Source organism: Nicotiana tomentosiformis, chromosome 2 (assembly GCF_000390325.3).
Source record: "Nicotiana tomentosiformis chromosome 2, ASM39032v3, whole genome shotgun sequence".
Classification (NCBI taxonomy): domain Eukaryota; kingdom Viridiplantae; phylum Streptophyta; class Magnoliopsida; order Solanales; family Solanaceae; genus Nicotiana; species Nicotiana tomentosiformis.
The window spans coordinates 97,921,676-98,065,854 of NC_090813.1; the positions used below are offsets into that span (position 1 = coordinate 97,921,676).

At 37.7% G+C, this 144,179-nt stretch overlaps 7 protein-coding genes across 26 annotated transcripts in view; 3 read left to right on the forward strand and 4 right to left on the reverse strand.

The window, feature by feature from the left end:
* Window positions 1–1,602: 1,602 nt before the first annotated feature.
* Window positions 1,603–3,763, reverse strand: LOC104087948 (probable pectate lyase P18). Its single transcript, XM_018768015.3, has 4 exons — window positions 3,569–3,763; window positions 3,123–3,487; window positions 2,512–3,032; window positions 1,603–2,127 (listed from the first exon to the last, which is right to left on the reverse strand). The coding sequence occupies exons 1-4, from the start codon at window positions 3,673–3,675 to the stop codon at window positions 1,903–1,905; spliced, it is 1,218 nt and encodes a 405-aa protein (XP_018623531.1). The 5' UTR covers window positions 3,676–3,763; the 3' UTR covers window positions 1,603–1,902.
* Window positions 3,764–9,183: 5,420 nt separating this feature from the next.
* Window positions 9,184–12,293, reverse strand: LOC138905294 (uncharacterized). The gene is made up of 7 exons (XM_070193803.1): window positions 11,688–12,293; window positions 11,288–11,512; window positions 10,880–11,188; window positions 10,085–10,219; window positions 9,904–10,024; window positions 9,574–9,770; window positions 9,184–9,486 (listed from the first exon to the last, which is right to left on the reverse strand). The coding sequence occupies exons 1-7, from the start codon at window positions 12,291–12,293 to the stop codon at window positions 9,184–9,186; spliced, it is 1,896 nt and encodes a 631-aa protein (XP_070049904.1).
* A 19,656-nt stretch (window positions 12,294–31,949) lies between these two features.
* Window positions 31,950–32,702, reverse strand: LOC104087953 (uncharacterized). Its single transcript, XM_009592549.1, has 2 exons — window positions 32,130–32,702; window positions 31,950–32,057 (listed from the first exon to the last, which is right to left on the reverse strand). The coding sequence occupies exons 1-2, from the start codon at window positions 32,700–32,702 to the stop codon at window positions 31,950–31,952; spliced, it is 681 nt and encodes a 226-aa protein (XP_009590844.1).
* A 9,233-nt stretch (window positions 32,703–41,935) lies between these two features.
* LOC104087947 (zinc finger protein CONSTANS-LIKE 16-like) lies at window positions 41,936–48,718 on the forward strand. Its single transcript, XM_009592544.4, has 4 exons — window positions 41,936–42,467; window positions 42,713–43,040; window positions 45,354–45,587; window positions 48,488–48,718. Exons 1-4 carry the CDS (start codon window positions 42,076–42,078, stop codon window positions 48,509–48,511), a joined length of 978 nt encoding a protein of 325 aa, XP_009590839.1. The 5' UTR covers window positions 41,936–42,075; the 3' UTR covers window positions 48,512–48,718.
* A 1,933-nt stretch (window positions 48,719–50,651) lies between these two features.
* Window positions 50,652–93,896, forward strand: LOC117274577 (uncharacterized). 20 transcript variants are annotated; one of them, XR_011414118.1, is made up of 21 exons: window positions 50,652–50,839; window positions 50,921–50,969; window positions 51,119–51,187; window positions 52,648–53,262; window positions 53,402–53,469; window positions 73,857–74,074; window positions 74,240–74,308; window positions 75,040–75,351; window positions 75,434–75,518; window positions 87,993–88,187; window positions 88,270–88,320; window positions 88,463–88,696; window positions 89,025–89,156; window positions 89,460–89,600; window positions 89,871–89,997; window positions 90,107–90,244; window positions 90,641–90,723; window positions 90,813–90,864; window positions 91,014–91,050; window positions 92,278–92,365; window positions 93,661–93,896. XR_011414118.1 is itself a non-coding variant. In XM_070195884.1 (21 exons), the coding sequence occupies exons 10-12, from the start codon at window positions 88,026–88,028 to the stop codon at window positions 88,613–88,615; spliced, it is 366 nt and encodes a 121-aa protein (XP_070051985.1). In that variant the 5' UTR covers window positions 50,652–50,839; window positions 50,921–50,969; window positions 51,119–51,274; window positions 52,648–53,262; window positions 53,402–53,469; window positions 73,857–74,074; window positions 74,240–74,308; window positions 75,040–75,351; window positions 75,434–75,518; window positions 87,993–88,025; the 3' UTR covers window positions 88,616–88,696; window positions 89,025–89,156; window positions 89,460–89,600; window positions 89,871–89,997; window positions 90,107–90,244; window positions 90,641–90,723; window positions 90,813–90,864; window positions 91,014–91,050; window positions 92,278–92,365; window positions 93,661–93,896. The 20 variants fall into 20 exon arrangements, 14 of the variants coding, with proteins under 14 accessions (XP_070051985.1, XP_070051981.1, XP_070051982.1 ...); XM_070195884.1 differs by having other exon boundaries at window positions 51,119–51,274; XM_070195880.1 differs by lacking the exon at window positions 52,648–53,262 and having other exon boundaries at window positions 51,119–51,274; window positions 75,040–75,143; window positions 75,231–75,351.
* Window positions 93,897–117,787: 23,891 nt separating this feature from the next.
* LOC104087944 (BAG family molecular chaperone regulator 2-like) lies at window positions 117,788–119,192 on the reverse strand. Its single transcript, XM_009592543.4, has 2 exons — window positions 118,876–119,192; window positions 117,788–118,358 (listed from the first exon to the last, which is right to left on the reverse strand). The coding sequence occupies exons 1-2, from the start codon at window positions 119,120–119,122 to the stop codon at window positions 118,120–118,122; spliced, it is 486 nt and encodes a 161-aa protein (XP_009590838.1). The 5' UTR covers window positions 119,123–119,192; the 3' UTR covers window positions 117,788–118,119.
* A 24,310-nt stretch (window positions 119,193–143,502) lies between these two features.
* LOC104087943 (protein LOW PHOTOSYNTHETIC EFFICIENCY 1, chloroplastic-like) overlaps window positions 143,503–144,179 on the forward strand; it is a 2,928-nt gene continuing 2,251 nt past the window's right edge. The window contains exon 1 of the mRNA XM_009592542.4: window positions 143,503–144,179. This exon is cut by the window's right edge and continues 2,251 nt beyond it. Within this exon, the coding sequence (XP_009590837.1) occupies window positions 143,831–144,179 (349 nt within the window). The 5' untranslated portion in view covers window positions 143,503–143,830.

Here is a 144,179-nt window from a genome sequence, read left to right on the forward strand (position 1 = left end):
TCAAATATTTGCCTAGCTGGAGGATGAACTGAAGTTTACTGGGTCCTCTCTTTGCGCCTTCTCTTCGCATATCAGGAAAAAATTATAAAAAGAAAATGAAAATGATCATATTAATTAAGCCATAATTTTTGGAAGATAGAGCTTTTTCTTACACCAGAGTTTTTCTTCCAGAATCTATCTATGACTATTATGCTTGTTAATATAATTTAATCTAGACCTTTGAAATTTAAATATAACAAATGCCACTCATTCAAACATGTACTCGTGAAATTTCTTTTTTTTTTTTTAAGAAAAAAAAATTCAATGAGTAGGAGCTAGATCAATTTACTTAACTTAACAAACATATAAGGGTGTGAAGGGTTGTGCTGATTTTGGACAGGTCAAAATGGGCCGAGTCAATAAATGAGTTGGTCATTGACCCACCCAAAAGTTACTTGGGCTGAGATAAGCTAGGTCAAGATGGACTAAAATTTGGTTCATAGCCCAACACGCGCAATTCTTACCAAACTTTAATTAAAGTGTATTATTTTCTTACGAATTGCTTAATTACTAAATAAGACTTCTTTTCTTTTGTTAGGGTCATATATAACATATCAAACAAAAAAATTATTTTTAAGATATTTAACAAAGTTGTCTGTGTATCAATTTGGGCTGAAAATCAACCTAACTTTATATGGGTTAAAATTGGGTTGGGTCAAGATCGACCGAGTTCAATAGTAGAAGGGTCTGAGCGGCCCAACATTGAACAGATTAGACGGGTTGAATAAGTTTGGGCAATAAGAAAGCAATAGAAATACATATGTAGCAGTTCATTTAGCTTACTAATTAAATATTTTGATGCCTTCACTTCTAGCATAGCAGGTGGTTCTTAATCCACAAGTGATTCATGTTGTCAAAACGTTGAATTATCAATAATAATGTCGAAAGTGATCGTTCATTCCTTTTGTAGCAAATGGCCATTTCCATGATTGACGGAAAAAAGCTAAGAGAGGAAGGAAAAAGGAAAAAGTATTGCAAGGGTTGATAAATAAGGTGGGAGTAAATTTTGCTCACTGTTGCAGTGTAGACTTATGACTTGCCAGTGCTGAACGGACCAATCAATTTCTTTTAATTTGCCACACTTTTTGGTCACTGTGCCTAAATTGACCACTGCAGTCGTAGAAATCCCATGCATGTTCTCATTTAACATCGGATGATACCCCAAAAATACCCATGCGTCACATTAGGCGTCACTGATGATCCACACAGGCTAAGCGTTAACCAATTCAAGTCGGAGGGAAGTGGTGTTTCCGGTGGCGGACGGGTGAGTAACGCGTACGAACCTGTACGAACCTGCTCTTGGGAGGGGAACAACAGCGGAAAATAGTTGCTAATACCCCGTAGGTTGAGGAGCAAAAGTTTAACCGAATTAAAAAAAATTCGGTGTAAACATAAATTCTTTAAATATGAATTCTGAATTCACTTCTTTTTTACCATGCATTTGCAGGAGAGTATATATTTGTGAAGACTTTTTTCTAAAATCACGAAATTGGGGCACCAAAGATCTGGTTTAAAAAGTCGTTAAGCATGCAAAAATTCGTGATATTACGAGTGAACACTTAGTTGCTGTTTCAACTAACATATTAGGGGGAAACAAAGATAACCACTCTATTGGTAGAGTTATCAAGAACAAACTTACATAGGTTAATACTTAATAGTTTGTCCTTGGAAAATTCATGATAAAAAAAAACGATGAAATATAGTTTGCAAAAGGGTACTCCATATTTTGACACTCCGTACCACTTTCAGCTTAGTAATACCACTACTTTCACTATCATCATCTAGTAATTACGACTCCCTCTTTTAAAATAATTGTAGTGGCAGCTTGGCCAAATATTTTGAAAATTTTAGTTCCGTCTCTGACTAGCAGCGAGAACTTATTTTGCAGTTGAGAGGACCGGCGCTTGTGGTCATGGATCCAACCAAGGTAGAAGGCCTTGCACTTAAGCTTGATGCCCTAGCATAAGTAGAAGATGATGCACCTGCACCTGTTTGCCTGAAATAGGCACCATTTAACATCAAGTCACCTTCTGACCTCCAGTTCCAGCTTCTCCACTCACTTTCTGGTGCATCCTCATGCTTTGTCACCTGTTAAATTTTCAACTATTTAGTGTAATCTCGCGGAGTTTAGAAAGGATTTTTAAACTATCATGTCACTAAAAAAAAGGACAATTACATGTAACCGTTCAAAAGAAAAGGTGGGAGCCCTTGAAAATTAAAATAGATAAAAAATCACTTATATTAGGTAATGGAACAACATTACTATACCATATGCCTGGTAGTACTGTAGTACGTAAATTTTCTCTTCTCCTACTTATATAAGTATATATTCTTTCTGTTTCATTTTATGTGACGTGGTTTAGAGAATAAAAGTTAGTAATTCAGCATATTTTTAATATATTTCAAAAATCGAGATAAAAGAAAAATTATTAAACAGTAAAATTATCACATAAAGTGAAACATATGGAGTACCTCTTTGTTGAATTTCTGATTGGGAGCAAGAAACCTGTTGCCTTGACTATTAATAGTAGGGGCAGCACTACCACCAATGGCATACATCTCCCAGTGGGTGTAGTCATTGTTCACCACATGGAAATAACCATGTCTACACCTCGGCATTCTCTGCACCAACCCTTCACCAAAATGATTAAAGGCAACTGTAACTTGCATGCCTTTGTCCTGCGTAAAAGAATCACTATGCCCCAATAACATGACCTTATCATGATGAGTAAAGTAGTTGTTAGAAATGGTAATTGCTGTGGATCCATGAATTGCATCAATTAGACCGTCGTGGCAATTTGACAAGGAGCAATGATCTACCCAAATATTCTTTCCTCCGAAAATTGAAATGCCGTCTCCGTCGGAAACATCCCACCATCCGGAATGGTGCGGTGAGTCCCTAATGTTGCCGTTACCACTCTGCTTGCAGTCGTGTATATTAATCCCGTGTATAATAATGTTCGTGCTGTAATGGATTGTAATGCAAGGACCACCTGAAATAGTCGTGGAGTAACGTATTCAGTCATTATAAGAATTAAAAAGGTTAAACTCGTCAAATTTTAAATTCTGGATCTGCTTCTGACCTGATATGTGAACGCTGGTGCCTCGACCGTCTATGGTCTTGAAAGAGTTCATGACAAGTTCTTGCTTGAGCTGAATGACCATGTCTCTTTTGAAAATGATCCACAAAGGCTCATCTTGTATAACCGCATGTCTAAGGGTTCCGGGCCTGGGGTTGACTGGGTCATCGTTTCCTGAGTCAGTGACCACGTAAATTCTTCCATTTCTTCCTCCAATAGCATTCTTTCCAAAGCCAATGGCACAATCAGCTAAACGCTGGCGATTTTTCTCCCAATTGGGGTCACAACGCCAACAATCATCAATCGGATTTCCTGTTCCACACGACAAATAGCCCAAGTTCCTCCTTGTCAATGAAGCATTGATGCTCCTGCTCAAAACAACAAGAATTAGTAAGCAAAAATAATACTATGAACATAAAAATTTAGGTCACTAGTGACATTTGTTTTACCTATGAACTTCTTGTACCACAAGCTCTGGATCTTGGATTGAAGAAACAAGTAGTGGGGTTAGAAGTAGTGTGACAAAAAGAACAAATATGAAGAGAAGGCTTGACATTTTAATGGGGCTAAACTATAAAGGAGAGCCCTATACTAAGATAAGTACTAAAGTGTTTTTTGTTTATTGGTGTTGAGATGAGTAAAAGACGAAGAGATGGGGCAGGGCTTATAAAGCAGGGGAAAGCCGGGAAGAATGGCGTGATTAAACTAGAGGTGGGCCACACTTGATCATAATTTCAGATGATGTTTTGCTTCGATTCCCACTTGGTAGTTTTTGATCGTTAGGTTAGTTATTTTTTTTCCCCTAGTTTCCCATCGCATATGGTATTCGTATTCGGTTCTATTAAATTTAAGGAAAAAGGTTAAAATTGTCCTCGAACTATCGAAAATAGCTCAAATATACCCTTCGTTTGTTTTTGGTACCAAATTTATCCTCGTCGTCTAAAAATTAGACCATTATTGCCCTAAAAACTAACGGCCGTCACATCATCTTTTGGACATACTTAAATATTACGAAAAAAGGGTCAAAACTGCCCTCAAACTATCGAAAATAGCTCAATTTTATCCTCCGTTTGTGTTTGATACCAAATATGTCCTTGCCTTAAAATCTAACGGCTGTCATATAAGCTTTTGGACCTATTTAAATATTATAATCATGTTGACATGCCAGTACAACATGACCCAAAAAAAAAACTTCTCCACCCGCAAGAACTCATGTTTTGCGAGGGGTTGCTGCATTTCCCGTGAAGGCGCAGTGAAGCACTTCAGGTGGCCTGCTAGCTAGGCTAGTGAGGAGGGGAAAGATTAGGTGGTGTCTAAAAAGTGTATCTTTTTATGAGATTTTGGGTCTAGGTCTTATTTGCCGTCGGTCTTCTTTTCTTTTCTATTGATGACGGCCGGAAGTGGAAGGGTATAGTATTTTAGAGGATGGTCTCATTCTAATAGTTTTCGAGTTCTTTATAAGAGTTGTTTTTAAGAGGATATATCTCTGCAACTAATTTGTGACATTTTTGAGCTATGAGCTTGGATAGCTAGCCATGGGAGTATTGCAATATGCAGCTTTTGTTGTTCTCCACTATTTTTGTGATAAGATTTCTGATTTTAAGTGAAAAAAGTTGGTATTTTATTTTTTGTATAGTATATTGGATTTTTTTTACAGATTTGTGAATCTTAAGAATAGCCCAACTATACTTCTCATAATAAGATTGGTGTAGCTTTAATTATTTGGAAGGAGCAACACTTAGATGAGTCAACGAATGAAAATGGAGAAAGAAAATTTATTCGTGGGGGCTTTTGTCAAGATGGAGGATCGTCTGTTGGAGATAGACTTGTGTTGTTCACATGAACTCATGTGTCGGCCGTTAGTTTTTAGGGCAGTAATGGTCCAATTCTTAGACGTCAATGACATATTTGGTACCAAACACAAACGGAGGATATAATTGAGCTATTTTCGATAGTTCGAGGTCAATTTTGACCATTTTTTCGTAATATTTAAATATGTCCAAAAGCTGATGTGGCAGCCGTTAGTTTTTAAGGCAATAATGGTCTAATTTTTAGACGTCGAGGACAAATTTGGTACAAAAAACAAACGGATGGTATATTTGAGCTATTTTCGATAGTTCGAGGATAATTTTGACCCTTTTCCGTTAAATTTATGTTCGCATTTGAAAATCCCACATTGGGGGATAATGTGCTTTCTAACAAAGACAACCTCGTTATAATTCAGGTTAAGATGATAGAATACTTACCACTCAAACACCATCCTTATTTGTAGGATAATTTATACTAATTCCTATTAAAAAATACAAAATAGAAAAAATACTCCCTTTTCTCTTTCTTATCCTCTGTATTCAAAAGCCTATTGTATTTAGCATTCCAGTATTCAATGTTTGCCTTCCCACCCCGTTGAAAAAAAAGATACAAGCACATGACCCATCTTTAGTAGAGATTAGTATAAAGTAGAAACTGACATTGCATGTGATTACGGCGACCATAATGGTAATTGGTAAACGAAGAATTTGATTATGCTGCGTCTGCTTCTGAATTCTAAACTCGTGGGGGATTTAAATAACAACAATTATTTTCAGCATTTCAATATTTTATACTCAACAGCAGCTACAGGTGACTGAAAATTTGCCAGCAATCTAGTTTTTATATTGAGCTAGATTAATAAGGTGTCCTATGGTTGTTTTTTTTTTCAAACAAAAAAAATGATTTATTCCTTTAGAAGAATGCAACATCATAAAGTGGTTATTAGAAATAACACGCTTTTATTTACTTAATAATTAACGTTAACACATTATCTATGATACAATAAAAGTGTTTTACACTCTTTTAGATTACTAGTGTATAATTAATGTAGACACTTACCTCTAGGTGGTTTCAAATGATGTGATTGAATAAATATTGGCCGAATAACCTAAAAATCACCTTAAATTTGACACGAATTATTAGTTACACTCCTAAACTATTCGTGCTCTTAATTACCCCACTGAACTTGGCCTTTTGAGAGAAATTACCTCCATGGACGCTGATGTGGCGAAGAGTATGTGTACACTCTCTTTTAAGTGCGTGGGAGTGAAGAAAAATTGAAAAATCAGCTTCCAAGTAGGTTATTTTTTAACTTTTAATTGTCATATAATCATATATAATGATTTATTTGTTACAATTATGTATTTCTTCTTGCTTTATCTTAACATATAATGTGGACTTTACACTAACTTTTATTCTTTTTAATTTCTTCTATAGATATAATGTCTATTTGTTCCAACTGCATATTTCTTCTTTTTTTTGGGGCCAAATTTGTAGGCAAATTTGTAAAAGTTTGGTCGGAAGTCCATCAATTTAGCCAAATAGAAAACTTCTAGCAAAAATAATGGAGTACTAGTTGTGTATTTTCTGTTATTTTTTTCTTTATATATAATGTCTATTTATTTTAATTGTGTATTTTTATTTTCGAGTCAAATCAGTAAACAAAATGGCGACAACTCCATTATTTTTTACCAAATAAAAAGGTATAGCCAAAATAATGAACTTGCAATTGTACACTATTTTTATTTCTTCTTTTGATGCGATGACTATTTATTTCAACTGTGTATTTTACTTTTTCCAGTAATATCTGTAAAAACATATATTTTAGAGCTCCATAATTTAGAGCTATATAAAAAATTATAGCCAAAATAATAAAAATCAAACTATGTATTTTTTTATATCTTTTTAGATGTCTTGACTATTTATTTCAACTGTATAAATCTTTATTTCAGGTCAAATTTAAGAAACAATAACTAAAACTTTATTATTTTTAGCCAAATAAAAAAAATTAGCCTAAATAATGTAGTTGTAGCCATGTTTTATTATAAATATTATTCGAAAAAGATTATCTAAAAATGTAACACACTTAAAAAGGTATAAAATATATTTTATTTTTCAAAAAATACCACATGGACAGGAAAACCCACATGGCATACGAGTGCATGCCACTTTCCTAGGATAAGATCGTCGAAGGGGATAACATTTTTGCCATAAATATTCTTTAAATCACGAGGGAAAAATAAATGCTAATAAAGTCAGCTGCCATGCTGTTATATATGGACGGCAAATCATTTCTCTTTGTGACATTAATTACTACTCCCTCCGTTCATTTTTACTTGTCCACTATGAACTTTATACACCTCTTAAAAAATAATAAATGAAATGCATAATTTACCATGATACCCATATTAATTGATGTATATTTTTAATGAATTTGAAAAAAATAATTTGAGATGAGTAATTAATATTATGGGTATAACAGGAAAATAAATATTGTCTTCTCTTGATATGCTAAAAGTGACAAGTAAAAGTAAAAATCTATTTTATAATACTGGACAAGTAAAAGTGAACGGGGGAGTAGGTGATAAAGTGATTTCAGAACTGTGTCCAAATATGTTTCCACATTTTAATCCACAATATATTTTCCTCACGAAAACAACATGTACTCTAAATAAAACTATAATGTGTTGTTTGATAGAATGTATTAGGAAAAATAATACTATATGTATTCGCTCCTTTCGACCTGATCTCCCAAAAAGAATCTCCTGTGACTTCATCCTCCCCTTTTGTTCATAATTAAGCTCTTCTTCACCAAGTGTTTTGACTTTTTAGTAGTGTTTTTCAACCTATGTATAACTAATACCTATATTAATTATACATCCTATTCAGTACTACTCTTATACATAGCAAACTATGATATTAGAAATACCATAATTTTTAATACATAGATAAGCATGTATAAAGATAGAACTACCCTTTCAGGACTAGTTCCAAATCCTTTCGAAAGAATATGGAGGGTATTTTATAAAGAAATAATTTTAAAAAATAAATATGCAATACATGTAATTTTTAATACATCAAATCAAACAGTCGATTATAAAAAATTACAGTATAACTAATCCTAGCTAACTTCTCCTAACATTATTAATCCCAATATTATTAATATATCATATTCAGTACTATTATTATATGTCCTACCAAACAACCCCTAAATATGTAAACTACTAAACAAGAAGCAACTGAAGGGATACTTACTGTTATAGGGCCAATTGTTCGCAAACGGCACTGCACGGCAGCAGTCTGACACTCAAGCCACTCAGCCTTATTTTTTCACTCACAGTTTAGGACTTAGAATATTTTCAGACTTGTAAAACGAAAGCAACAAATACAATACGGGTAAACACTCAACCTTTTATTATTCTCACAGAATATACAAAGGAACTCAGTTGCAAGGCTCACATATGCTTTCTTCCTTAGCTAACGAAATACAAAATATATAAAGAGGCTGCCAATGGCAGGTTACAAGGGGAGCAGTTGCAAAGGGGCAGTTATATGGGTGTGCCTCTCACATGCCAGGCCTATAAACAAACACAAAACACTTAGCCACTATCTAAAGCACTTTCCACGAAATGAGCCCATCTTCAACACTTCAAGCCAACTGCCACATGTATACTGCACATGGCTTAACTTCCGCAGCACATGCACAACACACTTCTTTGCAGTCACATGTTTCGCACACTTGTTCCATAGCTTTGGCCACACTTTGTCTTAGCCTGCCTTGATTGTCTTTTGTACCATGCCTCATACATATAGATCATGACAATATTATTGTCATAGCCTTGCCTTCCTACTGATCTGCACGCATGCCTTAGCCAAGTGCCATGCGCCTGCCTTTATTTGCCATAGTCGTCGCCCAAAACCAAGGCTGCATTGCCATCACTCAAGGCACCTCGTTCAACTAAACTACCCAAGACCATGCACTAACTTAGGCACACTCCCAGCTCCGCACATTGCTTGCAAACGTCCGCACGAACCCATGTCAAGGGATAATGTATAAGTCCTTGGTATTGGTTCTACCCGACATCTGTCACGTCTCAACATTAAGGGCTAACAAACCACCCCCACTAGTTGAACTCGACATCCTCATCGAGGCTGACTTCAAGTAGTCCTCTATTTGTTGTTCATATTGCCACAATGAAGTACCCTTTTCCCAAGTTGCATATGCCTAGGGCTTTCCTTTCCATTGAATCAGTAATTATGTCCGCCTATTCTTCTTATGCATCCCAAGAATTCGATGGTCAAGAATCTTATCAATTTCTTTCTCAAGCTGAGTGGGCATCTTAGGAGGAGCTCTCTTTATTTTGTGTATGTCCGGATCTTCAGGATCTTCAACGTAAGGCCTTATAAAACTCACATGGAAAGTCGGATGTATCTTCATTCTTTCAGGTAGCTTCAATCGGTAAGCAACTTCACCAACTTTTGCAGCAACTTCAAAAGGACCATCAAACCTTGAAACCAAGGCTCTATGTATAACTCGAATGTCAATCTTTTTCCAAATCTGCAGAGTTTTAACAGCATCGTATCACCCACTTTGAACTCCAAGGGGCATGTTCCTATCAGCATATTTCTTCATTCGTTTCTGGGCCTTTGTCAAGCTATCTGTTGCTTCCTTGATCATAGCTTGCTTATCCCATCCATAGTGGTAGGCAACTGGACGTTTACCCCCAGTCTTTTGTTGTGCAATCGCTGTTGGTTGTGCAGGATGCTTCTCCAAAACAATCTCAAACGGACTCATCTCTGCTCCTGAAGACTTGTGCAAATTATAGAAGAATTGTGCACAATCTAGCAAAATTTGTCAAGTTGCGTTGACTAGTAATCCCAAAGTGCCTCCAGTATTCCTCTAACAAATAGTTAATTTTCTCGATTTGGCCATCAGTTTGGGGATGATTCGCCATTGATAACGTCAAGTTCGTACCCATAAAGTTGAACAAATAAGTCCTGAACCGGCCTGTAAATCGAGCATCCCTGTCACTAATAACATCCTTTGGCATTCCGAAAAGTTTAACCACATTCTTGATGAACAATTCAGCAAGAACCTTTGAAGGACATTATGTAGGGGCAGCAATAAAAATAACATATTTAGAAAACCTGTCAACCACAACAATGATCGACGACAAACCATTAGCCTTAGGGAACCCGCTGATAATGTCCATTGAAATAGATTTCCATGGTTCTTCTATAATAGGCAGAGGTTGTAGCAAACCTACATCCTTTTGCTCAGTTTTATCAATCTGACACACAAGGCAACTCTTAACATAAGCTTCCGCATCATGCTCCATCTTGGGCCAAAAGTAGTATCGGGACAGTAGGGCCATCATCCTTCTAGTTCCTGCCTGACTAGCCCATAGAGTATCATGCGTCTCCTTCAACAGTTCGTGATGCAACCCATCACCAAGTGGCACTACGATTCCCCCCTCCCCCCAACATAGAGGAGATCGTCCTCGATCCAGTACTGCCTTACCGTCCCTTCCCTCACATGATTCATTATTTTGATGTACAATGGATCATTAGCAGCATACGACTTGATTTTATCAAGAAAATCATATTCAAGTCGAGTAATGGAATAAACAGCAGCAAATACCTCTTTCCGACTCAATGCATAGGTAACTTGGTTGTGTCTTCCCGGCTTATGCTCCCAAATAAAATCATATTCTGCCAAGAATTCTTGCTAACGTGCTTGCTTCGGACTTAGATTTTTCTGTGTCTTGAAAAATGTATTAGCCAGACTATCCGTACTCACGACGAATTTAGTTCCCATCAAGTACACCCGCCAAATCTGCAAGCAGTGGATTACATCAATGATTTTTTTTCATAAGCCAAATATCTTTGCTCCGCTTTATTCGACTTTCTACTTTCAAATGCCACTGGGTGGCCTTCTTGTACCAACACACCTCCAACAGCCTTGTCGGAAGCATCAGTATGAATTTCAAAGGGCAGTTCAAAATCTGGAAGCCGCAAGTAGTTTCTGAGGCAATAACTTCTTTCAGCATGTCAAATGTGCCACTACATTTTTCAGACCACGCCCACCTAGCATTTTTCTTCAACAAATCAGTTAAAGGAGTAGCTTTCTTTGAATAGCCAGCAATGAACTTCCGATAATAATTTTCTAACCTAAGGTAAGATCTCAACTCTTTCACATAATTAGGCGCGTGCCACTCCACAATGACCTGCACCTTTTTCGGGTCCATTCGCACTTGATTCTGGTTCACCAAGTGCCCAAGAAATTTGATCTCTTATCTAGAAAAGTTACACTTCTCCATTTTCACATACAGTTGGTACTCCATCAAACGAGACATCACCTTAATTAAGTGTGAGATATGTTCATCCAAAGTCCGACTATAGATGATGATGTCGTCTAAGTAGACAACGACAAAGTCATCCAAGTATTCATACAACACATCATTCATCATGTTGCAAAAAGTAGCAGGGGCATTTGTCAACCCGAACGGCATAACAAGAAATTCATATGAGCCATACCCTGTAACACATGTAGTTTTAGACTCATCACCTTCAGCTATCCATACCTGCCAATAACCAGGCGTTAAGTCAAGCTTTGTGAACCAACAAGCCTTGCTCAATTTGTCCATCAAGTCTTGTACCAACGAAAATGAATATTTGTTATTTACAATCACTTTATTCAATGCCCTATAATCAACACACATACGAAGCGTCCCATCATGTTTTTTTTTTAAATAAAACAGGTGCACCAAATGGAACTTTTGATGGCTGAATTAGTTCCGCATCAAGCAACTCATTCAATTGTTTTCGCAATTCAGCCAACTCTTTTGTCGCCATCTGAGAAGGAGGTTGAGCAGGGGGCATAGAACCCGATGACAACTCTATCTTGTGATCAATAGCCCTCCGTGGTGGTAAATTCTTAGGCAATTTAGGTGGCATCACATCAGAAAAGTCACTCAATATTGGAGCGACACAGTCCGACACTTCAACCTTCACATCAGGCTTTACCTCAACTATATCAGCAAGGAAAGTATCATCTCCCCTTTTTAGACCTTTTTCAACCATCATGGCAGAAACTAATGAAGCCATCCGTTGAGTTTCTTCTTTCCCATAAGGATGAACAACTTTCACAAAACCAGGAGCTATTTCATGTATGATCATCACTCCGTCCAAGTGGGGCATTAGAACAAAGCGATTTTTCTGCATAAAGTCGATTCCAAGGATTACCTCAAAGTCCTCTAGTGGAATCACCATCAAGTTAACTTTCCTCTTCCAGTTCCCAACAGACATAGGAACATTGTAAATCATACCCACAAAAGCTTGAGTTTTAGCATTCACACTCTTCATGTAAGAGGGATACTTGCTCACATTCAACCCATATTTATGCGCCAACCTTACCGAGACAAAGGTGTGAGTAGCTCCCGTATCTACCGTTGCTATCACACCCTTCTCTCTAATTTTTATTTCAATGTGCATCAGTAAAGAATGAGGGTTGGTTTTGTCACTTGTACCATTAAGTAATGAAATGACATTCAATAATTGCAAAGGGTTCACTAAGGTAGCAACTTCTTTACATTCTCCTTCCCGATTGTTTTCTATAGCAAGCAAAGAATTAACTAGTTTCTGGTTTGGGCAGATTTTGGCAATATGAGGTCCACCGCAAATCTAGCAACCATCGTCCTTTTTGTTAGTGTTGCCTTTGTTTCTAGCAGATCCGTCAACAACAACCTTGCCCTTTTCCACAATTTCTTTTCGAACTTCTTTCTTCTACTCCCCTTTCTTCTCTACCTTTTTCTTAGGTTTATGTCCAGCATTAACGAAGTGAATTCCTTAATGTAGTCACGAACTGTTCTGGTCTGCCACAAGCATTTCAAGTGATCCTTAGCAAGCCAAGATGTGTTGTTAGGCAAGAATTGGTCTTTCATTTCCTTCCGGAGTTTCTCCCACATATCAATCTTGGGTCTGCTCGCACTTTCTTCATCAGCCATGCGAGTTCTCCACCATAATTTTGCATCTCCCATCAGGTATATGCTTGTTATGGTTACTTTCTCCCCGATCGGAATCTTGGCAACAACAAAATATTGCTCCATATCACATAGAGAGTTCTCCAATTCTTTAGCATTTTGCGTTCCACCAAATGCCTTCGGTTCCGGGATCTTAACCTTGGAACGTTCTTCACTGCCCTAGCCAGAAGCAACCAAAGTCCTTCGAAGAACAACAATTTCTAGGTTAAGAGTTTCATTTCCTTTTTCAAATCTTCAACCTGAACATTCGTGGCCTCACACATTTGTTGAATAGTTTCACGAAACTGATTCAACCCTGCCTTTAGACGATAGATCTCAGTAATTAGATCTTTCAAATCCAAAGGATCGTCAATCACATCAATCAGCGCCTCCAACTTCTTCCCACGATCACACAAGTTTGAAGTGGAATTTCCTCCGGCCATGGTCCCAAATCACGAGCAAAGTTCTGATATCAGTTGTTACAGGGCTAATTCTTTGTAGACGATACTGCACAGCAGTAGCCTGACACTCAAGTCACTCAGCCTTACCTTTTTTCTCATAGTTTAGGACTTAGAATATTTTCAGACTTGTAAAACGAAGCAACACACACAATTACGGGTAAACACCCAACCTTTTATTACTCTCGCAGAATATACAAAGGAATTCAATTGGACGGCTCACACATGCTTTCTTCCTTAGCCAACGAAATACAAAACATATAAAGGGACTACCAATAGTAGGTTACAAGGGGAGCGGTTACAAAAGGGTAGTTACATGGGTGTGCCTGGCATGTGCCAAGCCTATAAACAAGCACAAAACACTTAGCCACTATCTGACGCACTTCCCACGAAATGAGCCCATCTTCAGCACTTCAAGCCAACTGTCATATGTGCACTGCACATGGCTTAACTTCCACAGCACATGCACAACACACTTCTTTGCAGTCACATGTTTCGCACACTTGTTCCACAGCTTCGCCCAAACTTTGTCTTAGCTTGCCTTGCTTTGTCTTTTGGACCATGCCTCACACATATAGCTCATGACAATGTTCTTGTCACAGCCTTGCCGTCCCACTGATCCGCACGCTTTCCTTAGCCAAGTGCCATGCGTCTGCCTTCATTTGCCATAGTCGTCGCCCACAACCAAGGTTGTCTTGTCATCACTCAAGGCACCTTGTCCAGTTGACCTGCCAAGTCCATGCACTAACTTAAGCACGCTCTCAGCTCCGCACATTGCTTGCCAACGCCCACACGAACCCATGCCAAGGGACAATGTACAAGCCCTTGACATTGGTTCTGCCCGACATTCGTCATGTCCCAACATTAGGGGCTAACACTTACCTATCCTGAGTATTTACAGCTAATAAACGGTTAATCTTAAGAACTAGTAAATTAATTAAAGTGGAAAAATATACTTAAATCTAGATGACACATTTTGCTTATTGAGAGTCAATTTGACAAAATTTTGAAGCTAAATTTGATTAGTTTAACTCAGTATTTTAAAATTAAAATATAAATATTCAAAAACTATACTAAAAGTATTGTAAGTTGTAATTTTTCTCATGTCAATACGATAAATAAAATTTTTAAATGTTGATCAAACTTCATACAATTTGATTCTCGATAAGTGAAATATGTCATCTAAATTAAAAAACTTATGTCATCTAAATTAAAATAGATGAAGTATTATTTAACCATGGATAGATGAAGTATTATTTAACCATGGATAAATGTTAAGAAGTGCATATATAGTTTATCGAGAATTGAGCGGGGTAACATTTTGTCACACGAGCCGAAATAAGAGGCATTTCTTCCATCAATTAAGGTTGATGCTAGTGATATAAAACCAAACTCACGACAAAACTAAAACTTCTTTGTGTGAATATTGACTGCTTTATTTTTGCTGTTTTTGTTTTTCCACTCGTGCAACCATTTTTGCACTTTAGTTAGTTTTTTGGAGTAGTTAATTAGGTATAATTTAATGAACTATAGTGATTATAATTAGAAAACACTATTGTCTTTCAAGTTTTAAGCACCAAATAGTCCCGCATAAAAACAAAACTAAATTCACTATAGTCAACATTAACGACAACATGATAAGTTTTGGTGACCTTTTCCCCAATTTTCCTGGAATTAGAGGGTTATGTCCAAAGGTTAAAAAAGGGAGTTTTTTGTTATCTAAAATACGGGCAGTATGATTGTTACTAGCGTTTAAACAAAAAGTAAGACCGTAAGTCAAAATAATCGGTTGGTTGACATGCACCAATTGTAATGCTTATGGCCCACATATCCTTTCACTAATAAAAATAAATTTCTCTATTTATTTTTTTTGACAAAGTCTATTGAGATAAGTGAATTTAGACAATTTAGAGTATTCAAATTGGCCCATATAATTAGGAATTAGCCATTTCCAAATCCAATCCGCCTAAACTTGAAGGAGTTGAAAATTATACTTTTATGTACTAAATTTAATGCCACTAATGGTACTCTGGACCAATGTCATGAATCTTGAAAGTAGAAGGTCCTAGACGAAAGGGATTAAGTTCCATCCAAATTTTTCCTAGTAGATTGTGGACGAGAAGGAAGACGGTGGTAACTATCCTTGATCGGTAGTAGAACGACAGAGGCGAATACATGATTTATATATTATGAGTTTAATTTTAGGATTCTATCACATGCCATTTCATTTATAGAATCTAAAATCTATTAGTTGTACTTATTTATATACTCTAATACTCTAAAATATGAGTGTAGAGTCTTCATTTTCTCCCACAGGCCACGGGGTAAAAGTTGACTTGGACAAGTAATTGCAACTTAGATTATACAGCACAGATTTGTAAGATAGTGTTCAGGGTAGGGGTAAGGTCTGCGTACACACTACCCTCCCCTAACCTCACTAGTGGGATTATACTGGGTTGTTGTTGTTCTTGTTCATTGAGAGAAGTTCATTTGTAGCCACTAGGGCCAAATTTTTATCACCTGATAGCCACAAAATAACCCATACAAGTCATAGCCTAAAATCAATAACAAAGGCTAGCAACTGAAAGTTTTGAAACCATACGCTCAACGCAAATCAAAAGGAAATCACTCCTAATCGATTTTGTATCCTAAATTCATGCCTTAATTATGGAATCTTCAACCCCCAAGAAGTATAAAAGTCGCCTAATTATTCACATTGTCAATTAAATTCTAGGGGTTCGGAAGAGTAAACCTAGAGCAGAGCTCCAAAAAAGTCATGCTGAAATTCTCAATTTTTGCACAATTGCGGCCTACAATCAGCTTAATAGAATTGAGATTAGAAATTGATACAAAATCGACAAACTCAATTAATGTCTATGGAGATTGTGAATGTTGGAACTACTATTCTAATTTTGATTTCGATTTTACTTCAATACAGTGGTGAGTGGGTAAGTGAGAGTAAATTTATTAATTTTCTTGTTAATGGCGTGTTGATCAATTCGGACTGTAGCTATGAGTATTTTGTTGATGAGATATACAAGCAATTGGGTAGAGATTCAATTACAAGTGCGATGGAGATAAAATATACAATGAAGGATGGCTATGTAGCAATTCCAATATACAATGATATGAGTGTGTGCTTGTATATGGAGATGAAAAAGAAAAACTTCGATATCACTGAATATCCATTATGCATAACGTTGAAAACGGTGTGTTCAAATGCCGAATGCTCATATTCAAGTTCATACTTGGGTGGTAACTTACTCGGAACAACTTCAGCTGGTTTACAATATCAGAACGTAGAAGAAGTACACAGAACTGATATTGTTGAGATGATGAATAACCATGGAAAAGAAGACAAAATTGAGATAATAAAGGGAAATTGTATAATAGACAATCCACAACATGAAAAAATTGCAGAAGGTCAGTTATATTGGGACAAAGATGCACTCATTAGTGTAATAAAGCACAACGCAATACGAGAAAAATGTCAATTTATAGTGGATAGATCATCTACAACAAGGTATGATTTCTATGTATGAGATTGCACTTCTCTGTAAGTTTGTGTATACTGCTTGTATAAAAAATATATAATTATTGTATAATGAGATTGCATATGTATACTGCTTGTTTATTTGAGACACAAGTGTAAAAATAGGTATTGTATATCTGAAAAAGTGCATTATCATAACACTATATTTTAAATAGGTATTGTCTTATATGCGTGGATAAAAGTTGCAAATGAAGTCTTAGATCTTCAAGTCTACACAAATCAAATGTCTTCAAGGTTAGACAGTTCAATGATGTTCACACTTCCCCAAAGACGAGTAGACTATTTTCACAACGTCATGCTACTTCATCAGCCATTGCAAAGATGATTTGCAACAAATATGCCAATCCAAAAATAATATACACTCCGGCAGACATCATGAGCGACATGAAAAAATAATATGGGATTAATATGAGTTATGTAAAAGCTTATAGAACAAAAGAAAAGGCGCTTGAACTGCTAAGAGGGATACTACGCAAATCTTATAGTAAACTGCTGGGTCACTTGTATATGACAAATCCTGGTTCTGTCACAATGTTACATAAATCAAATGACGGACGCTTCATGTATGTTTTTGTCGCACTAAATGCATCAATCATAGGATGAAAATACTGCTACCCTATTGTAGTGGTTGACGGGACATTCCTTAAATCATCACACAGGGGGACAATGTTAACAGCTAGCGCACAAGATGCGGCAGGTGAATATGTCGCAGTCTCGTATAATAATTATATATGGTATAGATAGTTGTTATTCGTGTATAACAAAAATAACATGTGAATACTTTCTTATTTGCTTAACCAGATAAAACTTTTTCACTAGCATATGTTGTTGTCGATTCTAAAAATAATGCTTCCTAGGAATGGTTTTTTGAAATGTTTAGACAGGCTTTTGGGGAAAGGGAAAGGATGTGCATCATATCCGATCGTCATGCAAGCATATTGAGGGGTGCTTCGATTGTGTATCCGGAGGTATCTCACTGTGTATGCATCTTCCATCTTTGGAGTAACATAAAAAGCAGTTCAAGAAGAACCATGACCGGCTGAGGGAAGTATTTTTTGCAATGTCCAGAGCATACAAAATTGAAGATTTTAATTGCCTTATGCAAGAGATGGACAGGATTGACAAGAGGGTAAGGGGTTACTTGTTCCAAGTTGGTTATGAAAAGTGGTCCATAGTGCATTCCACTGTTAATATATCCATGGTGATGACTTCAAATATTGACGAGTCACTCAATGCAAGAAACAAAGAGGCAAGAGAGCTACCAATCATGAGTTTGCTAGATTACATGATGAATTTGGTTATGGAATGGAATAATATAAATAGAATGACTGCAATGAGTACAGTTACTGGCCTAGGAAAAAAATATAACGAAGTACTGAAGGAAAAGCAGTTTGTTGCAGAAGATGACGGTAAATATTCCTTTATCATGTATTACTTCATACGCCTAAATAACATACTTTAATAAAAGTGCATTAATACTTATCATATCCTTATTTTACTAATGATATCTATTTAAATTTAGGTGAGGCCTTCAACCGATTATGTATATGTAGTAACGGATGCTGAACAAAGGTGGAACATAGTCTGCATGCAAAAAAGGGAATGCTCGTGCAAACGATTTCAAGTGGATGAGATTCCTTATCCACATGCTATGGCAGTATTAGACTACACACACATAGAAGCACCCAAATATTATTCTGCCTATTACACCAAGGAATACTTCAAGAAGACATATGAAGTGTCAGTTAATCTACTTCCAGATGAAACTACATGGGACCTTCCAACAGAGGTGTTAGATAATGTGGTCCTACCACCGATAGTGAAGGGCAAATCAGGAAGACTGATGAAGTCGCGACGCAAGGGACTTTATGAATATTTGTATACTGAAACAGCTACCTGTGCACTGTATGGAAAACAAGGACACAACAAAAGAACATGTAGGAATGCTCGATACAACTAGTAGATATTGCTACAATGATTTAGCATTTTGTAACTCTTTTCCTTGTGAATGTTACAATTAGAATATTGAAAAAATAATGAGATTTGCAATCAAATTCTCTCTGATGTATAAAGATACTACTTTTTGTCGTAATGAAAGTATTAGTAGAAGTTTTATTCCAAATACTATTATGGATGTCACTATATAGATGTCAATATACAAAATATATACAAAAAAAGACTGTCACTATAAACTATACAAAATAGACTATCACTATACAATTTATATATAAGACTGTCACTATATAAAAAATATACAAAATAGGATTTATATATTTATACAAAAGAAAAATAGACCGTCACTATTGTATATACAATTTACATACAATAGACTATTATGGATGCCACTATATAGATGTCAATATACAAAATATATACAAAAAAACTCACTATAAAAAAATTATATAAAAACTATACAAAATAGACTGTCACTATACAATTTATATACAATAGATTGTCACTATATAAAAATATACAAAATAAACTGTGACTATACAAAAAATATATAAAGTATATGTCACTATAAAAAAAATATACAAAATAAAATTTGTATATTTATACAAAAAAAAAAAAAAAAGATCGTCACTATTGTATATATAATTTACATACAATAGACTGTGTTGTACAAAAAAATACAAAATAGATGTCACTATACAAAATATATACAAAAACGACTGTAACTATACAAAATATATATAAAAACGATTGTGACTATACAAACAGATGTCACTATACAATATATATATATATATATATATATATATATATATATATATATATATAAAAAGACTGTTACTATACAAAAATTACATAAAATAGACTCTCGCTATACAGTAAATATACAGTTTAGCTGCCCCCAAAACTTCCTATAACAACTTAGCAACACCAGCTAAATTTGCAAAACCTATCGAAACAGATTAAAACTGTATAAATTACAAAACTAAAACTGTAGAAAAGTCAAAACTACACAAAATCTGAAACTTTCAAAATTTCACTATTAACTGAAAACAAACAAGTTGCAATTAAAAGTAATATTCAACATTAGCATTTCAAACATATTGTTCAAAAATATCCCAAATAAAAAGTATAAAGCGTGATATAGGTATGCAACTGTATCCAATCATAAAACAATATCAGAACCAAACTACTTCATCTTAAAACTACATGTCAATTTTCCTCTAAACTATCCCAACCTACTTCATCTTGCCCTTCAACTTGCCCTTTTTCTTGATATCCTTCAAAGTCTTGTCATTACCAACGGTATGTGTCTTGCCCTTTTTCTTGTTATCCTTCAAAGCCTTGTCATTACCAACGGCATGCGACTTGCCATTTTTCTTGTTATCCTTTTCTGTCAGATCCTTCAATCTACCAGTAGACTCGTCATTACTAACAGCATGTGCTCTTTGTTTCTTCACTCTATAATCTCATAGCAATATACCATATCGGTTCCGTATCCCATCAATATCAATAGCTTTAGGAATACTATTGCCTTGAATGATAAATTCAGCAAAGGCAGCAACATAAATACCACACTCACTACATACAAGGTCGCACATAAACGTTGAATAAGTTAGTATAATAGGAACTCATGTACAAAAATGAATTAAGAATCAGAAATATAATTTATGTGTTATCTTGCATTGGCAACCCATCAACGACATGAATCTCAAAAGGATCAATGGCGGGAATTTCCATATGATTCTCCTTTGTATCCCAAAAACCAATACGATGAAGGAAATATGGGAGCAACACTGAGTATGGCTTAATTGATCTCTGCACTGCACTATTTTGCCGCGCGCCACTCATGGAATCGTATACATAAATGCGCATATCTTTGAATGACAGTCTCGCCAATATCCAATTCCACTTATCAGACAGATTTAAAGGAAAAATGACTTCATCAACAATACACCAATGAACATTACATCTTAAAAAATATCCAAGTACATACTTAACAATTGGATTTGTTTCAGTAATCAAATTCATGTCTCTGTTTTTTTCCAAAAAATCCTTGTACAAATTCGAAATCAAGCAGTTAAACCAACAGTCTGTAGTTGTGAATCTTACTGGAACATCAACACCGTACTTCCCTTTCTTTCTCAAATAGTAAAAAATAACATCAATATGCTGAAATATGAAGAATAAACACACATAGTCAGAAAATTACATTATGAAAAAATTACAATGTATATTTTATGCATAAACCGATTATATATTTTACAGAAGATACTGCAAATATACATAAAAGATACTATCCAAGTTGATACTATGGTTTCTATTGCCATTATTGTTTTAGTCCTTTCTTCTGGCTACTATCCAAGGGTTGCCGAGTCTCATTTCTCATTTTATTACAGATAGAATCTATAAATAATTACAACATGGATAAAAGAAAAGAAAGGCCATTTATGATAACAAATTAACATCAATATGCTGAAAATATGAAGAACCATTATAATGTTGACTTACTGAATCACACTGGGGTAGGCCGGGATATGCAAATGTGAAGAACTATTTTTTTTCTCCAATATCATCAACTCCAAATTCAAAGATTTTATTTAGCTTATTGCTAAACTCTCTATAAACACCGCCTCTGATAAATCATGATAAAGAGATATGGTTCATTACACGAAATACGAAAAATAAATAAGGAAAAAAAAGAAAAAGAAAAAATTGAAACATAAAACTTGCGGTGCATTAGTCCTTACGCCTCTATTGATGAAAGTGTTCCACTTACACGATATTCTGAAATCAACAGGATTGTTAATATTTTCCTGAAAAGGATACTTTATAGTGAAGATGGACTTATTTGACTTATTTGTCAAGATGGGCTTCTTTGACTTAGTTGGCTTATTTTGAGCAACTTGGATGGTGCCACAAGAGTCAAATATGTTCCTGAATGGTGAGCTCATGACCCCTGTTGATTTCCTTTCTCTAGGGATCAATTCAGGTGTGTCATGATCAACAACAACTATACGATCTTCCTACATAGTAGCAATATTTTTCTACACTCCTAAACAATCACCATATATAATATTTTGATCGAAATACTTTTGGGTGATTGCAGTTATTTGAGCCTCAGCATCACTAGTCCACCCATTGTCCTCACCAACTTCCTCACAACTATATTTACCAACAACTTGTACAGAATCCTCCACCAAACCCCCCATATTAGCAGTATTTTTCTTAACTTCTATAATATTAAGTACACTATAACCATCTACATCATTTTTGTCACAACACTTCTGGGTAATTTCAGTGATTCCAGGCTCGGCATCCTCAATCATGGCTTCGTCATCACCAACTCCTCACTACTTTTACCAGCTTCTATAGAATCCTTCACCACACCTTCCATAACATCAACAGTTTGCTCTAGACTTACCTCAGTGCCAACTTTTTTCTTTACAGCTTCCTCACTACCAATATTTTTCTCCATAACTTTCTCTCTACCAAAATTATTCTCTGCAACTTCCATATCGCCAAAATAATCATTATGAATATCACCAGCATCATGATGGCCATGACTATCATGATGGTCATCATCTTTTCTATTACCCTGTTTAGAAAAAATATACAAAAAGTTGTAAAGCTTATAATAACAGGAAAAAATAACAAATAAGCATAGTCATGAGAATACATTTGAAGCGCCGCGTTCACCTAAAGCTTTAAAAACTTTTTCAAATGAGAAAATCATTAACTGCTCCAAAGACGAAACCTTGTCTTTTACCTATAAAAGAAAAAGTGAAACCGAATATAAATTAAGTCAGAACTGCTCAAAGCCAAAATAGAACTGACCTTGTTGATTTCACTTCTCAGAAGTTTCAGCTCATTCTCTCTTGAAGTCAAGTTACGGGGCTGTGGATCCGCATTCTCACTATTTATAGGTTGTGATTCCATCTTATTTTTGGGGTACTTCTTAGCATTTTTTAGGTCGAGTGTTGAAATCATCAACATCATCTCTTGGATTAACTCCAGCTACGACTCTAGATTCGATATACATCTCATTTTCATCTTCATACACCGGGACAAAATCATGCAATTCAAGCCTTGTTTGTTCAACATTTGTTGGGGCAATGTTACCAAACACCAACTACAAATAAAAAAAAAACTTAGCAATCATGAAATTTAAAAAAAATAATAAAAGATAACCAATATATTACTTGTAGAAACTACACATCATACAGTTAATTGATATTATGTATATTAAAGGTATAAAATATGTATCAGAACTGTATAATTTATGTATCAGAAATGTATAATTTATGTTTCAGAAGTATATAATTTATGTATCAGAAGTAAATTCATATGTATTTCTACAAAATGTTATAAACTAAACAAAAATATTTTTTACCTGCTCCCGACTTAAAAGAAAAAATTCTTTCCTCAACCTCTTGAAGGTCACCTTCTTCTTTACAGTCCAGTTTAGTATGCGTGGCACAAGATCTCCAATCCGGTAAGCGATGTTTTTGCGAGTATATGGGCATCATTCATAAAACCAATACTGGAATGCCAAAGGCAAACAACCATATCAGTACATCTCTCTCCTACTACGAACCCTATCTTTCATTGACTCCAACGTAGCTTTGAAACCCACATTTCCCCAAGGCAAAGTCTCAAAATCACCAGATTCAACCAACAGAAAATCATTCTTTGTTATGAAATCATCATTCGTAATAGAAAATAGAAAACTGTGAATGAAATACAATACTGTAATTTTTAATGCGTCCTCATCAGATTTCTACATCTTTTTTAAGAAACAATCAGTTAACAATTTCTTAGACACTTTCGACATGCTTGGAAAGTACAATTCCATCAACCGACTCGACTGGACAGATTTATAATCCTTATTGGGATCACCATTATACTTTAAAACTGTGATAATACAAAACTCAGCAAGTCCAAAGCGCAACTTGGTGCTATTCACTTTAATCCATAACTCATCATCTTTAGGTGACACCATTTTCCCTAAGCAATAGTGAATAGATAAGTTGATTTTGTATAAAAAATTCAGGAAAATCCACAAAATAACCAAAACATGTTCTTCTAAACATCTCAATCTGCTGATCATCCAAAGTATCTTTTAAATTTTCACTTTACTGCAGTTTGTATGCACACTGATACGAGTACTATAATGATCACCCAAAGGAACATAGTAATCCCAAAGCTGCAGACAATACAAAAATATAAATATATATAAGCTTCATAACAATTACAAATATGCACTTTACAAAATTAAGTAACACTATGTGGATAAATGATAAACTTTATATACAAATTGCACATTACTTATTGACTTGATACAAATTGTATACATTATTAAAAAAATAATATATTTTATATACAAATCTGGAATATAACTGCTATATTGGATAAATTTTCTATATACTAAAATAAACTAAGCGCACACAAGTCAGATTTTAGAAAATACCTTCAAATCAGATGAGCTAGAACATTTTTGATCAACGTAAACTTTTCTCTTTTTTGATGGAACATCATCCCTATCCCTTTTAGCCTTCCTTTTAGAACCTTTACCCTTATCCTTCACAACATCCTTTCCTACCATTTTAATCTTTCTTTTTGAACTTGTGCCTTTTTCAACAACTACACGCTGAGCAGTTTGTGACCTCGTTACTCTATCGCTGGCAGTCCCGCTCAGTGAACAAGTCCTTCTATCAACAGGGGTACTTTGCATTCCTTCAATAGCGGTATTTTGTATTGCTTCAACAGATTTAGGGGTTGCATGCCCCAAATTGCACCCAAATTCTGGTAAATCTTCAAAATCGTCATCATCATTCCTACTGAAACTAGGGTTATATTTCACTAATTTACCAGCTAATTTTATAGAATTTGGAAATGCCCTAAACTTTCTATTTTTCTTCAAAGACTTCTTTTCCTCCATTATAGACTCGATTATGAACAAAAATCGAAAAACATATTGAAATTTTGACTTACATTGAGAGTAAGACTTAAAATGGTGAAGTTGTGTTAAAGAGAACCGAGTACAAAGAAGGGAACCAAGTACAATAGAAAAAAACGTGAGTGATTTAAAAGTGTGGGTGAGTCAGTGTATTATGGATTGGGCTATGAAATATAATATGTTTGGGCCGGAGGGACATTTCGGGTCCGTATTATGGATTGTGCTATGAAATATAATATGTTTGGGCCGGAGGGACATTTCGGGTCCATAGAGGAAATTATGGGCTATTAAAATTTTGAAGGGCTATACAGGGTAGTTTTCTCTTATTCATTAAGACGTAATTTGGAATTGAAAGGTTTGAGCTTTTGGACGATGTTATGGGCCTGAAACCAAAATCGATGCCCTCTGCTCGGGCTATCATTTAAATTTTGTCCATATTTTTAAAAATTATGCAAATATAGCCCCTGGAAAATTACTCTTTCGGACAACGTTATTTGCTCAAATATTGCTCAACCTTGCACACAAAATATTAGATTATTGGCCAACATTTGCTATAACATATAAAATTTCAAACTGCGGTCTAATGTTTCTCATAATATTTTGAGTTTGCTCAAACGGGGTCTTTAGACTTGGTCTAAAAGATCCATAACTAAGTTATGATAACTTACGAGAGAAATGAAAAAAAAAATGATCATGTAATAGACAAATTCTGAATGATTGCACATGGGTTTCTATAGTTTTGGGCTGGAAAGCTGAACCACTGACTATCAATTTTGCCTTAATACCGTATTCTATCTTTTTTAAAATTGGGGTTGTTCGCAACAAATTTTCATCGTACGGAAAATAAACTGTAACAAAAATAATATGAAGAAAAAGAGATTTTATTGATAAATATTTGTGAGTACAATTCTATATTATCCCTTGATTCTTATCTATGAAATTCTCCGTGATTCGAGGGCTTGAAAAGCGTCTTTCTCGGTTGATCTCCGGGAAGAACTCCGTTGATCACTCCTTTGTTGAAGAACTATGCACTTGATGATTGATCTCTCTGTTTGCGGATGCCTTCACCAATTGCGGAATGCTCTTCGCCAACTCTCTGAATCTCCCCTGAGAGTTATGTAACCCTCTATTTATAGTTGTTGGACAATCCAACTACATATGAACTCTCTTACTTGATTTGATTGGCTCCGGTGAGTCATCAAACTTATCACATAAGCTATGTCATAAGCTTGCTTGTGATTGGTCAAGACATGTCATTTTAGACACTTGGAAACTCTTAATTGGTCTAGATTGCCACATCATTTTAACACATGGCGTCACCTTATTGGCCTGGAGTTTGACTGGATATGCCATGTCACTTGACACATGGCATGAGTTTGGGCTTTAAGATGAAATGGACCTTGGGTTTAAAAATATTAAAATAGACTTATTTAATTTATAAAGTCCAAATTAATTATTCGCCCCAAAGTAATTTAGAATTTAATCCAAATTTTGTATGGACTAAATTCAATAATTTTTACTTGTCTACAGATGCCTCCTACTTCAAGCCTTGTCGCAATGTAGACTTGTCGAGTCTTGATGACGAGGTTTGAAGTACCGGTGAATAACACAATCCTTTGAATCCACATCTAATATTTTCTTGAGACTTATTTCAAAGTGTGGTTTGAAGAGATTGACTCTTAATTTCTTGTAATACTAAATAGATAAATATCCAAAGTCAATATTATATTCTTCCAATCCGATTTGTCTTACCTGCTTCCAAGCCCAAAATTAATGCACGTTGAGACGCATTCAAGAATTGTGATAATTTTGATTCCTTAAAGAAATAAAATTTTATCACTTTAAGAAACTTACAGCTCATGCACTTCTAATTAGAGTGGGAACACCGCCCTTAAGCATCTATAAATAGACAGGAATTGGGCCCTCAAAATACATGAGAAGAACAAGATCACCACGAGCTAGGGGAAGAAAATCACAGTCTTCGAAATCTCTAGTCAAGTATCTATTTTTTTTTTTGCATAATATATGGTCTTTCTTTGCTTCTTTTTATTTCCTATTCTTGCCTTAATTTTTGCAACGTACTACTATGCTTTTTTTCTTCTTATAGATTTCTACTACAAAATAATAGTGAGTTACTCAGGTATGGATGAGCCATCCTTAACCGCATTGGTTACACAGAGGAGTCGTGCCGCAAGCCCAATGATTACAGAGAAGAGTCATGCCGCAAACATATTGATTACACGGAGGGGCCATGTGATTTAGAATAGCAGGCCTCACGGACATATGCCCGATCATGATAAGCTTGATATTACCGCTAACTTAATTTTTTAATGACGACAAAGTATTCACAGGCAACACCGCAGTAGGGATGTACGACGCTAGGGAGGCCCCTAAACTCAATAGAGATTAACCAGAGCACCAAAGAGCTTCGTGCACTAAGCATCGTAGGCTCCTGATGTCTATCATGCCGAATCAAAGCTGTAACGATCCAACTTGTCATTTTAAGAATCTATGCCTCATTTAGCTACTTAAAGTCTCGAGCAACCTCGTAATATGTATTATGACTTGTGTGTGCGGTCGTTTGATTTTCTGAAGATTCAAATTTTAAATTGAAAGAACAATTCTCATTTTTGAAGCTTAAATGAAAAGAGTTGATCGGAGTTTGACTTTTGAGCAAACGACTCCGGAATGAAATTTTGATAATTTCAATAGGTCCATGATGATTTCGTACTTGGGCGTATGTTCAGGTCGAGTATCTGGTGGCCCGGAAGTATTTCGGCGCCTATTATTGAAGGTTGGCATTTTTAAAGTTTAAGAATTTTCTAAGTTTGGGTTGAAGTGGATTTTGATGTTATCGATATCCGTTTAGGATTTCGAGTCTGGGAATAGCTCCGCATAGTGATTCTGTTCTTAGGGAAGCATCCGGATGTGGATTTGGAAGTTTGTAGGTCATTCCGGGGTCATTTGGCAAAAGTTGGAAATTTGAAGGTTTTTGGGAAGTTTAACCGAGAGTGAACTTTTTGATATCACAGTCAGATTCCGATTTCAGAAGTGGGAGTAGGTCCGTAATGTCAATTATGATTTGTGTGCAAAATTCTAGATCAATCGGATTTGATTGGTTAGGTTTCGGCGTCGAATGTAGAAGTTTGAATTTCTAAAGTTCATAAAGCTTGAATTGGGGTGCAATTCGTGATTTTGATATTGTTTGATGTGATTTAAGGCCTCGAGCAGGTTCGTGTTATGTATTGGGACTGGTTGATTAGTGTTGCCATTATTGTTATTTATTTTCCTATTATTTTTGTATACTATATTACACATATTATTAGACTAGTGAGTGTCTTGACTGTACCTCGTCACTACTCCACTGAGGTTAGTCTTGATACTTACTGGGTACCGACTGTGGTGTACTCATACTACACTTCTGCATATTTTTTTGCAGAGCCATGTGTTGGAGATATCGGATTCGGACAGAGTTAAAGTGTGATCGCAAGGATTCAAGGTAGAGCTGCTTGGTCGTCGCAGTCCCTTGGAGTCTTTCTATTTTATTGTATTGTTAATTATTATTCTAAGAGTATTGAGTATTCGATCCTTGAGATCATTCCATATATTCAGTTAGAGTTCGTGACTCGGTATTACCAGTTTTGGGAGGTATTTATATTTATTTCCGCTTTTGGTTTCGATTATCTATTTAAAAAACAAAATTGGCTTGAATTGTAATTATAATCGGCTTACTTAGTCTTAGAGACTAAGTGCAATCACGATACTTGTGGTGGGATTTTGGGTCATGACAGAAGCATTGTGCTATTGGCATCGTATCCGCAGAAGCAGAAACATCGTGATATGGCACCGATATCCATTAACCGAGCTGATCGTCGTGCTACTCGCATCGTATCCGCAAAAACGTCATGTTGTTGGCACTGAAGGATCCAAAATCTTTTCTTATTTTTGTAGGTTTTCAAGAGAGTGCAGCGGCAACTTGGTACATCCCTTCTTGCGGCTCGACGAGAGACATTTAGAGTAGTCCTAAGCGAGATTGATCGGCGAGACATATCCCCACTTTGCAACCTGTGAGTGAGAACATAGTTCATCTCAGCCTTGCGGCTTGGCAAGAAAAAAGTTTGGAGCTGGAGCGACCGTATTCCATCCTTGGTAGGTGATTACTTGGCGCACCTTTGTAGAAATATTCATTCCTTGATGTAGGAGTGATGAAACCTCAAGCCGCTTACTTTCGAAGACTAAAAACATAAAAGGTTGCATCCTATATAAAATTCACGGATAAATTCCTTGAGAATTAGCCAGAGTCGACTTTTGAAGCTGATATACATGTCTGATATCTTGATTTTACAACATTGTATGCTGTCATTAGAACGTACATATCTCAAGCTAGGAAGTTCCAAATAATAAGCTGTCTGTGCTATTGGAAAGAATACTGAGAGATAAGAAAATCCTCAAAATATCGTAGAAGTATTCCTTCCAAATTGGCCACAGAAATTTCTTGAAATTGATTTGGATGTCTGCCATACTCATTTTTTCGGCTTTGCGCACTCTCGTCGAAGAATTCATATCTCGAGCTAGGAATCTTCAAATTGCGATCCATTTATGCCATTAAAAAGTAAACTCAGAGACCTGTAACATATATTAATTTCATGGCATAACTCCTTTTAAGCTGGAAACAGAAAATTCTCAAATTCGACCTAGCTGCAGTAAACTCTCAGATTCGTGTAGTTCCCGGCGAACAGTTCGTATCTTGAGATAGGAGCCTCCAAATCGCAAACCGTTTGTGTTGTTTGAAACTAGACATCCAAATCTACAACATATAAAATGTTAGGAGCAAAATATCTTCCATATAGACTGCAGTAGTTTTCTAAAGTTGATCCTGTCGTCCGTTGAGCTAGCTTTCCATCTCTATGCTCTCTGAGTTGTCTGGTGAATGTTGTTATTTTCTTGAATTTGACTCTATAGTCTTGCATATAGTAACTTTAGCTATCATGCTTTACAAATCTTATCTCTTCATTTACTTTTTTTGCAGACTTGCAAAGGAGCTCAAAGGGTCCAGATATCAGACTGAGGTGTAATGCAAGATGCAGAGCCACCCCTTCACCAACTATTGTACTTGATTTGTTGATAGTCTTGAAGTCCATCAATGGCGGCTCCTATGGTGATTGAAGATTTTTTTTCAAGAGAGATGACTTCTCATATATGGGAGCTTCAACCAACACTTGCACAAGAGAAGCAAACTATCATGCTCGAGGCATAACAACAAGAGACGTGGTCAAGAGGTCATCACAACTACTGACGGCGAGAGACGTACATTGAGAATGTCGTATTAAATGTGGAGACGTCATACAGACTTGGAAAAATATTTAAGACGCATCAATAACAAAGTCTAGTTGACGATCATTTTCATTACTTAGGCTTTTGTATAGGATAATGTCTAATCCCTTTCGCCTCCACATTTTTGGTTGTATCACCTTTGTAACATTAAAGCAATAAAATATATTTTACACTTCAAAGCCAATCGTCTTCTTTTTCATATTTATATATGCCTCTCTACTTGAAAGAGTTAATGTGATGATCCCAAAAGCCAAACCTTTTTTTTTAAACTCATGCGACTGAACTTAGAATGAGACTTTAAGCTGCCTACGTACCTCGGTGAAAAGGATCAAGTCATAACGTAGTTCAGAGGGATGAGTTGTTTTTTTGATTTTTTTTATGTCCTAATTTTTTGCCTAGACCACCTCTCGCTAGGTTTTCAACCTAGCGGACTTTGTTTTTTCTCGGTCATACACAATTTAGACTCATGCGGGCCAGGAGTGTAGCAATGTACAGTTTAGGCTCATGCATCAAGGAGAGTCATGACTTGTAGTTTAGGCTCGTACGTCGAGGAGCGTCATGACTTGTAGTTTAGGCTCGTAGGTGACTTTCATGGGAAGTACTGCTTCAGAAATTTCCCGTTGATCGGACCAACTCTGAGACCATCCTTATCAATAATTTTGTATGCGCCACTTGAATATGCTTCCTTCACAACATATGGACCATCCCATTTTGAGGTAAACTTGTCGCATATGCGTTTGTTGAGGATTATGGGTCGTCGAATAGCTAGGACTAAGTCTCCCACTTGGAATGATTGTGGTCGCATTTTCTTGTTGAAGGCTCTAGCTAATCGAGCTTGATAGCACTCTAATTTTTGTTGTGCTTCCAATCTTTTCTCAGCCAATGCCTCTAACTCTTCTAGGCGAAGTTGAGCATTCTCTTCGGAAATGAGTCCTTCTTGGATTGCGATTCGCAATGATAGAATTTGTTGCTCCAACGGAAGGACTGCTTCTACATTGTACACCAAAGAGTAAGGAGTTGTTTGTGCAGCAGTTCTGAAGGTTGTCCGGTATGCCCACAAAGATTCACCAATTTTCTCATGTCAGTCTCTCATGTTCTTTGCAACAACTTTCTTTAAAAGGTTACCAAGTGTCTTGTTAAAAGCTTCGACAAGGCCATTGGCGGGTGCATTATATATTGAAGACTTATGTTGCTCCAAACCAAATTTCTCGCATAGACTCCTCACGAGCTTGTTTTCAAATGGCGTTCTATTATCCGTGATTATGTATCTTGGTATGCAGTACCTAAAATTTATGTTCGACTTGATAAAATCGGCAACCGTTTCCTTTTTTACTTCCTTGAGTGAACAACTTCAGCCCATCTAGAGAAGTAGATTGTGTCAGCCAATATGTACATCTGTCCCTTTGATGACTTTGGAAGCGGTCCAACAACGTCAAGTCCCCATGCATCAAAAGGCCATGAAGCTACAGTTGGATGAAGAGGCTCTGGAGGTTGGTGGATATAGTTAGCGTGGAATTGACACACTTGACATCTTTTGGTATGTTCCATGCAATCCTTCACCATTGTCGGCCAGTAGTAGCCCATCCTTTTGATGCAAAAATGGAGCTTAGAACCAGATTGATGTGCTCCACATGAGCCAGAATGTGCTTCCTCCATCGCTTGGTGGGCTTCTTCTTTGTCAAGACATCGCAAGAATAGTCCTTCAAAAGAGCGGCGAAATAATGTCCCCTTATAGAAGATGAATCATGGTGCCCTTCGCTTGATGTCTGTTCTTTGTCGTGGATCCTCAGGTAACTTTCCATGTTCAAGGTACTCTATCAATGGTTGCCTCCAATCCTCTTCTTCAATCATCTGAATGGACGTATGATGACTTTCGTTGATTTGAAGATCAAGAAGTACAGGAATGACCTATCGATGACACACATGTATCTTTGTTGACTCATTCTCTCCAAGTGCCATCGTCGTGCCCAAGTTAGCCAAAGCATCAGCCATGCTATTTTCTTCTCTTGGGACGTGGTTTAAGAGCAATTGGTCAAATCTTTCGAGTAAACAAGAAGCATATTGGTGGTATGGCAAAAGATCTTCCTTCTTTATATCGTAAATCCCCAACTGTAGAATCTTCATGTCTAATGCCATTTCAAGACCGATGATCAAAGCTTGGTACTCTGCAACATTGTTGGAGCATGTTTCACCTAAAACAAAGGAGAATGGCAAGACTGGTCTTTCTGGAGAGATCAACACAACACTTGCCCCTGCACCGTTCCGACATGCGGATCCATCAAAGAATATTGTCCATCGTGGCGATTCTTCAACGAACAAAATATCTTCATCTGGAAACTCATCAGAAAGCTCCCATTCCACCGGAAGAGGGTGATCAGCTAGAAAATCGATGAGTGCTTGTCCTTTCACAGCCTTTTGAGGTGTGTATATGATCTCATATTGGTTAAAAAATATGGACCATCTTGTTAGGCATCCAAAAAGAACAGGTCGAGTCATCACGAACTTCACAGGATCTAATCGAGAGATGAGTTTGATGGTGTATGCTTCAAAATAATGCCTTAGTTTCTTTATTGCATAAAGTAACGCTAAGCATATTTTCTCAACAGGCGTGTAGTTCAACTCAGCTCCTATCAGAGTTCGACTGAGGTAGTACAAGGCTTGTTCTTTTCCTTCATCATTCTCTTGAGCAAGTAGTGCCCCAAGTGAGCGTTCTTGTGCCGCAATAGAGATATTGACTTTTGTATTGATTTGGCTCAAGGCACTCAGCCCATTTCTATTCCACCATACCGTATGGACCCGCCGGAGTTGAAAGAATTGAAGGAGAAGTTACAAGACTTGCTTGATCAGGGATTCATTAGACCTAGTGTCTCGCCCTGGGGTGCACCAGTGTTGTTTGTGAAGAATAAAGATGGTTCAATACGGATGTGTATAGATTATTGATAGTTGAATAAGGCTACTATCAAGAACAAGTATCCGTTGCCAAGAATTGATGACTTATTCGATCAGCTTCAGGGTGCCAAGGTATTTTCGAAGATTGACTTAAGGTTTGGCTATCATCAGCTGAAGATTAGGGCATCTGATATCCCTAAGACATTTCGGACTCGGTATGGGCATTATGAATTTTTAGTGATGTCATTTGGGCTAACAAATGCCCCCAGCAACATTTATGGATTTGATGAATCGGGTGTTCAAGCCCTATCTGGATTCTTTTGTGGTTGTATTCATTGATGACATCTTGATTTACTCCAGCAGACGAGGGGAGCATGAGCAACATCTTCGAATTGTGCTTCAGACTTTGAGGGATAATCAATTATATGCCAAATTTTCAAAATGTGAGTTTTGGTTAGACTCAGTTGGCTTTGTGCGCATGTTGTATCGCTAGAAGACATAAAAGTGGACCCTAAGAAGATTGAGGCAGTTCAGAACTAGCCTAGACCTACTTCAGCTACAGAGATTCAGAGTTTTCTCGGTCTGGAGGTTATTATCGCTGGTTCGTGAAAGGGTTTTCATCTATAGCAAACCCATTGACCAGACTAACCCAGAAGGGTGCTCCATTCAGATGGTCAGACGAGTCTGAGTTGAGCTTTCAGAAACGCAAGACTGCTTTGACTACGGTGCCAGTGTTGGTGTTGCCCATAGGTTCAGGATCCTACACGGTGTATTGTGATGCATCTCGTATTGGACTCGGTGCAGTATTGATGCAAGATGGAAGGGTGATTGAATATGCATCGCGGCAGTTAAAAGTTCACGAGAAGAATTATCCTGTTCATGACTTAGAATTGACAGCCATTGTTCATGCACTGAAGATTTGGAGGCACTACCTTTACGGCATGTCATGTGAAGTATTCACAAATCATCATAGTCTATAGTATCTATTCAAACAAAAAGATCTCAATTTGAGGCAGAGAAGATGGTTGGAGCTATTAAAAGACTATGATATCACCATTTTGTATCATCCGGGAAAGGCTAATGTGGTGGCCGATGCTTTGATAGAAAGGCTATGAGTATGGGCAGCCTTGCGTATATTCCAGTTGGTTAGAGACCGCTAGATGCAGATGTTCATACTTTGGCCAATCAGTTTGTGAGGTTAGATCTTTCGAAGCCCAGTCGGGTTCTAGCTTACACAATCGCTCGATCTTCTTTATATGAGCGCATCAGAGAGCGACAGTATGATGATCCTCATTTGCTTGTCCTTAAGGACACGGTGCGGCACGGTGGTGCCAAGCAAGATGCTGTAGGAGATGATGGAGTTCTGCGGATGCACGGTCGTATTTGTGTTCCTAATGTGGATGGGCTTTGTGAATTAATTCTTGAAGAGTCCCACAGTTCCCGATATTTTATTCATCCGGGTGCCGCCAAAATGTATCAAGATTTGTGGCAACATTATTGGTGGAGAAGAATGAAAAAGGATATAGTTGCATATGTAGCTCAGTGTTTGAATTGTCAGCAAGTTAAGTACGAGCATCAAAGACCTGGTGGTTTGCTTTAGAAGTTAGAAATTCCTAAGTGGAAGTGGGAGCGTATTACTATGGATTTTGTTGTTGGACTCCCACGAACTTAGAAGAAGTTCGATGCAGTATGGGTCATTGTGGACATGTTGACCAGGTCAGCACACTTCATTCCAGTGGCAATTACCTATTCTTTAGAGTGGTTAGCTAAAATTTACATTCGTGAGATTGTCTGCCTTCACGGTGTGCCCGTGTCTATTATTTCAGATCAAGGTACGCAGTTCACCTCGCACTTCTGGAGGGCTGTATAACATGAGTTAGGCACGCGGGTTGAGTTGAGTACAACATTTTATCCACATACAGACGAACAATCAGAGCGCACTATTCAGATATTGGAAGATATGTTTCGCGCATGTATTATAGATTTTGGAGGTTCTTGGGATCAGTTCTTGCCACTTGCAGAGTTTGCCTATAATAACAGCTACCAGTCGAGCATTCAGGTGGCTCCATATGAAGCATTATATGGGAGGCGATGTCTTTCGCCAGTTGGCTGGTTTGAACCGGGAGAGGCTCGGTTGTTGGGTACTGATTTGGTACAGGATGTCTTGGATAAGGTCAAGGTTATCCAGGATCGACTTCGCACAGCTCAGTCTAGGCAAAAGAGTTATGCCGACCGTAAGGTTCATGATGTTGCATTCATGACTGGAGAAAGAGTATTGCTCCCGGTTTCACCTATGAAAGGTGTAATGAGATTCGGAAAGAAGGGAAAGTTAAGCCCTAGGTATATCTGACCTTTTGAAATTCTTGAAAGGGTGGGTGAAGTAGCCTACAAGCTTGCACTACCACCTAGTTTATCAGCAGTTCATCCGGTGTTCCATGTATCTATGCTCCGAAAATATCATGGTGATCCGTCCCATGTATTAGATTTCATCTCAGTCCAATTGGATAAAGATTTGACTTATGAGGAGGAGCCGGTAGCTATCCTAGCTCGGCAGGTCCGACAGTTCAGGTCTAAAAGTTATTCATCAGTTTGGGTACAACGGAGAGGTCAGCCAATTGAGGCAGCTACCTGGGAGTGCGGTCCAGACATGCGGAGTAGATATCCTCACCTTTTCACAAGCTCAGGTATTTTTCTAACTCCGTTCGAGGACGAACGTTTGTTTTAGAGGTGGAGAATGTGATGACCCAATACGTCATCTTTAATTTTAAATATTTATTTCTATGTTCTGAGACCTTGAAAAGCACTATTCAGCATTCCTCGACATGCATGCGCAGTCCGTAAATTTTTTCGAAAAGTTTTTATATGAAACTTTGATTAAAATATGAAATAGAGCTTTAAAACTCAACTGAGTTGAGTTCGGTCATTATTTTGAGCCAACAAACCCAGATCAGTATTTTGATAGTTCCGGTAGGTCCGTATCGTGATTTTGGACTTGGGCGTATGCCCGCAATCGAATTCGAAGGTCCCTAGCTCAAATTATCGGCATTTAACGGAAACTAGAAATTTAAAGGTTTAAGTCATAATTGGTTTTTGTTGATACCGGGTCCCGATTTAGATTCCGAGAGTTCGATCAGTTTTGTAACAATATTTATGACTTATGTATAAAATTTAAAGTTATTCCGAGGTACGTAGGCACGTTTTTCATTAGTTTTTGAAAAGAAAAAAAAAAGTTTGATTTTATAAAGCTTGAATTTTTAAAGTTTGATCGGAGATTTTAATTTTGAGCAAACGAACTCGGAATGGATTTTTGATGATTCCAATAGCTTCGTATGGTGATTTTGGACTTAGGCGCATGTTCGAATTTGGATTTGGAAGTCCGTAGGACAATTCAACGCATTTTGACGAAAGTTGGAAAATAGAACAATTTTGGAAAGTTTGACCGGGGATTGACTTTATTGATATCGGGGTCGGAATTCGATTCTGGAAATTGGAATAGCTCCATTATGTCATTTGTAACTTGCATGCATAATTTGAGTTCATTCTGAATTGATTTGGCATGTTTCGGCGCGAGTTATAGAATTGAAAATTTCATAAACTCACAAGTTTGAATCGACGCGCGATTTGTAGTTTTGCCGTTGTTATGTATGATTTGAGACCTCGAGTAGGTTCATAATATGTTTTGAGACTTGTTGGTAGGTTCGGACGGGGTTCCGAGGGGCTCGGGTGAGTTTCAGAGTGGTTTTGAACCATTTTTAGGTCATTGTTAACTGCTGATTTTTGACACTAGTGTGCGAAATTTCTGATGCGCAGAGCTGACTTTAGAAGCTTATATCTTGCAATTTATAAGGAATCTGAAAATTATCAAAACATAAAAGTTGTAGCCCTTTGATTTTAATTTCCATAAAGATAAACCATGCATCAGTTGGACATTTATACAGAAAGTTATAATCGATTGACTGAAGGCTGGAAATGCAGCTTTTGTTTGCCTTGCAGTGTGCATCGCCAAATATTTTAGATACACAGGGCTAATTTTGGAAGCTTATATCTCGCAATCTATAAGGAATTTGAAATTTATCAAAACATGAAAGTTGTAACCCTTTGATTCTAATTTTCAGAAAGATAAACCATTCTTCATTTGGACATTTGTAGAGAAAGTTATGATTGATTGACTAAAGGTTGGTACCACAATTTTTGGCTTGAAAATTTTGAGACAAGTCGCATCTCACAGTTGCGACTTGCCTGGACAGAATATATATGTCCGGAGTCCGACATTTTTGTTCTTTTTTTTAGAGTTTTAGACCTCGATTTTGGGCGATTTCATAGGCATTTTTCATGAGTTTGAGTTGGTAAGTATTCTTTATCCGAAATTAGTTATATTTCATGATTCCTTACTCATTTACATTATGAATCCGTGAATTTATGGAAGAAAAATCAGATTTTTATAAAATCTTCCAAAAACGAAAATTTAAGATTTGAAAGCCAATCTGATGTCGGAATTCGATAATTTTTGTATGGTTTAACTCATATCGAAACGGGTGTTCGGATTTCGTGAGTTTTTCGGGATTCGAGACGTGGGTCCCAGTGTTAGTTTTTGAAATGAATTTCGGATTTTAATCCGAAAAATTAGTATTAATTCCTATGATTCATGTTGAGAATATTGAATTGTTTGTGACTAGATTTGAAGCTTTCAGACATCAATTCGCGAGGCAAAGGTTTATTGAAATCTTGAATTTGGTTGCGAAGCAAGATAAGTGTCGTGGTTAACCTTGACTTGGGGGAATAGAACCCTTGAATTATTGTTACGTGAATTTCATGTGTAACGACGTATAGGCGAGGTGACGAGTGCCTATACGTCGTCAAATTGATTGTTTGCACATTTATCTAGAAATCATAAATTATTTTAAATCATGAATTAATTATTATGTTATTTATTTCTCTCATATTCCTTGCTCAATATTATGCCTTGAATCCATGCTATATTTGCTACATGCTTATTTGATTTATGTGACTTAATTGTTACTTGACATTTAGCATACTAAATATTAAATTGCCTATTTCCTCCTTAATTTCCACAATTAATTGCTACTTGTCATTACTTGTTTCTAAATAAATCATAATTATTATATGTTTGTTGTCTTACAATTTCATATTAATTGTTGCATTTATTGGAATAATTTCTTTTATAAGAATTGGTAAATTATATTATTGAGGAGCGGGTTGCACGCCGCAATAGAAATACAACAACAACAACCCAGTATAATCCCACTAGTGGGGTCTGGGAAGGGTAGTGTGTATGCAGACCTTACCCCTACCATGAGATAGAGAGGCTGTTTCCAATAGACCATCGACATCCTTCCCTCCAAGAGCTTCCCACCTTGCTCTTGGAGTGACTCGAACTCACAACCTCTTGGTTGGAAGTAGAGGTTGCTTATCATCAGAGCAATCCCTCTTGTCTATATATTGGAGGAGCGGGTTGCACGCCGCAACAGAATTGATTGAAAATGAATATATTGGAGGAGCGGGTTGCACACCGCAACAGAATTGATTGAAAAGATATATTGAGGATAGGGTTGTACGCCACAACGGAATTAAATGGAAATGAATATATTGTGGGATTGGGTTGCACGCAGCAACAAAAATTGAATATGAATATATTGTGGGATCGGGTTGCACGCCCAACGAAAAGTGATTTAAGTAATAATTAGTTATGACTGCCGAGTTGGCTAGATTGTTGATATGATTTACCAGATTAATTTCTATTCATGTTCTCCTATATTGTTGTTATTATTATTATTATTGCGTATAGGTTAATGTAAGTGACATGCCTTAACCTCATTACTACTTCGTCAAGGTTAGGCTCGGTACTATCTCAGTACACAGGGTCAGTTGTACTCATACTACACTCTGCACTCTTGTGCAGATACCGAAGTTGGTCCCAGCGGCGTACAGTAGATTTGCTCGGATTCAGCTATCCACAGGAGACTTGAGGTATAGTTGCACGGCGTTCGCAGTTCTGAAGTCCCCATCTACTTTATTTTAGCCGTGTATTTCTGTCAGACAGTTTATTTTCATTCACACCCTTATTTGTATTATTCTAGTAGTTCGTGCACTTGTTACACCAGTTCTGGGATGGTATTTAGACATCGCTATTATTATGGTTTACTAATTAAATTAAATGATTTTAAAAAATGGTTAAAATTATTCTAACATTGGCTTGCCTAGCAAGTGAAATGTTAGGCGCCATCATGGTCCCGAAGGTGGGAATTTCGGGTCGTGACACTTTCACGGAAGTTGCTTTCACTGCCATAGATTCTTTGGTTTGGTTCTTTGATGAAACATTTTTCTTGAACTCCTTCTAATCAGCAAATGGAGATGCCTTTCCATGGCTTGCGATGCTTAACTCCATGTCGTGAGATCGCGTTGCAAGTTCTTCAAAAGTTCGCAGTTTGATCTCTTATAGGATGTACAAAAGGCCCCAGTGCATCCCTTGAATGCACATCTCTATAGCAGATATTTCTGAAAGGCAATCCTTGCAGTCCAAACTTAACGCCCTCCAACGATTGATGTAATCCACCACGGGCTCGTCCTTCCTTTGCTTGGTGCCTGTCAACTCTATCATGCTTACAGTTCTTTGAATACTGTAAAAACGATTGAGGAATTCCTTCTCAAATTGTTCCCAGTTATTAATGGACTCGGGCTCTAGGTCAATATACCAGTCAAATGCGTTCCCCTTTAAAGAATGAACAAATTATTTTACCAAAAGGTCACCATGCATCCCAGCATTGCTACAAGTCTCGACAAAGTGGACAATATGTTGCCTTGGGTTTCCTTTGCCATCAAATTTATGCAACTTTGGTAGTTGATAATTGAGTGGCATGGTTAGACAATCAATCGTCTTAGTATAAAGCTTAGAGTAGTACAATGAACTTTGTGATGGTCTGCCATATTGAGCTCTGATGGTGTTTGTTATTATGTCTTGCAATTGTTGGAGAGATAACGCCGCAACCGAAGTGGATTGCTTTTCCTTCTCAATACTGAGCTTGGCAAGTGATTCCTCAACAACCGTTTTTTGCGAGGTGAAGTCAGGTGAACGAGAAGGGCCATGGCTCGACTCTCCAGGTGCATAGGCCTCCAATTTGTTCATGAGTTGAGCGATTTGAAGGTCTTTGTCATCAACACACTTCTTTAATACTTCTATAGTCTGTTCCATCATGACAAACTTTTCGTCCACTTTAGTTGCGTTAGTCATCAAGGCGTTGACTTTTGTTAAAACTGGAGAATCCACTAAATCCTCAAATTCACCAAGGTTTGGGGTTGTCTGAGAAAGTTCGTCAAATAGTGAGAATAGGGTATTGCCGCCCAGAGATTGTGGTTGCGGACGTCATATGAGATCTGCTCTTCTTTGCCATCTCCAAGGAGGCGAAGTATTCGGATCCATCCAAGCCACTAGCATTGAACTTGTTTCGAGTGATTGGGCCAACATGACTGAGCTCAGCGGATGCGGCAGCGAAATCATCTTTGCATGAAACATCATCGCACTTGCGGAAGGTCATTGCAATAGTAGATATGAAGTTTGCAGTTTTCAACTTGCAAGAGGAAGAGATGAAGGGCAGAATTGGTCCCACTAGGCATGCCAGAATTTGGTCGCAACAAATTTTTGTCGTACGAAAAATAAACTGCAACAAAAATAATATGAAAAAAAAGAGATTTTATTGATAAATATTTGTGAGTACAATTCTATATTATCCCTTGATTCTCCTCTATGAAATTCTCCGTGATTCGAAGGCTTGAGAAACGTCTTTCTCGAATGTAGGACGATGCAGATCTCCTTGTGATGTATTTAATTGCCAAGAACGTCGAGCAACACTTTGTTGTTTCGGGTTGATCTCCGGGAAGTACTCCGTTGACCACTCCTTTGTTGAAGAACTATGCATTTGATGATTGATATGCCTTCACCAATTGCGGAATGCTTTTCGCCAACTCTCTGAATCTCTCATGAGAGTTATATAACCCCTCTATTTATAGTTGTAGAAGATGGACAATCCAACTACATATGAACTCTCTTGCTTGATTCTGATTGACTCTTGTGAGTCATCAAACTTATCACATAAGCTATGTCATAAGCTTGCTTGTGATTGGCCAAGATATGTCATTTTAGACACTTGGCAAATCTTGATTGGTCTAGATTGCCACATCATTTTAACACGTGGCGTCACCTTATTGGCCTGGAGTTTGACTGGATATGCCATGTCACTTGACACATGGCATGAGTCTGGACCTTAAGATGAAATGGACATTAGGCTTAAAAATATTAAAATTGACTTATTTAATTTGTAAAGTCCAAATTAATTATTCGCCCCAAAGTAATTTAGAATTTAATCCAAATTTTGTATGGACTAAATTTAATAATTTTTACTTGTTTACAGGGGTATTATCACTTTTAGCCCGCGCCAGAAATTATTTTGGTAGCCGAAAAAGTGTATAAAATTTGTATATAACATACATAATGTATATATATACAACAAATATATAAATTTTATATATTTTTTTTACTGTTATTTTTATAGCGGCTATAAGTGTCATTTTTCCTTAAAAATTCCATATTCTGAAGTTGTGCAACCACTGAGCATTGAGTTAGGTGTGATATTAAAACCAAACACGGGAATAGTCTTACACTCTTACTAGACTCTGTTACTCCCATCCTTTGCACCAAAAAATCTAAGGCAGCACTAACGTAATCCAGATAACAACACAATCTCCATTTTTGTCCAATAACCAACCTCCACGTGTTAAAAAGCGCAGCTACATCAGCACGCCATGATATCAACACTGACCTTTCTGTGCTCCGTTCAATCACCAAAAGCATCATCAAAGATTCAAGTCTTCCCCACAAAAACTACACTTTTTCTCAACTTTTCCAATCACTCTTTTTTGTCACTTATTTTATTGAGCCGCAGTGTAAAAACCAAGAGATCTGAGTATGTCCATGGGCAAGAAAAATCGTAAATCCAAAACCAAAAACAAGCGGAGAAAACCTAAGTTTCTAAGTCTTAGTCTTCAGCTTTCTAATAAAAAATCTCAACCGTCAGATCATCATATGCCGGTATCATCCACCGCTAGCACCCATGATCATCAAAATTCTTCTCAACAGCTCAATCTCTTTCCTCTACACCCAGAAAATTTAGTCGACGACAAAGACAGTGGCCACGATGAGAACGTGGCCCTGTTTTTTTCCGGCGCTGAAAACAGCGCCACTACTCTTACCGAACTTCTCACTTCTTCTAAGGATGAAATTGATAGCAACCAAAGTGGTCCAAATTACATGACGGTTTCATCATCGGAAGCAAGACTAAAGTATGCCGACACTTACAGGTAAAGGTGATAAATAGGCGAGTTGAGTTGAACTTGGATTTGGATGAGTCTAATCAGGGGCGAAGCCACCTTTCGCAAAGGCCCTTTTTCGAAATATTATATTTCATACGTATATAACATTTATTGAACACCAGATTTCTTTACTTCTTTCAATTCTGAATACCCTAAGTGAATTTTCTGGCTTCGCCGTTGAGTCTAATGATTGTCATGATCCATACTGTCTAAAGTTTGAGTGTGTGTTACAGGGGACAAGAAGGTGAGCTAGTACGGACAGCTCTGAGGAACAAAGAGAGGGAACACAAGGAAGAAGAGAAGTGGGTTGTTTATTCGGACGTTGTTGATCTTGACCAACATAGTGAGACAACGAGGAAGGAGGAGGAAGTAAGCAGTTGTTCAATTGATCGTCCGAGGAAGAGAAATCAACAGCAGCAGTTGTCACTAAAGCTTGATTATGAGGAAATATTGAATGCTTGGTCAGATAAGGGTTCGCTTTATCTTCAGGCAGAATCTCCGCAGATCGTTCCCGATATCCATGACGATTTTCTCAATTATGAAACATCTTTTTCATCCCACGTGAGATTTTCTAACCTTTTTTTAATCAATTAAGGTTTAAGTTTATGACTAAGGCTTGCTATATCGCTGTTAGTTGTCACTTGTCATTTTGTTGAAATTAGGACCAAGGAAGAAAGTGCAATCTCTTAGAACCAAATATAGTGTAAAGTAGTCGCATTAGTATTTAACATTTTTTAATAATTGTAAAGTAGTACTATTTGACATAAATCTATTAAAAACAAAATATTTGAACATGAGCAGCGATTGGTAATATGGTAATTGGAAATGCTTTAGATTGAAAAGGTAGTTGAAGCAACTTGAATTTCGCAAAAGATATTAAATAAATAGCTGAAATTTTGGTCAGCGGTATAAGATAGGGCATTACCTCGAGGCAGTTTCAGCTTTAGATAGGAGTTTCTCTTTCTTCTGCCGTCTGAGACTGCCTAGACACTGTAATTTTCATTTTTCATTCTTTTACTACTGTAGTTTTCGTTGGGTGAAACTATTTCCAATTTTTTTTTTTAAACCTTTGTTTTTGGCATCAAATAGTCACAAGGAGTCCTCTAGAGTAAATGCCCAAAATCCAAATATAATAGTAGTGACTTGGTAAATTTTAGGTGAATAAACGACCTCTTGCATAAATATAAGGTAAGATTGTGTACGATAAACCCTTGTGGTCCGATCCTTTCTTAGACCCCGTGAATAGCGGGAGCTTAGTGCACCCGGCTGCTCTTTTTTAGTGGATTGATGCATTTTTAATGTTGAAACCGTGTATAGTACTGAGTACTTGATTGGCCTGAGTTTTGGGGGCCCTGTGAATTTCGCTTTTACTTAATTTGCTGAAGCTTTTCGTGTCCTTATTCGTTTGCAAGCTGTAGGTTAGGAATCCACAAACAGTTCAGAAAGTAACTGCACCTCTCCATAAACACATAAGAAAAACATGTGAAGTTTGGTCTACAACTCTATAACTGACGGATCTGTCCAAGCCTGCCAACTTAGTCTATTCACGGGATACCGCTACCTATCACCAACATAAGTATTGGATAACTCTTATCAACTAAAGCTGAGTCAATCGGACTAGATCACCTAGTGTTTTTTGACTTCAATGAAATTTCCACCTAAGAGATAAGGTGGTTCTTCTTCCACTTCATTAACAATACTATAATTGTCTTTTTGGATGACGATAATTTACTTTATCCGTATATTATAGTTCACATTCGCATTTCTTTATGGTCATAACTGTCTTTTGGGAGGACGATAAATTAATGTAAATGCGAATTATAATAGTCGGACAAAATAATGCATAAAAGTATGAATGTCATTAAATTATTCTCTTGTGATGGAGAAGTGTCATTAAATTATAAGTTGATTATAGTCTGGTGTTTGGTTAATTATACTAAAATATAGGACATACAGACTTCAATTTAATTTATGTTTGATTCTTGTGATTAACTTTTGTTTTCGACATTAGCTAGCTAGCTTTGGACTAGTGTTCTTCATAATATAAGTGAAGACTACCTTTGTATTTGAGGGCTTCATAGTTCATATGGTGGATCAACTATCTACTTACATTGCTCTAACAAAAGAGATTTATAGCTTGGCCAGGTTTCAAAAATCAGCTTATTTTGAAAAGTGTTTTTAGTGAGAAATATTTTGTAATTGGCTAATTAATTTGAAAATCACTTTTGAGCAGCAATTAGTGTTTTGTCAAACTTTTAAAAAGTGTTTCTAAATATATTTTTCTCAGAAGTGCTTTTTGGATAAAAGCTACTTTTTTCGTTTATCCAAAATTGAATATAAAAGTACCGAAGCACTTTTTCAACTTTGAATATAAAAGTACTTTTAAAAAAAAAAAAATGCTTTTAGATTTAGATATGCTTGGCCAAAAAAGGCTATTAAAAAGAAACCTAGGCTTTAAGGAGCGGCTGGAAGTTGGGACACCTTATAGAGCATCTACGTTTTCTCTCTGTTCAAGAGTTTGGTATCGACATGTTAACAATATGAACTCGTTATTCTAGCAACCAAATGCTTGAGGTATTATGTTGACCTTTCTTTTGAAACGTTTAAAATGTTAGCCTATTTCCCGCAAATTAGGCAGACCGAAGCAGATGTTATGTTATATGTACGCGTGCGTGTGTTCAACATCAAGCATTTGGTGATATAACTTTTCCTCGAGTTCATTTCCGATAATTGTTACAATTTTAGTAAATTTTTATACATAAATTTATGCTTCACGTCAAAATTATTGAGATTCAGATGAACTCAGTGTCGCAACGCTACATCCACCTCTGCTGATGGGGCATGTTGTTTTCATTCTTGATGTGAATTGTGTAGGGACTAATGGGTGGCTGGGATAGCAGTGCAGTTCTATATAGAGTGCCAGAAGTTATGGCAAGTGAACAAAGTGCAAGTAGAACCACAGAAAGTTTACAAGAGGAAGAGTTGAAGGTTGGACGAAGAGAGGCCAGTGTATTAAGGTACAAAGAAAAGAGACAGAAGAGGCTCTTCTCTAAAAAAATCCGCTATCAAGTTCGGAAGCTCAACGCTGAAAAGCGCCCTCGCGTTAAGGTACTGTATAATGAGTAACATTTTACTTGATTACTCCTTATGCCATCAAAAACATGTCCTAATTAGTTTGAAATTGATGCATAAATAATACTACATAATTTGGTAATATGTAAAGGACATAGGTTCAAATTTGTTCATGCACTGTATGAAGTTGTTCAATTTTGTGTTCTGTTAAACTATTGGTCCATTCATTGACTTGCGGTTAGCAAACTGTCTAGTATTTGCCCATTGAACATTAACGGAGCTCTAACATAAAATATGGGGTGTTCACGTGTCCAAGTTATCTGAGAAAAATGCCACGCCCTTAGTCGTTAACTAAGTACACATGTAGTACTTGACAGTTCGCTCACGATCTTACATAACTTGCTCACGTTCTTGCTATACCAAGTCAGCCTTACTACACTCAAGAACGCTAAAAGAATGTTAGAACACGAGAGAATTGCCAAAGAAAGCTTTTTATTGTAGAGAACTTGATTGTTTTGCTTGGTGAATTACAAATAAATGGTCCCCTTTATATACTAGTCTCCTAGGGGCTAGTGAGTAAATAATAATTATTACACAAGTCTCTTATTATTTACAAGTAAGACCCTTCTCTAGAATTCTCTACATAACTAGAATCTTCTAAGGGCTTTTCTAGCAAATCCATAGGGTTCTAGGGTCTTCCTAGGGAAACCTCTATATTTCTCTAGAACATTTCTACAACTTCTAGTCTCTTTCCTATGTAAGCTTTCCATATGACAAAAATATACGCCAAGTGGCACCTATGTGGCATGGTGATGTGGCGGATCATGACACTCTCCCCCACCCAATTTTGTGCCGCCCTCGGCACAAAGTATCGACTCGTACGTGCGCACCTCGCCTTGGCGTCACCGGAGATCTTTGTCCTTAAGCCATGATGCCCTATGGAGCAGTTTCCTTCCCATGTCACAAGATAATGGTCACCTTTCTTCTTGCCCCGTTTGTACTTTGAACAACTAGCAATGATGGCCTCGATCCTCCGCCCATCGGATGCCTCTCCTTGCTCTTGACCTGAATCTCCCCATGACTCAACAAAGTCTAGAAGCTTCTCAAGTATCGGGTATATGCTTCCACTCCCTATTTGGCTGCCCTCCGTGGTCACAACCTTACTGGCAAACTTGACTCCTCTGTTTGATGCATCGTCCAAGTCTGATAGTGTGCCATCACTTTGTAACTTGCCATCCTCTTCAACTATGTCCGCCCAACTTTTCTTACTACCACCATGCTCCATTTTCATAGCGCCAAGATAGGCTTTGGAATCCTCTACTTTCGGCATAGATTCCAAGCGCATCCCTTAATGCATGCGGTTTCTCCTGTATCATCCTTATGTGCCTGAGCAAAGTTCCCGATCATTGTTGCAAGCTTCCCAACTCTAGGCATTCACTTGCCCGATGCGATCCTTTATAGAAGTATCACCGTCCCTTGGGCACGTACTCACTAACATTTTCCGGCCCCTTGCCGTTTCTCTTGGACCCATGTCCGTTATGGGATGGCCCCTAGCTATCGTCCTTGTATACCTCGGCTATGCCTTTTCCGTTGTCCTTGTCATGATCTCCCCCACCCCTCTTGGCGTTGCCTTCTTTGAACTTGGCAGGCTCCATCTTGAAGTTAATGAGCGACTCGGCTACCGCTATGGCCTCGTCCACGTTGGCTACTTGATGTCTTCTCAACTCCTGCTTTGCCCAATTTTGCAACCCATCCATGAAGTAGAAAAAGGAATCTTTCTCGGACAACGGTGTGATTTGCAACATTAAGGTAGTGAACTCACACACATACTCCCGAATTGTGGTCGTCTGTTGGAGCTCCCTTAGCTTCCGCCTAGCCTCGTACACCGCATTCATCGGGTAGAATTGCTTTTTCAACTCCTTCTTGAACTGCTCCCACATCTCAATCTTGCATAGCCCCTAACTTTGTCATCCTCCTTGACTACCTCAAAGTACTTGTCCATCCTCAAAGGTAAGTTTGCCACCTCGCGTGCATCCCGTGCACCGCCATATTGCTTTCGCTTAGGGACCTTCACGTTGGTCCCTTTTGCAAGCACCAAGCCCTTGGTAATTCCGACCTTGGTTCCCTACAAAGCATCCTTCTAGCAATCTTTTGAATTTTTTCTAACATTCCTTTAGTCATAACCTTTGCTCTAATACCACGTTGTCACGTCCTTAGTCGTTAACTAAGTACATGTGTTACACTTGACAACTCGCTCACGATCTTGCACAACTTGCTCACGTTCTTGCTATGCCAAGTCAGCCTTACTACACTCAAGATCGCTAAGGGAATGTTAGAACACGAGAGAATTTCCAAAGGAAGCTTTTTATTATAGAGAACTTGATTGTTTTGCTTGGTGAATTACAAATGAATGGTCCCCTTTATATGCTAGTCTCTTAGGGGCTAGTGAATAAATAATAATTATTACACAAGTCCCTTATTATTTACAAGTAAGACCCCTCTCTAGAATTCTCTATATAGCTAGAATCTTCCAAAGACTTTCCTAGCAAATCCATAGGGTTCTAGGGTCTTCCTAGGAAACTTCTATATTTCTCTAGAACTTTCCTAGAAGTTCTAGTCTCTTTCCTATGTAAGCTTTTCATATGACAAAAATATACGCCAAGTGGCACCTACATGGCATGATGATGTGACGGGTCATGACAAAAAGGTCTAATTTTATCCCTTTAACTTCAAATTACTATCGGACTGGATATCAAAAGTTGTTATCAGCATGGTAAAATTAGACCAGAAGTTTAATATTGGGCGAGTGCTCAATTTCGAATAGTACATGAGCAAACTTGGCACTTTTCCCCTATGTAATTGTGAATATCATGGTCTTTACATAAGATCATATTCTAATGTTGCCTTTAACTCTTTTGCGTTTCGTTTATTTGCAGGGGCGATTTGTTAAGAGGGATTGAAGCGTGTTTTGCCTCATTTTGAAGTTAGTGTGTTATTAATGGAAAGCGGGATGCTTTGTAGTCTTCATATATCTGGATATTGTAAATGAACTCACTCTTAAAAAGGAGAAGTATGACGAAAAGCAACTCTTATCAATCAATGAATAAAATTGCAAGTCAGGGCACATAAATGAGCAAATGCAGATATGAACGTTCATTTTGTTCAGATATTTACTGTTAACTTTCTTCAATTGTTCAAATAGAGTCTTGGTTCCAAGTATAGGGAGAAAAGGAGACCAGTGAATCAATTGGTTCAGCTCTGAAAATTGAGCGAGGAGAATTTGTCAACTTGGTCACCCATATCAAAGTAAAAGAGCCAAAAGTCCTTGATCGTGTTGTCACTAACACTGAAATTAATGGATGTAAAGATAAATAAAGTGAAAATGGTGTGCTCATTGTGACAGTTTCTAAAGAGGAGGTGAAGAATTCCAAAATAACCGAGATTGAAGAAAAATAGGAGACTTATAGGGTATATTTGGTAGGAAGGAAAATATTTTCTACCAAAAATAAAGTCATTTTAAGTTGTAATACTCAATTAATAAGTGCTCTATAAATTGTGTTTAAACTTCGTAACGTTGTACAATGTGAATGCCGTTTCATATTTTCTCTATAACTTTCCTTGTGATTAGTAAGTGAACATTGGCGTATCCATGCTTTCTAATAGATGTTTGCAGAATAAATAAATAAATAAGGAATATGTCTAATAGTAAAAATAATAAATTAACAATCTCAAGAGGAACCGTTTTAAATTCTCTCTATGTATACGATCAACTTGGTATCTGAATCCATTCTATTTTGGAGAATTTGCACAAATATACAACCCAACACAATACATCGCACTAACGTAGCCATATTTTGCAGTGGACACTGCATAGTCTATATTATTTTTGCAATAATATTTATACACTCTTATACATTGTTATACAATATTTATATGCCAATATAAGCATGTATCTAAGAATCTTGTATAAGAATGTAAAATAATGTATAAACATGTATCAATCTTGTACATAAAATTTTATAACAATGTATAAAATATATAAAGATGACTCAATCTTAAGCTTTCATCCTGCCAAAAGCAAGGAATATTACAATTTATATGACAAGAACAAAAACACTATTTCTATAGGAGATTGCTAGTCCCTTCGGGGACATCCAATAAATAAGGAGAGATTACTAGAATTCTACGTTAGTTTTCCTCAAAAAAGAAATTCTACTACAAGATCCAAGAAAGTAAAAAAATTAAGTTGATTAATCACAAAAACACAAAGAAAAAGATATCACCTTTCTTGAAATATATAGAGTCAGAAAACTAAGAAAATTTTGGCTTCAGAAAGTTTGATTCTTAAGTGTTTCATTTAAGCGAGCAATTCAAAAATTGTCATTGCTTGAGGAGGTCAGACTGTTTGAGTAACACGATACACCAAGTACTCTCTTTGAAAGTCTTGGCCTCCACTACCTAAACTTAGTGGGGAATGTTGGGGAAGATAAGCAATTAAGATAAACGAGAATCTTAATATTGATGTATTAAGGATATCAAAAGTAATTCATGAAAAAGTTAACATTTTAAAATAAATTGTATTTATGTAATTTATTGAAAGTAGTTGTATTTATTTTAAATCTATATTTACTTAAAAGGAAGAAAGTCAGCCCTGAGATTTTGCCAAGTATCATGTGGGTAAAATGCCATGTAGCAATTTAGGACAAATTAATTAATATAGTTAAAATTAGTCTCTTTCAAAATTTTGAATTTGAAAACAATTAAATAGGTATATTATTTTTTAAATATTCAGTAGTTTCCACTGTTTTTAAAATTCAGTAGTTTTCTACTGTTTTTAAAATACTGTATTTTTTTTTATAAGAAAGAGGAATTGGGACTTCGGCACTTCAATCCCACGCCATTAGTTAGTTTAGGTCAAATTAGTTTCTTTTTTAAAATTTTGAATTTAAAAATAATTAAATATGTATATTATATTTTATTAAAGAACCAGTACTTTCTACTATTTTTTAAAAATTGTATTTTCTATAAGAAAAGAGGAATTGGGAATTCGACAATTTAGTCCCACGCCCTTCCTTCGCCTATTTGCCCTACAAATAATCCTACAAATTTGGCTTCAATTCCACGATCTCTCACCACTATTTTTACTCCTCACCCACGAATTCTTCTGTCCTAGATTCTCAGTAATATGATTTTACAGTTTTCTCAAATTAGTTTTCTACTTTTACAATATATACTTCTATTCTTTCTCCCTCGTGTGCATATCAAACAATAATTCTGGACTATAAGAGGTGATTGGTATAATTTGTATTTCATGAACAATCTTTATTCCTGTTGAGATTGTATTTCTGAAACAGATTATTTCTGTGAAGTTTGTTGACGGCATAACTTCTATGGCAACTGTTGTTTACCAATCTTAAGGTTATACCACGGATTCTTGCTGATGACTTTTTGGAGAATCATCAGCAATAAGTCAATTATTTCACATGATCTCTTGATTCATATGTGTTTCTATAAGCATTTTGTTGGAGTTTCTACTTATATTTATAAATACCTCTGTCTATTTTCAGGACTTAATGGCGGCTGAAATAAATTTCGTTAGCGAAATTAACAGCAAGTCAATGAATTGAAAATTAAAGGTTCGTGTTATCAGACTTTGAAAAAATTCAGATCGCGACAGACCTGATACCCCTTTTTCTATTGAGATTATTGTTATGGATGAAAAGGTATTGTTTTAAATTTTACGATTACTTTCTATCTTGCATTGTTTACATATGCGTAAGTATATTATAATCATATACAAAATAACTTAGTCATTTTAACTAGTTGATAATTTTTTTAGGGCGACCGCATTCACGTAAGTATTGGCAGGTCTTTTATCCAAAGGTTCAAACAACAAATTAAGGAAATGGGTTTGTACATCATGAATAATTTCGTAGTTTATCCAAATAATATGAAACTGAAGACCAAAGACCATAAGTTTAAGCTGATGTTCATACATAAGACCACTGTTGAGGATATACATGATCCACATTTCAACATGTGTATCTTCAAATTTAGAACATGTGAGCAACTGTCAAATCCCCAAAAATTTAATAATACTGAGCTATTCGGTAATTAAATTTCTCTCATTTTTTCTAGTTTTAGTTTACTTTTCCTTATTTGTTATCTATCTTATGAGTGCTAAGTGAGAAGTAAATCAATACTAATTACAGTACATAAGATTAAAACTTAAGTTTTAGATTAAAGCTGAATTTGTTTACATTGAGATATAAGATTATGAGTAAGTTCTATGTGAAACAAAACCTTCTGATTAATCTCTGTTTCCGTGGCATCAAAATGTGTTCAAACAAAATATTCAGGGCGATGTTCTCTTCACATGGAATTCCACTTCTTTATCTCTCACTAATTTATTTGAAGAGAATTAACAACTATGTAACTTAACTAGCATCCTTTCTGACAAGTAAACTAACAGTTTGGTTCACCTAAGGATGGCGCCATGTGATGATCCAAAAGGTCATTTTTAAATTTAATAATTAATTATGTACTCTAATACCTTAAAAAGCACTATTTATTATTCATCGACTCGCATGCGCAGTCCGTATAATTTTCCGGAATGTGTTTATATGAAAAATTGATTAAAATGTGAAATAGAGCTTTAAAATTCAACTGAGTTGACTTTGGTCAACATTTTGAGCAAACGAATTCGGATCAATATTTTAACGGTTCCGATAGGTCCGTATCTTGATTTGAGACTTGGGCATATGCCCGAAATTTAATTTGGAGGTCCCTAACTCAAGTTATGGCCATTTAACGGAAACTAGAAATTTAAAGGCTAAAGATTTTCAAAGTTGACCACGGATTTGACTTTTTGATATCGGGGTCGGAATCCGATTCCGAAAATTAAAATAGCTCTGTTATGTCATTTATGATTTGTGTACCAAACTTGAAGTCATTCCGGATTCATTTAACATGTTTCGGCACAAGTTTTGTAAATGGAAAAGTTTGAAACTCTTAAGTCTGAATCAAGGCGTGAATTATAATTTCGATGTTATTTGATATGATTTGAGACCCCGAGTAAGTCTGTATTATATTACAGGACTGGCTGGTATAATTGAACGGGATCCCGAGTGGCTAGGTGAGCTTTGGGGTGAGTTTTGAGCGAGTCCAGGCGTTTCGGCACTCTAGTATTGTTCTGGAACTTTAGGAAAAGTGCGGACCGCAAAGAAAAAGTGCTGACCACACAATTTTGAGTGCGGCCGCACTTTAAAGAAAAAGTGCGGACTACGGAGGACAAGTGTGGAACGCACAATTTTGTGTGCGGCCGCACTTCAGGGGTTCTGCAAGTTCGATGGTCCAACTTCTGAGGCTTATATCTTTTAATCCACAACGAATTTAGAGATGATTTAAAAATAAAAATTGTATCCCTTTGAATCTAGTTTCCAAAAAAGTATAGTATTAATCATTTGAATATTTGTACAGAAAATTATGAGCATTTTACTTAACCTGGTAAGCTGTCACAATGAAGTGCGGCCGCACAATTGCGGCAGCAGAACTTGAAAATGTGCGGCAGCACTTGAAAATGTGCGGACCGCACATTGGGAAATCAGAATTGTGTACTATATAACAGAGGGTTTGGGTATTATTTCATATTTTGGACTTTGGGAGCTCGGTTTGTGACGATGTTTCGTGGGTTTTCAAGAAATTCATTAGGGTAAGTGTTCCTTATCCTATATTGATTATATTCCGTGATTCCATACTCATTTACATAATGAATCTATGAATTTATGGAAGACAAATCAGAGTACATGGGGTCGGTTGTACTCATACTACACTCTACACTTCTTATGCAGATTTTGGAGTTAGTCCAGCAGCGTACTGTAGGATTGCTCGGATTTCAGCTACCCAGAGGAGACTTGAGGTATAACTGCACAGTGTTCGCAGTTCTGAAGTCCCCTTATACTTTATTTTAGCTGTGTGTTTTCTTTCAGACATCTGTATTTTATTTAGACCCTTATTTGTATTATTCTAGAAGCTCGTGCACTTGTGACTTCAGTTCTGAAATGTTATTTAGACATCGCGATTATTATGGATTATTCACTTTATTTCAGACTTTATTTCCGCATTTATTTTTTTGTTATTAATTAATTTAAAATTATGTTAAAATAGCTAATTACATTCTAACGTTGGCTTGCCTAGCAAGTGAAATGTTAGGCGCCATCACGGTCCCGAAGGTGGGAATTTTGGATCGTGATAGTTGGTATCAGAGTACTAGGTTACATAAGTCTCACGAGTCACGAGCAAACTTAGTAGAGTCTAAAGGATCGGTACGGAGACGTATGTACTTATATTTTAGAGGCTATAAAGTTTAGGAATAATATCACTTCTTTCTTAATCTGTCGTGCGATCTTATTCTATCATCGATAATTGAACCATTCTATTCTTATTCTCTCGTAGATGGCGGGCACACGTAACACATCTACCGACGGACGGGGATCAGATCCCCCAGTGAAAACTATGGCCAAGGGTAAAGGTCGAGGTCGAGGTCGTGCTAGAGGCAGAGGCAGGGGTAGAGCTTAGTCTAGAGCTCAAGCAGTAGCACCTGTTGTAGAACCTCAGGTGGATCTTCAGGAAGAGGTTCCTGTTCAGACTGTACTAGTTGGACCAGTTCAGATCCCAGAAGGATTCATAGCTACTCCAATACTTCAGGACCTAGTCCGTTTGGTGAGCCTTATGGAGGGCGTGGCCCAGAATGGTACATTTCCAGTGGCACCAGCCGTCTCACAGGCTGGGGGGGAGCACAAACTCCCACTACTCCCGCTCCAGAGCAGATGGCTTGCCAGTAACAGGCTCCAGCAGCCCCGCCAATTGGGGTAGTTCAGTCAGTTGTTGCGACACAGGACGGTGATAGGCCCGCCATGTATTCTAAGACCTTATTGAGACTAAATAAGTTTACTAAGTTCTTTCTAGTTCACTTCAGTGGTACACCTTCTAAGGACCCAACGGATTATCTTGACCGCTGTCATGAGGTATTGCAGAACATGGGTATAGTTGAGACCAATGGGGTCGATTTTGCTGTATTTCAAATGACGGGTTTCGCCAAGAAGTGGTGGAGAGATTATACGCTGACCAAACCAGTCAGATTGCTTACATTGACCTGGAAGCAATTCTCATGACTATTACTCAGTACGATACTCGTTTTGTGGATTTAGCCTGTCATGCTCTCCTTTTACTACCTACAGAGGGAGAGAGAGTGAGGAGGTTTATTGAGGGACTCACTCACCCTATCAGGCTTCAGATGGCCAAGGAAACCAAAAATGAGATTTCCTTTCAGGCGGCTGCTAATGTCGCGAGGAGGATCGAGATGGTTCTTGCACAGGAGAGAGGGCAGGGGTCTGATAAGAGGCTTCGTCAGTTCGGTGGGTTCAGTGGTGCCTCATCTGAAGGCAGGGGTAATTTTGGTAGGGTTCATCCTCCCAGGCCGTTTCATTCAGCACTTCAGGCTTCTTACGATCCTATTATGCCTTACTCTGGGTAGCCAGTGTTTAGTGCACATTCAGCTCATATCAGTGCACCACCACTCTAGAGTCACTACAACGGTTATCCGGCCCGTTCGGGTCAGCTTCAGCTTCAGCATCCACGGCAGCAGGATGTGTGTTATGAGTGTGGGAACATTGATCACATCAGGAGGTATTACCTTAGGTTGTCGAGTAATAGATCTCGGCAGGATTCTCGTGTCATCATACAGGCACCGGTTGCTTCACCGCCTGCTCAGCCACCTAGAGATAGGGGTCAGGCAGCTAGAGGTGGAGGTCAGGCCATTAGAGGTGGAGATCAGGCCGTTAGAGGTAGAGGCCAGCCAGTTAGAGGCCATCCCAGAGACGCAGTTCAGAGTGGTGGGGCCCAACCCTAATTTTATGCTTTTCCAGTTAGGCTTGAGGCCGAGTCATCCGATGTTGTGATCACAGGTGTTGTTCCAGTTTTCCATAGAGACGCTTCAGCTCTATTTGATCCAGGATCTACTTATTCCTATGTGTCCTCCTATTTTGCTTCATATTTGGTTGTGCCTAGTTGAAGTTTTATACGTCAATGCCATACAAGAGGGGATGATTTTTGTGGTGTCTGATTTTCGCGTGTATTGACTACTGAAGGACCTGATTCTTCTAAGTATTCATTAACCTACTGTTGCTGAAATAGTAAATGCGGAAAGTAAAGAACACAAGTATTTTTACGTGGAAAACACCTGGCTCAAAAGATGAAAAACCCACGACCTACTACTCAGTAGGATTTTCTCCAACACTTCACTAAATCAATGAGCCAAAACAGCATTTACAAAACTCTTTGTAACCTAAGGATTAACTCTAATTCCCGTTGTGGCAACTAACCTCTAATTGTTGCGACAACTTCAAGTTAACTCTAACTTGAATACTCAGAGTACATATTACAATTGCCTCTAGATAAAGCTGAAAGGTACAAATTGAAAACCACTAACTACAATTGAACTAGAATAAAAGACAGACACTTGGAACTGGTTCTTCTATCTGGTTCATGTAGCTTCAGGTTCGCACACTTGAATCACACAAGAATTGTTTGCAAAATGCCTTGCTATTTTGCTCTCAACTCACGTTTAACTTCTGCTTTTGTGTGTCACCGTAGAATGAGAAAATCTTGCAATATATAGAGTTATTAAAATGGAAAATAACTAGAGTTCTAATCCTATTCTTCCTCGGTGGAAGAGTTCTAGTTATCCTTAACTTCTAACCCCTCCCTTATCTTGGATAGTGTTCTCTTTGAGTAAGGAGTCCTTCTCTTTATCAAGTATGCAACCTTTTCGATCAGGAGATATCAGATATAACAAGTTAAGCTTATCTCCTTCACGTGCATTCCTCATGCTCGAATCTGCTCGTGTCTGTGTACGCAGGGGATGAACCTGGTTCATTCCTAAGCTTTCTTTATCAATCTTCAAAACAAAACTTCACTTGGCCCAACAAATTCCCCCTTTTTGATGATGACAAACTCTGTGCTTTTCATAAGCTTAGGCCCTGTTTTGACTTAGCTCAACATCAACACAATGTTAGAACATTTTACCTTTTTATCACTTATCATCAAGGACCAAGTTCATTAGGTTATAAACATCACTTTTCAATGTATAAAGCGCAACATTTTCCCCCTTTTGGCATCATCGAAAAGGTACATAAATATGTAAGATAACCAGATTTTAAAACTTATTTATGGCCACTGGGCTACTTCAAATGCAATTATGGGTTAATCATCATATATCATGCTAAGGATATTAACCATCAAAGAAATATAAACAAACAATTAGAGCAAAAAGACAATGAATTTCATTGATGATTGATAAGATCCTACCATAAAGCATAAGAAGAAATAAAAACACTGGAAACATGAGCAAAAGCAACACAAAAATTCCGAACTGGGTCACTGGTTGATCTACACTAGGATAGGAGGTTTAAGGCTGGGAAGGACCATGTGCTTGGTTTTTGGCTTGGAGTAATTTCAGCATATCCTGAAGAATGCCATCATTCTTTTCCTTTTCTTTTGATAGCTCAGTTCTGAGAGCATCTCTATCAGTCTCCACCTCTGCCAACCTCTTCTTCAACTTATCAATCTCAGCATCCTTAGCCCCACTTTCTTGCACCAAGGCTCTTACCTTGCTATTCACTGGTACCTTCTTGGATGAACCAGGATCTTTTAGGAGTGGTGTGGACTTCATAGTCACAAGCAATCAAAGTATTTGCTCCAAAATGATCCTTGCTTATACCAACCTCCCACTTCTTCATAGGTATCTTGAAATGTGCAAGCACAACTGTGAGAATGAAGCCATAAAGTATGGCATGAGTCTTGGTGCCATTTAGAACCCTATCAAGAAGTTGTATTATAAACCCAAGACAATTAATCTGCCTTCCACTGTCCAAACACTCCATGAGGACCAAGTCCATGAATGTTGTAATGTGCCTCCTTTCCTGCCTTGGCAGAACACACTTGTTGACAAATTCAAATAGCACTTTGTGGGGTGGCTTCATCTCACTTTTATAGACAGCCTTGGGCTCAATTTCCTCCTCATTGTCACTGAATATTCTGGTAATGGCAAGGGCAGTAGGAAGATTTTCTAGGCTTGGCCACTTGAGCTTCTTATAATCATTGTACCCCTCAGCAGGTACACCCAGAATCTCTCCCAACTCCTTCACATCAAAGGTGACTTTCACTCCTTTCACCATATTGGTAACCCCTCCATCTTTTACCTCACCATTGGCCATAAACTCCACAATTTCATTCCTGGCCAGCCTGCCATCCAACTGAGGGACCATGTCCTTCCATCCCTACAAATGAAGAATGAGCCACTCTTTTACCCTTTCCCTTCACAGCACTTCGAATACCCTTGCTCTCTTTTTCTTTTCCTTTTTCATTTTTATCACCAACTCTTCCAGATTTAGTAATTTTAACGCCTGTCATAGACCCTACTGGTACAAACCTATTCTCCAAATTTATAGCAACTTCAGAAATTATTTCAGGAGTAACTATAGGGCCAAAAGATACCTGTTCAGTATCAAAAGAAACCGTTTCTTCCCCATCAGTAGCATATTTGAATGATTCATCAGATTTTTGGGGTTCTTATTCCCTACCCGCTTTTAATTTTTCATTTATTTTCTTGATTTGTTCTCTCCCCATAGTAACCTTGAGAGCAAGTATCTTTACTATTTTCTTAGAGGCTGGGGTGGTAAAAGAGGTGATAGTGGGTGTGGAAGTGGTTTCTTGTAGTGGTGATGAAGGATTCTCACGAGTGTTTTCCATTTCTGTGCTTGGGTATGGAAGAAAAGAGAGTTGGATTATGTTTTGAAGATGAGGGAAGATGGAGAGTATTTTGACATCTTGAAAGAGATGAAGTGAAGAATACACTAAGCCTGATCAATTTAAAGAGAAGTGATTAATGGGGTAACGACATCTTTTCAGAAGTCTAATCAAACTTAATTTCAGTTTTGAAAAGACGTTGGAGTCTATCCCTAGAATCTAGGCAATTCAATTCGGTTAGGACTCTTTTGAACAGAACTGGTTCACTTGTAACGGATAAGTCCAAAAAATAAATTTGGGATTAAACGGGACTCTGTTTTTAATCTTGATCCAGATATAATTATTTCAAATAATGCAGAGTGTAGAAAACATACCGAGTGATCTTAATGAACAAGGTTCTTCACTGAAAGTTCTCTTGTGTAAGACTGATTATTTTCCAAAAAAATAAGGATAATATCATTAGATATCAGTGAGACATTTTAGCACATGGCACCAGAGTATACTAATAAAGGTATTAGATTGAGCAATATCTAATATGATTATTTACAAAATTCACAAATTATCTAACCAATCATTGAGTTAGAACTGGTTCCTCTTAGGTGATCTTAATCATCCCTAATTCTAACATGTTTCTTTCAAAGTAATTTCTACTTAGAGCTTTTGTGAAGATGTCAGTTATTTGCTTGTCAGTAGCACAAAATTTCACAGCGATCAAACCCTGTTCATAGTTGTCCCTCAAAAAGTGATGCCTAACATCTATGTGCTTAATTCTCTTGTGATGAACCGGGTTCTTGGTCATACTAATTGCACTAGTGTTATCACAAAAGATGGGGATACAACCAATATCAATTCCAAATTCCATTAATTATTATTTGATCTACAACAATTGAGCACAACATGAGGCGACAACAACTTACTCTGCTTCAGCAGTAGATAAGGCCACATAATTTTTAGTGGCCCAAGACACAATACGTGAGCCAAGAAAGAGTGTCATACCTGAGGTGTTCTTTCTATCCACAAGAAAACTTGCATAATCAGCATCAGCATATCCCACTAAATTGAAATTACTACCTTTTGGATACCATAGACAAAGGTCAGTGGTGCCTTTTAGGTATCTCAAGATTCTTTTGACAGCAGTCAAATGAGACTCCTTTGGATTCGCTTGAAATCTTACACAAAGGCCTACACTGAAAACAATGCCAGGTCTGCTAGCAGTGAGATACAATAATGAGCCAATCATTCCCCTATACAACTTCTGATCAACAGATGAACCAGGTTCATCTATATCCAATTTTGTAGTTGTTGCAATAAGAGTGTCAATTTATTTGGAATCTTCCATTTTAAATCTTTTAAGAAACTCTTTTACATACTTCTGCTGATGGATCATAGTTCCATTTGAATTTTGTTTAATTTGTAAACCTAAAAAGAAATTAAGCTCACCCATCATACTCATTTAAAATTCACTCCCAATTAGTTTAGCAAATTCTTTACTTAATTTATCAGTAGTTGCTCCATAAATTATATCATCAACATATATCTGATCTACCAAGAGATCTTTACCTTTTTCTTTCAAGAACAAAGTGTTGTCAATTTTACCTCTCTTGTAGTCATGCTCAAGCAAAATTTTTGATAGTCTTTCATACTATGCTCTTGGAGCCTGCTTGAGCCTATATAGTGCCTTGTCAAGCTTGTACACATGATCAGGAAATTCCTTGCTTTCAAAGCCCGGAGGTTGCTTAACAAACACTTCTTCTTTTAGATAGCAATTGAGGAAGGCACTCTTGACATCCATCTGGTGAAGAGTGAGTTCCATGTAAGCAGCAAAATCTATAAGGAGTCTTATTGCTTCCAACCTTGCAACTGGAGCAAAGGTTTCATCATAGTCTATGCCCTTCTCTTAGCTATATCCTTGAACCACCAATCTTGCCTTGTTCCTTGTAACTGTTCCATCTTCATCAAGTTTGTTTCTAAAGACCCATTTTGTGCCAATTACTGATCTGTCATTGGGTCTTGGTACCAGATTCCAAACTTGACTCCTTTTAAATTGGTTGAGTTTATCTTACATTACATTTACCCAGTATGCATCCTGCAAAGCCTCAACAACATCTTTAGGTTCAATAAGAGATAAGAAAGCATTAAAAGCACAAAGATTCTTTAATGAAGATCTGGTTTTGATTCCAAAGGTTGGATCAGTAATTATGTTCTCAATGGGATGAGAACTCTAATACTTGTAAGATTTTACAACCAGCTGGTTTCCCTTTGATGCTCCTTCAATGTTGTGTTGCTGAGGAACATGTTCATGTACAGGTTCTTTTGAGGTTTGAGGATCATTTCCTCTTTGTTTTATTCCCCCTTTCATGTTGCCCTGGGTGGAAGGACATGTTCCATCTCTTGTTCCTTCCTCTATTGCAACTTCAGTCTGGGCTATGGTTTCATTTAAGTTTCTTACCAGCCCAATTGCTTCATCATCATGTTCCTGTCTCTCAAAAAGAATGTTAGTTTCATCAAAAACCAAATGAACACTTTCTTCTACACACATATTTCTTTTTTATAGACCTTATAAGCTTTACTATGAGAAGAATATCCCGAGAATACTCCCTCATCACTTCTGGGATCAAACTTACCTAGGGAGTCTTTACCATTATTGTGCACAAAGCACTTGCATCCAAATGCCCTAAGGTGGGATATGTTTGGTTTTCTCCCTTTAAGTAACTCATAGGGAGTCTTCTATACAAGAGGTCTAGTCATGCATCTATTTATGATATAGCATGCAATGTTTACAGCTTCTGCCCAGAAGCTATGAGGCAGTTTACTAGAAAGAAGCATAGTCCTAACCATATCTTCAAGTGTCATATTCTTTCTTTCAACTACTCCATTTTGATGTGGAGTCCTAGGAGTAGAGAAATTATGATCTATGCCATGCTCATCACAAAATTCAGCAAATTTAGCATTCTCAAATTCGATGCCATAATCAGACCTGATTGATGCAAGTTGATTTCCTAGTTATTTCTGAGTTTTTTCTAACAAAAGAGGTAAACATGTCAAATGCTTCATCTTTAGATGTTAAAAACAATATCCAAGTAAACCTAGAATAATCATCAACAAGCACCATCACATATCTTTTACCACCTCTGCTTAATGTTCTCATTGGACCACAAAGATCCATATGGACCAGTTTTATCGTCCTGGTGGTGCTTACCATTTTCTTGCATGTAAAAGAGGATCTTACCTGCTTCCCCCTTGCACAAGCCTCACAAATTTTATCTTACTTGAACTTGATGTTAGGCAGCCCTATCACCAGGTAGGGTTGTGCATGGATCGGATCGAATTTAGCACATTTCGGATTCGGATTTTGGATTTCGGATTCTACAAAATACAGTCTGAATCTGATCCGAATTAATATTGGATCGGATCGGATTTTAAATTTCGGATCGAATAAATATTTCGGATTTCGGATCGGATTGTACGTATTATTAAGGCTATTGCTAATCTATTTGTCAAATGCATCTGGCTAATTCGTGTGGTAGAATCCATTACATAAACAAAACACAATCTTCATAGCAAAATATAATTAACTGAAACCCCAATTAACTGAAATTCCAAGTTCCAAGTTCCAACTTCTATGGCCATCCCACTCAATCGTGGCTCCTTTTCAAGTTCAGCAATACTGCATTTGACAAAAACACGAGGATTAGTACTCTTAATCCTACTGCATTTCAATAGCAATAGATAATTAGATATGCCCTACTGGACCTAACCGAATATGGGATATATAAATATCCCTCTTAGCCACTGAAAAGATTAGCAAGGAGACAAAGGGAGTCCCTTTAAACTAGTAAACAAAAAGAATGCTTTCCAGCAAGAAAATGCCAGGCATCATTCCTGCATATTTCCATTGGTGGATAAAGAGAGAGAGCGAGAGAACGAGAGAGAGAAGGAGTCCGTCTTACCTTTGCCCGGTCGCCGTCGATAATCAGAACACAGAGAAGAGAAGCGGAGGGAACAGACAGAGCAAGAGGGCATAAGTTTCTTTGAAGTGAACTTTGTTACGCAGAGGCAGACTGAAAGTGAAAATGAAATAAAGACCTAACCCTAAAATTAAAGTTTGGTATTTATACTTGCCTTTATAATTTTAGATTTCGGATCGGATCGGGTTATATTTATACTAATTCGAATCCGATCCGAATATTCGAAATTTTAATAATCATAATCCGAAATCCGATCCAAATATCCAAAATGCAAAATCCGAAATCTGAAATTGAGCGGATCGGTTCAGATTTTGGATATCCGATCCAAATGCACAACCCTATCGCCAGGTCCTTGGAGACTAATTTGTTGAGTTGACTCAGACTGGCATTTCCAAGTCTCTTGTGCCAAGGAGGGGATCATTATCCAACACACTTAAGTAAGTGAGTTTATTTTCTGAAAGTATGGACAGATCTACAACATATATATTGTTCACTCTTTTTCCCTGCAAAACAATCTTGTCAGTGGTAAGATTAGTCTCAAAGCATTTGGTATAGGTGAATGCTACCATGCTACCTCTATCACATAATTGTGATATACTTATTATACTGTACTTTAGTCCATCTATCAAGTAGACATTCTCAATAGAGTGAGAATCAGTCTTACTTACCTTTCCAACCCCAATGATCTCACTTTCTTCCCATTTTCAAAGGAGACATTTCCTCATTTGAGGTCCTCAAGTGAAAGGAACTGGTTTTGTTTCCTGTCATATGCTTTGAGCAGCCACTATCCATGTACCATATTTGACTGCTCCCCTTCACTTGGACCCGCAAAAAGAAATCAGGGGTTAGTCTTAGAAATCCAAACTAGTTTGGGTCCCTTTCTATTGGCAAAAGGATGAATTAAATTCTTTTTAGCCCAACTTGGTAGCCTAGTTTTCCCTTGAACAAACTCTTTGTTCTTTTGGCTTGCATTTTCTTTTGCAGTGCATTCACTTTTATAGAGACCTGTTTTACCACAGTGTGTGCAAATATTGTTCTCAGAAAGTTTGAGGTACTTGCTTTTAGGATTCCATTTAGGTGTCAGGCTCCCAAAGCCAAGTCCTCTTCTCTTGCTACTATGATGTTCCTGTAGCCATGAAAGTGCACCGGAGGACCTGTTCCATTTACAAGTTCTGTCTAGCTCATGCTTGACCTTGCTTAAATCCTCCTTTAGAATGTTTACTTGCTCATCCCTTTTATACAGCTCATCTTTCATTTTACCTACGTTTTCTTCTAGAGTGAGTTGTGTGTGATCAGCTATCCTTTTACCTGTTCCTAATTTTAGTTCTAGATTTTCATATCTAAGCTCTAGGACAGTTGAGTCAAGTGCATGAACCTGGTTCTTCAACACAACATTTTTTCTTTCAGTTTCACTAATCCTAAGTTTTAGGTTTTTGCACTTAGCCTTCAAAATCACACATTATTTAGACAGCTGTTCCTTTTCATTACTTACATCCTCAGATTCATCAATTAGTTCTATAAGCAACTCAGACAACCTTTCTTTAGACAATAACTTAGTTTTATCTTTGAGATGAATTACACTTACCTCAGTTTCTTCATCAGATTCTCCAATAGACATAAGTGCTTATTCATCCCCATCATCATCATCTGAGCTTTCATATGAGATTTCTCCCCAAGCAGCGACCATAGCCTTGGTTGATCCTTTGTTGTTGCTTTTCTTGGGTTGAACCTGTTCCTTCTTCCTGTTCCTTCGTTCAGCTCTTTCCTTTTTCCACTCAATTTCCCATTGGGGACAGTTTTTTATATGGTAATCAGTCTTTTCACATTTGTAACATCCATCATTGGTTTACCTCTCAGAAACGTTTGATTTACTATAGCTTCCACTTCTTGAAGGACCCTTTCCTTTCCTCAAGTACTTCTTGAAATCCTTGGTGATCATAGCCACTTCATCATCTTCTAGATCAGAACCTTCAGTGATTCTGAGTGCCAGGCTCCTTTCCTTCTTAGGTACATCCATTTTAATGGTTTGTCTACTAAGTTCATAAGCAGTGAGATTTCTAATTAACTCATCCAATGGGAGAGTGGATATGTTCTTTGATTCCTGAATGGCAGTGATTTTGCTCTCCCAAGTAACAGGCAGAACCCTTGTCAAAATCTTTTCAACTCTATCTTCTTCAGGAATATTCCTTCCAAGAGACTTTAGTTCATTTGTCAATGTAGTGAACCTTGTGTACATCTCTTGAATGGTTTCCCCTTCCTTCATGGTAAAGTTCTCATATTGAGAATACAGTAGAGTTCCTCTGGACCTCTTCACTTGAGGTGTTCCTTCATGGGCCACTTATAAAGTGTCTCAGATTTCCTTAGTAGTGGTACAACTTTGGATTCTACTGTACTCATCTGGACCGAGTCCACAAACAAGCCATTTCTTGGCTTTAGCATTCTTCTCCCGTTTTCTCAAGTCGTCAATAGCGCAATTAGCTCTTGTCTTTGGCACCTCTTCTCCATCGGCATTTATCTTTATGGTAGCCAGTGGGACATCTGTGATAATGTCCCATAGCTCATAGTATTCTTCTATGATGTGAGCTCTCATCCTGTTTTTTCACCAAGAGTAATACTGGCCGTTGAAGAGCAGTATCCTAGCAGTGGATTGTCCTTCCCAGTTTTTAAGTGGTGCACTCATCTTGATCTTCTCCTAAGGTGTTAGCTTCTTCAAGGATAACCTGCTCTGATACCAATTGAAGTTTTATATGTTAATATCACACAAAAGGAGGGTGATTTATGTGGTGTCTGATTTTCACGTGTACTGACTACTAAAAGACATGGTTCTTCTAAGTGTTCATTAACCAACTGTTGCTGAAATAGTAAATACGGAAAGTAAAGAACATAAGTATTTTTACGTGGAAAACACCTGGCTCAAAAGGTGAAAAAAATACGACCTACTACTCAGTAGGATTTTCTCCAACATTTCACTAAATCAATGATCCGAAACAGCATTTACAAAACTCTTTGTAAACCTAAGGATTAACTCTAATCCCGTTGTGGAAACCAACCTCTAACTGTTGCGACAACTTTCAGTTAACTTGAATACTTAGAGTACCTATTACAATTGCCTCTAGATAAAGCTGAAAGGTACAAATTGAAAACCACCTACTACAATTTAACTAGAATAAAAGACAGACACTTGGAACTGGTTCTTCTATCTGGTTCATGTAGCTTCAGGTTCCCACAATTGAATCACACAAGAATTGGTTGCATAATGCCTTGCTATTTTGCTCTCAACTCACGTTTAACTTCTGCTTTTGTGCGACACCGTAGAATGAGAACATCCTGCAATATATAGAGTTAGTAGAATGGGAAATAACTAGAGTTCTAATGCTACTCTTCCTTGGTGGAAGAGTTCTAGTTATCCTCAACTTCTAACTCCTCCCTTATCTTGGATAGTGTTCTCTTTGAGTAAGGAGTCCTTCTCTTTATAAAGTATGCAACCTTTTCGATCACGAGATATCAGATATAACAAGTTAAGCTTATCTCCTTCACGTACATTCCTCATGCTCGAATCTGCCCGTGTCTGTGTACATAGGGGATGGACCTGGTTCATGCTTGAGCTTCCTTTGTTAATCTGTAAAATAAAACTTCACTTGGCCTAATACTCGTGATTCTATGAGTGTTTCTGTGTGTGTATCTACACCTGTGGGAGACTATATTGTAGTATATCATGTCTATCGTTCATGTGTGGTTACTGTTGGTAGTCTTGAGACTACGTGGATCTTATACATCTTGACCAGGTAGATTTTGATGTTATCTTGGGTATGGATTGGTTTTCACCTTATCAAGCTATATTGGATTGTCACACCAAAATGGTGACCTTATCCATGTTGGGGTTACCTCGACTAGAGTGGAAAGGGACTCTTGGCCATTCCACCAGCGGGGTTATCTCTTATGTGAAGGCTCGTCGTATGGTCGCGAAGGGTTGTCTAGCTTATCTGGCTCATATTCAGGATTTTAGTGAGGATGTTCCTTCTATGGATTCAGTTCCAGTTGTCCGTGAATTTCCAGATGTATTTCATACAGACCTGCCGGGGATGCCACCCGACAGAGATATTGACTTCTGTATTGATTTAGCTCCGGGCACTCGGCCCATTTCTATCCCACCAAACTGTATGGCCCCGTCGGAGTTGAAAGAATTGAAGGAGCAGTTACAAGACTTGCTTGATCAGGGATTCATTAGACCCAGTGTCTCGCCTTGGGGTGCACCAGTATTGTTTGCAAAGAAGAAAGATGGTTCTATGCAGATGTGTATAGATTATCAGTAGTTGAATAAGGCCACTATAAAAACAAATATCAGTTTCCAAGAATTGATGACTTATTCGATCAGCTTCAGGTTGCCAAGGTATTTTCAAAGATCTATTTGAGGTCTGGTTACCATCAGTTGAAGATTAGGGCATCCGATATCCCTAAGACAGCTTTTCGGACTCGGTATGGGCATTACAAATTCCTAGTGATGTCATTTGGGCTGACTAATGCCCCAACAACATTTATGGATTTGATGAACCGGGTGTTCAAACCCTATTTAGATTCTTTTATGGTTGTGTTCATTAATGATATCTTGATTTGCTCCAGCAGACAAGAGGAGCACGAGCAACATCTTCGAATTGTGCTTCAGACTCTCAAGAATAATTAGTTAAATGCCAAATTTTCAAAATGCGAGTTTTGGTTAAACTCAGTTGCCTTTTTGGGGCATGTTGTATCAGTAGAAGGTATAAAGGTGGATCCTAAGAATATTGAGGCTGTTCAAAATTTGCCTAGACCTACTTCAGTTACAGAGATTCGGAGTTTTCTGTGTCTGGCATGTTATTATCGTCGGTTCGTAGAGGGTTTTTCATCTATTGCAAGCCCATTGACTAGACTGACCCATAAAGGTATTCCATTCGGATGGTTAGGCAAGTGTGAGTTGAGCTTTCAGAAGCTCAAGACTACTTTGACTACGACGCCAGTGCTGGTATTACCCACTGGTTCAGGATCGTATACGGTATATTGTGATGCATCTCGCATTGGGCTTGGGGCAGTATTGATGCAAGATGGCAAAGTGATTGCATATGCATCGCGGTAGTTGAAAGTTCACGAGAAAAATTATCTTGTTCATGAATTAGAATTGGCAGTCATTGTTCATGCAGTGAAGATTTGGAGGCATTACCTTTACGGTGTCTAGTATGAGGTATTTACTGATCATCGTAGCTTATAATATTTGTTCAAACAAAAGGATCTCAATTTGAGGCAGAGAAGATGGTTGGAGCTGTTGAAGGACTATGATATCACTATTTTGTATCACCCTGGAAAGGCCAATGTGGTGGCCGATACTTTGAGTATAAAGGTTGTGAGTATGGGCAGTCTTGCGTATATTTCGGTGGGTGAGAGACCATTGCAAATGTTCAGACTTTGGCTAATCAGTTCGTGAGGTTAGATATTTCAGAACCCAGTCGGGTTCTAGCTTGCACAGTCATTCGGTCTTCTTTATATGAGCACATCAGAGAGCGGCAGTATGATGATCCTCATTTACTTATCCTTAAGGACATGGTGCGGCACGGTGATGCCAAATAGGTTGTTGTGGGGGAAGATGGACTTCTGCGAATGCAGGGTCGTATTTTTGTGCCTAATATGGATGGGTTTCGTGAATTAATTCTGGAAGAGGCCTACAATTCCCGGTATTCTTTTCATACAGGTGCCGCCAAAATGTATCAAGATTTACGGCAATATTATTTGTGGAGAAGAATGAAGAAGGATAGAGTTGCATATGTAGCTCGGTGTCTAAATTGTCAACAAGTCAAGTACGAGCATCAGAGACCTAGTGGTTTGCTTCAGAAGTTAGAAATTCCTGAGTGGAAGTCGGAGCGTATCACTATGGATTTTGTTGTTGGGCTCCCATGGACTCAGAGAAATTTTGACGCAGTTTGGGTCATTGTGGACATGTTGACCAAGTTAGCACATTTCATTCCAGTGGTAGTTACCTATTCTTTAGAGCGGTTAGCCAAAATTTACATTCGTGAGATTGTCTGCCTTTATGGTGTGCCTGTGTCTATTATTTCAGATCGAGGTACGCAGTTTACCTCACAATTTTGGAGGGTTGTACAACATGAGTTAGGCACGCGGGTTGAGTTGAGTACATCATTTCATTCACAGATAAACGGATAGTCAGAGCGCACCATTCAGATTGTCACGACCCGGAATTCCCACCTTCAGGACCGTGATGGCGCCTAATGAAACCGTTAAGTCAATTATTATTCAATTCAATAGATACGGTCAATTAAACCAAAATAAAATAAAACCGAGTGCGAAATAACATAAAGTCCATAATATCTGAGACAATTCGGATCTGGAGTCACATCTCACGAGCTTCTAAGATTTTCAACAAACAAAGTCTGAAAGAAATACAACCGTTCTGAATAAAAAGATACAGTAAAAATAGGGGAGTCAGAAGGGGACTCCAAGGTCTGCGGATGCCAGCAGATCTACCTTGAGTCTCCAATAAGCAAGTCAACTGCTAAGCCTCGCGATCAGCTAGGGCCGATACCAAAATCTGCACAAGAAGTGCAGAGTATAGTATGAGTACAACCGACCCCTTGTACTCATAAGTGTCGAGCCTAACTTCGACGAAGTAGTAACGAGGCTATGACAAGATACCCACATAATAAACCTGTGCAGATAACAGTATATGTACAAGAAAACAACAATAACAGCTAAACATGTACTATTGGGAGGGGGACATGCTAAAGGGGCACAAGATATAAGACGGAAATGATAACTAGAACAGTCAACATGCTTTTAACCAGTGAAAACAACTAAACACAATGAAGAAAATTGCACGGCCCTTCGTGCATCAACTCTCATAACATGGCAAGGCATCACCCTTCATGCATTAACACTCACAATATGGCGCGGCATCACCCTTCGTGCATTAACACTCATAATATGGCACGGCATCACTCTTTGTGCATTAACACTCATAATATGGCACGACATCACCCTTCGTGCACTAACACTCTCCCTTACCACATAACAATGAACAAGTAATAGCAGGGAGATAGAATCAACAAGAACAAGCCTTACTTCAACAATGGTTCCACAATACCAATCTCAACTTTGGAATCAATACTCAATTATTACAAAAGCCCGTAAACATGATAAGAACGATCAATTTAGTAAGTAAGTAGTATAGGCATGGATAACAAGATCAAAGTAAGCAATAAACTACAAGGAACAAGTCCCACATGCATGCTTTAACCCGATAACAACGCATAAGTACTCGTCACCTCACATATACATTGTACCCAATATCTAAACATGTAGCAAATAGGCAAACCAATCCTAATCCCTCGAGTCAAGGTTAACCACGACACTTACCTCGCTCCAAAGGTCCACTCAAAGCTCAATCACAGCTTTGCCTTTCAAACGAGCTTCCGAACCAATAGAATCTAGCAAGTTACCAACCAAACGATTCAAATTAAACCTTATGAACTATCCATTATTGCAAAGGATTCAATTTAGGTCATTATTGAAAAAGTCAACAAAAGTCAACTCCCAGGCCCGATTGGTCCAATCCCGAAGTTCGGACCAAAACCCAATTAGCCATTCACCCACGAGCCCCGTTATGTAATTTGTTTTGGAATCCGACCTCAATTTGATGTCTAAATCCCTAATTTACCAAATCCCTAATTTCTACCCAAAACCCCCCAATTTTCACCATGAAAACTCTAGATTTTAGGTTGAAATATTAGGAAAATTAGTGAAAGATTGAAAGAAACTAGTTTAGAATCACTTACCAATGTTTTGGGGAAGAACATTTCTTTGGAAAATCGCCTCTAGGGCTCTTGAGTTTGAAAATTTTAAGAATGAACCAAAAATCCTGTCTAAGTCATATTTGATCAGTTGCAGATGTCGCATTTGCGACCTGGGGTTCGCAAGTGCGAACCCCGCAAATGCGAGAATCATCACACCTCTGCTTTCTTCGCAAATGCGAAGAATAGTTCGCAAATGCGAAGTCTGGCTTGATCGCAAATGCGACCCAGTGATCGCAAATGCGAAGAATCTCCCTCCCAGCTCTCATTGCAAATGCGAAACATTGTTCGCAAATGCGAACTCTGGCCTCCCCAGCTACTCTTCGCAAATGCGATGAGTAGATCACAAATGCGAACCCAATAGTGGTCGCAAATGCAATGATTGATCTCGCAATTGCGAGATCTAAGGCCTGCAACAAAAACTGAAGAACACCAGCAATGTTATAAGTCCAAATTCACTCCGTAGCCTATCCGAAACTCACCCGAGCCCTCGGGGCTCCAAACCAAACATGCACACAAGTCCTAAAACATCATACGAACTCGCTCGCATGATCAAATTACCAAAATAACGCCTAGAACTACGAATCGGACACCAAATCAAAGGAAATTTTTAAGAAAACTTTAAAATTTTTATTTTCACAACCGGACGTCTGAATCACGTCAAACCAACTCAGTTTTTCACCAAATTTCACAGACAAGTCATAAATATGGTATTGGACCTATACCGGGTTCTGGAACCAAAATACGGATCCGATATTCAATAAATCAAATATTGATCAAATATTTCAAAATCATTAAGCCTTTAACTTTCAAATTTCAACAAAGTCCGATAAGTCGGGCTAGGGACTTCCGAATTCAATTCCGGGCATACAGCCAAGTCCTAAATCACGATACAAACCCAACGGGACCGTCAAAACATGAATGCGGGTCTGTTTGCTCAAAACGTTGATCGAAATTAACTCAAATAGATTTTAAGATAAAAAATTCATATTCTCTCAGTTTTTGACATAAAAGCTTCATGGCCCAGAATTCAGTTCTAAAACATAAAATAACCTATCGGGTCATCACACAGATATTGGAAGATATACTTCGCGCTTGTGTTATAGACTTTGGAGGTTCTTGGAATCAGTTCTTGCCACTTGCAGAGTTTGCTTATAATAATATCTAACCAGTCGAGCATTTAGATGGCTCCATATAAGGCATTATATGGAAGGCGACGTCGTTCTCCAGTTGGCTGGTTTGAACCGGGAGAGGCTCGGTTGTTAGGTACCGATTTGGTACAGGATGCCTTGGATAAGGTCAAAATTATTTAGGATCGACTTTGCACAGCTCAGTCTAGGCAATAGAGTTATGCCGACTGTAAAGTTCGTGATATTGCATTCATGGTTAGAGAAAGAGTATTGCTCTGGGTTTCACCTATGAAAGGTGTAATGAGGTTCGAAAAGAAGGGCAAGTTGAGCCCTAGGTATATAGGACCCTTCAAAATTCTTGAAAGGGTGGGCGAAGTAACCTACACACTTGCATTACCACCTAGTTTATCAGCAGTTCATCTGGTGTTCCATGTGTTTATGCTCCGAAAATATCATGGTGATCCGTCTCATGTGTTAGATTTCAGCTCAATCCAATTGGACAAAGATTTGACTTATGAGGAGGAGTCAGCAACTATTCTAGCCCGGTAGGTCCGACAGTTGAGGTCTAAGAGTTATTCTTCAGTTAGGGTGCAATGGAGAGGTCAGTCGGTAGAAGCATCTACCTGGGAGTCCGAGTCGGACATGCAGAGTAAATATCCATACCTTTTCACCAGCTCAGGTACTTTTCTAATTCCATTTGGGGACGAACCTTTTGGGTCATCTTTAAATTTAATACTCCTTCCGTTTCAAATTAGATGAGGTACTTTCCTTTTTAATCTGTTCCAAAATAAATGACATATTTCTAAATTTGGAAATAATTCAACTTTAAACTCTTTATTTTATCCATTTTACCCTTAATGAGAAGCTTCTATAACCACACAAATATTATGGTCCCGCAAAGCTTTTACCCCTTAAGCTTTTAAGACCACAAGTTTCAAAAGTCTTCTTTTTTCTTAAACTTCGTGCCAAGTCAAACTACCTCATCTAAATTGAAATAGAGAGAGTATTGAATTTTGTGTTTTAAGACCTTGAAAAGTACTATTTATCATTCCTTGACTCACGTGCACAGTCCGCATAATTTTCCGGAAAGTGTTTATATAAAATATTGATTAAAATGTGAAATAGAGTTTTAAAACCGTCTTTGGTCAACATTTTGAGCAAACGAACCTGGATCAGTATTTTGATGGTTCCGGTAGGTCCGTATCATGATTTGGGACTTAGACGTATTCCCGAAATTTAAATTGGAGGTCCCTAACTCAAGTTATGACCATTTAACGGAAACTAGAAATTTAAAGGCTAAAGATTTCCAAAGTTAACCACGATTTGACTTTTTGATATCGGGGTCGAAATCCAATTCTGAAAATTGAAATAGCTCTATTATGTCATTTATGACTTGTGTGCCAAATTTGAAGTCATTCCGGATTCATTTAACATATTTCGGCACAAGTTTTGTGAATGGAAAAGTTTAAAACTCTTAACTCCGAATCAAGGTGTGAATTATAATTTTGATGTTATTTGAGACCCCGAGTAAGTCCGTATTATATTATAGTGCTGGTTGGTATAATTGAACGGGATCCCGAGTGGCTCGGTGATCTTCGGGGTGAGTTTTGAGCGAGTCTGGGCGTTTCGGCACTCTAATATTATTCTAGAACTTTTGGAAAAGTACGGACCGTAGAGGAAATTCATTGGGGTAAGTGTTCCTTATCCTATATTGATTATATTCCGTGATTCCATACTCATTTACATCATGAATTCATGAATTTATGGAAGAAAAATCAGATTTTTATAAAATCTTCCAAAAATGTAAAATTTAGATTTGAAGGTCAATCCGATGTCGGAATTCAATAATTTTTGTATGATTGAACTCGTATCGGAATGAGTGTTTGGATTTTGTATGGTTTTTCGGGATTAGAGACGTGGGTCCCACTGTTGATTTTTTAGATGAATTTCGGATTTATTCCGAAAAATTTGTAATTTCATACGAAATTAATTTCTACGATTTGTATTGAGTATATTGGATTGTTTATGACTAGATTTGATGATTTCTGATTGTTTACGATTTGTATTGGAATCTTGAATTTGGTTGCAAGCGAGGTAAGTGTCGTGGTTAACCTTGATATGAGGGAATAGAACCCTCGAATTATTATTTGTTACGTGAATTTCATGTGTATGATGTATAGGCAAGGTGACGAGTGCCTATACTTTGTCAAATTAATTGTTTGCATAATTATTTAAAAATTATAAATTATTTTTAAGACATGAATTAATTGCCATAATAATTATTTCTCTCATATTCTTTGTTAAATTTTAATTTTTGAATTCATGCAATAATTGTTACATGCTTATTTGATTTATATGTCTTAATTGCTACTTGACATTAAGCATATTAAACATGAAATTACCTATTTTCTCCTTGATTTTCCCAATTAATTGCTACTTGTCATTACTTGTTTCCGAAATAATTTATAAATATTGTGTGCCTTGTTGTCTAATAATTTCTTACTGAATGTGGTATTTATGGGAGTATTTCTTTTATTTAAAAGTTATTAAATTATATTGTTGGAGCAGGTTGCACGCTGCAACGGAAATGAAAGAAATATATTGGGAGATCGGGTTGCACGCCGCAACAAATTATATTTTAAGTTTATATTATTGGAGCAGGTTGCACGCCGCAACGGAAATTTATTGAAGAATTATATTGTTGGAGTGGATTGCATACCGCAACGAAAATTGATTGAAATGATAATTGGTTATGACTGCCGAGTTGGTTTCAACTGTTGAAATGAGTTATATATTTTATTTCTATTATTGTTGTTATTATTATTATTGCATACAAGTTAATGTAAGTGACCTGCCTTAGCCTCGTCACTACTTCGTCGAGGTTAGGCTCGGCACTTACAGAGTACATGGGGTCGGTTGTATTTATACTACACTCTGCACTTCTTGTGCAGATTTTGGAGTTGGTCCCAGCGGCGTACTGTAGGATTGCTCGGATTTCAGCTACCCAAAGGAGACTTGAGGTATAACTGCACAGCGTCCGCAGTTCTGAAGTCCCCTTCTACTTTATTTTAGCTGTGTGTTTTCTTTTAGACAGCTTTATTTTATTCAGAGCCTTATTTGTATTATTCTAGAAGCTCGTGCACTTGTGACTCCAGTTCTGGGATGATATTTAGACATCGCGATTATTATGGATTATTCACTTTATTTAGGACTTTATTTTCGTATTTGTTTCTTTGTTATTAATTAATTTAAAATTATGTTAAAATGACGAATTACATTCTAACGTTGGCTTGCCTAGCAAGTGAAATGTTAGGCGCCATCACGATCCCGAAGGTAGAAATTTCGGGTCGTGACACACCCATTGCCTTAAACTAGCAGTTTGTTTCACCTAAGAGTAAATGCAGATGGTATGTTAGGCAAGACACTCATAATCAAATTCCTGCCAAATATTTTACTTAAGTTGCTATACGTACCTCAAAGCTAACTACTTGTTTTTGTGGTAACTAATGAAAAGTAATTGTAAAATTGAGGCGTCCTCCATCGAAAATGACAATCTGATTTATGTCTTATAAGAATACAATTTTCAGTTTAAGTTAATATTCTGTAATCTCTTTTCTGTCTTATATGTTTGGTATACCAATTGCTATATCTTAGGTAAATCATGAAATTTAATAATTCTTTTACAATCTTTATTTATGTTGCATAATGATTACTAATTTTGCACATATTTCCTTGGTCAATGTTATTGTAGATGTTATTGGCGAAATTGTGAGTTATGAGGATTGAGGACATACAATCTATCAAATAAGATAATAGCATCCGTATGTTCATGAACATTGAGATACAAGATTATGCGTAAGTTTGTCACAATGTATTAAACTAAGTAAATATTTCAACAATTCTTTATTTTGATTCCTATGCTTAACCTTATAATAATTGTAGTAGCAATAACATTTTTGCAACTCTTTGGAGAGACTTTGTCGAACAGATCAAGCCACTTTTGAATGGATCCAATGATAAGCTTGTCGCATCATGCAATTAATTAGAGAACATCGATATCGAGGTTATTAAATTATCCATTTACTTTACAATACAATGTCTCTATACAATTAGTAAACTCTTAAAAATTACTTTTATGTGTGCAGAACAATATTCGGTGAGGAACACTTGGCACACGTAGAAACTTTGGATCAATTCAAATCTTCCTCAAGTTGTTAACTTTTGCTCCAGGTCTATAAGTTATACTTAATTTATGTATATTTCAAATTATATTTTAGTCTTAATATTTATTAACGTACCTCAATTTAAAAAATGAAACATAATAGTTTCTGTGCGTGGAGAAAGCTCACAAAGAATTTGTCACGACCCAAAATTCAACTAGTCGTGATGGCACCTAACCCAACCCGTTAGGAAAGTCAATTACGAGCTATCTGATTCCAATAAAATTAATGAGGCAATTAATTAAAAGAAAATATCTAAAACCAATATTTTTCCCCAAGAACTGGTAGTACAATCATGAGCTTCTAAGAATAGAGTTTACAAAGCTGGTATGAAATAAATACATCATCTATTTGAGAAGTACATAAATAGAGTTTTATGAATCTAAAGCTACCATGAACAAGAGGCAGCTACAACCGGAACGCATATACATCTTCAAATCCAACTCCCATCGAACACAGCAACATCAGCAGCCTACATCTGCACGCAAGGTGCAGAAGTGTAGTATCAGTATAACCGACCTCTTGTACTGAGTAAGTAACAATACTGAGTAAGTAACAAACATAACCTTAGGTTGAAAGCAGTGATGAGCTTTTACCAAGGCCGCGTCCAAAATCAATAGTCCACAACAATATCCAGAAAACAAATCTCATAACAACAGAATTGAGGCAGCACAATGGATAACTCAATAATAAAGTGCTCAGTTCGTTCACAGTTCCGAATAAATAAATATTTTTCTTTTCAAATATAATAGTAAAACTCAATTCTTTTCACAAAAATCACCAAAATATGAGTAAGTCTGAAAACTGTGATTTCCCCAAAATCCTTTCAATAATAAATGAGATGTTTTATTTTCTTTCCAAATAACTCGTATAAAACAATTGCATCACTATGCCCATCTGTCAACATGTGTGAGAAATCATGAATGATGTGATACTGTACAACATGAGAAAAAATCCATCTCTAGGCTTGTATGTCATGCGTGCATGTAAATGAGATGCAACTGAGTGATAAAATTATATGCACACTCTCAGAGTATTATTTCACTCAGTCCTCACAGTCACTCAATCCTCCCAAATCACTCGACACTTGCGCTCGGCACTCGCACTCGCACTCAGTAGGTACCTGCACTCACTGGAAGTGTGTACAGACTCCGGAAAGGCTCCTTCAGCTCAAGCGCTATATCAAGCCAATCATGGCATAAATCAATAAACATATTACGGCGTGCAGCCCGATCCATAAATATTCTCATAATTAGGCCATCGGCCTCACTCAGTCATCAATCTCTCCAGTCTCTTGGGCTCTCAGAAATCATGATAAGCAGCCCAACAACAATGATATGATGCATCAACAATAAATAAGAAAGACTGAGGTATGATATGAAATGAATAAACATGATTGAGTGAAAAATTACAATTTGAACATATTACTCAACCACAAAAATGACCCCAATGGTTACCAACAATAACAACATATGCCTAAGCATGATTTTTAATACGAGTATCAGCTCAATTTTCTCTAACACGTAGAGAATATACGGATATCAATAGATTATTCAACTATACAGTCCCATGGAATTTGACCAAGTCATAATTCCTACGGTGCACGCCCACACGCCCATCATCTAGCATGTGCGTCACCTCCAAACAATTCACATAATACGTGCATTCAGGGTTCATACCCTCAGCTCCAAGATTAGAAGAGTTACTTACCTCGAACAAGCCGAATCCAATATCGAGCAAGCTAAACAATGCTTCCAGAAATTTCATTCTACGCATAACAACTTCCGAACGGCTCGAATCTAGTCACAATTAATTTGATTCAGTCAACCCAAATTATAGGAATTTATTTCATATCAAAATACTAATTTTTTTACAAAAATCCGAATTTACACTCAAAAATCGCCCGTGGGGCCCATGTCTCGGAATCCAACGAAAGTTACAAATTATTAACGCCCATCCAACCATGAGTCTAACCATATAAATTTCACCAAATTTCGACATTAACTCGACCCTCAAATCTTCAATTGAAGTCTTTGAAGAATTCTACCATTTTCAACCCAATCTTTACCTATTTGAACTCAAGACTCTTTCCATAAACCTTATTGATACGTATAAATAATACTCTTACACTCAAGAATCATACTCTTAATCACCCATCATTACCCAAACTCAAAATTGAAAATTAAGGGTTAGAACCTTACCTCTTTGATGAAGAACTTGAGGGATTTCTCGTTGGATTTCAAGGCTTGGACAAGAATTTGATGAACAAGATACTTCATCTACTTTCTCTCTCTATAACACTCTCACTTCTCTCTAAAATCATCAGATAATTGCCCTAAAATAAGCCCCAAGGCCTATTTATCAAAATGGGGTCGGGTTATGAAAATAGAAATATTAACTCTCCGAAAGCAGGTCTGCGGTCGCATAATGGACCGCAGAATGGGTATGTGGTCTACAAAATTGATCAAAAAATCGGTGCCCGGAACTGGGCTCTTCTGCTCCATTCTGCGACCAGTTTACGGTCGTAGAAGCGGTTTTGCGATCGCATAATTGGTTGCAGAATTGCATTTTTTTAGCCTTTGGTAATTTGGTCATAACTTCTTGTAGGAATGTCCAAATGACGAACGGTTTGAAGCGTTAGAAACTAGACTCAAATATCTTTCATGTGATAGGTAATACACCATATAACACTTCGTGTCCTAAGAGTTATGCTCATTTGACATTAGGTCTTGTGCGAATTCACTTGACTTTAGTCTATTATGAAATTTCCAACTTTTACATTCGATACCGAAACCTTTCGAATCAAGTCCGATTGACCTTAAATTTTGCACACAAGTCATAAATGACATAATGGACCTATTCCAATTTCCGTAATCGGATTCCGACCGCAATATCAAAGAGTCAACTCCCCGGTCAAACTTTCCAAAAATTCAACTTTCGCCATTTCAAGCCTAATTCTACTACGGACCTCCAAATAATTTTCCGAACATGCTCCTAAGTCCAAAATTACCATACAGAGCTATTGGAATCATCAAAACTCCATTCCAGGGTCATTTACACATAAGTCGACATTCGGTCACTATTTTAACTTAAGTTTTCAATTATGAGACTAAGTGTCTCATTTTACTCCGAAATCCTTCCGGACCCGAACCAACTAACCCGATAAGTCATAAATCAACTGTAAGACATAAATTGAGCAGTAAATGGGGGAACGAGGTTATAATACTCAAAACGACCGGTCGGGTCGTTACATTCTCCCACACTTAAACATACGTCCGTCCTCGAATGTGCCATGAGTTTTTTCCAAGCCACCACATCACTGTTCCATCTCACCACACATGTACCCGGGGTGATCCCAAACCACCCTATTCCGTGTAAATTGTATAGGCCTGACAACACAACATAACTAAAAATCGTTACTTCAACCTTAGTCCATAAACCTTGAAATTCAATTTTCAATATTCAGAATTTCTTTTCAAGACCTGAATCTCACATTAACACGTTGTATAAGTCTGAACAAGCTGTAATGAGCCCTAACCATAACCCCAGATATAATCACTTAACATACTACACAACTCGCATGCTCGCAACACCATTTTCTATCACATTAACTACTCCAAAGTAACCCGGTAATAGTATTAAACACCATATCAAAAATAACCTCATTCTAAAACTTTTGCACACTGCTGATAATGAAAGAAACACGTAGAAATCTCAAGACCCCTTATCAGATCAACAAGTAATGGAGCTCTCTCTCCCCAACCAGAACAATAATTACTTTCTAAATCGAATTGCAATATTATTTTCCCGAATATACTGTTTCAAACCTGATAGTACTCATTCTAGGTCCAATGACCTTATATTATTAAACACAACTATCCCACAGACACGCCATATCAATATAGCTCCAACCACTACTGCGCAATCCGTGTACCCAAATATGGGAGATGTCTCAAGGAAGAGAACCATATTGTAAGTTCAACAAGCACCACCACAACCACAATGTTACAACCAACTCCTCAAATTTCGTGACGAGGATAACCGTAGGCATATGTGCATAACTGTAGAGGAAGGAAATTAATGAATCAGATAAATTATCATAGAAATAGAATTCCCACACACGGCACGGATAACTCACATGCCAATAATATGAATCGCCCGGCATGGTCACAGGCCTCTAGTCCCAGCATATCATACAAGAGCAATTAAACAAGTACACGTGTATATGATAATGAAATAAGATTCTCATGCTCCTGGACTGGTATAAATACCATAGTGTAAGCATGTGCAAAGTCCGCTATCACACTTCAAATCAGCAATTTAACGCAGAAATAGTAACTACCCCATTTATTCAGAGAATTAGCCTCTTTGTAACCACAAGTGTAGCCCTGATAGTTCTCAATAAATGTAAGAACACGAGAAACATTATAACTTTATGCTTAACAGTCAACTCTAGGCAAATCATAGCCTAAGCATTCTTTCGAGTATAAATACCTGCCCCAATGCCCGCACATTGGCTCAAACCTCACATATATGCACACTTATAGCGCATAGCTATCACAAATAATTAATGCAACTAGTGCATCCACTGAGTTAAAATAAAATACTCACCTCAGATAGGCCACAACCCAAAACAATATACTTCTGAGAACTCTCAGTCTCCAAATTCATCGAACATATGAATCACCTTAACTGATCCCAACTCCAGCACTAAAATGGCTAACACATCTTTCATTTACGATAATCCCATGAGGAATACTTTCATAATTCTTCTGTGCCATATAGCAATAATTTGAATATCAACAGTCTATCAACCAGGTGAGTACTGCAATACCGATGAACATCCGTAAGTCAAAACACAACGCGCCTTCTAAAATGCGCACCCTTCTCAAGAATTACCAAGCAGTTATAACACTCATCGAAATATCTGAAACTGACCATGTTGTCCAACATTCGTTATCTTCTCTTCAAGACTGAATTGTCACCCTGTACATGTAAATCCTAATCCCGCACAACACACCACATCTATTATGCCATCATGTGAAAAGCACAAGAATCTTATTATCAAATTTGAGTAACCAACAATTTACATACCCTATTAGTTAGAAACCGTTCTTTTGCTTCTTTCCAGGAGAAAATCACAATACACAACACGTTCTCCACATCGGTAGAAAAGTATCTGATTCAAACTATGGTAGAAACTATCATGAACACTTTGAAATCCATCTGCACATAACCAAGCTATTAGAACTAAATTTCTCTAACTCGACCAAACCACGTAGCTCACCAAAACCCAAGAATATTGCTATCAAAACATCTGTAAAGTCTTACCACGTCGTAATTACCCAAAGGACCGATCCTACCATTACCATACTAGTCCAGCCTACTACCCAGTTGTCCTATTTCTTTGAGTCCCTTCCGAATTTGCCTTCCGATTGATAATTCTCCTTGCTAAAATGCCACAATCTTTAGCCACACTCACCCCACAAACCTTAGCATAGAACCACAACGCCTTACGGCCCTTAAGCAATTGTGTTCTTCTTAAGCACCTCCATAAATACAACTGTAACACTCACTCAAAAAATACCTTATGTAAATTTAAAATTGTTCTTCTTACCTTCCTTATATTGAAACATAGAGTCCCTAGTCATACAGAATTTCCGCAAGTCCAGTCGTCATTAAATGCAAATCTCAGATTTTATCCATACCCAAGTCCGGAAACATTCTCAATTACTATATATGATCCTCGAACCTATTGGACTTTCTCGAGAGTCTCCCCCTTTGTTCAAATCCAAATTACACCACCTAAATGGGCCAAGAGACACCTGCCCCAATAGCTACATCACACAACAACACTCAAATAATTAACTCTACTTTTTAATACCACCGATTAATTTCATACTCCGTGGGCACTACATCATTTATAAATAATAACTCACTCATCTCACGATTGTTTTATATACTCATAAAGCGCAATATAACCCGTATCCAGAAATTTCCTTACTAGAGTCATTCTCGAACTCCACCTCTGCAAGTCATCACTGATTCCCAAGTAAACCTCATACCAAAAAAAAATGAACACATACCCATGAACTGATTTTTCCATAACAGACTTCCCCACTTGGCTCAAAGCCATATTTTAAAACACTCCATAACTCACAATACCCATACTTATTTACAGTCATAATACTGCATTCGGTCCAACAAAAATTCTTTTCAAGCTCGTGCAACACCAACCATAAAATGCCTCAATTGTCTGCTAAGTTCGCATTTATTCTCTCAACACTCAAGTCAACTTTCTCAACCAGATTCAAATTTATATCTCAACACATACACCCCGCTGGTAGCAAAGAAACTCTTCATTCACATTATAAGGAACACATCTACGTAGATTTCTTCGCAGGGGATAACCCACCTCCTTAGCCTCAAATTGGTATCTTGTTATACCCTTTCGCAATTATAATTACTATGAAATCACTTAATCTTTCTGAATCCAAACTCATTTACCAGACCTGAGAATTCAATTTGTCCCAAATTTTAACAACGTGAAAGATCCTTCAAAACATTTATACTCGAGACTCTACGTCACATCAAATCGAAAATCAAGTACTCCCAATGGCATTTCCTTTACATTTCAAGGAAACACTTCTCGTCATATTTAAATCGTCTTAACACATCCCGCGGTCACATCATACCCATCACACAGCCATTCCATCGCTCATCGAGTCACAAATTCCACTCATAGGGTCATTACCGAACATATGAGTCCAGTTGTACAAGTTACAACTGAAACTACCGAGCTTAAGCTGCGGTCTAACCATGGCCTCAAGTCCTCCAGACTGGCCCATCACCAAAACACAGAATACACATCTCACACATCATCCCTGAAATCACAAGCCGGCGATACATAGTTGATACCGAGCGCTCATGTGATCATACGAATGCGTGGGAGGAATTCAAGGAGTTATATTTCAAGCTAAATCAATTCCATACGATAAAGAAAGAAAGATGGAAAATGATCCTAAATGCCCTGTAGCCTCTCGAAGATAGTTATGGACGTCATCATACCGATCCGCAAGACTCTACTAGACACTTGCTCATGATTTGTAGAACCTATGAACCTAGTGCTCTGATACCACCTTGTAACGACCCAAAATCTAACTAGTCGTGATGGCACCTAACCCAACCCGTTAGGTAAGCCAATTACCAACTATCTGATTCCAATGAAATTAACAAGGCAATTAATTAAAAGAAAATATCTAAAACCAATACTTTTCCCCAAGAACTAGTAGTTCAAATCATGAGCTTCTAAGAATAGAGTTTACAAAGCTGGTATGAAATAAATACATCATCTGTTTGAGAAGTACATAAACAGAGTTTTATGAATCTAAGGCTACCATGAACAAGAGGCAGCTACAACCGGAATGCAGATACATCTTCAAATCCAGCTCCTATCGAACACAGCAATATCAGCACCCAACATCTGCACGTAAGATGCAGAAGTGTAGTATCAGTACAACCGACCTCATGTACTGAGTAAGTAACAAACCTAACCTTAGGTTGAAAACAGTAACGAGCTTTTACCAAGGTCGGGTCCAAAACCAATAGTCCACAACAATATCCAGAAAACAAATCTCATAACAACAGAATTGAGGCAGCACAATGAATAACTCAATAATAAAGTGCTCAGTACGTTCACAGTTACGGAAAAATAAATATTTTTCTTTTCAAATATAATAGTAAAACTCAATTCTTTTTACTAAAATCACCAAAATATGAGTAAGTCTAAAAACTGTGATTTTTCCAAAATCCTTTCAATAATAAATGGGATGTTTCATTTTCTTTCCAAATAACTCGTATAAACCAATTGTATCACTATGCCCATCTGTCAACATGTGTGAGAAATCATGAATAATGTGATACTGTACATCATGAGAAAAAATTCATCTCTATACCTGTATGTCATGTGTGCATGTCAATACGATGCAACTCAGTGATAAAATCATATGCATACTCTTAGAGTATCATTTCACTCAGTCCTCCCACTCACTCAGTCCTCACAGTCACTCATGCCTCACAGTCACTCAATCCTCCCAAATCACTTGGCACTCGTGCTCGGCACTCGCACTCAGTAGATACCTGCACTCACTGGGGGTGTATACAGACTCTGGAAGGGCTCCTTTAGCCCAAACGCTATATCAAGCCAATCATGGCATAAATCAATAAACATGCTGCGACGTGCAGTCCGATCCATAAATATCCTCACAATTAGGCCCTAGGCCTCACTCAGTCATCAACCTCTCCAGTCTCTCGGGCTCTCAGAAATTATGATAAGCAGCCCAACAACAATGATATGATGCATCAACAATAAATAAGAGAGACTGAGGTATGATATGAAATGAATAAACATGATTGAGTGAAAAATTACAATTTGAACATATTATTCAACCACAAAAATGACCCCAATGAGTACCAACAATAACAACATATGCCTAAGCATGATTTTTAATACGAGTCTCAGCTCAATTTTCTCTAACATGTAAAGAATGTACGGATATCAACAGATTATTCAACTATACAGTCCCATGGAATTTGACCAAGTGACAATTCCTACGGTGCACGCCCACACGCCCGTCATCTAGCATATGCGTCACCTCCAAATAATTTACATAATACGTGCATTCAGGGTTCATACCCTCAGCTCCAAGATTGGAAGAGTTACTTACCTCGAACAAGCCGAATCCAATGTCGAGCAAGCTAAACAATGCTTCCAAAAATTTCATTCTGCGCGTAACAACTTCCGAATGGCTCGAAACTAGTCACAATTAATATGATTCAGTCAACCCAAATTATAGGAATTTATTTCATATCAAAATACTAATTTTTCTACAAAAATCCGAATTTACACTCAAAAATTGCTTGTGAGGCTCACATCTCGGAACCCAATGAAAGTTATAAATTATTAACTCCCATCCAACCATGAGTCCAACCATATAAATTTTACCAAATTCCGACATCAACTCGACCCTCAAATCTTCAATTGAAGTCTTTGAAGATTTCTACCATTTTCAACTCAATCTTTACCCATTTGAACTCAAGACTCTTTCCATAAACCTTATTGATACGTATAAATAATACTCTTACACTTAAGAATCATACTCTTAATCACTCATCATTACCCTAACTCAAAATTGAAGATTAAGGGTTAGAACCTTACCTCTTTGATGAAGAACTTGAGGGATTTCTCGTTGGATTTCAAGGCTTGGATAAGAATTTGACGAACAAGACACTTCATCTACTTCTTCTATCTAGAACACTCTCACTTCTCTCTAAAATCATCAGATAATTGCTCCAAAATAAGCCCCAAAGCCTATTTATCAAAATGGGGTCGGGTTATGAAAATAAAAAAATTAACCCTCTGAAAGCAGGTCTGCGGTCGCATAATGGACCGCAGAATGGATATGCGGGCTGCAAAATTGATCGCAAAATCGGTCCCCAGAACTGGGCTCTTCTGCTCCATTCTGCGACCAGTTTGCGGTCGCAGAAGCAGTTTTGTGATCGCATAATTGGTCGCAGAATTGCATTTTTTCAGCCTTTGGTAATTTGGTCATAACTTCTTTTAGGAATGTCCAAATAAACAACCGGTTTAAAGCGTTAGAAATTAGACTCAAAGATCTTTCTTTTGATAGGTAATACACTATATAACACTTCATGTCCTGAGAGTTATGCTCATTTGAAGTTAGGTCTTGTGCGAACTCACTTGACTTTAGTCTATTATGAAATTTCCAACTTTTACATTCGATGCTGAAACATATCGAATCAAGTCCGATTGACCTCAAATTTTGCACACAAGTCATAAATTACATAACAGACCTATTTCAATTTTCGGAATCAGATTCCGACCCCAATATCAAAAAGTCAACCCCCCGGTCAAACTTTCCAAAAATTCAACTTTCGTCATTTCAAGCCTAATTCTACTACGGACCTCCAAATAATTTTTCGAATACTCTCCTGAGTCCAAAATCACCATACGGAGCTATTGGAATCATCAAAACTCCATTCTGGGGTCGTTTACACATAAGTCGACATCCGGTCACTATTTTAACTTAAGTTTTCAATTATGAGACTAAGTGTCTCATTTCACTCCAAAATCCTTCCGGACCCGAATCAACTAACCCGATAAGTTATAAATCAACTGTAAGGCATAAATTGAATAGTAAATAGGGGACCGAGTTATAATACTCAAAACGACCGGCCGGGTCGTTATAGAATTACTCAAATTTCATCTCACAAAACTCATTTTATTGCTGATAAGCTAGCATCTGGAAGTATTGATGTTAAAACTATTGAGGATTTGAGTGACCGTAAGCATGTGAGTACCTGCTTTTTAATTTTGTTAATTTTTAATTAGCACAACTTTTATCTTATCTTTCTCTACATAACATTTGTATATACAATGTTTATACGCAGCAGAAAATTTTTGGGTTGTAGCAACTATTGTACACGTAGAATTAGACCGTGGATGGTGTTATTTAGGATGCAAAAATTGCCCAAAGAAAGTAGAAAGGGGGGGGGGGGGGGGGGGGGATTCTATTGTAAAAAATGCGAGCAGATTCAATCTGCCACTCATAGGTATGATCATAATTTACAGTTTTGTTTACTATTATTAAAGATTAAAAATTTAAAAACACAAACTCTTTCCAGATATAGGCTACAAGTTAAGGTGATGGATTGCACCAGTACAATTTCTTTGCTGTTGTGGGATAAGAATGCAACTAAGATTATCGAAAATTATCGAAAAGTCGGCAAATGATTTAAAGGATATGTATTTGAGGTATAAGACAATTACTTAGAAAAATAAGACCAATAACGTTGAAAGAAGTGGTACATGATTCATTCCCCTGCATCTCCTTTCCGTCTTATTTATAGGGTAGTTGATTTTGTGTCTATATGCATGTGAGGATTGATATACTTGGAAGAACTTTAGGTTAACCAAAAACGTCAAAATTCTTTTAAGTTTAAGTTACAAAGTCATTAAGATATGACTTTGAAATTTCAAATGAGCTTATTGCTAAATCTGTATGCCTTTGCTCTTATTAGATTTACTTGAGAGGTTTGGTAAGTTTGAACTTTGAAAGGATAGTAATAGTTCTTTATTTTTAGGTGTCCCTGAGTTTCGCTAAAGTTAAGATAGTTATAGTTAATCACTAAAAAAGTTAAGTACTGTTTTTAATAGTTCTTTGTTTTAAGCTTATCGCTAAAGTTTCACTTTATTTTGAAGTTCTTTAAAATCTGGGAATGTTCTTTTGCAGTTAAACACTTAAAAAATAATATAGACTCAAGCAGAGGCGGATCCAGAATTTCATGGCTACGGGTGCCACTATTTTAATGTAAAACGACCACTAGTGAAGAAGATTGAATTAGGGTGTGCATTAAGTCGCTTCAATCCGTTTTGGATTACTTCGGTTCGATCCATTTTGAATTTATTCAATCCAATTTAAAATTTATTTTATGCATAAACGAATATGCGATACACCCCTTCCATCTACATGTAGCTGATTAATATTATATTATGTCTTTAATGCATCGCTATTAAAAAAATTATAATTAATAAAATAACATTATATGGATAAAAAAATAATTAGATTGCATCCATCTAAATAAAATACGAATAAATATTTAAGATGAAGAAAATAAGAGAAATTAAAAAAAAAGAACAGAAAGGGAAAATAAGAGAAATTAACAAAAAAGAACAGAAAGGGAAAATAAGAGAAATTAACAAAAAAGAACAGAAAAGGAACAACAACAATTGCATTCGTAGAGTCTTGATCCCAAGTGCTGTGAATGGAATTTTAGCACTTTAACCATGGCACCTTCAGTAATTTTGTGATTTGAGGTGCCACTTGTTCCTTATGTAGGTATTTGTGTAAAAAATACTAGTATGTATATAAAATTTTATCCGAGCGACCGGGTGGCGTGCCACCCCCAACTCAATACATAGATCTGCCCCTGGACTCAAGCAAATCTACTTTTGTTTACAAGTGTTGTATGAAAGCTAGAATAATTTTGACATTAACAAACAAAACAAGAAAAAATGGTTCAATCTCTGATGACGATGGTGTTGAATTTGAGATTACAAAATATTGTTAAAATGGTTGGAGTTTGGCGGCAGCACTAACAGTGCAAAATTCAGCAAGTATTAATGAATGAAGAGGCATTTTGCATCAGAAAAATTATGTTTTTATTTTAGTTTCCCATCTTCTACTTTAGTCTTTTTATATTAATAGCTTTATTTAGTGTATTATTCCTCGCATTTAGCTTATGCTTAATAACACACTTACTATGAGAATTGAAGCATCATCTTTTTAACAATTTAATCCATTCTAATAAGGAATAAACAAAATGTGTATATCGTATTACATTTACTTTTTACTTTGATTGTTAGTAGCTTCTATTAGCCACAATCATTATGTCTTTTTGTTAGACTTCTGGTGCTGCAAACGACTCTTCATGTCCAATGGAAATAGAAAATATTGTTGAAAAAAAGTGCATGTTTAAAGTTGAGGTTAAGAGTTCCAACAATCAGAATAAAGATGAAGTCTTAAAAGTTGTTATGCTTACTGACGACGAGGAAATTATAAAGAAATATATTCCTTCTCCACAAAAAGAGACGTTCAAAGTATGTTTCTATACTCAATTTTTCTCAGTTTTCCTATTTATGATTGAATTAAATTTTAATTATGATACACATTTTTTTGTAGGATCCAGATTTCAATAACAACGAAGTCAGTCATGAAGATAACGAAATCACGGTGATTTTAAAACTCATTATAAATATTATTTTACATAATTCATTCTTTTAATTTAATGATTTGCAGGTTGTAAAATAATAAAGCAACAAGAACTATAGATTAAGTATTGATTTTCACAAGTTTTTGTATTTTAAATATGTAGGATTCCACCGAAGATAATGAGTTGATCGATGTTGCAAATACACCTGCCAAGATAGGTATAATTAATCCAACAGCAGTGGTTGAAGAAGATTCGAATGCACAATTATCGGGAAATAAGATCAAGAGAGTATTTAAAAAGAAGGCGATAGCATAAGTTGATATATTTCTCCATTAAGCTATCTATAATTAATGTGAGAGTGAAGCTTTGATGTGCAACGAGCAATCTTGAATTCATGTGAGTGTGAAGTTATCTCATTTTGTTGATAGATTTTTACATTAAACCATTGATAGCTTGCATCTTCCTCTAGGGATGGATCATAAAGTTAGTTGAAGAAGATTTCAACTACATGACTGAATTACTTTCCATAAAGTGCTAAGTTTGCTGAAATATTAAAATTAATTCTACATGACTCGAAAGAAGGAAGAAATTTATTCTCTTCATGACAGGTATATTTTCTTAGGTCTGGTGAGAGCGTTGGAGTCGTTACAATCAATATTGATCTCAAGGCTACTGGATCTAATTTGTACTTAATAGTTTTAATTATTTTGCTATTACTTGATAGGACTATATTTTGTAAAATCAACTTAGAGTTAGAGATACTCTAAGTTGGTCATCACACCAAGCACAATTGTGGTGGAAATAGGAGATTCTGTTTCAAGAAATTCAACAAGGAGCCAGGCCAACAGCTTGAGATGTGGGTAAAAGTAAAGATAGTGCATTTTTTGCATTCGCAGTTGCTTATTTTATTCATCCAAAATACAAAACACCAAGAAAAAATATTTATCATATTTGAACCACAAAAATGAACAAAATGTAACTTTTTCTTCTGGATAGGCAACTAAGAATTGTAACAATTGAAATCCAGTTCCAAGCATAATCGCTCTATATCCATGTTAGTCCCAATAGTTTTCAAGAATATTGAGAATTAATTTTATTCTAAGTTTCCAGCAACATATGTTTGTTAAATATTAAACATTTAATTGTGCATTTCTTTAAGGTTGGAGATCTAATAAAAGATCATGAATGTTGGACAAGGCCAGAGAACATGAAAACACCACAGATTGCACTATTGATAGATCAAAATAATCGTGGAACAGAGATTGTTGAGAGGAACTGATGTTTGATTGTATTATAGAAGGTGGGCTTCACTGCTTATTTTAAGAAGTATGAGTTTTGTCTTGATGTTGTCCTACATAAGCATGTTACAAATGATCGGGTATCTTTTCATCTCATACGTAGAAGATTTAGTTAACAAATTCAATACAAGATTTAGTTACAATGACTGTTGCTTTATACAAAGGTTGTGCAGAGAATTTTCATAACTGATTTCAACTACCTTTTTTTTTTCCTTCTCAATATAAGATAATTTACCACTTATTAGTTCATTCTTGGTAATTTTTGTTCATAGGGAATGTCCTGAGGAGTGCAGAGAAGCTGTATCATACAAGATTCGCCGACGTGTTAGAATTACGCCAACTAAGAAGTGTATTTACTGAAAGATTTGGAATTTCCTTGAATGTTAAGTCAGTAAAGAGGTACTGACTCATTTTTTCACTGTTATAATATTTGTGCTTAAACTTATAACTGCAACTTTACTTTTTTTCTCTAATTTTAAAAAATATAACAAATTTTCTTTCTTGACAGTTTGTTCAAAACTTAAATTTAGAAGCTACAAAGGAGATGAAGCTTCAGTTGATGCAAGACATAGCATCAAAATCTGGTAAAGAATATAATTCCAAGGCTTTAGAGCAGAAGCTATACAATCCACTTGTATCAGAACAAGTAAGCCTTGCATAGAACCTCATAATCTCCTCTTTTCTTGCATCAAAGCCAACTTGAATTGCTCTTTAAAAGTAAATTTAACCAGTTAAGAATTGATAGTAGTTTTATTTTTTAACATGCTGCTATCCTTTCTGTTTGGAGTTTTCATTTTTAAGAAATATATCATTCTATTTCTATTTAACTTGCCTATGCACATTTTAAATATATTTGTCTTTGCCTACTCTTTATTTTATTTTTTTTCAATACAAGATTTATTTATAATGATTGTTGCTTTATAGAAAGGTGGTGCACAAAATTTTCATAACTGATTTCGACTACCTTTTTTTTTCCTTCTCAATACAAGATGATTTACTACTTATTGTTTTGCAACTTAATTATATATCCACTGTTTTGCAGGATTATAGAGCCACAATAGAACTAATTATCCCAACCATCTTTGAGCGCATAAAAAGCTACATAATTTGCTTATGGAGAAACAGGTATGCTCCTCATCAACTCTCTATCTTTCGAACCCACCTCGCCGAGCCTAAGGCCATGTGGACTTTTTTACAAAGGCATAACTTGACAGGCCCGGACGGTCGATTCAGAAGTGTTTGACCATTGATCGGCTGCCCTACTAGGTAAGGCAAGCGCTCACCAATTTCTTTATTGATATAGTGATACGTGTCGGTAGTGCCACACCTACTGAATGAATTTACTTCCTGCATACCTTAAATCTATTTAATACCTAACTAAAGATATTTTATTGTTTGATTACTTTCATACTCAGGCACGGTGGCACTACTCGTGGACTATAAGAATTGTACGTAAGTAACGATCCGACCGGTCATTTTGAGTATTATAACTCTGTTCCTTCATTTACTGCTCAATTTATGTTTTACAATTATTGTCTGACTTTTCGGGGTAATTGGTTCGAGTCCGGAAGAATTTCGGAGTGAAATGAGATACTTAGTCTCATAATTGAAAACTTAAGTTGGAAAAGTTGAGCGGATGTTGACGTATGTGTAACGAACTCGGATTTGAATTCTGATGATTCCAATAGTTTCGTATGATAATTTTGGACTTAAGAGCGTGTCCGAAAAATTATTTGGAGGTCCGTAGTGAAATTAGGCTTGAAATGACGAAAGTTGAATTTTTGAAAAGTTTGATCGGGATTGACTTTTTTATATCGGGGTCAAAATCCGATTCTGGAAATTAGAATAGTTTCGTTATGTCATTTATGACTTGTGTGCAAAATTTGAAATCATTCTGGATTGATTTGGTGTGTTTCAGCACAAGATATAGAATTTGAAAGTTCAAAACTCATTGATTTCGAATTTAAAAGGTGTGATTCATCATTTTGATGTTGTTAGGTGTGATTTGAGGCCTCAGGTAGGTCCATATTATATTATGGGACTTGTCGGTATATTTGGACGGGGTCCCGAGGGGCTTGGGTGAGTTTCGGACGAGGTTCAGATCATTTTCATTTCATGTTACATTGCTTAAGATTTATAGTTCTGGTGTGACTGCACCTGCGGAGTGTTGGGAGCAGGTGCAGCGCCGCAAAAGCGAGGGGCGCAGATGCGACCTCTTGTCCGCAGATGCTGAAGTCACTGGGCAGAAGCTTAAATTCAGAGTTTCGCGATTTTTAGCCATTTTCAATATTTTGGAGCTCGGTTTAGGGGATTTTAGAGAGGAATATTTCCACACAACTTGGGGTAAGTGATCTTTACTCCCTTGTGATTATATTCCATGAATTAATCTTCGTTTTCGGCATTAGATTATTGATTTTTCAAGAGAAATTTTCTTCAATTTCATAAAATAAATTTTTAAGATTTGAATATCGATTCGGAGTCGGATTTAAGTAAAATTAGTATAATTGAACTTGTAATTGGATGGGGCGTCGGATTTTGTGAGTTTCGCCGGATTTCGAGATGTGTGTCCCACGGGCGATTTTTGGAGTGTAATTTCGGATTTTGTGGGAAAATACTAGTATTTTGATATGGAATTAACTCCTATAATTGTGTGGACTGAATCAAATTTATTGTGGCTAGATTCGAGTCGTTCAGAAGTTGATATGCGCAGATTGGAATTTCTGGAGCATTGTTGATCTTGCTCGGAATTGGATTCGTCCTGTTCGAGGTAAGTAACTCTTCTAATCTTGGAGCTGAGGGTATGAACTCCGAATGCATGTGTTATGTGTTTGGTGTTGAGGTGACGCACATGCTAGGTGACGGGTGTATGGGCGTACACCGTGTGAACTGTGATTTTTGTTATTTCTGTGGTACTGTGTAGTTATCTGAACTTGTCTGAAATCATGAAATCTCTACGTACTATAGTTATCGAGCTGTGATTATGTTAGAAACTATGTCTATGCTACATGATTATTCTGTTGGGACCTACCGAGGTCATTTCTGTTGTTGAGTTGTCTGCTTTCATTGCATTACATACTCAGTAATACACATTCATATGAATATCATATCTCAATCTCTATTGTTATTTATTGATACATCATATCATCATTTTCGGGCTAGTTTCATGACATTGTGAGCCCGTGAGAGAGAGACTGGAGAGATTGATGACTGAGTGAGGCTGAGGGCCTGATTGATTCTGATATTGATACTATGGCATGTGAGTTGTCCGTGCGGATTATAGCGCTTGGGCTGAAGGAGCCCCTCCGGAGTCTGCACATACCCCTAGTGAGCGCGGTTGATATTATTGAGGGATGGATCTTCCCTAGATATGGAACTTGTCTGAAGCATTATATACCTGGAGATGAATTTTCTCCACTGGCTAGATTTGTCTTACTCGGTAATGAGTGACTGATGATCAGTTGAAGTGTATATTCCGAGATGGATCTTTCCCGGGCCGGATTGGCCATACACAGTACCGAGTGATTGAGCATGATGAGAGGAATGTGTGAGAATGTGAGATTGAGTACTCTCAGAGTGTGAGTACATGAATTCATCTCTGAGATACATTGCATTGACATGCACACATGACATACAGGTATAGAGATGTATTTTCCTCATGATGTACGGTATCACGGCATTCATGACTTCTCACACATGTTGGCATATGGGCATAGTGATGCATTTGTTTTACACTGGCTATCTGGAAAGAAAATGAGACATCTTAATTATTATTGAAAGGATTTTTGGGAAAATTAATATTTTCAAACTTATTCATAGTTTTTGCAATTTCGGTAAACGATTTGGGTTTTCACTATTGTACTTGAAAGGCAGAATTATTTTCAGAAATCATGATTTAAGCTGAGCATTTTATCTTTGAGTTACTTTTTTTATTACTTGCTTTATGTTGTTATGAACTGTTGTTGGTTATTGGAGTTGGATCTGACCTAGGTACAAGCTCGTCATTACTTTCAACCTAAGGTTAGATTTGTTACTTATTGGAGTTGGATCTGACCTTGCGTGCAGATATTAGATGTTGATGTTGTTGTACTCGACGAGAGCTGGAATTGAAGACGTACCTGCATTCCGGTTGTAGCTGCCTCTTGTTCTTGGTAGCCTTAGATTTATAAAAATCTGTTCATGTACATTTCGAACAGATGTTGTATTTATTTTATACCATCTTTGTAAATTCTAATCTTAGAAGCTCATGGTTTGTACTACTAGTTCTTGGGGAATGTATAAGATTTCGATATTTTCTTTTACTTAATTGCCTTGTTAAATTTTATTGGAATTGGCTAGTTGATAACTGGCTTACCAAGCGAGTTGGGTTAGGTGTCATCACGACTAGTTGGATTTTGGGTCGTGACAAGGTGGTATTAGAGCTCTAGGTTCATAGGTTCTACAAGTCATGAGAAAGTGTCTAGTAGAGTCTTGCGGATCAGTATGATGACGTCCATACTTATCTTCGAGAGGCTATAGGGCATTTAGGATATATACTTCCCATCTTTCTTTCCTTATCGTGCGGAATTGATTCATCTTGAGAAATAACTCTTTGAATTCCTTCCACGCATTCTTATGCACACATGAGCGCTCGGTATCAACTGTGCATTGCCTCTTTAAGATTCCATGAACGAGGATCGAAATGTGTATTATGTGTTTTGGGTATGGGCCAGTCTGGAGGACTTGAGGCCAGGTTTAGCCACAGCTTGGGCTTGGTAGCTTCAGTTGTGTGAACTTATATGTTTGGACTCATATGTCCGGTAATGTCCCTATGAATGGAATTCGTGGCTCGATGAGCGGTTGAATGGCTATATGATAAATATGATGTAACTGCAGGATGTGTTAGGATGGTTTGAATGTGACGAGAAGCGTTTCCTTGAAATGTAAAGAAATGGCATTGGGTGCTTGATTTTCATTTTGATGTGATGTACAATCTCGAGTATGAATGTTTTGAAGGATCTTTCACATTGTTAAATTTTGGGACAAATTAAATTCTCATGTATGGTTAATGAGCTTGGACTCATATAGACTAAGTGATTGCATAGTAATTGTGACTGCGAAAGGGTATAACAAGATACCAATTTGAGGCTAAGCAGGTGGGTTATCCCCTGCGGAGTAATCTACATAGGTGTGTTCCTTATAATACGAATGGAAAGTTTTTCTTCTACCAGCAGGGCGTATGTGTTGAGATTTGAATTTGAATCTGGTTGAGAAAGTTGACTTGAGTGTCAAGAGAATGAATACGGGCTTAGCGAACGATTGAGGTATTTTCATGGTTGGCGTTGTATAAGCTTGAGAAGAAATTTTTGTTGGACTGACTGCAGTATTATGGGAGTAATAAAGTATGGGTATTTAGTTATAAAATGTTTTAATCTATGGCTTTGGGCCAAGTGGGGGATCCTGCTATTGAAAATTCAATTCATGGTTATATGTTAAATTTTAGTTTTGGTACGAGGCATACTTGTGGATTAGTTATGACTTGCAGAGGTTGAGATCGAGGATGACTCGAGTACTGAAATTCCTAAATACGGGTTATATTGCGCTTTATGAGTATATTGAAATTATGGAATGAGTGAGTTGTTATTCTGAAGGATGTAGTACGAACGGAGTATGAATTTGATCGGTGGTGTTAAGGCAAGGTTACCTCCTTGAGTGTTGTTGTGCTAATTGGGCACGTGTCTTTCAGCCCGTTTGGGCAGTGGAATGTTTAGATTTGAGAAAAATGGGTGACTCTCGAGAAGGTGCTAATGGATTCAAAAATGTATAAGTGGCAATTGAAAAAATTTCGGATTTGTATATCGTTAGAATCGGTTACTTATATTGGATGGTATCGGGACGTGCGGCAATTCTGTTTGACTATGGATTCTACATTTTAGTTTAAGAAAGGAAAGACGAACAATTTTAAATTCCCATAAGGTATTTTAGAATGAGTATTACGGTTGTGGTATTTATGGAGGTGCTTAAGAAGAATTCAGTGGCTTATGGGCCTTAGGGCATTGTGGTTCTATGCTAGGGTTCATGGGGTCAGTTGTGGTTAAAGATCGTGGTGTTTTAGCAAGGAAAAATATAAATCTAAATACAAATTCAGAAGGAACTCAAAGAAATAGGACAGCTTGGTAGTAGGTTGGATCAGTATGGTAATGGATATGATCGGTTCTTTGTGGCAATAGTCTTGGGTTTGGCGACCTGCGTGGATTGGTTGTGTTAGAGAGATTCAGTTCTGATGGCTTGATTATGTGTAAATGGATTCCAAGTCATTCTCGAGGATTTCTACCACGGTTTGAGATGGATATTTTCGCCGGCCTGAGGAGCATGTTGAGTATTGTGATTTTCTACCAGATGGGATCAAATGGAAGGCTTCTAGCTGATCGGATATGTATTCTACTTGTGACTCAGAATGATTATGAAGTTCTCGTATTTTTCATATGATGGCATGATAGATGCGGTGTGTTGTGTGGGATTAAGGTTTGCGTGTGCAAGGTCACGACTTAGTTTTGAAGGGGAGGTCATAAATTATTAGAAGACATGGACATTTTTCGCTGTTTAGATGAATGCTATAACTAATTGGTATTGCTTGAGTAGAGTGTACATTTCAGAAGGCGCACTATGTTTTGAATTATGGATATGTCATAGGTATTGCGGCACTCACCTGGTTGATCGACTGCTATTTTAAGATGTTGCTATGTGTCACGAAAGAATGGGAGAAGTATTCCTCGTTGAATGAGAGATGTGTTAGGCATTCGGGCGGTGGAGATGGGATCAGAAATGGTGATTCGTGTGTTCTATGGATTTGGAGAATGGGAGATTTCAGGAGCAGATTGTTTCATGGTTGTGGACTGTGAAGTCGTGGCCGAAGCTAGCTAGATGATAGTATGTATTATGATTTAGTCATTGTAAATTTTCGGAGGGTTATTTATCTATTTTTGGATGACCAGAGTTAATTTGGGGGTCCATTGGTAGGTCCAATTAGGATGTGTATTCTACATCGAGTCGGATTGATTGGCTCAATACTGCCATTGTTGAGGGATGTTCCATTCGGTTGATGTTGAACTTATTCGTGGTCTGAAATGATCTATGAGTTACTCTTCTATGCTACGAGGAGTTGGGATTCATTGGTTATATGCACACATGGTACGGTTCTATTGGGGGCCTCATGGCGGAATTCGAGCGAGATGAGTATTTAGGTATTGCATGATCGATTGCGTATTGGTTATGTTCTTTCAAGTCTTGTGTGGCATTGTGTCATTTGCCTCTCCGTGGTTATTGATTTTGAGCAGGGTGGCTTGAGGTATATAATATGGACCAGTGTTTGGATGGGGTCACGCATTGCAGCGGGGTTATGTTAAGGTAAGAACTTTGTGTTAGAATCGTGTGATGGCTCTACGGGGTATGATGGATTTTCAGTATTTCTTTGTGGCGGTACTTGTTAATCTTGCGGGCAGTTCTCTCATTTGAGTCATTTTCCATGACTGAGTACATTTGAATTGTTGTGTATTGGCGCACGGATGGCACGTTTTGTGGCTCTAGGTTATATTGGTATGTCATGTCTGTGGGATGGTTGTGTTAAATAATATAAGGTCATTGGACCTAGAATGGGTGCTATCAGGTTTGATTACGGTATATTCGGGAGGATAATCTTGAAGGTTGGCTTAAAAAGTGATTATGGTTCTGGTTGGGGCATGAGAGCTCCATAACTTGTTGATCTGATAAGGGGTCATGAGATTTCTGCGTGTTTCTTTCATTATCAGTAGTGTACGAAGGTTTTGGAACGAGGTTTTGTTTGATATGGGGTTCAAAACCAGTATCGTGTGGGTTTTGGAGTAGTTATTGTGATCATGAATGGTGCTACGAGCATGCGAGTTGTGTAATATGTTAGGAGATTATATCCGTGGTTATGGTTACAGCTCGATGCAGCTTAGTCAGATTTATACAGTGTGTAACTGTGAGATTCAGGTCTTGTAAGAAATTCTGAATGTTGGGAATTGAATTTCAAGGTTTTTGGGCCAAGGTTAAATTAAAGATTTTCAGTTGTATTGTGTGTCATGCCTATATAGAATAGGGTGACGTAGGATCACCCCCGGGTACTGTAACGACCCGACCGATCGTTTTAAGCATTTACACTTCGCTCTGTTGTTTGAGGGAATGAGTAGATCCGTATGATGTAATATGACTTATGTGAATCGTCGGTTTTGGTTTTCAGGTTATTCGGAATTGATTTAAAAGAATGATTCTCAACTAGGGAGATTTAAATTTGAAAGAGTTGACCAAGTTTGACTTTTTGTGAATTTGAACCCAGAAAGGAGTTTTGATTGCTCCATAAGCTCCGTTGGGTGATTTCGGACTTAGGAGCGTGTCCGAATTATGATTTGGAGGTCTGTGGTTGAATTTGGCTCGAAATGGCGAAAGTCAAAATTTTGGAAAGTTTGACCGGGAGTGGACTTTTTGATATCGGAGTCGGATTCCAATTACGGAAGTTGGAGCAGATCCGTAATGTCAAATGTGACTTGTGTGCAAAATTTGAGGTCAATCGGACGTAATTTAAAACGTTTCGGCATCGGTTGTGGAAGTTGAAGTTTCAAAGTTCATTGAATTCGAATTGAGGTGTGATTCGTCGTTCCGATGTTGTTTTGTGTGTTTTGAGGTCTCGAGTAGGTCCGTGTTATGTTATGGGACTTGTTGGTATATTTGGACGGGGTCCGAAGGGGCTCGGGCATGTTTCGGATTGATTTCAGATCATTTTTCTTCATTTTGGTACACTTGTGTTATGTTGTTTTCTGGTGTCTCAGTTCTACATCGCGTTCGTGTGGCAAGTGTAGAGAACGCGTAGAGTATTTGGATGGCATTAGCATTTCTTCATCGCGTTCGTGAGTAATGGTCCGCGTTCGCGTAGTGTTGGGGAAAGTCTTCTTCGCGTTCGCATATGATGGATCGCAGACGCGTAGGGTTGAGCTGAGAGCCGGTGCCAGAAGCCTTCTTAATCGCGTTCGCGTAGTTGGAGCCGCGTTCGCGAAGGTCTGATCCAGTTGTGAGTCGTGTTCGCGAGGTTTTTACCGAGAACGCGAAGTGTATTATGGTGGCAGATTATTTTGTTCATCGCGAACGCGATGGTATTGACGCGTTCGCGTAAGAGGATGCTTGGGCAGAAGTATAAAGTAGTCTATTTCGAGGGTTTCGGCCATTTTTACATTTTGGGAGCTATGGAACTCGGATTGAGGCGATTCTTGAAGCAATTTTCACCATATGAATTGGAGTAAGTGTTCTTTACTCGGTTTTGGTTATATTTCATGAATCTATTTTCGTTTTTGGTAATGGGATTGTGAATTTTAAAGAGGCAATTGGGGGTTTTGGCCTAAAGTTTCATAATGTGATTTTTTGAGTTTTGAACATCGAATTGGAGTCGGATTTAAGTGAAACTAGTGTGGTTGGACTCATAATTGAATGGGTTGTTGGATTTTTTAAATTTTGTCGGGTTCCGAGGTGTGGCCCCGGGTTGGGAGTTTTGCCGATTTTGGGCTTTTTGATTCAAGATTTGATCTTTTTCGATCGGGATTGGTTGCTTTAGCATTATTTGATGTACTTAAGTTGTTTTTGGTTAGTTTCAGGCCGTTCAGAGGTCGGAATGCGCGGGATGGCATTTTGGAGCATCGCTTAGCTTGCTCGGTGTTGGAATTGGCTTGTTCGAGGCAAGTAACTCTTCTAATCTTAGTGTTGATGGTATGAAACCCCGAAATACGTGTTATGTGATTGGTATTGAGGTGACGCACATGCTAGGTGACGGGCGTGTGGACGTACACCATGTGAATTGAGACTATGTTGTTTCCCATGGCATTGTATAGTGGTCCTACTTTGTTGATATACGCGTTTTCACCATATGATAAAGTAGTTAAGCTGTCAATCATGCTAGATATCATGTTTAGGCATTGTGTCGATACTGTTTGGACCCATAGTGGTCGTTTTTTACTGTCATCTCACTGATTTCATTGATATTTCATACTCAGTCATATACATGCATTCATACCATATCTCAGTCTCAAATATTATTTGTTGATACATCATATCATTGTTGTCGGGCTAGTTTCATGACATTGTGAGCCCCTGAGTGAGACTGGAGAGATTGATGACTGAGTGAGGCCGAGAGCCTGATGAAAGTGACATTTTGGGATCGGGTTGCACGCCGCAGCATATTATATTGATTATATTTTATATGGATCGGGCTGCATGCCGCAACGAGCCTTCGGGATATATATATATATATATATATTATTAGATCGGGTTACATGCCGCAACAGTATTGGATTGGGTTGCATGCTGCAACAATATTGGATCGGGTTGTACGCCGCAACAATATTGGATCGGGCTGCACGCCGCACCAATATAGCGCTTGGGCTGAAGAAGCCCCTCCGGAGTCTACACACCCCCAGTGAGCGCAGTCGACTATATAAATGTGGATCGGGTTGCATGCCGCAACAGGCCTTATGGTCATATATGGATCGGGCTGCACGCTGCAGCAGGTATTGTACACCATTAAGTAATTGAGTGTGCTGAGCATTGAGCATAGTGAGAGAGAATGCGAGACAGTGAGATTGAATACTCTGAGGGTATGAGTACATGAGCGCATCATTGAGATGCATTGCATTTAACATGTGTACTTGAGATACATGCATAGAGATGCATTTCCTTCTTCTACCCGGTGTTGGTGACATTTATGATTTTACCTGTATCTTGACATGTAGGCATAGAGACGTACTTTCCTCATGCTATCTAAAAATGAAACATCTTACTTATTATTGAAAGGAGTTTTGGATAAAATTACAGTTTTCAAACTTACTCGTATTTTAGCATTTTTGGTAAATGTGATGATCCGATAAGTCATCTTATTTTTTATAACCTAATTCTTTGATCCGAAGCCTTAAAAAATATTATTTTTACCCTCCTCGATTTACGTGCACAGTTTGGGAGTGTTTCTGAGGAGCTTTTATGTTAAAACTGTGAAAATATGAAATTCTGCTTTGAAAACCATTTGAGTTGATTTTGGTCAACGCTTTGAGTAAACGGACCCAGATTCGTGTTTTGACGGTCTCGGTGGGTCCGTATCGTGATTTGGGACTTGGGCGTATGTCCGGAATCGAATTCGGAAGTCCTTAGCCTAAGATATCGGACTTTGTGTAAATTTGAAAGCTAAAGGCTTAATGAATTTGAAATGTTTGACCCATAGTTGAATTTTTAGATATCGGGTTTGTATTTTGGTTCTGGAAACCAGTATAGGTCCAATACCATATTTATGACTTGACTGTGAAATTTGGTGAGAAACGGAGTTGGTTTGATGTGATTCGGACGTCCGGTTGTTAATATAGAAGTTTCAAAGTTTTCTTGAAAATTTCATTTAATTTGGTGTTCAATTTGTAGTTCTAGGTGTTATTTTGGCTATTTGATCGCGCGAGCAAGTTCATATGATGTTTTTAGACTTGTGTGCATAGTTGGTTTAGAGCCCCAAGGGCTCGAGTGAGTTTCGGATAGGCTACGGAGTTGTTTGAACTTAGAAAAATCATAGCTGGTGTATCAGATCTGCAAACTTTGCATTTGCGAGGCCTGGCTCGCAAATGCGATCCTCGTATTTGCGAAGAGACCATCGCATTTGCAATGTTTTTGGTTGCATTTGCAAAGAACTTTTCTTCCCCAAATCGTTGGTAAGTGATTCTAACCTATATCCTTTCAATCTTACACTACATTTCACAAGTTTTCAACCTAAAATCTAGAGTTTTCATGGTGTAATTGGGGGGTTTTGGATAGAAATTAGGGATTTGATAAATTGGGGATTTAGACCTCAAATTGAGGTCGGATTCCAAAACAAATTATATGACCGGGCTCGGGGGTGAATGGGTAATCGGGTTTTGGTCCGAACTTCGGGAATGGACCGAGCGGGCCCGGGAGTTGACTTTTGTTGACTTTTACAATAATTACCTAAATTGAATTCTTTACAATCGTGGGTAATTCCTAAGGCTTAATTTGAATCCTTTGGTTGGTAAATTGCTAGATTCTATCGGTTCGGAGGCTTGTTTGAAAGGAAAAGTCGTGGTTGAGCTTTGAGTTTGGTCTTCGGAGCGAGGTAAGTATCGTGGTTAACCTTGACTTGAGGGAATAAGACTTGTTTGCCTATTTGCTACATGTTTAAATGTTGGGGAACAACGTATATGCGAGGTGACGAGTACTTATACGTTGTAGTCGGGTTAAAGTATGCGGGCGGGGCTTAGTTTCCTGCAATTATAGCTTCCTTTGTTCATGTTATCCATGTTTAGACTAATATTGTTAAATTGATCGTTCTTATCATGTTTACGGATCTTCTGGTGATAATTGAGTATTGATTCCGAAATTGAGGTTGATATTGTAGAACCAAATATTGAAGTAAGGCTTGTACTTGTTATTCTATCTCCCTGTTGTTATTTGTTCATTGCATTATGGTAAGGGAGAGTGTTAATGCACGAAGGGTGATGTCATTCCATATTGTGAGTATTAATGCACGAAGGGTGATGTCGTGCCATATTGTGAGTGTTAATGCACGAAGGGTGATGATGTGCCATATTGTGAGTGTTAATGCACGAAGGGTGATGTCGTGCCATATTATGAGTGTTAATGCACGAAGGGTGATATCGTGCCATGTTATGAGAGTTAATGCACGAAGGGTGATGTCGTGCCATTTCAATTGATTTTATGGTGAGGTTGAGAGTAAAAGCACGAAGGGTGACGTCGTTCATTTTTCCTTTACTGTGTTTACTTGTTCTTATTGGTTCATAGTATATTGGTTGTTCAAGTTACCATTCTGTTGTACTTCTCTATCTTGTATTCCCCTCAGCATGTTTCCTATCCCAATAGTACTTGTTTAGCTATTATTTGTACATATACTGTTAAATTGCACAGGTTTGTTATGTAGGTGTCTTGTCATAGTCTCGTCATTATTTCGTCGAGGTTAGGCTCGACACTTACCAGTACATGGGGTCGGTTGTACTGATACTGTACTCTGTACTTCCTGTGCAGATTTTGGTATTGGTCCCAGCTGATCGAGAGGCGTAGCAGCTCGGACTGGTTCATCGGAGACTCAAGGTAGATCTGTTGGCATTCGCAGACCTTGAAGTCCCCGTTTATCCTTTCTGTTTTTTTTTTACTGTTTCTTTCATTCAAACAGTTGTATTTCTTTCAGAATTTTACTTGTAGTAAATCCTAGAAGTTTGTGAATTGTGACTCTAAATTCGAGTTGTAGTAAATATTGAGGTTGTTATATTATTTCGCACTCGCTTTAATTCATTTTACCGTATTTGCTATTATTTATTGAATTGAATAAGTATTGGCTTAATAATCCTCTAACATTGGCTTGCCTAGCAAGTGGAATGTTGGACGCCATCACGGTCCCGAAAGGTGTGAAATTTTGGGTTGTGAAAAGTTGGTATCAGAGCACTAGGTTGCCTAGGTCTTACAATTCACGAGCAGGCTAAGTAGAGTCTGGAGGATCAGTACGGAGACGTCTGTACTTATCTTCCAGAGGCTATGAAGTTTAGGAACAAATTTCATTTCTATTCTTCTCAGTCGTGCAATTTTGTTCTCTCATTGCTAATTAGACTCTTTTACTCTTATTCTCTTGCAGATGGTGAGAACACGCACCGCATCTTCAGCTGAGCAGCAGCCAGAGCCTCCAATGGCAGCTCTTACAAGGGGCAGAGGTCGAGGCCGAGGCCGTACCAGAAGTCGAGGCCGAGGCAGGGACAGGGCTCAGCCTAGGGGCCCAGCAGTGGAGCCTCAGTTAGAGTTTGACGAGGAGGTTCCAGCCCAGACTGTTCTGGTCGGGCCAGCTCAGGTCCCGGAGGGGTTCATTGCCACCCTAGTGCTTCAGGATGCTTTGGTCCGTTTGGTGGGACTTATAGAGAGTGTGGCCCAGACTGGCGCATTCCCCATGGCACCAGCCGTCTCTCAAAGAAAGAGGAGGAGCGCAGACTCCTACTACTCACACTCTGGAGCAGGTGGCTCCCCAGTATCAGACTCCAACAGCTCATCCAGTCGGAGTAGTTCAGCCGGTTGTTGCGCCACAGGCTGGTGATGGGTCAGCTATGTCTTCTTAGGCTTTATGGAGATTGGACAGGTTTACCAAGCTCTTCCCAGTTCACTTCAGTGGTGCTCCTTCATAGGATCCCCAAGAGTATCTTGACAGCTGTCATGAGGTGCTATGGAACATGGGTATAGTGGAGACCAGTGGGGTCGATTTTTCTGCATTTCAGATGACTGGTTCCGCCAAGAAATAGTGGAGAGCTTATTTGTTGACCAGACCAGCTGTATCGCCTACTCTTACTTGGGACCAGTTCTCTCAGCTCTTTCTAGAGAAGTTTCTCCCTATCACATTGAGAGAGGAGCATCATTGTCAGTTCGAGCGTCTCCAGCAGGGCAGTATGGTTGTTACCCAGTATGAGACCCGTTTATGGATTTAGCCCGACATGCTCTTTTTTGTGCTTCCTACCGAGAGAGAGAGAGAGAGGGTGAGGAGGTTTATTGATGGAATTGCTCGGCCTATCAGATTACAGATGGCTAAGGAGATTGGGAGTGAGATTTCTTTTCAGGCGGCTGCCAATGTCACCAGGCGAGTCGAGATGGTTCTTACTCAGGGAGGTCAGGGGTCTGATAAGAGACCACGTCATTCCGGAGGGTTCAATGGTGCCTCATCTGGAGGCAGGGGTAATTTTGGTAGAGGCCATCCTCCCATGCCGTTTCATTCAGCACTCCAGGCATCCCGCGGTGGCTTAGGTGGTCGTGGCTCTCATATGCCTTATTCCGATCACCTAGCCTAAAATGCACCACCAGCTCCTATTAGTGCACCTCCGCTCCAGAGTTATCAGGGTGGTTACTCAGGTCGACAGGGTCAGCAGTCACAGCAGCCGAGATCCTATTTCACTTATGGTGATCCGAGGCACATTTCTAGATTTTACCCTCAGGCATCGGGCCGCTCACAACATCAGGGTTCTTGTGCCATGGTCCCGGCACCGGGTGCTTCACCGCCTGCTCAACCAGCTAGAGGTAGGGGGCAGGCAGCTAGAGGTGGAGGTCAGGCCATAAGAGGTAGAGGTCAGGCCACTAGAGGTAGAGGCCAGCCAACTAGGGCCCGTCCTAGAGACATAGTTCAGGGTAGTGGGGCCCAACCCCGATGTTATGCTTTTCCAGCCAGGCCTGAGGCTGAGTCATCTGACGGTGTTATCACATGTACTATTTCAGTTTGCAGTAGAGATGCTTCAATTCTATTTGATTCGGGTTCTACTTACTCCTATGTGTCATCCTATTTTGCTTTATATTTGGTTGTGCCACGTGATTCTTTGAGTGCTCCTGTGTATGTGTCCACACCTGTGGGGGATGCTATTGTTGTAGATCGTGTTTATCGTTCATGTGTGGTCACCATTGGGAGTCTTGAGACTAGTGTAGATCTTCTACTTCTCGATATGGTCGATTTTGATGTTATCTTGGATATGGATTGGTTGTCACCTTATCATGCTATATTGGATTATCACACCAAGACGGTAACCTTAGCCTTGCCGGGGTTGCCTCGATTATAGTGGAGAGGGACTCCTGGCCATTCTACCAGCAAGGTTATCTCTTATGTGAAGGCTCGGCGTATGGTCGATAAGGGGTGTCTAGTGTATTTGGCTTATGTCCACGATTCCAGTGCGGAGACTCCTCCCATGGATTCAGTGCCACTTGTTTGATTTCTGTATTGACTTGGCTCCGGGCACCCAGCCCATTTCCATTCCGCCATACCGTATGGCCCCATTAGAGTTGAAAGAATTAAAGGAGCAATTGAAGGATCTACTTGATAAGGGATTCATTAAACCTAGTGTCTCGCCCTAGGGTGCGCATGTGTTGTTCGTGAAGAAGAATGATGGATCGATGAGGATGTGCATAGATTACTGGCAGTTGAACAAGGTCACTATCAAGAACAAGTATCCATTGCCGAAGATTGATGACTTATTTGATCATCTACAGGGTGCCAAAGTGTTTTCGAAGATTGATTTGAGATCTGGCTACCATCAGTTGAGGATTAGGGCATCTGATGTCCCTAAGACAGCTTTTCGGACTCGGTACGGGCAATATGAGTTTTTGGTGATGTCCTTTGGGTTGACAAATGCCCCAACATCATTCATAGATTTGATGAACTGGGTGTTCAAGCCTTATTTAGACTCCTTTGTGATCGTGTTTATTGGTGATATCTTGATCTACTCCCGCAGTCGAGAGAAGCATGAGCAGCATCTCAGGATTGTACTTCAGACTTTGAGAGCCAGCCAGTTGTATGCTAAATTTTCAAAGTGCGAGTTTTGGTTGGATTCAATCACTTTCTTGGGGCACGTTGTATCAGCAGAGGGCATTCAGGTAGATCCTAAGAAGATTGAGGCATTTCAGAACTGGCCTAGGCCCACTTCAGCTACGGAGATCAGGAGTTTCTTGCGTTTGGCGGGCTATTACCGTCGATTTGTGGAGGGGTTTTTATCTATAGCAGCCTTGTTGACCAGGTTAACCCAGAAGGGTGCCCCGGTGAGACGAGTGTGAGGCGAACTTTCAGAAGCTCAACACTACTTTGACTACAGCGCCGGTGTTGGTGTTGCCCACAGGTTCAGGATCTTATATGGTATATTGGGATGTGTCCCATGTTGGGCTCGGTGTGGTATTGATGCAGGAGGGTAGGGTGATTGCGTATGCGTCGCGGCATTTGAAGGTTCATGAGAAGAATTACCATGTCCATGACTTAGAGTTGGCAGCGATTGTTCATGCGCTGAAGATTTGGAGGCACTATCTTTACAGCGTGTCGTGAAAGATCTTCACGGATCATCGGAGCCTTCAGTATTTGTTCAAGCAAAAGGATCTCAATTTGAGGCAAAGGAGATGGTTGGAGCTATTGAAAGACTATGATATCACCATCTTATATTATCCCGGGAAGGCCAATGTGGTGGCTGAAGCCTTGAGTAGAAAGACAGCGAATATGGGCAGCCTTGCGTTCATTCCAGTCGGTGAGAGGCCGCTTGCATCAGATGTTCAGACTTTAGCCAACCAGTTTGTGAGGTTGGATATTTTAGAGCCCAGGCGTGTTCTAGTTTGTACAGTCGCTCGGTCTTCTTTGTTTGAGAGCACTAGAGATCGGCAGTATGACGATCCTCATTTGTTAGTCCTTAGGGACACAGTGCGACATGGTGGTGCCAAGTAGGTTACTGCTGGAGACGACGGAGTTTTGAGGATGCAGGGTCGTATTTTTGTGCCTAATGTGGATGGACTTTGTGAGTTGATTCTCGAGTAGGCCCTCAGTTCCTGGTATTCTATTTATTCGGGCGCCACCAAGATGTATCAGGACTTGCAGCTGCATTATTGGTGGAGGAGAATGAAGAAAGATACAGTCGCATATGTTGCTCGGTGTCTAAATAGTCAACAAGTAAAGTATGAGCATCAGAGACCTGGTGGTTTGCTTCAGAAGATAGATATTCCTGAGTGGAAGTGGGAATGTATCACTATGGATTACGTTGTTGGACTCCCACGGACTCAGAGAAAGTTCGACGCAGTTTGGGTCATTATGGACAGGCTGACTAAGTCAACATATTTCATTCCTGTGGCAGTTACCTATTCTTCGGAGCGGTTGGCAGAGATTTATATCCGCGAGATCGTCCGTTTTCACGGTGTGCCCGTGTCTATCATTTCTGATCGAGGTAGCAGTTCACCTCGCACTTCTAGCGGGAAGTACAGTGGGAGTTGGGCATGCAGGTTGAGTTGAGCATAGCGTTTCAACCTCAGATAGAAGGACAGTCCAAGCACACTATTCAGATCTTGGAAGATATACTCTGCACATGTGTTATAGACTTCGAGGATCGTGGGATCAGTTCTTGCCCCTTGCAGAATTCGCCTATAACAACAGCTCCCAGTCTAGCATCTAGATGGCTCCCTATGAGGCATTATATGGTAGACGGTGTTGATCATCGATTGGAAGGTTTGAGCCGGGGGAGGCTCGAATATTGGGTACAGATTTGGTGCATGATGCCTTGGATAAGGTCAAGATTACTCAAGATAGACTTCGCACAGCTCAGTCCAGGCAGAAGAGTTATGCTTACCGTAGAGTTCGTGATGTAGCATTCATGGTCGAGGAGAGAGTATTGCTCCGGGTATCACCATGAAGGGTGTAATGAGGTTCGAAAAGAAGGGCAAGTTGAGCCCTAGGTATATCGGGGCCTTTGAGATTCTGGAGAGAGTGGGAGAGGTGGCTTACAAGCTTGTGTTGCCACCGGGGTTATCATCAGTTCATCCGGTGTTCCATGTGTCCATGCTTCGGAAGTATCACGGCGATTCGTCCCATGTGTTAGATTTCAGCTCTGTCTAGTTGGACGAGGATTTGACTTAGGAGGAGGAGCCGGTGGCTATTCTAGCCCGGCAGGTTCGTCAGTTGAGGTCAAAGAGTTATCCTTCAGTTCGAGTGCAGTGGAGAGGTCAGCCCATCGAGGCAGCTACTTGGGAGTCCGAGTCAGACATGCATAGTAGATATCCCCATATTTTAACCAGTTCAGATACTTTTCTATGTTCGTTCGAGGATGAACAGTTGTTTTACAGGTGGAGAATGTGATGAGCCGATAAGTCATCTTATGTTTTAAAACCTAATTCTATGATCCGAAGCCTTTAAAAATCTAATTTTTACCCTTTTCGATTTACGTGCGCAGTCCGGACGTATTTTCGGAGAATGTTTATGTTAAAACTGTGAAAAATATGTAATTCTGCTTTAAAAACCATTTGAGTTGACTTTGGTCAATGCTTTGAGCAAACGAACCCGGATTCGTGTTTTGACGGTCCCGGTGGGTCCGTATCGTGATTTGAGACTTGGACGTATGCCCGAAATCGAATTCGAAAGTCCCTAGCCCGAGATATCGGACTTCGAAGAAATTTGAAAGCTAAAGGCTTAATGAATTTGAAATGTTTGACTCATAGTTGACTTTTTAGATATCGGGTCCGTATTTTACTTCCGGAACCCGATATAGGTCTAATACCATATTTATGACTTGTCTGTGAAATTTGGTGAAAAACGAAGTTGGTTTGACGTGATTCAGACGTCCGGTTATTAATATAAAAGTTTCAAAGTTTTCTTAAAAATTTCAACTTATTTGGTGTTCAATTCGTAGTTCTAGGTGTTATTTTGGCAATTGGATCGCGCGAGCAAGTTCATATGATGTTTTTAGACTTGTGTGCATAGTTGGTTTAGAGCCCTGAGGGCTCGGGTGAGTTTCGGATAGGCTACGAAGTGGTTTGAACTTAGAAAAATTATAGCTACTGTATCAGATCTGCGGATTTCGCATTTGCGAGGCCTGGCTCGCAAATGCGAGCCTCGCATTTGCGAAGAGACCATCGCATTTGCGAGCAGTGGGTTGGGGGTCGACCTTTGCATTTGCGAAGCTTTTGGTCGCATTTTTTATCCTCTCTTATCCGTATTTGTGAACACTTGTTCGCACTTGCGAAGAAATTGTCGTATTTGCGGGTTCGCATTTGCGAACCCCAAGTCGCAAATGCGATACCTGCAGTTGAACAAAAGATGACTTAGATGGGATTTTTGATTCATTCTTCAAATTTTCAAACCTAGAAACACAATAGGCGATTTTCCAAAGAACCTTTCTTCCCCAAATCGTTGGTAAGTGATTCTAACCTATTTCCTTTCAATCTTTCACTATATTTCACAAGTTTTCAACCTAAATCTAGAGTTTTCATGGTGTAATTGGGGGTTTTGGGGTAGAAATTAAGGATTTGGTAAATTGGGGATTTAGACCTTAAATTGAGGTCGGATTCCAAAACAAATTACATGACCAGGCTCGAGGGTGAATGGGCAATCGGGTTTTAGTCCGAACTTCAAGATTGGACCAAGCGGGTCTGGGAGTTGACTTTTGTTAACTTTTTTAATAATGGCCTAAATTGAATTCTTTATAATCGTGGATAATTCCTAAGGCTTAATTTGAATCGATTGGTTGGTAAATTTCTAGATTTTATTGGTTCGGAGGCTTGTTTGAAAGGAAAGGTTGTAGTTGAGCTTTGAGTTTGGTCTTTGGAGCGAGGTAAGTGTCGTAGTTAACCTTGACTTGAGGGAATATGACTTGTTTGTCTATTTGCTACATATTTAAATGTTGGAGAAAAACGTATATATGAGGTGACGAGTACTTATGTATTGTAGTCGGGTTAAAGTATGCAGGCGGGGCTTGGTTTCCTGCAATTGATAATTGTTATCATGTTTACGAATCTTCTGGTGATAATTGAGTATTGATTCCGAAGTTGAGGTTGATATTGTGGAACCAAATGTTGAAGTAAGGCTTGTACTTGTTATTCTATCTCCCTATTGTTATTTGTTCATAGCATTATGGTAAGGGAGAGTGTTAATGCACGAATGGTGATGTCGTGCCATATTGTGAATATTAATGCACGAAGGGTGATGTCATGCCATATTGTGAGTGTTAATGAACGAAGGGTAATGTCATGCCATATTATGAGTGTTAATGCACGAAGGGTGATGTCGTTCCATGTTATGAGAGTTAATGCATAAAGGGTGATGTCGTGCCGTTTCCATTGATTTTATGGTGAGGTTGAGAGTAAAAGTACGAAGGGTGATGCCGTGCATTTTTTCTTTATAGTGTTTACTTGTTCTTATTGGTTCATAGTATATTGGCTATTCAAGTTACCATTCTGATGTACTTCTCTATCTCGTATTCCCCTCAGCATGTTTCCCCTCCCAATAGTATATGTTTAGCTGTTATTTGTACATATACTGTTAAGTTGCACAGGTTTGTTATATAGGTGTCTTGTCATAGCCTCGTCACTACTTCGTCGAGGTTAGGCTCGACACTTACCAGTACATGGGGTGGGTTGTACTGATACTGCACTTTGCACTTCCTGTGCAGATTTTGGTATTGCTCCCAGTTGATCGAGAGGCGTAGCAGCTTGGACTGGTTCATCGGAGACTCAAGGTAGATCTGTTGGCATTCGCAGACCTTGAAGTCCCCGTATATCTTTTCTATTATTTTTAATTGTTTCTTTCGTTCTAAGAGTTGTATTTCTTTCAGACTTTCACTTGTACTAAATCCTAGAAGTTCGTGAATTATGACTCTAGATCCGGATTATAGTAAATATTGAGGCTGTTATATTATTCCGCACTCGCTTTAATTCGTTTACCGTATTTGCTGTTATTTATTGAATTGAATAAGGATTGGCTTAATAATTATCTAATATTGGCTTGCCTAGCAAGTAGAATGTTAGGCGCCATCACGGTCCCGAAAGGTGGAAAATTTCGGGTCATGACAGTAAAAGATTTGGATTTTCATTGAGATACTTCAAAAGAAATGCCTATTTTTCTGGAACTGTGAACGAACTAAGCATTTTATTTCTGAGATACCTCTTTTATTACGTGTACTATGTTGTTATGACATGTGGTGGAATATTGGTGTTGTACCCGACCTTTTTGTTAGCTTGTCACTACTTTCAACCTAATGTTAGGTTTGTTACTTATTGAGTACATAGGGGCGGTTGTACTCATACTACACTTCTGCACCTTGCGTGTTGATGTTGTTGTGTTCAATGGGAGTTGGATTTGAAGATATACCTGCGTCCCGGTTGTAGTTGCCTCTTGTTCGTGGTAGCCTTAGATTTATAAAACTTTGTTGATGTACTTTTCAAATAGACGATGTATTTATTTCATTTTTGCTTTGTAAACTCTATTCTTAGAAGCTCATGATTTGTACTACCAATTCTTGGGGAAGTATTAAATTCAGATAGTTATTTACTTAATTCCTTTATTAATTGTTATTAGAATTGGTTAGTGGTTAATTGACTTACCTAGCGGGTTGGGTTAGGTACCATCACGACTAGTCAGATTTTGGGTCGTGACAGGTACGTGCGTGGTAAGAGGGAATAGTGATTTGATGGCTTGGAAAAAACTCTTGGCACGTTCGAGGACGAATGTATATTTAAGTGGGGGAGAATGTAACGACCCGACCGGTCGTTCTGAGTATTACGGCCCCGTTCCCTCATTAACTGCTCAATGTATGCTTTACAGTTGTTGTAAAAGTTGATCGAATATTGATGTATGTGTAAACGACATCGGATTTGAATTTTGATGATTCCAATAGCTCTGTATGGTGATTTTGGACTAGGGAGCATGTCCGCAAAATTATTTGGAGGTCCGTAGTGGAATTAGGCTTGAAATGGCAAAAGTTGAATTTTTGAAAAGTTTGACCGGGGGGTTGACTTTTTGATATCGGGATCGAAATACGATTTTGGAAATTGAAATAGATTAGTTATGTCATTTATGACTTGTGTGCAAAATTTAAAGTCATTCCGGATTGATTTGGTGTGTTTCGGCACAATATATAGAATTTGAAAGTTCAAAATTCATTGATTTCGAATTGAGGTGTGATTCATCGTTTTGATGTTGTTAGATATGATTTGATGCCTCGAGTAGGTCTGTGTTATGTTATGGGACTTGTCGGTATATTTGGACGGGGTCCCGAGGGGCTCGGGTGAGTTTCGGATGAGGCTCGGATCATTTTCATTTCATGTTGCATTGCTGAAGATTTTTTGTTATGGTGTAACCGCACCTGCGGAGTTTTGTGCGCAGGTGCGGCGCCACATATGTGGCAGTGTTGTCACAGAAGCATTAAGGAGAGCTGGGCGTGAGAGGGTGCTTGGACGCAGATGCAGATGCGGGTGCTTGGACGCACCTGCGCAACCGCAAATGCGGTTCACGTGCGCATAAGCGAGCATCGCAGATGCGACCATGGCCATCGCAGAAGTGGCCTGGCTCGAAAATGCGTGCATTTTTCTGCAAAAGTGAGGATCGCAGATGCGACCTCTTGTCGGCATATGCGGAAGTGACTAGGTAGAAGCTTAAATTCGGGGTTTCACTATTTTTAGCCATTTTCAATATTTTGGAGCTCGGTTTGGGCGATTTTGGAGAGGAATATTACCACACAACTTGAGGTAAGTCATTTTGACTCCTTTGTGATTATACTATATGAATTAGTCTTCGTTTTCGGCGTCAGATTGTTGATTTTTCAAGAGAAATCAGAGAAATTTTCTACAATTTCATAAAATAAATTTTAAAGATTTGAACATCGATTCGGAGTTGGATTTAAGTAAAATTAGTATGGTTGAACTTGTAATTGGATGGGTTGTCAGATTTTGTGAGTTTCATTGGATTCTGAGATGTGGGCCCCACTGGCAATTTTTGAAGTGTAATTTCAGATTTTGTGGGAAAATATTAATATTTTGATATGGAATTAATTTCTATAATTTTGTGGAATGAATAAAATTTATTGTGGCTAGATTCGAGCCGTTTAGAAGTTGATACGCGCATAATGGAATTTCTGGAGCATTGTTGATCTTGCTCGGAATTGGATTCGTCTTGTTCGAGGTAAGTAACTCTTCTAATCTTGGAGCTGAGGGTATGAACCCTGAATACACGTGTTATATGTTTGGTGTTGAGGTGACGCACATGCTAAGTGATGGGCGTGTGGGCGTGCACTGTGTGAACTGTGATTTCTGTTATTTTTGTGGTACTGTGTAATTACCTAAACTTGTCTGAAATCATGAAATCTCTACGTACTAGAGTTATCGAGCTGTAATTATGTTAGAAACCATGTCTATGCTACATGATTATTCTCTTGGGACCCACTGAGGTCATTTCTGTTGTTGAGTTATCTGCTTTCATTGCATTACAAACTAAGTCACACGCATTCATTTGCATATCATATCTCAGTCTCTATTGTTATTTATTGATACATCATATCATCATTTTCGGGCTAGTTACATGTCATGGTGAGCCCGTGAGAGAGAGACTGGAGAGATTGATGACTGAGTGAGGCCGAGAGCCTGATTGATTCTGATATTGATACTATGGCACGTGAGTTGTCCGTACGGATTATAGCGCTTGGCTTGAAGGAGCCCATTCGGAGTCTGCACACACCCCCAGTGAACGCGGTTGATATTATTGAGGGATGGATCTTCCCTAGATATGGATCTTGTCCGAAACATTATATACTTGGAGATAGATCTTCTTCATGGGATGGATTGGCCCTACTCGGTACGGAGTGACTGATGATCAGTTGATGTGTATATTCTGGTATGGATCTTTCCTTGTCCGGATTGGCCATATATAGTACCGAGTGATTGAGCATGATGAGAGGAATATGTGAGAAAGTGAGATTGAGTACTCTAAGAGTGTGAGTACATGAGTTCATCTCTCAGATACATTGCATTGGCATGCACACATGACATAGAGATGTATTTTTCTCATGTTGTACGGTATCACGCCATTCATGACTTCTCACACATGTTGGCATATGGGCATAGTGATGGATTTGTTTTACACTGGCTATGTGGAAAGAAAATGAGACATCTTAATTATTATTGAAAGAATTTTTAGAAAAATTACTGTTTTCAAACTTATTCATATTTTTGGCAACTTCGGTAAACGATTTGGGTTTTCACTGTGGTACTTGAAAGGTAGAATTATTTTCAGAAATCATGATTTAAGCTGAGCATTTTATCTTTGAGTTACTTCTTTTATTACTTGCTTTATGTTGTTATGAATTGTTGTTGGTTATTGAAGTTGGACCCGACCTAGGTATAAGCTCGTCATTACTTTCAACCTAAGGTTAGGTTTGTTACTTATTGAGTACATGGAGTCGGTTATACTCATACTACACTTCTGCACCTTGCGTCTAGATATTGGATGTTGATGTTGTTGTACTCGACGGGAGTTGGAATTGAAGACGTACCTGCGTTCCGGTTGTAGTTGTCTCTTGTTCTTGGTAGCCTTATATTTATAAAAGTTTGTTCGTGTACATTTCAAACAGATGATGTATTTATTTCATACCAGCTTTGTAAATTCTAATCTTAGAAGCTCGTGGTTTGTACTACTAGTTCTTGGAGAATGTATAAGATTTAAATATTTTCTTTTACTTAATTGCCTTGTTAAATTTTATTGAAATTGGATAGTAGATAATTGGCTTACCTAGCGGGTTGGGTTAGGTGTCATCACGACTAGTTGGATTTTGGGTCGTGACAACGTACCCTTGTGAGTTCAACTTTTTTCCTGTTTCAAATAAATAAGTTTCTGAAATTTGAGACTTAGAATTCGCAAGAAAAAATATTTCAATTTGGATTTGGCTTGAAAAATAGTTCAAGTTCTATCTTTATGATTTCTTGGACTTCATGACGTCTTAAGCCACTAGCAAGCCAAAGGATGGCATAACCATCAACTCTCAGACCAAAATTACACATTGTTCATCACTGCTAAGAAAGTTTCCCTTGAAATAGGCTTTAAGCATACAAGTGAAGAATATTGATTATCTTGCCAGTTTCTAATGATCAAGGATGATATGCAGGTTAACAAAATGGATGGAAAGATTGACTAAAGTTGTAAAGAAAAATGGACTAGGGACAGTGATGCAACTATACCTTCAACTAAACTGTCCTGCAGAGTCACTCATAAACTGAGAGTAAGTGGAACTATAAAATGATGTGTCTGTAGTGCCGCACTTACGAAATGATGTATTTGTAGGAATACGTGGAGCATAACCAAATCATCTTAGGCTAACTTATTCATTTTGTCATATACACAACGTGAGTTAGTTGCATTCTCTGTGAACACAATCATCTCTAATCCTATATAATCTGGTATTACCCATCATAGCATTTAAATTTCTAAGATACCTAGGCTCAGTATTTACACACATGTAACATTATTGGTCTTCCAATTATTCTAACGAGTCGCACTCGCTTTGCTAGCCCGCAAGGCTCCTCCATTTCAGTCATTCTGTTTGAATTCTATGTATACATCTTCATCTACCATACCGTTCTTCTAATGACTGAGCTTGGATATATAAATTGCCTTCATTTTAAGAACGCAATTTGGTGCACCTCTACAAGTGAAGTTGGCGGTTCAAATCTCACTCTAGACTATTTATTTACAATTTCATTAAATCAATTCATTTGCTTCATGTTTTTAGTATTTCAATTAGACGAAAGTGATGTAAATCTTATGTTATAGACTGAATTGCAAATTGCAGTCTTATATTATTTGTCATTTAATCACGTTTTTTGCTTTACACAAATTGCAGAGTATTTCTTGCAGACAAGTATTATTCTTTCAGCGTTAGTTGATATCGTTGATGAAGAAAGGATTGAAAAGACAATTGCAAAATGTTGGATGATTTACTGGAGATTCGTCTTCTCCAGTAAATCACATCTATTCTTTAATATCGGATACGCTCCATATGCCACTAGCAACTTTTGTGGTTATAAGATTCTGAGCATACTATAGCCTACTATAATGAAATAGTTCTTATCCAATTTAACCCCTGATATTTGAGGTACTTAAAATTTCTATTGATGGTAATTCAAGTAAGTTGGTCGATTTATTTAATCAACTAATGTAGAAGCATACTTTAAGTCCTTAGGGATTAGTCGGAGTATTTATTTTGTCTCTCTTTAATTTTCGTTTTCATGTAGCTTATTAAAAGGAAGTGGCAAGCCGCTAGATATATTAGCAAAGCTAAATGAGTTAGTTGGTTTTTCGCTTTATGAAGAAATTAAACTTTTTAAGGTTCATTTTTTTCTTCTTTTTCTTCTACTCGTGCTGCTAAGTTTTTAACTCAGACCCTTTTTTAACAAGTCACTTGGGATTGGTAGTCCTTGGCAACAATAATATAGAGACAACCTGATAAAATTCATCTATTTATTTTTTTCTCTTATTTTGATTGCGATCACTAAATTAAATCTGTAATATACATATGTTTTTACTATCTCTCTTCGCTCTATTTTTTCTTTGAATCGATCCACGCATCGTGCGGATACGTATACTAGTTACTTTTAAAAAGATTACATTTTGGGTAAATTGCCATTATTTGCTATTTTTCGTAAGAAGGTTCTGAGACTAACCTGATGCACTACCCCGAAAAAAGATATCTTACTACAGGCTTCAAGAAGAAAATTTTTTATCTGACAATAGAAAACTTGTAAGGTTTCTCAGTGAGAAGAAATTGCAGAATTAAGCTATTTAATTAGTTGGAAACCGACTTACCAAACTATCTCAAACACCAAACGATTATCTAATAGAAAACAATTAAGACTCCTCACCAATATAATGTTGCTTTCCAGATTGTCAAGCATCTCCAATAATAAAATCAACTTGCAATTGATAGCGAATTTGTGGCCCCTCCTGCTGCTTGAAATGAAGCATCACGCGCAAACTTAAAAAGACCATACTAGTTTTAAAAAAATGCGGGCCAAGATTTTAATGTTATATTTTGAATTTTAAAATGATATTTTCAAGCGATAATGATTAGATTATAAATTTAATATATTTACATATTTAATAAAAAGTTTAATACACTGAATCCAAATTATGTATGCTTCTATCTTCTCTCTCAAAATGGGGATTGAGAAAATGTAAATTCTACTCCATTGAGCTTGTTCTTTATCCTCCTTAAGCAATCCATATTGGATAAATGAAAAGAAATATAAAGGTGAATATTATTCTCTGGATGTAGAGTAGGGACTTTTTTTTTCCCTCTTTTCAGCTCAACTTTTAATTATTAAATGATGCACACATGCACGCCTGTACTCTGATAATTTCGTGTGCCCATATTTTGTACGTACGCCGGCCAAGTTGGCCCCAACGGTCATTAATCTTCAATTCTTTACAAATGGAACATATATACTAGCATGTTGGACCGCCAAGGGGTTTAAACTTTAACGGGATAGTTAGATATTTTTAATCTGTAATCTCGGATTTGAACGATTTTAGGAAAAGGTATACTTTCTCCGTTTCAAATTAGACAAAATACTTTCATTTTAATTTGTTCCAAAATAAATCACGCATTTCTAAATTTAAAAATAATTCAACTTTAAACTCTTTATTTTACTCATTTTACCCTTAATGAGAGTTATTATAACCACATAAATGTCATGGCTCCACAAAACTTTTATCCCTTAAATTTTTAAAATCACAAATTTCAAAAGTTTCTTCTACTTTGTTAAACTTCGTGACGAATCAAACTAATTCGTCTAAATTGAAACGGAGGAAGTAGTTGATTTTCGATATCCAATAGTTAAATCGAAAAGGTATAAAAGGAACATGGAATATTAAGGAAAAAATTTTACAGTACAATTTACAAAGTCGATAACCTAATCGAGATGATGCGGACATGCACCAGTTACACATTTTAATATATGCTGCCTTGGGAACCCCATTTGGGCTCGCATATAAAATTTGCTATTACAGTAAAGAAAAGGAGGACCTACTCTAATTGAAGGGCAAGTTGGTAACCAGATTTATCACCAATCTTGATTCAATCACTCATTTTCTTGATGAGGGGGTTAGTTTTTTTTTTTTTACGAAAATAATTAATTAAAACACTACACAAATTGCACACTAGTAGCAATGTTAACTAGTTATTAGACACAAATGGTGTGGTAAGAGGATCCTATAACTTGGACACGTCCATTTGCAGCCAAATTAAGAAGCTTTTTTCTCTCTTTGATAGCTGGATCTTCAAAGAGCAACACTTTGTCTTTGTCTTTCACTCCAACCATGTGCAAGTATTCATAATCCTCTCTTTCTTTCCCTCTATATAATAGCCTTTGCTCCTTTGGTTCTAAACCAGTTACCATTGACAGTATCATCTTTAATTCTCCTGAAAAGAACCAAACACACAATCAGGTAAGAGCAGGTCGTGAATTAAACATTATAGTAATGATCTATAGTAGAAATAGAATAATGTAACACATTTTTTAGCCAGTCACTGGTTGGTTATAATTCAAGTTGTTGACTTGATACAACGGGGTAAACCCGAAATGACCCGTCAAATTATTAGGTTAAAAACAAGTCAAAATGTGTAACCTGAATGATCACAAAACAAATACAAAATATAAAAAAATTAGAGATGAAGGGTTATGTATATGGAAGAATTTAAGAAAACAATCATTAGCTTTTATATTTTTTTTCACAAAAAAAAAAAGAAAGAGAAAAAAGAGGGTGAATCATGTTGGGTGAGTTAGGTTATGACTTATGACTCAGCTCATTATGCTCAAGCAGACGCTTAACGGGTTTAATCATGACCCGTTTATAAATTTGACTCGTTTTAACTTTTGATCCACCTATTTGCTACTTTTTTTTAGTATATAGGAAAGTGAACAAAATGGAAAACTTACCAAAAGTTGAAGTAGCTTGTATAGAAATATCATGCCACTTAGAAACAGTAGAAACCTTAAGCGTGATAATTGAATCTCCAGCTTTCTCTGCACATTCTCTCTTTTGAACTAGCATACCTCCTGGACGCAATTCCCATTTAATTTCACCACCAGCTAATTTGGTGTCGCCGCCTACTGCAGCGGCGGCGCCAGTACTTCCATTCTTCGAATTGCTTCGGAAAAACTTCTTGCACCTCAATTTGATCATTTTTGCTTTTGGCCGCTGCTTCTGCGTTCTGATCAATATTACAAACAAGTTTACAATAGCTTAGTGGGAAAAAGAAAGTGGACGAATTGGCTATTTATATAGGAGCAGTTGGGGGCCCGTATTGGGACAAATTGCAAATTGAAAAGGACATAAAAGCCACCAAGAGTTACATGCTTAACAATAATTTATTCTACTTAGTTGATAATCATTGCTAACGATAAACATATGTGGGGAACAAAAACAAAACTGCCACAAATTAAAGTAACTATACATACTACTAGTTTAGGGCACGATAATCACTTTTTTTAGTCTACTAGTTTTTTGGCACGGGCAACGCAACACGCGTTTACACCCTAATGAGTATTAGACTAAAAAATTAACATAAATATTATTAAAATATTTTTAGTTATAAAATAAAATTTAATTACAATTCCAAAATAATAAATGATGATTCTACTTAGTTAATTCAATAAAAAAAAGAAATCTTACCCCATAATTAAGTCCTTGGATACCTTATATGTCAAGGATCCTTTATTTTAGATAATCCGTAAATATAATAGCAAAGAAGCCAATAGAAAAGAACCGTGCAAAAAAATATCTCAATTTAATTGGGGAAAAAAATGCAATTGGCAATGACAAGAATATCGTAATTATAAGAATACAAGCTTTTGTGAAGCTTTTTTAAACAAAAAATTTAAGTAATCAAAAAACAAAATGATTAAGGATTAAACGTCCACTCAACATAAATTTATATCTTTGTGTGTTAGTGATATTTATTCATTTGTATACGGTCAAAACCGGTTTCGACTTTCGTACGATTAGTCAAGATTGGAACATAATGGATCGAAGGTCATCTTTGTAATATCGGGTATAAGATCCAAAGCAAGGTTACCAAGCTCAAGTTTCGGGGACCGATTAAGTACCAAGCTCGAAGTCAATACAGAGCTCGATTTCAAATCGAACTATGATGTGAGGCGGTGTTGTCGAACTTAAAAGCCAGAGACCGACCAATACCGAGCCAAAGTCAATACCGGGCCCCGAGCCAATATCGAGCTCTAAACCTGAAAATCGACCAATACCAAGTCCGATCAAGATCGAGCCAAGATACAAAAACCGTTACAGCTGCACTAAGGGAGAGAATCTCGGCGGAAATTAGGAAAAAGCTAATTTATCATGGGATCCCCACTATGTATTTTAAATTATATCTAAAGTAGGATCCCTCCACTATAAGAGGGATAATTATTATTTCTGTAAGAAAAAGAATATTGAGGCATACATACACTCTTATATTCATATATTACTATTAAAAGAGGAATACAAAGAGATTATCCTCTTGTGACCTTTATACATTGATTCATCTTGCTAGTTCATAAAATCGCTTTCCAATTCGATATTGGTTTGTATTTTATTCTTTGCAAGTCAATATTCAATATATTTCTACTTACTTTTCGATTTGTGCCAAGTTGTACCACATATCCTTAGAACTACGTATAAATTCAACTATCTCCGTTTTTCGGGTAAACAGTTTGGCATTCACCGTGTGACTAAGGATAACAGTAGTTGTTTGGTACGAATCTCCACATAACACACCATTTTACACTTACTCTTGGAAGTGTCTTTGATTTCAGATTGAAAACGACGAATTCTCAATTAATGGCTCTAGGTGTAAAGAATTTTTGAAGTGAGGAATTTTTTGGATTTTGACTTGGTGTGACCGAACCTTAAGGCTGCCTACGTATCTTGTTCCACATGAATCAGACAAAGCGCAGATGTGGAAAACTGATGGACAAAATAAACTAAAAAAATAAGAATCTTTTTGGATTTTTTATTTATAATTTTTTTTTGGTTTTTCAAATACAAAAAAGGAAGTATGATAACGAGAGACTTGACAAATTCAACTATACTACGACAAACTCTGACACCAACTAAAAGACTGAATACTACTAAACAAGACTAGAAAGCAAAAAAAAAACAATATGAATGACACAAAACATAAAAAGTCTCCCCAAGCAGCTCTTGTATGCAACGGTCCTGACTGGAATGGTCCAGGGGCGTCTATCATGCTCAAGCTCCGGTAAACGGATCCATACGTGAATAAGAAGATAAGACCAAATAGAGTTAGTGACTCAAGACACTATATGAGACCATAACCTTCCTATTGGACACACGAACATGCGGCTAGAAATGCAAACTCGGCTAGGATGACCTGTAAGACATGGAAAATACCACACGAAGGCCTATAGGACCCCCGATCTCCCAGGAATCACGGTCTCTAAAATTACTTTACAAAAATGACCCGCTTTGCATAAATGACCTATGTGCTCAAAAATGGCTAACATGCAAACTCAACAGGAATGGACCTTAAACTAAGTGGACGCCTTGTTGTGGACTCATGACTCTAAGACATGGGTTAACAAGCCACTTTTGTAAAAATATCCTTATTTCACAAAAATGGCCGATGTGGCCAAATGTGGCTAAACATAAAAATTTGACAAGGATGGGCCTTAAAGTAAGGAGACAACTAATTGTGGATTCAAGACTTTCCTAACACGGTTCAACAAGCCACTTTGCAAAAATAATCCTATTTTGCAAAAAGACTGATATGGCCAAAAGTGGCTAGACATGCAAGATTTGGCTACGACCCCCGAAGCCAAGAACTTAAGACTCACTAGGAAGACCGGACCCTATATGGGCTGCCTACGTATCTCGCCCCGAAAGATGAGAATCAGGTATGCATAGTTCGGGAATATTGGATACGGGAGAGAATTTAAAAATGTAACTAACTTGGAAAAACTAATTTATGTCTTTTTTTAAAAAAAAAATGATGAGAAAATGTAAAATATTTTTGTTGGTTTTCTTTTAGAAAACGGGGCAAGAAACTAAAAGTGACAAAACCCTCAATATTCTCTCTTGCTTCATTTTTCACCCTTCTTTCCCAAACATCAATCCGCCAAATGACTTTTCTACCCTCAAAGATGCAACATTTAGCACGTAGGATGATTGAAATGTCCTTTTGGGCTGGCAGGCCCATTTGACATAATTTGGATAGGCTTCCTACAAAGGACACGGTACCTAGCAACGGGAGGCTAGGTCATAATGATATGATGCAAATAAAAATAACCTAAAGGTTGACCTACGTTTGGGGTTCACTAACAAGGCAATTCGGGGGAGCGTATGGTCGATAGTGGCTGCTCAAGCTTTCCACCCACTCCAGACGTTCGACGCCCGCCTCTCCCCCTTACTAAAATAAGGGTGACTCAATAAAGAGTTCGTGTACGCGACGCGTACTACGAGACTTGTTACAGAAAAAATTGACCGGGTAATGCAAATGCTGACAGTTATAAAGCAGTAACACATAAAGGAAAAATTGTAAACGCGTAAACAACTAACAAATAATAAAACGACATAAACAAAAATAAAAATCAAATAAAGAAAATAAAAACATTAAAACTTCAACCGAATATTCTAAAAAGTTAACAAGATCAAGTACCAGCTCGAACCTGCAACTCCCCAGCAGAGTCGCCAAAGCTGTCACACCCTTTTTTTCACCTCTTTAACCCCTTTAAAAAAGATAAAGATGATTTTAAAGATCAAAAGGGTTTTCAACTAGAAAGTGACAGAAATTGTGTTTCAAAGGATATTTAGAGTCGCCACCTGACATTTAATTTCAGTGTGCCAGGTCACCGTTAAAAAATAATTTTTCCTTTTGAAAACACATTTAGACTCTAAAACATAGTCTGCACCAGAGATTATAGATAAGGGGGTTCATTTAACTCGGGAAGAAGGTATTAGGCATTCCCCAAGTCCTTTAACTAGTACGGTTGCGTACTCGATCAAGTTGGCTTTAAAGAATATTCTAATTGAGGCAAAATACAGGAAAAGAAAAATAAGCATAAAAGAGGCTCGAGATCGTCCCCATATAATAAAAGAAAAATAAGAGAAAAGAAAAGGAAGTACTAAAAGAAAAAATACTAAGAGTTACAATCTATCCTACGCTATGTTTCCTCTGCGATGTAGCCTGGGCCTCCATTTACATTCACTTCAGGGCATACCCCGGATAAAAATATATACAAACTCTTTGGGGCATTCCCCTCATGAAACCATAATAAACTAAAGGGGAACGACCTCTTACCTTGAAAATTCAAACAAAATCCTAAGGTTTGCCTACCTAAGTGTGGTCGACCTAGGCATGCTCATACCCAAAAAAGTAAATAAAACAAGACTAGAAGAACAATACAATTATCCTAAACCTAAATTTCTTTGAATTTTACACAGCAACCCAAACAATGAAATCAATTCAAAATAAGTTTTCAAGTTGGAACCCCTTATTTCATTAAAGCTAAACCGCATTCGGTTGAAGCAGTAACATAAAAAACAATGCCAGCTAGCCTACTTTAAAGCACGTACACAACAAAGAAAAATAATCTTATTGTCACTTTCACGTCATTAGCGAATCCAGCTATCAAACTCAAACAAATTTCATCAAAGGATCAAAAGGTATCACAAATAATCATGGAAACCGTATGAATCAACCATTCAAACACATATGTGACAAAAATCAAGAGGTAGAATATTAAAGATAGAAATGGACCTTTAAGTAGTGTTTTAATAGCAGAATTTCCTCCAAACAACTCTACACTCACTCAAGCAAGGAAAGAATCCGTCGACGGGAACTCGACAAAGCAGCAAACAACAATAACTATTGGACATGAACCGCGAATCAGCCCGTGAGCGAACCCAGAACTCGAAAATCTCGAACGGACCACCGTGTGTACTCAATGAAGAAGAAAGACCCCATATATAGACAGTGTATCCATGGTCCTATGTGCCGCTGCGACTTAATTCCTCTAAAAGGGTCGATGGGTCAAAGGATTGGGCTCTGGTGGAAGATTCGAATTTGGGCTCAATTATGGACAAGAAAAGCTTAAAATTCATTAACAAAGCCAATTTTGTTCCAAATTAATATAAAATACTTGTAAAACCTAAAATCATTCCTAATTGGTTAAAATAAAACTAAAAATTAAAAATGAAACTCTATATATTTTCTTGTATTTTCAAGTGTTATAATAAAGTAAAAAATAGTGAAAATAGGCAAAGTCGTGATAAAATTAAAATACTATAAACATAAATATAATAATTGACCTTAAACTAAAGATGAAAATATTTTTGTGTTTTTAAATTATAATTTGAAGTAAAAATTGGCTAAAACTCCATAAAAATTAAAGTTGAGTTAAATAAATATTTTAAATATTACAAATAGCTCAAAAATATGGCGGGTCAAAAATTATGTTCTTACAAAGGCACAACCATATATGATGCAAAATAGGAGGACACATAGGAATAAGTAGATCCTGGATCAAATAAAACTGAAACATCTCTATGTCAAACTGGAAAAATACATGTGATCACAACATCAGATAACTCAGTCTTAGGCCTAGTTGGAAAAGCATAAAATCATGGTTGGGCCCCACCACTCAGAATTGTGTCTCTGGGACGGCCTCTAACTGGCTCGCCTCCACCTTTAACGGTCTAAACTCCACATCTAATGGCCTGACCTCCACCTCTAGCTGCCTGACCCCTACCTCTAACTGGCTGAGCAGGCGGTCAAGCAACCGGTGCCGGTATGATGGCACAAGAATGCTGCCGAGATCTGTTACTCAACAACCTAGGGCAATATCTCCTGATATGACCAATGTTCCCACACTCATAACACCCATCCTGATGCCGTGGCTGCGGAAGCTGAAGCTGACCTGAACGGGCCGGAAAACCGCTGTAGTGACTCTGGAGTGGTGGTGCACTAATAGGAGCTGAATGTGCACTAAATGTTGGCTGCCTAGAGTAAGGTATAATAGGACCGTGACTCACTGAAGCACCGGGAGATATATGAAGTGATGAATGAAACGGTCTGGGAGGATAACCCATACCAAAATTACCCTTGCCTCCAGACGAGGCACCACTGAAACCACCGAGCTGACGAGGCCTCTTATCAGACCTCTGCCCTCTTTCCTGTGCAAGAACCATCTCGATCCTACTCGCGACATTAGTAGCCGCCTGAAAGGAAATCTCACTTCCGGTTTCCTTGGCCATTTGAGGCTTGATAGGATGAGTGAGTCCCTCAATAAACATCCTCACTTTCTCTCTCTTAATAGGTAGTAAAACGAGAGCATGACGGGCTAAATCCACAAAACGGGACTCATACTGAGTAACAGTCATACTGCCCTGCTGTAGACGCTCAAATTTCTTGCGGTAATCCTCTCTCAGTGTGATAGGAAGGAACTTCTCCAAAAATAGCTGTGAGAATTGTTCCCAGGTAAGCGCATGAGATCCAACTGGTCTGGTCAATGTATAATCTCTCCACCACCTCTTGGCGGAACCCGTCATCTGAAATACAGCAAAATTAACCCCATTGGTGTCAACTATACCCATGTTCCGCAGCACCTCATGGCAGCGGTCAAGATAATCATGTGGGTCATCAGAAGGTGTACCACTGAAGTGAACTGGAAAGATCTTAGTAAACTTATCCAGTCTCAATAAGGCCTCAAAAGACATGGCAGGACTATCACTGGTCTGTGCCGCAACAACTGGCTGAACTACCCCAATCGGTGGGGCTGCTGGAGCCTGATTCTAGGGAGCTATCTGGTCCGGAGCGGGAGTAGTGGGAGTTTATGCTCCTCCCCCAGCCTGTGAGACGGCTGGAGCCACTGGAAATGTACCATTCTGGGCCACGCCCTCCATAAGACTCACCAGATGGACTCGAGCATCCTGAAGCACTAGAGTAGCTATAAATCCTTCTGGGACCCGAACTGGTCCAACTGGTACAATTTGAACTGGAACCTCCTCCTGAAGATCCGTCTAAGGTTCTACAACAGGTGCTGCTTCTCGAGCTCTAGACTGAGTTCTACCTCTGCCTTTGTCTCGGCCTCTAGCACGACCTCGGCCTCGACATCTACCCTTGGCCATAGTTGCCACCGGGGGCTATGGTCCCTGTCCATGGGTAGATGTATTACGTGTTCTCACCATCTGCTAGAAAATATGAATAGAATGGTTCAATCATCGATGATAGAATAAAATCGCACGACAGAATAAGAAAGAAGTGATATTGTTCCTAAACTTCATAGCCTCTGAGAGATAAGTACAGACGTCTCCGTACCGATCCTTCAGACTCTACTAAGCTTGCTCGTGACTCGTGAGACCTATGTAACCTAGTGCTCTGATACCAACTGTCACGATCCAAAATCCCCACCTTCGGGACCGTGATGGCACCTAACATTCACTTGCTAGGCAAGCCAACGTTAGAATATAATTAGCCATTTTTAACAAAATTTTAAATTAATTAATAACAAGAAAACAAATGCGAAAATAAAGTGAGTATTCCATAATAATCGTGATATCTAAATACCATCCCAGAACTGGAGTCACAAGTGCACAAACTTCTAGAATAATACAAATAAAGGTCTGAACAAAATAAAGTTGGTTGAAAGCAAACACACAACTAAAATAAGGTAGACGGGGACTTCAGAACTGCGAACGTTGTGTAGTTATACCTCAAGTCTCCTCTGAGTAACTGAAATCCGAGTAAGTCTATGGCACGCCACTGGGACCAACTCCGAAATCTGCACAAGAAGTACAGAGTGTAGTATCAGTACAACCGACCCCATGTACTGGTAAGTGCCAAGCCTAACCTCGACGAAGTAGTGACGAGGCTAAGGCAGGTCACTTATATTAACATGCACGCCATAATAGTAATAACCACAATAATATAAATAAATCAGGTAACTCATTTCAATAGTTGAAGCCAACTCAGCAGTCATAACCAATTATTATTTCAATCAATTTCCATTGCAGCGTGTAACCCGCTCCCACAATATATTCATATTCACTTCTGTTGCGGCGTGCAACTCGCTCCTCCAGTATATTCATTTTAATCAATTCTGTTGCGGCGTGAAACCCGATCCCCCAATATAGACTTTTAAATAAGTTTGTTGCGGCGTGCAACCCGATTCCCCAATATAGACTTTTAAATAAGTCTGTTGCGTTTTGCAACCTAATCCCCCAATATAGTTTAACAACTATTAAGCATTGAGGCATACAATAATTATAATTCATTTATGAAACAAACAATGACTAGTAGTAATTAATTATGAAAAACAGGGAGAAAATAGGCAGTTTAATATTTAATATACTAAATGTCAAGTAGCAATTAAGACACATAAATCAAATAAGCATATAACAATTATTGCAGGAATTCAAGAATTAATATATAACACGGAATGTGAGAGAAACCATTATTACAATAATTAATTCGTGTATTAAAACAATTTATGATATTTAATAATTATGCAAACAATTAATTTGATAAAGTATAGCCACTCGTCACCTTGCCTATACATCGTTACTCATAAAATTCACATAGCAAACAATTTAAAGGTTCTATTCCCTCAAGTCAAGGTTAACCACGACACTTACCTCGTTTCGCAACCAAATTTCAAGTTTCTAATATACCCTTGACTCGCGAATTAGTGTTCGAAATTCTCAAATCTAGTCATAAACAATTCAATATATTCAATACAAATTGTAGGAATTAATTCCATATAAATTTACTAATTTTTCCAGAATAAAATCCGAAATTCATTTTAAAAATCGATAGTGGGGCCCACAACTCAAATCTCGGAAATACTTATGAAATCGGAACACCCATTCTGAGACAAGTCCAACCATATAAAAATTATTAAATTCTGATGTCAAATGGACCTTCAAATCTTAAATTTTTATTTTTGAAAATTTTTACAAAAATTTCAATTTCTCCCATCTAAATCCGAAATAAATGATGAATATAGACTTAGATGTATGAAATACAATCACTATATGATAAATAACACTTACCCAATTCGAAATCGCGAAAAACGTATTTAAAATCGCTCATAAACCGAGTTCTAATTGAGGGTTTGTGAAAAATAGAAAAAATCCCATTTTGGTTATGTTTTAAGTTACAGGCGTCGGGCCTTCTTCGCGTTCGCGAAGGCATGTCGCGTTCACAATGAGCAGCAGCCCAAGTGGCTTTCACGTTCGCGAGTCCTCCTTCGCGTTCGCGAAGGTTTCCCCCCCTGGACTTCGCGTTCTCGAGCCAATGTTCGCGTTCGCGTAGAAGGACGACTGACCGCTCCCCCGGGTCACTAAAGCTTCGTGTTCACGTTGAGCTGGTCGAGTTCGTGAAGTGTAAAGTCCCCATAGCTCCGCGATCGCGATCCAACCTTCGCGTTCGCGAAGAATAAAAATTCAGCCAGCCCAGTTGCATTCGCAAACGCGATGAAGGAAATACCATAATCCTAAAGTTGCAAAAAATCAGATTTTCTAAGTTCAAATTCATCCCATAGCCTATCTGAAACTCACCCGAGCCCTCGAGGCTCCAAACCAAATATGCACCCAACTCCTAAAATATCATACAAACTTGCTCCCGCGATCAAATCGCCAAAATAATGCCTAGAACTACGAATCGGACACCAAATCAAAAGAAATTTTCAAGAAAGCTTTAAAACTTATATTTTCACAACCGGACATCTGAATCACGTCAAATCAACTTTGTTTCTCACCAAATTCGACAGACAAGTCATAAATATTATGGTGGACCTGTACCGGGCTCCGAAACCACAATATGGATCCGGTATCAACAAGTCCAAACATCGGTCAATTCTTAAAATCATCAAACTTTCAAACTTTTAATTTTTCATTAAAATTCCATAATTCGGGCTAGGGACTTCGAAATTTAATTCTGGGCATACGTCCAAGTCCCAAATCACGATACGGACCTACCAGAACTGTCAAAACACTGATCCGAGTCCTTTTGCTCAAAATGTTGACCAAAGTTAACTCAAGTGAGTTTTAAAGCTCTATTTCACATTTAATCCATTTTCACATAAAAACTTTCCGGAAAATTGTACGGACTGCACACGCAAATCAATGAGTGATAAATAGTGATTTTTGAGGTCTTAGAATACATAATTAATTATCAATTTTAAAGATGTCCTTTTGGGTCATCACACCCTCCCATCGACCCTAGGTAAGACTGAGTTTATTTTGTTTATGACTTATTTTTTTCTCTAAATGGGTTGAAGCACAGGCTTTCGAGAAAGTGAGAGAAAAAGAGGTGATAGACTTCATTTGGGACCACATCATATGTCTGTTTGGGATGCCATCCGAAATTGTATGTGAAAATGGAAAGCAATTCATCGGAAGCAGAGTAACCAAATTTCTCAAAGATCACAAAATCAAAAGGATTCTATCAACACCATATCATCCCAGCGGGAACGGACAGGCCAAATCGACCAACAAAACCATCATCCAAAATCTTAAGAAAAGATTAACCAACGCTAAAGGAAAATGGAGAGAAATACTACCGGAGCGACACCATTCTCGTTGGTTTATGGCGCTGAAGCTCTTATCCCGGCTGAGGTCGGAGAACCTAGCATCAGGTTTTGATATACAACAAATAAGTCTAATAACGAGACGATGAACACGAGCCTTGAATTATTGGACAAAAAACGAGAAGCGGCCCTCGTCCGATTAGCCACTCAAAAATAGCGGATCGAAAGGTATTATAATTGAAGAACCAATCTTTGATATTTTAAAATCGGAGACTTAATGTTAAGGAAAGTTACCCTCAATACCCGAAATCCAAATGAAGGAGAACTAGGTCCTAACTGGAAAGGACCGTATTAGATTCTCGAAATCGTCGGTAAAGGATCCTACAAGCTCGGCGTGATAAACGGCAAACAACTACCAAGCAATTGGAATGTGTCGCACCTAAAATGATACTACTGCTAAGGTACGACCCCTCCCCCCTCCCCCATGTTCATTTATATTTTGAAACTAACCCTTGCAGGAGTTCGACCAGGAACAGGGATGGATTAGTCAATCTGAAGCCTTCAGGCCCGAAAGCACGCGTTGCACTCTTTTTTCCTTAGATCGGTTTTATCCCAAATGGGTTTTTCGGCAAGATTTTTAATGAGGCAACCATTGATCGTGCTAACTTAGAACAATTCGACAGTATCCAAGGCCTCTTTACAATCAACCTCGAATACTGGGGGGCATTACCGTCGAATATATCAAGTTCGATCATCAAGTTCGATGCAAAGAAGTTACTTCACGACAACAGGGTTTTGATAGGAAAAATTGTAAGAGTCAAATGGTCAAAATGAACTATACTCGTGTAGTTAGCTCGATCCCTGATACAAAAGAATAAGCATATGTATAATGGCAAAGAGAAAATTCTCCTTTACCGATATCTTGTGTCTTAGAATCCATCCCCCATTTCGTGATCTATTATGCAAACAGGCTCAAGGACCGACCATTACCCCATAAATCGGGGACTGCCAAACCGAAAAATAAATGAGATCAAGCCCCACATAAAGCCCACGGGCTACATCACATCGAGTTTGAGCAACACTCACTCGACTATAAAGCCTAAGGGCTACCCCAACTCGAGTTCGAGCAACCATTCTCACTCGGGGACTATCTACGAACCCCAAGGGCTACCTTATTTTGAGTTCGAGTAAATACTGACTCGACTACTAAGCCTAAGGGCTAATCTTATTTCTAGTTCGATCAATCACTCACTCGACCATAAAGCCTACGGGCTATATTACTTCGAGTTCGAGCAATCACTCACTCGGCTACTAAGCCTAAGGGCTAATCTTATTTCGAGTTCGAGCAATAACTTACTCCTTCATAAACCCTACGGGCTACATTACTTCGAGTTCGAGAAAACACTCACTCGACTATTAAGCCTAAGGGCTACTCTTACTTTGAGTTCGAGCAATCACTTACTCGATTACTAAGCCTAAGGGCTAATCTTATTTCGAGTTCGAGCAATCACTCCCTCGACCATAAAGCCCACAGGCTATATCACTTCGAGTTCGAGCAACACTCACTCGACAATAAAGCCTAAGGGCTATCCCAACTCGAGTTCGAGCAACCATTCTCACTCGGGGACTATCTACGAAGCCCAAGAGCTACCTTATTTTGAGTTCGAGTAAACACTCACTTGACTACTAAGCCTAAAGTCTAATCTTATTTCGAGTTCGAGCAATCACTCACTCGATCATAAAGCCTACGGGCTACATTACTTCGAGTTCGAGCAAACACTCACTCAACTATTAAGCCTAAGGGCTACTCTTACTTCGAGTTCGAGCAATCACTCACTCGACTACTAAGCCGAAGGGCTAATCTTATTTCGAGTTCGAGCAATCACTCACTCGACCAAAACGCCCATGGGCTACATCACTTTGAGTTCGAGCAACACTCGACTATAAAAGCCTAAGGGCTACCCCAACTCGAGTTCGAACAACTATTCTCACTCGGGGACTATCTACGAAGCCCAAGGGCTATCTTATTTTGAGTTCGAATAAACACTCACTCGAATACTAAGCCTACATGCAACATTACTTCGAGTTCGAATAAGTAATCGCTCGACTATTAAGCCTAAGGGCTACTCTTACTTCGAGCTCAACCTAACACTCACTCTGTTATAAAGACTATAAGGTCCGACTTCGATCAAACTGCCTAAGGCCTCGAATTTATGAAAACTTTCATAAGGCATGAATAAAACAATTTTTCATAAGGCAGAGAATAAAACAGAGACAAGTCGGGAAAGGAAAAGATCTTTATATACACAGAAGAGTATTTACAACGCCCGATCAGGACCCTACACAAAAAGATCAAAAATAAAAAAAACCTAAGGTTCCTGATTATCTCCGGGAGCAGTCTCTTCTCTATCGAGCTCCTCCCCGCTCTCAGACCCGTTCTTGTTCTCATCATCGTCATCATCATCGGAAGCTAGGGCTCTACCATCGGCTTCAAGCTCTTTAGCCTTTTTTATCTCTTCAATAAGATCGAAAACTCGGGCATGGATTTCCTCGAGAGTTTCCGTACAAGATTGACATTTGGAAAGTTTAGCAATATAATATGCTCGAGTTTGAGTGGTCTCAGCTGTCTCTCTTGCTTGTACTTAAGCAACTTCGGCATCGGCCCGATAGACGGCCACAAATGCATCCACCTCGACCTTTGCTTTTTCAGCTTCAGATTTGGCCTTGGCAAGTTTGGAAGCCAACCGAGCCTCGAGCTCCTCTATTTTTCTTGCTTGAACCGAGCTCCTCTTCTTCATGCACTGAAGTTGACTTTCGGCCGATGATAATTGGGCTCAAGCAGCCATTTTCTCTGCAGCAAGGCGGTTCATACCTTCTTTCCACCGAAAGGTCTCTGCCTTTATTATATCGACCTCCTCACGGAGCTGCATGATCATCTCGAGCTTATGCTGCAGCCGCGAGATCGAAATATTAGCCTCCGACACCGAATCGAACCCATGTTTTTTAAGATTTTCATTACCTGCTCGGTCAGATCGGTATGATCTTGGTGAGCCTTGGTCAACTTGGCTCGAAGGTCCTTGGTATCTTCTTCTCTTTTCTCACAAAGAAGTCGGAGGGCATTTCTCTCCCCCGTGAGTGTTCGGAGGTCGGCCTCGTACCGACTCAGCTCGGGACCGAGAACATGCTTCCCGATGAAGCGCAGAGGCCTACACAGATAGAAAAGAAGTTAGAAGAGGGAAACAAACATAGATAATACCAACCAAATTGAGAGTTAAGGCTTACCCGATTCAGAGCTCGCCGTACTTCGTTAAAAAGGCCGATGCCTCACCCAAGTCCTTCCTCGAGACTTCCAAATCGCTCAGGCCGGTAGCATCTTCGACCCCAGTAAAATTATCACGAAAGAGATCTTCCCTTCCGTGGCCTCCTTCGACAGAATGGGTCTTCAAGGCCCGAGCCTCTCGAATCATTTCCTCAGAAAATGAGGGGAGCAGCGGGGAGCCTCCAATTTCTATTGCCCTAAGTGAATCACTTGGGGCGTTCTCTCCATCTCGAGGGGCCTCGAGACCAGCCCCCGCAGTCGTACCCATTATTGGCTCATTATGGTGGGAGGAAGCCTCGATCCTCGATGACTCGGGGACTTCGACCGATTCTCTTCCCGAGACACCCTCATCACAAAATAGAATCTTTGCGGCCTTCATCGATTCAGTAGCCTTTGGAGACTCAACGTCTTTCTTGACTCGGGCCACCAGTATGGACCCATCATTTTCTTCTTCCTCTTCGTCCCTCAGATGCCGAACTGACTCTTCGGTCAGAGGGATGTTGTTCTTCCTCGGCTTAGAGCCGTCTTTGTCTTAAGTGTTGGATCCTCGGAGGTAGAGGCCCTTTTTCTTCTGTTATCCTTTGACGGTTTTAGAACCAGGGCTGAAGTCTCTTCCTCGCCAGACGAGGGCCTTATGACCGCATCTTTGCCCAGGCCTACACATAAGAGAGTTAGTTAAGTGTAAGAAAGTCATTTCGTTCGAATCTTTGAAGGCATGGGGAAGAGGCTCACCATGATTTTTAGCCTCCCATCGGCTCTTTGACAAATCGCGCCACAAGCGCTCGACATATGTGGAGGTTGAAGCCAGGTCTCGTACCCAGCTCTTAAGGTTAGGAATAGCACCGGGCATCCAAGCAACCGCTACATCACAGAAAAGGATATCGGTAAGAAACAAATAAGCAAAACAATGGGAGCTAACAGTAGAATCATACTTACGAACCTTTACTCGAACGAACCTGGCCATCCACTCCCTCGGAAAATGGCATCTTCTCGGCCGGGATTATGTCCGAAGTCTTTACTCGAACGAACTTGCCCATCCAGTCCCGGTCTTTGTCCTCGTCTATGCTCGAGAACATTACTTTAGTAGCCCGACGCTGGAGTTTAATTAACCTACCTCGATAGAGGCAAGGGTTGTACAACCTAATGAGGTGGTCGAGGTGAAAGACATCCCCTCGACTTTGTTCACGAAGAAGCAGATCAAAATAACGATCCTCCAAAAAGAATAATGGATTTGGCCTAGGGTTACTCGGTATTGGCGGTAAAAATCGATGACAATAGGGTCGAGAGGGCCTAATGTGAAAGGGTAAGTATACACACTTAAAAACCCTTTCACATGGGTAGTAATATCTTCTTCAGGAGCCGGGATTATCACCTCTTTGTTCTCCCAGTCACAATCTTTCCTTAACCGTTCAAGGTGTCCCTCAGTTATCGAGCACATATACCTCGATACTGGTTCATTTCGACCGGGAACCAACGAGGCTTTATCGATCTTAAAATCGGAAGTAAGAACAACCCCCCCTCCCCCCGGGAACGCACTCCTCCGGTCGTGGCTCCATCGGTGTTTTATAGCCGGCGGGCCGCGAAGAAGAAGCTTTTTCTTTTTGAGGAACAGTTTTTTATGTTTTCGCCATTGGAATTTTAAGATTGAAGATAGAAGAAGATGACGAAGGTTTGGTGTTTTAAAGAGAGATTTTACAGTAAAAATCGCAGATTTACAGATGAAGAACTCAGAAGATACAAGAAAGAGCTTAGAAGATTTGGAAATTGAAGATGTAAACATAAAAAATGATAAAAGGATGAGTTATTTATAGGGTTGGCAATGACAGTTCAATGTCAGCAATGGCCGACCATCGTCTGGCATGCATTTAATGCCTTGGTTATTGAACCGAGGGGACATCTACCACGTACGTCATGGTCGAGTTCGATGCAAACGTCAATGTATATCGAGTCATCCCGCTTGAAAATCATGTCGTTTCTCGACACATTCTTATCGAAAAACGAGAGGACTATCTGTATATGTTCAAAATCAGCTTCGACCTTCGTATGATTAGTCAAGATTGAAACATAATTGATCGAAATTCATCTTTGTAATATCGGGTATAAGATCCGAAACCAGGTTACCAAGCTCAAGTTTCGGGGACCGATTAAGTACCGAGCTCGAAGTCAATAAAGAGCTCGATTTCAAATCGAACTATGATGTGAGGCGGTATTGTCGAGCTTAGAAGCCAGAGACCGACCAATACCGAGCTAAAGTCAATACCAGGTCCCGAGCCAATATCAAGTTCTAAACCTGGAAATCGACCAATACCAAATCCGATCAAGATCGATCCAAGAGACAAAAACCGTTACAGTCGCACTAAGGGAGAGAATCTCGACGGAAATTAGGGAAAAGCTAATCTATCATTGGATCCCCGCTATGTATTTTTAATTATATCTAAAGTAAGATCCCTCCACTATAAGAGGGATAATTATTATTTCTGTAAGAAAAAGAACATTCAGGCATACATACACTCTTATATTCAGATATTACTATTGACAGAGGAATACAAATAGATTATCCTCTTGTGAGCTTTATACATTGATTCATCTTGCTAGTTCATAAAATCGCTTTCCAATTCGATATTGGTTTGTATTTTATTCTTTACAAGTCAATATTTAATATATTTCTACTTAATTTCGATTTATGCCAAGTTGTGCCACGTATCCTTAGAACTACGTATAAATTTAACTCTATCCTTTTTTCGGATAAACATCATTATCTGAGGAGAAACTAACCACTTGCACTAAATTGCTTCACTTGCTGCATCCACAACTCAATTAGGCAAAATTATAACATCTATCTTACATGTGCAACAAAAATCACAAATTGGGGTTTAAGATAATATTATTTTAAACGAACCCAAATCAAAAAATATAAAATTACGAGTAATCAACGTGCATATATAAAAAAATAAAGTGGGGATAATTTAGTTTTTATCGTACAATAGAAAGTAATGTTACATCGTTAGATGAATTCAGATATGAAAATATAAATTCTTGAGTACTAAACTTACATATAGAAAAGAATGGAGATAAACTTTTGCCCTGAAATAAGAGGTAAAGCTAAGATATGAAAGGTTATCAAGATGAGTCAATTCAGAAGGTGTTTTCCTAAGTTTTTAAACGTAAGAATAAATGAGTGTCCTTGCAATTTAGTGTGAGTTAAAGAGCATAATAAAAGTATGGTGCCATAACTCAAAACAAACTTTATCGCAATATATGCTAAATAAACTTTGTATATATTGAATGAATAATTAATTATTTGGTGATAATTTGTATTCGGTAGATGAATTTGGCTTGTATTAAACTAGCCAAATGAATCTAGCCATTATTGAGTTACTCAATGCAACTCTTTACATTTTCCAACTTTTAAAAAACTTTATTAGAATGTTTAATTCCATTTTTGCACAATTTTTTTTTACTTTAGTAGAAGGTGCACGTGGCTCCCATTGATGACAAGATGCGGGAAGCGAGACTTAGATGGTTCGGACATGTTCAAAGGAGAAGCCCAGATGCTCCGGTACGGAGGTGTGAACGGCTGGTTGTGGAGGGCACAAGTAGAGGTAGAGGGCGGCCTAAGAAGTATTGGGGAGAGGTGATCAGACAGGATATGACGAGGCTCCAGATTTCCGAGGACATGACACTTGATATGAAGATGTGGAGGTCGAGTATTAGAGTTGTAGGTTAGAATGTAGTTGAGTCTTGACTTACCTCGTACCATTGTGGGACTGGCTACGTAGGATTTTTGTCTAGGGTAGCTAGTGACAATGTTATGTTTTACTACTTCGCTTTTCAGTGCATGTCCTATTTACTAGCTATCGTTTTTGCTTTGCATCTTTCCTCTACATTTCATGGTGTTCCTATTTTTTCTATGATTGTTGTGGTGATACTAATGTTGTCTCCTCTTGTCGTTTTGTCTTTTTGTTTTCTTGAGCCGATGGTCTTTCGGAAACAGTCTCTCTACTCCTTTGGGGTAGGGGTAAGGTCTGCGTACACACTACCCTCCCCAAACCCCATTAATATGATTCTACTAGGTTGTTGTTGTTGTAGTATTTGCTTGAAGGGTAAACAAAGTCATTTAACTTTTATAGGACAATTTGGTAATTAAATTTTCACTTTGAGTCTTCCTACTTATAATAATATTTATTTAGAAGCAAAAATAAATGGAAAATATAAGTTAATTAACATCTAAAACTTTATGGTTTACAATAAATTAACATGTTATTATAAGTCATCATTTAATAGGATTTTCAATTAACCACATTCATGTTAGTGGGGAATTATTTAACACTTAATAGGACATTACTTTTTAATGATGAAGATCAAGAGTTGCCAACTTTGTCTTTGTTTCAATTAAATATTATCTTTTTAATTAATTTTCGTAAAATGTACCTAACTTTGAACTTCACACTTATAATATAATATGATAGTATAGTATGATATTATGATGATTTCAAAAATAATATTAACTTTTCATATTTAACAACAAGGTTTAAATTTCAATATTACTTTTAATGATACTTTCCTATAGGAATAACATGTCATGTTTAAGACCACAAAATTAAAATAGTATTTTTGATATGTTATTTGCAATTTTAGCCTACAAACAACTCCACAAGAGATTCAAAAATATCATTTCATGTTTAAACTTCATATCGATAGAAGTATCAGTTAACCCTTTTAAATTGTAAATAATTATATATATAAAACTCTTCTTGCATTAATATGATTTTTTTTGGGCTGAAAATATACAATAAGGTTATTAAATGGTAGGGGCGCCTGATATATATGCTGATTTTATGGAGGGTTCAGGCACATGGGTGGGTGGCAGCTTGTGCTTGATTAGCGGGCCTATTTTGGTCTGACAAATACAGCCGGTGGGTCATTTTCATTAAACTACTTTTAAATAGTGTGTGACTTTTCATGATCAATGCTTTTAACTAACGTTTAAAGACCCTAATTATTTTTGAGACTTTAATTTGGGAAGGTGTAAAATCTAGAGATACACACAATGCCACGCTAGGGAATGTTGACCCTTTTCTCAAGGGCATTACCATCGACCTTATCCAATTTGGACAGAATATAATTGTTTTCTCCCGTTTCTACGTTAAGGCTTGATTAAATTCGAATTTATGTGGAGAATATTTTATAATTGAAGGTAAATCGTTACTTAATAAACGAGATTTTAAGACTTCAATTAAAAATACTTAACTTCTAACTCTGGTTAGTTGAGAGAATATATCAATGGGAAAACTCGGTTAAACGTTCTTAACTTGCCTTTCCTTTCTCCTTCCTTATCGTGTACATTTTGGTCACTTTTGATATTCTATTGAATTAAAAGAATTTTCGTGTTTCTTAGAAACTTGAAGGAATATAATCTAATTCTACTTATAGTTGGATACAGGTAAGAAGTTGGAGTTAGCTCCAGCTTTTAGATTGCTAAAGATTAGAATATATGTAGAAAAGATATCTTAAATGTCAAAAGAATTCATATATGTTTGTCTTAACTCGTTTACATTGTCATCTTAATCAATTCTTTAATTTCTTTTTTGAAGTTGAATATGGTAGAAGTAGGAGTTTGGGGGGTTATGATTGGGAGCTTCCTAATTAAGTAATAAGCTAAATTGCATGCCTTTAATTTGGTCTTATATTTGGAATTCGGTGGTTAGCTAATCCAAAGGTATCTTCCCATGTGCGGGAAGAAAGCTATAGCGACAAAACGCACACAACGCTTTGATTCTTTTGTCTAATTAGTCCTCCCTCAACTACCACCAGACTTTTAGTTTGTACACTGAAAAGTTCAAAGGAAAAAACCCCCTGAGTTTTACATGAGTTTGAGGCAAATCTAGAGCGAGTACAGCGAGTTGATTCTTTTTTCTCCCTCTGAAAATAGCTGCATCAGATTACTTCATAATATGTGTCAAATGTTCAAAGGGCAGTACTGCGTCATTGACAAGTACATTCCGAGAATCGCAAATATTTCTTAAATATTTTTTATATATTTTTTTAAAAAGTCTTAAAAGTATATATAAAAATTTTATATTTATATGTTAGATTGATTCGAATTTTTTTTACTCAATACCAATCAAACCAAACATAATCGAAATTTTTAATTGATTTGGTATGTTTTCAAGTTCGGTTTATACACCCTACTTTTGCGCCTAATAATATTCTCTACCATATTTATACTTATTAGTGCAAATCAGCTCAGTTTTCTAACCTATATGCTACAAATTGAAATTAAAATCGCCCATCTTTCTTTCAAAATGAGGATGTCCAAGACATTATCTTCTTATTTTTTTAAGTGCACTAAAAAAAACCCTATAATTTACTTCAATTTTGATAGGAATTACCCATACTCATATTAGAAACTTAGTGATACAATGCCCCCCTAGTGCATGACAATTGCTTCAAAAGCAACATTCAAGATAACTTTATGTTTTATTAAAAGATGGAATGGTGAAAGAAAATAGGAAATGTAAGAGTATTATGAGCAGTACGTACATAAATAAATAAATAAATCAAAACAAAACCTCTAGTAAATCTGTAGAAGTGGACAACCTCCACATGTTTGTTTGGCATATATAATTATATATGCATGAAATGAAATGAAAAGAATACCATAACAAGAAACATTTGAATCGGTTTTTGAGGAAATTCAGAGGACACATAATCCCGTGTCTGAAAAAGGAGGATTGTTTGTCGGGCCATTATTTGTTCAAATTTTTTGGTTTGGATTTTACAACACAGAGGATGTTGGATCAATAATGTGTCCTTCAATTTGTTTGTATCTTATATTTAACGTCAATGAAAAAATGATTTAAGGATTTATTCAACAAGTGGCATCAACGAAATCTTATTGTCTCGTATTTGCATGTTACATGAATGGCAATTTTTTGTTCTTTTGTGGTAATTATTCATTCCCATCAATTATTGAGAAATGAAACTCGATGATCTAATTAGACAACTTTTAAGTACGATTTGAGATGACATAACCACACAATTAATCTACCAGGTTTCTCTCCAAATATAATTTAGATATTACCCATGTTCGTGTTCTCATGGTCTTAATCTATGATATTGATTAAAATAACAAAATTGGAAAGAGAAATTGAAGAACGATTAGTATTTTAAAAACGTTAGCTTAATAATTAACTGCTTATTGTTTCGTTTATGATATTAGATGTGTACAAATGAAACCGACAAACTGCACCAAACCCGATAATCCGAGTCAAAACCGAGAAAAAACCGATTATGGTTTGGTTTGGTGTTGAAAAAAAAAATCCGACCATATTTGGTTTGGTTTGGTTTTAATTTAAAAAAGTCAAACCGAAACCAACCCAACTCGACATTATATGTATAAAAGTTTTAAATATATTTAATACATAAAAATATTTTATGGTAGTGTAGTTTATAAATATTTCTTAAACTTTTTCATAATTTTATCTTTTAACGTATTATTTCAAGTTTGAACTTATAATTTTTGGATGCTCCAAAGTTTTATACTCCATAAATGTTAGTAACTCAAATAAATCCTAGACCAAAATCAATTCAATACTAATTAACGCTAATAAAAGATATTTAATTCAATTGTACTATGAATGAAAATAGTGTTCTATATATATTTTTTAGTTTTTTCATGATTTAGATAAAATGTGTAACTTATTTTTTTTTAGTGGTTAGTCACATAAATAATAATAGTACTTATTAGTCATAATTTTAAATTATATTTGTTTTCATTATGGCTTATTAAGTAATATTTATTTTATGCGATTTTATTATTTTTATTCTTAAATATTTTAATACAATGTCACGACTCATCTCATATTTATATTATTTTATTGAAAAACACTTTATATAGTTCTGTCTTATTAGGATTAAAGAAATATTTGAAGAACAAATCTTACGTTTTGTGCTATAAAGACTTTATGGAGAAAAAAAAAAACTGAAAAACCCAAAAATCGAGAAAATCAAGATTAAAAAATCTGATTTTTATTGGTTTGGTTTGAATTTAGATTTAATAACCCGATACAGTTAATTTGGTTTGATAATTAGAAATTCGAATCAAACCCGACCCATTTACGCCCCAACTCCTAGATGATGTGGTTCTCTTTGAAGATTCTATGAACGTTCTCCTATCCTGCTTTGGTGTTTAGGTCAAGGTTTTAATGTTAAAACATGTGGGTTGTTAACCTATTTAGCGTAAATTAATATAATTATAGCCATCTTAATTATCAGTACTTCAAACGTATCCACTTTAACATGTTGATATCTTTCTTTGCAGTCATAATGCCTCGTTTTGCAACACGTGCACAAGGTTCACCCTATAAGTTTAATTTGTGACAACCAAAATTACATTTACGTTTCAAATATTTGGATATGATTTAGTTGGTTATACGGTTCTATATTGGACATTGTAATTAATTATCTTATCACGTTATGACTTTATCAGTCAAACATGTAAAATTTAATTTCTACTGGATTTAAGTTATATCTATTAAAAGTATAAAGATTTTGCATTATTACTACTATAGTTTAACATGTATACCAGGTTATTTGCCATATTTACTAAGTTACTACGTAACCTAACACTATTGAATTAGTAAGACTTATCACTAATTTTCCTCCATGATCAATTCTCCCACAACCCATTCCAACATGCACCATCAATCAGCGGCGGATCTAAAGGTATGAGTATGAGTTAACGAGAACCCAATAGGTTTTGGCTAGATTCAGTATTTGTATTAAAAAAATCATTCAATGTATAAGAATATTTAGTTGGAAACCCGTCCTTTAGTCCGGTTATTAAAATATATTAGTTTAAAGTTGATATATGAACTCATAAACTTAAAATCCTCGATCCGCCTTTGCCATCAATACTCAATTTACATTTTATTTAAATTACCACAAATCTACATCGAATATAAAAAAGATTTAAAATTTAGGTCATTCCTCTTTACTAACAAGCCTAGTCAACATTGGTAAGGGTCAAGTGTTAAAATGTCAAATTCAACGTAACGAACTCAACCAACGTTAGGATATGTGAAGTGGGGCAGATGAACAAGACCAAATTAAAAGGCCTAGGCTATAATAAGGGCATTAAACACCAAGATTTTTAGATGAGATCAGATTTACATATGATTCCTTATTTCCCACGCCTCCCATAAGATTTCGATATTTGCAGATTCGTTCGTTGGCAAATGGCAAATGGCAAATCCAACCAAACTATTTAATTTCCAGTGAGTGGCTTTTACATTTAAAATAATGTTTTGAAACTATAAATTAGACGCGCCTTTCTTGCTCTGTAGTAGATATTCAAAATTCTTTGGAACTCAAAACATGTGGAGATCCAAGAATAAAATCTCTTCAAGATTTTGACTACATCTTATTAAGTGTTGTCAAAATTGATTATAGAAGAGATTAAAATACATGAAAACGTACAATCTTTGTAATGAGATTGGATACACATACACCTGGACAATTTATGTGTTAAGTTACATTTATATTACTGTATAATGGTATGTTGGCTTCTATTTATTTAGAAAGTTCAGGTCTATAGCTATAATGAGTCTCAATTTATCGATTTATTTATAGACTAAATGTACCTAAATTTATCGCACATAAATAGGACGCATGCCTTATATCTTATAGCATGCCAAACATGTATGTCACTCCAATGATAGGGGAATTCTTCATTGTTGACAAAAATAAATGGAACTTGATTCCGAAACTTTTATAATTCTTATGATTTTTATTTTTAAAGCAATCACATCCACTTGACTCAAAGAATAGTGAGGTTAAACAATCAATAGTATGTAAAAGAAAGTAATGAAACAAATCATTATGCTCCCTTCACTATAAATTAAATTTCACCTTCTTTTTGAGTCATTGCAAAAAAATATGTCTCATTTTCTTGGGACAATTTTTTTTAATCGTATATTGTTCCATCAAAATTTAATTAAGACCTCATTCTAAAAGTGACAAGTTTTCAATTACATTTCAAACAGCGACTAAATTTTAGAAATTGCAAAAATTGATCATCCCACCATTTCTACAACATCAAAATTTAAATTAGTGGATCGAGGCAGCCATAAGGGTGATTTGCACAAATACGATACTTTTGTGTCACTTTTGATTTTTTGACCTCACTTGTCCCATGTGCAATACTTTAAAGTTCAACTTTTAACTTTGACCTTAAAGGTTTGCCCATGGAGTAAGCGCGGATCAAAAAGTTAAGATCATCCATTTTCAAGATCATTGAGTTAAATTTCTTGCAGCCATAAATGGTTGGTAGCCCATTACATCTCATCATTCAATGAACCAGACTTGCGAGTATAGATCAATTTGAGCCCAAAAGTCTCTTAAGTAAAATCCAACGAGATATAAGCCCAACTAATTACTTAGCCCAATGGGCCTGCGAAATAAGTTCAAGCTCCTTGCGACATTCTTGTTTCCTTTGTGAAGAATTAACCCAAATAGCCGTCTATCCAATTGCTTAAACTAAAAATAGCCGTTGAGTGTATAATATATGCATAATTTATATATTATATGTATATAATTATGTATATGACTAAAAAAAGTAAACAATAAATATGGTCGGCTATTTGCGTAAAGATAACCCTTTATTTGTCAGCATAACTTTCCCAGGCTCAGAAATAATCACTAACTTTCAGTTCACAGCAAAATGAATGGCCACGAGAAAGCAGTAATAATATGAATGGTTGAAATCCAAGTTCCATAATCAGTAAGCCCCACTTCCGAATTCCTCCCAACTGCAGCATCTGCAAAGTTATTTCCTTTCAACTCTCTACTCTTCAAGGTATGCTCTTCTGAATTCTTGAGACTGATTAATGAGCTACTGCTTCAGTATCCTTTGCTTTCCTCTGTTTTATCTTTGAAAAAGCAAGAATCTTAGAGGGGTTTACTTAATCATCAATGTTTGATTAAATCTGAATTTTGGGGTTTTGTTGGTAAATTTCTCTGAACAAAATGCCTTATCTAAATGTCTGGTCTTCAAGGAGTAATTCTAGTATGTTACCTCATATGGAATTAGAGTTGGCTTCATCTTCTAGTTCAGTTTTTACAAGACTTAGAGCTGAAAGTTGGGTTCTTGCATACTCTTTGTCACATAATTCAAGCTGTGATCATGTATCAAGAAGTGTTATTTATCCAAAGAATAAGACTAAGTTCAGAAAACAAGAAGGATTCTTTCCTTTTCGCCGCGGAAAGAAGGATTCTTTTGGCCCATCTTTTGCATTGACACAGGCCTCTGAAGAGCATGCTATTGATTGTGATGTAATAAAACAAAGTTCACAATCTTTCTCTAGAGGGGAAGGTG

What these genes read in the sequence shown, in the direction of transcription:
- LOC104087953 (XM_009592549.1), bottom strand. Translation starts at nt 32,702, where the DNA reads ATGACTCGACCTGTTCTTTTTGGATGCCTAACAAGATGGTCCATATTT. An exon ending in ATGAGTCAACAAAGATACAT is followed by an intron (nt 32,058 to 32,129) that starts GTGTGTCATCGA and finishes ACGTCCATTCAG; the next exon opens with ATGATTGAAGAAGAGGATTG.
- LOC104087948 (XM_018768015.3), bottom strand. Translation starts at nt 3,675, where the DNA reads ATGTCAAGCCTTCTCTTCATATTTGTTCTTTTTGTCACACTACTTCTA. An exon ending in CACCAGCGTTCACATATCAG is followed by an intron (nt 3,033 to 3,122) that starts GTCAGAAGCAGA and finishes CGACTATTTCAG; the next exon opens with GTGGTCCTTGCATTACAATC. An exon ending in ATCAGAAATTCAACAAAGAG is followed by an intron (nt 2,128 to 2,511) that starts GTACTCCATATG and finishes AAAATTTAACAG; the next exon opens with GTGACAAAGCATGAGGATGC.
- LOC104087944 (XM_009592543.4), bottom strand. Translation starts at nt 119,122, where the DNA reads ATGATCAAATTGAGGTGCAAGAAGTTTTTCCGAAGCAATTCGAAGAAT. An exon ending in ACAAGCTACTTCAACTTTTG is followed by an intron (nt 118,359 to 118,875) that starts GTAAGTTTTCCA and finishes GGTTCTTTTCAG; the next exon opens with GAGAATTAAAGATGATACTG.
- LOC104087947 (XM_009592544.4), top strand. Translation starts at nt 42,076, where the DNA reads ATGTCCATGGGCAAGAAAAATCGTAAATCCAAAACCAAAAACAAGCGG. An exon ending in AAGTATGCCGACACTTACAG is followed by an intron (nt 42,468 to 42,712) that starts GTAAAGGTGATA and finishes TGTGTGTTACAG; the next exon opens with GGGACAAGAAGGTGAGCTAG. An exon ending in AAACATCTTTTTCATCCCAC is followed by an intron (nt 43,041 to 45,353) that starts GTGAGATTTTCT and finishes TGAATTGTGTAG; the next exon opens with GGACTAATGGGTGGCTGGGA.
- LOC138905294 (XM_070193803.1), bottom strand. Translation starts at nt 12,293, where the DNA reads ATGAAGAGTGTGAATGCTAAAACTCAAGCTTTTGTGGGTATGATTTAC. An exon ending in TGTCGTCGATCATTGTTGTG is followed by an intron (nt 10,025 to 10,084) that starts GTTGACAGGTTT and finishes TGTCCTTCAAAG; the next exon opens with GTTCTTGCTGAATTGTTCAT. An exon ending in CAACAGATAGCTTGACAAAG is followed by an intron (nt 9,487 to 9,573) that starts GCCCAGAAACGA and finishes AAAACTCTGCAG; the next exon opens with ATTTGGAAAAAGATTGACAT.
- LOC117274577 (XM_070195884.1), top strand. Translation starts at nt 88,026, where the DNA reads ATGGAAATAGAAAATATTGTTGAAAAAAAGTGCATGTTTAAAGTTGAG. An exon ending in CACAAAAAGAGACGTTCAAA is followed by an intron (nt 88,188 to 88,269) that starts GTATGTTTCTAT and finishes ATTTTTTTGTAG; the next exon opens with GATCCAGATTTCAATAACAA. An exon ending in ATGAAGATAACGAAATCACG is followed by an intron (nt 88,321 to 88,462) that starts GTGATTTTAAAA and finishes TTAAATATGTAG; the next exon opens with GATTCCACCGAAGATAATGA.